The 144,179-nt window shown below is 38.1% G+C and overlaps 1 protein-coding gene across 9 annotated transcripts; it reads right to left on the bottom strand.

Annotated features, from left to right (window-relative positions):
• Positions 1-13,425: 13,425 nt before the first annotated feature.
• On the bottom strand, positions 13,426-120,049 carry AGFG1 (ArfGAP with FG repeats 1). Of its 9 annotated transcripts, none has more exons than XM_036755859.1 (15): positions 119,863-120,049; positions 98,415-98,508; positions 54,268-54,383; positions 44,986-45,148; positions 41,781-41,937; positions 31,815-31,934; positions 31,045-31,116; positions 27,280-27,489; positions 23,888-24,068; positions 21,603-21,682; positions 21,261-21,353; positions 18,202-18,249; positions 16,690-16,848; positions 15,102-15,187; positions 13,426-14,678 (listed from the first exon to the last, which is right to left on the bottom strand). In XM_036755859.1, exons 1-15 carry the CDS (start codon positions 120,027-120,029, stop codon positions 14,619-14,621), a joined length of 1,806 nt encoding a protein of 601 aa, XP_036611754.1. In that variant the 5' UTR covers positions 120,030-120,049; the 3' UTR covers positions 13,426-14,618. The 9 variants fall into 9 exon arrangements, with proteins under 9 accessions (XP_036611754.1, XP_036611753.1, XP_036611758.1 ...); XM_036755858.1 differs by having other exon boundaries at positions 15,102-15,193; XM_036755863.1 differs by lacking the exon at positions 31,045-31,116 and having other exon boundaries at positions 15,102-15,193.
• Positions 120,050-144,179: the final 24,130 nt, after the last annotated feature.

Raw genomic sequence — 144,179 nt, forward strand, 5'->3', positions numbered from 1 at the left:
TAGAAAATGGCTCATTTCTCCATGTTAACTATGTTTTTGTTATAAATCAGTAAAAGCATCCCCCATTTCTGGTTCTTATTAGATCTTCGTTTTATACTTAAATGTTTTGCCTGATGCTGCATCCTTACTTGTAAGCTCTCTTGGAGGTAAACAGGGCACAGATCTTTAATAGTTACAGAAAATGGTAGAAGGGCAGGTAGAGTGAAATTCTGTAATATTAATGTTACACATGCTTTGAATTGGATCCTCACTACTACTCATCAATATAAGGCAACAAATCTTTCCCCTAGAAAGCATTAGAAACAATTTTAGTTCAAAGTCCCTCATTTTCTCTGCATCATACAACTGGCAGGAACCTCAATGACCATTTAGTCCAATTCCCTCACTTTACAGTTGGGGAAACTGAAGTGAAGTGTTTTCCTCAAGGTGACACAGGTCAGCATGAGAAGCTGGACTTTACAGGACCTCTGACTCCAGAGCCAGTGTTCATTCTATTATGCCTACTACAAAAGCAACATCTAATTTGATTGTCATGTGACCTAATAACTAATCAAGACTGTTTATAAATATTTGTATGTTCTTTCATCTTGCGAATAGCATGTTACTTGAATGAAAACTAAGTATTCTGAAAAAGTAAACTTCAATGATCCCAGTCCAATGCTCTTTCCATGATAACCAGAGTCCAAGGTCAGAAGGGAAATGGTTAGTATATTAAAATGGGATGAAAAAGACTCAATTCTTCTCTAATGATGTGAGTAACAATCACTGGGGAATCTTCTAATCAACCTTATCAGAAAAATAAAATCACAACAAAAAAAAAAAAAAGAAAAAGAAAATCAATTAATTGATCCTGGGGTATTCTTTCATCTGCACTGAAGTGTCTACATGAAGACTAATAAAAATAACTTGAATGGCACAGAGAGAAAAATATTAGCTTGTATAAAAAACAAAAACAGAAGGAAAAAAACCAATTTTGCTAGAAATGGATAGCTGCATAAACTTTAAAAAGGACTACTAAAAAGTCAGTGAAAACTAGCAGGCCAAGGCTAGTTGGAATCTTATTCATTACTGCCCTTCAAAGACAATCACAAGGTGTGCTTATCCAATGTACACAGATGGAGACTTCAATTTCAATACTGTAGAGAACTCTGGGAACTTTCTGTAATTATTTTTAAAGACTATCCTGTAAAAAATTATTTTATAACTAGAAAGAACTTGGTGCCATGGAACATGGGACAAGGCTGCTGCCTATTACACCCAGCATGGAGCTGAGCAGTTCCAAAGAGTCATACTTGATTAGACACTGTAGTTTCTCATTCAACACCTAGTACAGTGCTCTGTACTCAGTGGGGTCTCTGTAATGGTTGACTTACTGACAATGAAAATCTCTCAGGAACGGCCCACAGCTGCTTATTAGAAAGGCAGCACTTGAGATGACTTTGTTTTTAAAAACTAAATTTCTAATAAATTCTTTCACTCTTTCTTCTTGTCTCTGAGACTCTTGAGGTCTTTCCATCAACTACTGGGCAAGTATTTATTGCTTATGAGTTCAGATTGGAACCTTTCCAGGAAGGAAATCATTTCCCTGACTGATGATGCTGAACACATGTAAGAAAATCTTGGCCCTCCCACCCAAAGTATCTGAACCAGTGCTTCCAAAATAGTTAGCTCAAATTTTCCTATAAGGTCCTGACATCTCCTTGAAAACCTTAGTTGATTGACTTAGATTGTGAGAATAAAGAACATACACGTCCTTTGAAGCAAGAGCATACTGCGAAGTCATTAGGTTAAGCTATTGTCTGTAATAAGTGTAACGATGGCACAAGTAGGTGAATTTAGTGCTCAGGCACGTATAGCTAGAAGAAGCAGTCAAGCATGAATTATACTCACACTATACATGGATCAATGAGAGGTCTTGTTTAAATAAATCTAATCTCAGAGTTGGGTATAAAGTTTCAGTGGTAAAGATAAATGTTTTGACTTTTTCACCTTTTTCCCACAATCAAAGCATTATTGTATGGCAATATAGAAGAGGCACAGTATAAGTATGTAAAAAAAAAAAACAAAAATCTTCCCTTTAGAAAATTATTTCAAATCACTCCAATTTCCTAGACCCTTCTAGGTATATAAGGCTGAAGAGCTACTGCTCTAAATCTTTTGCAAGAAAAGTATCTGATTTTTTCAGAATATTTTTGGAAAGTCGGTATATTCCTTTGTGAAATAGGTATATGTACATATGTTCAAGAATAAAGACTTTTACAAATATAACTAACGTGAAGTGAATAGACAGGGCTCCTAGGAAGGCAGAGAACACAAATGGAAGAGTATCGGTAGACATAGCTGTAACTATCTATAACTGTGTGAGGTCAGACCAGCATAACAACCTGTTTAAATTAATGTGTTTTGCTATTGGGTATCAAGAGCTAACTTTCATCTATGTCTCAAGTGGTTTATACTCTTTTTCAAGTCAAGTTGGTTAATGAGTTTTTCAAAGTCAATTTAACTTTTAATTAAGCTTGGTTGCTGCCTACCCCAATAATAACTTGAAGGTTATGATTCTCTCAATAAATATGCACATCCTGACGGATAGGTCATTGTGCTCATAAATTATTAGGACTTATAATTAGCCTTTATAGACTTTCATTTTCCTATGATGCTACAGCAATGTCAGAACACTAAGACACAGTTTAAACATCTTAGATTCCCTTCTTCCATAATACTTATTTGTTATTTCAAGACCAGGGGTACCCATTAAACATGTAAGGGGGATATTGTGTTGAGAATTTAAGTAATGGAAATCTGTGGTAATGATTTAAATGGTAAATTAGAATTATGTGTTTGAAATTTCTAATAGGGTCAAAAAGAAAATCAGCTCAGATGCAAATATTATATAGTATTTTAATTTCTTAAAATAATATTGTGCACTCAAATCACTTTTCTGCTTTAAAGCTCAAAAGCAAAGCAAACATTCCGATTTTAACAAATCCCCACAACAACCCTGTGAGGTAGGCACATATGTACTTTCAAAAAAGATATTAAAAATAGATACCATTTTTACCTGCATAAGTTGGATTTTAACCCAGTTGCATAAATTAGATAAAATGAAAATTTTACACAGAACTTACTGGATTTCAAAGGAAATACATCCCAGGCAAGGATTTTCCTTAAAAAAAAATCTTAAATCCGAATCCGATAGGACCACAATTTAGCTATCTAAAGTACAATTTCCTTAGTGTTAAACAGGAAAAGATTAATTTCTTCAAGTAATCATTTGAATTTTGAAAACCAGGACTTAAACTATGGAGGCCTTAAGTTGAGATTATAATGATTAGTATAACGCAAAATAAAATATCAATAAATACTTGTTGAACGTATTTTATCTTCATCATCATCATAGCTAACCTTCATATAGAGCTTACCATGTGCCAGGTACTGTACTAAGCACAATACAGTTATCTCATTTGGCTCTCACAACAACCCAAGGAGGTAAGTGCTATTATTATACCCTTTTTACAGATGAGGAAATTGAAGCAAACGGAGGTTAAGTGACTTGCCCAGAGTCACACAACTATAGTATGTGTCTGAGGCTGGATCTGAACTCACATCTTCCTGACTCTTGGCGCAGTGCTCTATCCACCATGCCACATAGCTGCATCAGATAGTAGACTGCTTTTCTCATAAAGACCAAATACTATACAAAATCAACACAGACCAAACACTACATATCTCTAAGAATAGTACTTCTCTCTCTCTGTCTTTGTCCATCTCTGACTTCTGGCTGTAGCAAACAACAGGCTCTTAAAATATTGAGTGCAGACCAGAATACAAACTTCAATCAACACAGGAACAAATGTTTGTGACATGTTAATTCATTCACATAAACCTATACAGGGACTATAATTAATGACAGCAATAATTCCTCCTCTACCCCACCCCCCAAAAAGATGGATACTCAAAATGTAAAGCCTCACTTCAGAAACACTGGACATTGGACAGGGAAGGTCAAGCTGAATTACATAGTAATATGTATGAATTATGGAATACCTCAAGCTAACTGTAATTTTTATTGTTTTTAACTGACATAGTAACAAAATCAAACCAAGTACTTCTTCAAAGTTCTGGTAAATAAAGTTCCTTTTTTTGGCCCTGCTTTAATGCATAAAATAAGCAAAAAGGGTACTTCTATTGATTTTAAGAAGTTTGTTATATCCCTCCAGTCTTTTTCATACTAGTCATACCAAAGACCATTTGTTCAGCACTGAAAGAAACTTTAGAATTCAACTAGTCTGCATCCTTCAACCTATACATGAGGAAACTTAGGCACTGAAAGTTATGGTTTCCTCAAGGTTACAAAGTATGTCACTGGTAGAGTAAATACTGGAAACCAGGTCTTCTGACTTCCAGACAAAAGGATTTTTCCCATTAAATCATGTTTTACTCAACAAACCTTTTTTCCCCTTACCTTTCCCACACAGAACACAAAGCAAGACTTTAGTCTTATCTCTGTCTTAACTGTGCCAAATTCTGGAGTCTGAATTAGTAAGGTTTTTACTGTGTAACATAGAGACTCTCTCTCTCTCTCTCTCTCTCTCTCTCTCTCTCTCTCTCTCTCCCCCTCCCTGTTGGAAACTGATCCTTTCAGGGCAGCTCTTCGCATAATACACAACCTATTAAGGAACATTTCTTGGTTGTAACTGTCACTCATGTCAAGGAACAGCTTCAAATCCATAAATCCACACAGCCCCACTCCCATCCCCAAGGAGGCCAGAGTGACTTGAAACTTCAACCACAAAATGAACTCACCTGCCTTTTAAAAAAAAAAGCTTGAATTGTCTCCTCCCATCACCCATACACATTTAATTCATTCTACTAAATCAGAACCACTCAAAGTCTTACCAAAACATTTTTAAAAAGAATTAAAGGTCAATTTAGCTTCCCAAAATTCCAATTACATCTTATAATTTTCTACTTATACATCTCTTAGGGGTAATTGTTCCTCATAGAATTGGCTGTTTTTGTAGCTCTCACTGATCACAATACAGCAAAAGCTGGTATTTCATCCTAAGCTATTTTTTATATGAAAGGGCATTCAAATCATTTTGTTTTCTGTCCCTTAACATTTTGAAGTGATTAAACTTTGATCTAAGAAAGGAGATCTTGTTTCTAATCTATGTCAAATCTTCCAAGGAGTAGAAAGTAATTATATACTTCTTCCATACATTTCCTCCTTGGTAAAGTCATTTATAATACACTATAAATTAAATTTCAATAAAACATTCCCCAAAACCCAAAGACCTTGAACTCTCTCTCACAAATACAACTCTCTGGACTCAGGCCCTTCATCTGTGAAATTAAAGGATTAAATTAGATAATTTCGGAAGTTCCCTCCAGCTCGAAATCTATGACCCTATAAACTGGAAGTAGAGACCAAAGGTTCAAACCCTGGTTCTGCTGAAGAACAAGGGCATACAAGGAGTTGATATCCAAGATAAGAAGACTTTTAAAAACCATCTACTTTAGTCTTTCCCTATTAGAAGGTAAGTTCCTTGAGGGCACAGGTTTTTTTCCTTTTGGTACAAATATCCCTAGTACTTTAACACAAAGTCTGGCACACAGTACATTTAATCCTTTTTTCAATCCTTCAAATCCCAATTCTGTTACTGTAGAACCTTGAACAAGTAACAAAGCCTCAACCTTCATGTCTGTAAAATGAAGGAGTTTGGACACTATGACCATATTAGTTAAAAAAAAATTTCCTTTAAAGTCCTGTATCCTATACAATATACATATTTAATGCTCATTTTCAAAGATGATGCCACTTCTTGGTACATTATGCCTGGCACAGAGGGAAGAACACTAAATTTAAGGCCAGAGGATCTGGGTTCAAATGTGGGTTCTGTTACAAAACAAAGAGCCAGTAAGGCGTCAGTACCCAAGATAGGAAGCAACAGGCTGTTTCCAGGATACTGTGAAACTGGAGGATATGAATGCTGAGGTACTGCCAGTGATAGTGGAAAACAGATGTCTCAGGTCTGGAGAAGAGCAAATTCTTCAATTTTCAAAAAGGAAAAGGAATAGCTCGCAAATTATAGGCCAATGAATGGCTTCAATTCCTGGGAAAATTCTAGAGGATTACTAAAGCTAGTAGTTAGTGAACAGTAAGGCAAGAAAGATCTCAGAGTGCCAGCATGCCTTCATGGCGAACAGGTCATGCTAGATTAATCCCACCGCCTTTTCTTACAGGTTTTCTAAACTGGTATATCAGGGCATTGCTATAGAGGTGGTTTAGCTAGATTTTTAGCAAAGCCTTTGATAAAAATCTCCTACTTATTTTTTTGTAAGATGGAGGGGCCTTAAAATAGTACAACAAGGATTCAGAACTGGTTGAATAGCCAGACTAAAAGAGAAATGGTTCTTCCTGGGGTAACTTGTCCATTGATCAAATGGCTTGATGGTAGGTCTCCACAGGAGTGCTCTAGGGATTTGTGCTTGCGCTGATGCTATTTAATGTTTTAAATAATGTGAATAAAGTTACGGATGGCTTCCCTTTCAAATTTACAGACGACACAAAGCTACAATGACACACTGGATGAGTCAGGAACCAGAAGGATCTTGACAGCCACCCTAGACCATTGGGCTAAATCTACAATAAAATTTAAGAAAGATAAATGTAAGGTCTTTCAATTGGATTTTTAAAAAAATCAGTTTTATAAATACAAGATGGAGATATAGCTAGATAATAACTGATCTGAAAAAAAAAGTTGTGGAATGTTTTATGCACTATAAGCTCAGTCAATAATATATGGGAATTAAAAAACAAAACCTAATACAATTTAAAACTTTATTGACTTAGCTCCCAGGAATGGGTAAAATTAGCCCTGCTCAGACCATTTCTGCAGTTATGTGTTCAGATCTGGAAACCACAGTTTAGGAAAGATTGATACACTGAAGAGCACCCAGAGAAGGGCTACTCGGAGTCTATGCCATTGTTTGAAGGAACTCGGGGTTTTAAATCTTGGGCAGACCATAACAATCCACAAGTATTTGAAAGGCTATCAGCTGGAAGAGGGAGTGGGCTTAGTCTATTACTTGTAAGGGGAAGTACTGTAAAAGCAATGAGCAAAAGTGTAAAATGTTAGGAAAAACTTCCTAATAATTAGTTATCCAAAAGTGGACTGGGCTGACTCATAAAGTAGTATGTGCTCCATCATGGGCGTTTTCAAGGAAACTTGCTAAATGTTGTAATGGGCATCCTTTTTCAGATTATGATTAGCTTAGATGGCTGATGAGACTCCCTACCAACTCCAACATTCTGTGATGTGACCTAGTGTGATTCTTGGCTTTCTAATCTCTAAATGATGAGTTGAGTTAAATGATTTCTAAGGTCCCCTCTATGGTAAGAAATCTTATGATCCTATCAGACTGGGGGGAAAACATCAATCGTTAGATCCCAGTTCTCTTAAGAATAGCATGCTTAACAGAATACTGGCATCAAATCACTAAACATATGCTTTTTGTTCCAGACAAGAGGAATAAATTCGTAAAAAGTTCATTTAGAAAGGTAACATACACAGAGGGCATCATCACGTACGTGAGGCACACACAAATGTAACATTTTGAGGGTAGTTATGTAAGTTTCCCTTAGAATGTAAGCTTTAAATGGGATTCTTGATACTTTGGGAGTTTTTCAAGCTCTAACACAACATAAGAATGGCAATAGGCAGCCGCAGTGTCTCCGCTTCTGTTCCAAAACCCCACTTGAGTCTTGGATGTCCTTGAAATCATTCCCAGTTTAGGGTAGACGTTTCTGTCTTATGGCTTAAAATGAATTGCTGGATTATTAACCTATAGTTAGCTGACTTGCATAGAGGAGGGAATTTGATGTAACAACCAAGTATTCCATTTAGATCCCTCCCTTCGTGTGGATACTATGTACTACAGAGATGTCAAACAGGCTGTCTGCTAGGGTGCAACAGATTAAAATGTAACTGGGAAACATGGAACAAGACAAAAATACAATATAGATAACATTACATTTTAAAACTAGGTCAATATATAGCCCCCAGGGATCTTCATGTACAGATTAGTGACCCTTGCTTCCCCAAGTCTGGTATCACTGGTGTGCTATGTGCAAGCCCCATGCAAAGCACTGGGAAGAATTAAAATGTGCAACAGGACAGGCCATGTGGCCCTTGATTACCTCACTGTAACAGCGTCCTGACTGGGTTCTTCACTTCCAAACTCCTTTCCTCAGATTTAAGTCACTGGAAAAGCCCTCAGGAATGATCCAATCCAGCCTTCTCATTTTACAGGTAAGAAGAATGAGGAGCAGGGAGGTTACTTGTAGTAAAGAACAGCAGAACTGGGATGGAAATCCAGGCCTCGTGACTTGATATCCATCTGACAGCCTGGACGACTATGCCTCTATCCTGGATGCTGTTTTTAGCATGTGTAATGTCCTTAATGCAAAACCAAGCAGGCAGTGGCATTCTACCATCTACCAAATGAAGTCCTGTTTGGCTGGCATCAAGGCCATCCACCCTCTCATTCTAGTTCATCTCTGCAGCCTTTGCCCACACGTCATTCTTTAGACCTCTCAGGTTCAGACAAACTGGATCATTTGCCATTCCAACAAAAACCCAAGGTTTCTTCTTAACACCTGGAATACACATTCTCCTTGCTCAACCTTTTAAAATCCTACAAGACCTTGGGGCAGCTAGGTGGCGTGGCGAGGAGAGCACTGGCCCTGGAGTCAAGAAAGAGGACCTGAGTTCAAATCCAGCCTCAGACACTTGACACACTTACTTGCTGTGTGACCTTGGGCAAGTCACTTAACCCCAATTACTCTGCATTCCCTTCTCAAAAAAAAAAAAAAATCCTACAAGACCCAGCTCAAATGTCACTGCAAAGGTGGTTTGCCTTCTGGTTAGATTCTGTCATTTTGAACTCAAGCTCCTCTTCATGGTCACTGTCTCTTTTCCCCAACCAGATGCACTTCCTTCTGATAAGAGCCAGTTACTTCTCTTTCTCCCTCAATGCCTTTGCTTAGTGCTTTACACAGTGTTCAAATAAGCGCGAGCCTGGGGATGGGCACTGGGAATACAAGGACAAAAAATAAAACAATATCCACTTTCAAGGGGCTCATGTGTTGGGTGAATTTCTTGCTAAATTTACAATGTTGTTGAAATGACACGTTCCCATAATGCCAACGAGGTGGCAGCTGCCAAATAAAAGATTCAAAGCCAAGTGCTGGAAGAGCCCAGGAGGAAGAGCAGATCACTTCCTGCTCCAGTGGTCAAGGAAGGCCCTTAGTGGAGGCAAAACATGGAGTCCTGATAAGATTGCAAAAGGCAAACGGAATGGAAAAGTACTCAAGGTGAGCCGGGGTGGGGCCCAGAGTCTGAAAAACCAGAATTAAAATCCAACCTCAGACACTTACCAGTTATCAGTTGTGTGATCTATATGACCCTGGGCAAGTCTCTTAAGCTGTCTGCCTCAGTTTCCATAAGCCCCAAGATGGGGAAAATAATAGCACCTACCTCTCTAGGCTGTTGTGTGATAAAATTAGATAATATTTGTAAAGCGCTTTGTAAACATTATGTAAGTGCCATTAAGAATGGAGGCAGGTAAATGAAAAGGATGGAGAAGAGCAAGACAGCCAGAAGAGACAGTTCCTGTAGAGAGGTTAAGGAAGAAGATGAATTTGAGAGATTACAATGGGTCTTGAATTTACCTTTTAGGCAACAGGGAGATTTCCAAGATTTCCTCATAGAAGTGTGATGTATTTTAAAAAAAAGATGCCTTAGGAAGACTAATAATATGACAATGCCTTGGAAGAGGGACTGAGGGGAGAACAGGAGCAGAGAGGGCAGATCCAGGCTGTAAAACTGAGGCAGTGGGTATATGGAGACAAAAATACAACAGACCAAATGAAAGATGAATTGACAGGACTTTAAATAACAACAGAATTGAAATTCCTACTCTACTCCATAATTAATATGGGATAGTCAAAGGAAATCAGCATAATATAGTGGGAAAGGGGCTAAGGCTTTAATTGTTAGGCAAATCACTGTATGCTGGGCCTCAGAGCCCTTATGTGTGAAATGATAACCTCTAAGGTCTCAATCAACTGTAAATCTATGATGCTGTAATTCTAAAAGGGAACTTCAAGACAGGAAACAAACTCTGTAAAACAAGCTGTTCCAAACCTGAAGGGTGGAAGTAATAAACTTCAAAGGTATGAAGTCCTTTTCAGATGCAATAACTCTTGGAAAAAAAAAAAACAAATACCTGTCAAATTATAGTTAAGATAGCTAATCAAGGCAGTGTGAAAATAAAAAAGGCAGAGGTAAGCCACCCTACCATATTATGCAGAGACATTATTAATAAATTAATTTATTTGAAGTTGTTTCCCATTTACATTAGATGACACATAACTTAAAACAGCAGTGCCTTGTTATAGGAAAACATTGCAAAATGGTTAGCTGACAATACAGTCTTGGCAAAATTTGACACATTTACAAATTTCTATTTTTAAAGAGTAAACCTTGAAGTTGAATCTGAAACCTGAAAACGGAATAGGGTAAATGAAGAAGGCTTTTTGCTAGTAACTGTGTGTGTCAGGGTGGGGTGGAGATTGAGTGCACTCATTTGCATCTCCAGAGCCTGTTAAAGTAACTAGTCCTATACTACTCAGAATTTAGCATGTTTTGGAAATCCTAAAAGTTAAAAGGGAATCAGCAATCAGCTACAACTAACTTAGTAAATGCGTTTTTGGCACAAAGTATCCCAGAAATACTTCACATAAGTCCACATAAACCCTTCCCACCTAACTCCTCTCCTCTACGTCTTGTTTTCAGTCTAACAGAATGTCTAGAAGCATGTGCTTCACAAGTCACTGCAGGGACACAGATCAGTAGCTCATGTGCCATAATTTGGACCAGGGCCTATCCAGCAAGGGCAACGGACTAAAAAAAGTCTTTTTACTTTCCAAAAGGAAAAAAAAAAACGTAGCTCTTCAGATACCATCAGTCCTGAACTAATTTGCTTGACATTGCATGGCTTTTGAAAATGATGAACATATGAGATCAAAATGATGACCAACAATAACTTTTTCACCATGTATAACATAAAATGTCATGGAAAAATATACATATTACAACAAACAAGTTTTTTTCCACAAATAGTAAACACATTTTTAATTCTACTAGCCAGTTTTTCAACAGCTGAGTGTTATGAATATATTTTCTCTCTTTTCCCTTTAATAAATGTATATAATCCTAAAATGTTTCTCTCATCTATCAAAATTACAATGCTAAGGAACTACACATGAACAAAGAGGCTTTAACATATCATGCTATTCCATTTTTTGAAAGAAAACTATTGCCCCCAGTAAAATCCTCCCTCAGCTTTAGGGCAACACAATGCTCACCTCCGGTCCAGCTGAGCTCGTGCTCTGGCAAGTCCAACAGAGCTAAAAAGGCTTCAACTAAGGACTCAGTGAGGGGCTGTGTGCCTGTCACCCAGGCTCACGGTGGAGAGCCCTATGGTTACCAGCCCCGCCCTTCATGATGATGAGTTTTTCAGCAATGGCAACTCTAGGGGACATGACACCACATCAGGAAAGGGAGGGTCCACACTGATGAAGCGGGAGCAATTACTCTATAATAATAATATCAACGTTGCAACGAAAGGGTTAAGATAATAATGCACTTCAAGTATGTAAACAACTGTTAGAAGAGAAAGGAAAATGTTAAGTTGGTCTCTATTTTCTATTGAAGGCAGAACAAAAAACCTTTCCACTGGTACAATGGGTTTTATACCAATGTAGGAAAGAGCCCTTATAGAAATCTGGTTGAGAGTAGAAATAAAAAGAGAGTTTGATTCCAATCAAGAAACTTGAGACTCTTAAAAACTTAGTTTCTATTTCTTTTAAAGCTTTACTTTCTCCAAACACCCACCATGATCCTGAGCATTCTCTCAAACAACAAAGAGAAGCTGTTTTGTGCACTGACTTCTAATAGAAGTTAATGTAATCTTGGATAATGGTAAAATATAATTTTATACAAGATAAAAGCCACAAAAATAGCTCTTCATTAAAAAATAATCATTGATCTAAGATTTGTAGCTAATATTTTTAAATAGTCCACAAGAGATTCCATTTTTTTAAAAAAAAACCTATAAGACATGCTGAGTAAAAATTTTAGTCTTTAAAATCTTTTCGTAACAGTTTTGGTTCTTCAGGATGGTAAGCTAGGTTATCTGGAATCCAATATACAAAATTTAGAAATGAAAGAACATTTATTGGAGCCTTTTCCCTAAACGGGAAAGGAGCTTAAGTAGTCCTTTCAAGCATGTAAAATCACCTGATGTATAAACTGACACAGACGGACCCGAGGTGCATATCACACAATATGCTCAATATTCTAACACGATAAAATACACTGCCTTAAAGGGGAAATTAGCCAGCCTGCACAGTAAAATAGTCATGATAAACCAGATATCAATCAAGGTAAGTAGACACTAATTGAACTGCTCCCAAAATACCACATATGCATTTTAAAAACGCTACGACGATGCTACATTAGTTAGTATCTTTAGGGAAGAAATTGTTTCACATTAGTAATTTTTCTAGGCAATTTATTTACCCATTTTAAACGACAAATTTAAATTTTTAAATAATTTTGAGAAATAATTCTACACATTTCCATGGTGTTCAACACTTTACTGAACATGATTTAACTCCCTGGTAACTCAGGATCATACTTATGAACGTTATTGGGTAGTGATGTCTCTGGGGGTGAGGGAGCCTGGAATACCATGCTTTCTTAGTTCTTGGGTATGATTTCCAGGTTTTCTCCACCCTTACCATGACCATAACTCTGACTGCTGTCAGTGTGCCTATGCAACTGGTAAACCTTTACCTGTGCCAGAGATTCTGGAGTGTGATGTTGGATGTTTTTAAAAATCTTTTTTGAAAACTGTACTTCAACTTAATTGGTTTCTTTTGTAATCCTATGTATTTATATTACACATTTTAAAATATAAGGAGGACTTAGGCTTTACCAGACTGGCAAAGGGATACATGACACAAACAAGTTAAGAAGCCCTGCTCTCTACATACTCAAGCTCGCAACTTCTAATCTGTTGTGGACTAGGAAGTCAGAAAACTATACACAACTGCTGTGTGTAAAATAAAATAAAGAGTAAATAAATGTTCTTTCTACTGACCTGAGTTCTCCTTCTATGAGTTAAGTACATGAGATTCAGTACATAGACATTATGATAACTATAGTGGTGCTAAGAGGTATATCTTCTCATTCCAAGGTTCTCAGCTATGTACAAGATAACTGAAATGGTCAGAAAAATGACTTCCAGATGAGTGAGGCATTATTGTACATGTTAACATTAAGCACCCACTAAACATTAACATCACTGGCTTTCCTTTAATAAGGAATTTTGCATACTGGTCAGCTGTTGAACATTCTGTTTTTCTTGCTCCAGATACTGAACACAAAAAAGAATTGCTTCTGACAATACTAATCTAACTTGCTTAAATGAAAGTGTAATCAAGTCAAACAGATAATGTATATTTCGAATACATTCAAAGATAATTCTTAAAAAAGAAAAAAATATTGAAATAGGCCCTGTGCTTTCTTCTTATGTTTCATGATTAAATACTAATAAGGCTTGGATAACTACATACACATGCAATTTTTAAAACAAATTGCTAACACATAAACCGTCAAGAAACCAGAATTAAGGTGAATTTGACCAGCTGCATATAAATGCTTTACCACTGACATTCCTGAATATAACTGCTGTAAGTTTTCTTTAAATAAATTTTCTACATGGCCTTCCCATAATCTTTATAAATTTTTATCATAAAGGTTAGCCATGAGAAATCTTTTAAAAATTTGATTCAAGATGTTCCCATTTACTTATTCATATTTAAGGCCACTTTGGTAAAGGCATTGCAGCAAGAACACAGAAACAATAGCATATTTTCTAATATTTATTTTTTTCACCTGCAAACTGTAGCAAAACATGATCAGCTTTATTATGCAGACAGGTATCCCTCTACATTTTAAAGAACTTAGGCATGTATAAATAGAAGAGCTCTTTAGGAAAGAAAAAAACTGATGAACAAAACCTCCCAATCTTGACTTCATAACTTCCAGTAGCAATGGATAAAATGATTTAGTTCATTCATTCCAAGAGATATGACAGCACCTTTAAGTGGCTGATCTATTTCTCCAGTAACATTTCTCACATGACAATGTGTTAAAGTTACAAATACTGATATGCACAAATAGCTAAGTTCTAAGAAAAAAATATGTACAGTACTGCAGCATAATGAATGTGGTATCTGCAATAACTTATTAGCCAATTTTACTATACATGATACCGCTACCTTTTCTGCCAATTCACATATTAAAAGATGTTGCCAGAGCCCTCTGTTTTGCACATTTTACCTGGTGTTTAATACACAATGCAGGCTTTTTTAAAGACTTCTCTTGTGTTTAAAGCTAAATCAGTGAAACGAGACAACAGTGCAAGAGGCGGAGAGATGTTAGGTGACCACAATAAAAGTCCATTCCAGTAAAGTGTCTCTAAGGCTATAAGAAAGGGTTGGTTGATGAACTTCCTGTAGGAAACTGTCCCGTTGGTGCACCAGCCTAAAAGTGAACAGAAAGCAAAAATAAACACAAAGAAAACATGCTATACCTTAAAGTTCTAAAATGCTAGCTTCATGAGAATAGGAAAAGGAAGCCCTATTTCTATAAAATATAGCCTGAGATGTTTCAGCAGAGGATGGAGCAACACGCCTTCAGTCTGTGAGCAGCTTGGTAATGGCTGCATGTCTGCTTGCAGGCTCGCCAACTGAAAATCACAATCCTCAGAAGAGGATTGGCCATAGATAACCTGTTTGAATTTGAGTGCCATAGCATCAGAATACTAAACTGCATATAAAAAGATTCACATGTTTCTTTTCCTAATTTGAAAGAAAAATAGTGGCACATTTCTGAAGTTAAATCTGTAAATAGCAATATGTGTTCAAATACATAAAATTAAAGAGTTACGAAGTTAAACTTACTTACCATGAAAGGATTACTAGATACTCCAGCAGCTGCCACTTGACCAAAAGGGGTCACCACTGGCTTGCTTTGTCCAAATGCTGCAAAGCCTGCACCTTATCAAACACAGACCCATCAATTACAATCCAAACATGAAAAGAGGCCTCTATGCTAATGAAGTCTCATAATCAGCTTCTTAGAAATTCCATCTTTAGCAGTAGAGTACAATAGTAATGTTAAAGATTTTTGTGGACTATGCCCTGAGATTTCCCTTTCTCAAATTTCAGATTTAAAATTTCCTCTAAAGTGTCTTAAAAACAAATAGCTCCCAAACCATTCTCAGCTTGCCTCCGCCACCAAAATACCTTAGATAACTAACATTCAGAAAATTCTGTCAAATAACGAGCATTTAGTAGGGGTCATGCAGTAGGGATCCAAGTACAAAAGTGAGACAGCCTCTGCCTTCTAGGAGTTCACCCTCTACCAGATTATCTTACAATTGACTTCAATTGTCAGGAAAAAATTCTTATAACTATGCTGTCAAACTATGTTTTCTGTGGAAATTATAAATTTTAATTTATAGATGGTAACACACAGATGACAATTTTCTTTAAGTGAAGGTCTGGCCATATCCCTCCTCTACTCAATAAATTCCAGTGGCTCTCTATTCACTCTAAAATAAAACAGAAATTACTCTAGCTTTTAAAGTCCTTCACAACCTGACTTCAACCTATCACTGTGGCTTCATCATACAGTACTTCCCTTTTCCTTTATGCCAGGGCTGTCCAACCTTAGGTTTTTATTGAAACAACAGAAAATATATTTTGATTTGCCATTTTGGTGAGAGCTCTGTGGTAGCTCGGTTTTGTTTATTAAAGCATTTATGTAAATTTCTGTGCTCGTAGGCTGCCACATAAATCGCACTGCTGGCCGCGGGATGCATTTTGGACAGCCCTGTTTTATGCTATGATCCAGCTAAACTGGACATCTCTCCATTCTTCATATATCACACTCCATGCCTCTTGTCCCCTGGCCTCTGCACTGACTTTCCCCTAGGTGTGAAGTGCACTCCCACTTCACAGAATCCCTCTCTCCTTTCAAGAGCAGCTCAAGCACCACTTCTAATTTCTGCTCTCTAATTCCTAGGCTCCTCCCCTCCCTACTACCTTATCAAATGAAAAAAAATATTTGCAAAGCACTAGCACAGTGCCTGGCTCATGGTGGGTGCTTCATCCCTTCCCTTCCTGTTATTTTGTATTTATTCTGCATATTCATACACATAAGAGTGTGCATGCGCATATGCAGAGCATGTGTGTGCATGTGTTCTCTCCTAATATGATCAAAGTTCCTTGAGAATAGGGATTACTTAATTCATTGCCTTTGCATCCCCAGCTTCTAGAAAATCACTATCACATGGTACATACACACTTAATAAATGCTTGCTGACCACCTAGTACAGAAAAGCACTCATAAAATGAAATCACAAATTCTGAAAGTATAAAATGCATGTATACATATACATGCATAGACAGAGAGACACACACACACTCTTTTTCTCTCAAAGTGATTCCTTTAAAACAATGTGATAAGCTACCCATGAGTCATATCTTACCATTGGGCTGCTGAGAGAAAGCTGTTTGCGGAGGAAAAGCTGCTTGGGCTGGGAAAGCAGGCTGCTGGAAACTGCCACTAAAGCTAGTCGGAAGACTGTAAGAGGCAGGGGTTCCAAATCCTGTCGGCATACTCATGGATGCTGTCCCAAATGTTGCCGCTTGTAGAGGGAAAATTACTGCTATTAGAAATCCATAGAAATACTATGCTGGGAAAAAAAAAAGTATTCTTACCCCTCCTTCTACTGAGGCTAAACAGTCAGCATCATAGCAAAAATGTGCTTAATCTGGATTGTATTAGGATAGAACCTAAGTAAAAAATATGGTATTTTTAAAAATGAATTTGGAACTTTGTATTTTAAAGATATCAACCTTTAACAATCTATATTCTTTCATTCCCTCAAAACACATTTTCCTGGATAAAATTAGCAGAGTGGTCACTAGAAATAACCTTTAAAAAAGTATACCCTCAAAACTCAAAATACATGTATTCAGATTCTGACAACTCCATAAAGCTCAAGCCAAAACTCATTTTAAAACAACAACATGCAATTCACGTTTGCAAGTATAAAGAAAAAAATAGCATCGTTAAGTTAATGAAATAACAGGAAAAAAAATATATATACTTTATTGTTGTTCAACAATCCAGGGGAGAACCTTCCTATTTCATGTGTACTGGGAAAAAAATTTCTGAATGGAATTATAAAAACTAGTGACAACACTCTAAATCCAGAAAAAGAGTATTCACACAATGAATTCTACTGAATCTGTATTAACAAAGAACCAATTTCTTTTTACTCAGACTATCAATTGGACCGTTCATTTAAAGCATAGCAGTAATAACAATATATGCTGTATTTCTCAGAGCACCTGAAAGGATTTTGTAGATTTTTGCAAAAATTAATCCTTATACCATCAAATATACATATATAATTAACCCTGATTTCTTCTTTTAGAATGTTACATAAATATACCCATCCCCCCCAATCATGTTCCTTTACGAATTACTAAAAAAAAAAGGGGGGAGCAGGACAAAATCATTTGAGAAGCATCTGAATTTAAAAGGAAAAGGCACGGGATAAAAGAGGGCTTTCTAACAAATGATTCATTGACATAACTCTGACAAATACTTCTTGAGAAAGCACTGCAAAGCAAAAGTCAAGACATACACAAATGAAATTCACTGGAATAATATGGTGCAATGGTTTGCTACATCCAAAAGGTGTCACTCAAGCTACTAGAACAGAAACTTCAAGGAAGACACTAAAGAAGCTACAGGTACAGACTAATGTGACCATGGAAGTAAGCAATAATGCTTTGAACAATACTTTAAAATATTGAATTAGAAGTCAGAATTTGAACCTATGCTAAACATCCATGCCCACTCCATTTAAAAGATGGAAGAAACCTACTAAGATTTCCACATGCAAAAAACTAGAAACCAGCAGGAAGCTTTAACAAGCAGGGAAACATTGAGCCACATGTACCCTATGTTATTAGCTGGGGCCACCTACCAAAATGAGCATGAGGAAACACGTGAGAGTGCACTGTTCCGGACAGGCCTTAGGGAGAGCCATAAAGAGACCAGACAGTGTCAAATAATTTAGATTTATTTATGGACAACCATTAATCAAATAACATTACTTCTATTTCTAAAAGGGCTAAATGTGAATAGATAATTTTTTAAAACGTGAAAATGCTTCATTGCTACATAGGAAAAAATAAGTATTTATACTAACCAGACAATAAATAAAAGAAGGGTAGGAAAAAATCCAGAAAATCGGTATTATTTTTCAGTTATAAACCCAAACCTCAGAATGTATTCAGTAGTTTCAACAAGCAGTTAATCAGATGTGATAATATCATTTTAATGGGAAAATAACTACCAAGAGTCTAATATTTACATAGGCCTATTTATTGCTATCATTCAATTGTGTCTACTGGGGGAAAATGTTATCTTACACATTATAAGCCACACCCAAAATATCTGTTCCCCGGTTGATCTAAAAGAAAATAGATCAATATCTAAAAAGCCACATTCCCAAAAAAAGTCCCCAAAAAACTGTTTGTGACTCCTAAACAGTCACATTCTTTACACAGGCACTGAATTTAAAATTTTAACTTAGTACGTTAACATAAAATGATTACATGAGCTAAGTTAAAAAGGTGAAAAAAATGTCCAAGCATGAGAAAAAGTCAATAACATGGATTCCACGGAGAAAATTAACAGTGTATATGAGATACAGAGGTTAAAATAATCTGCAGGTCATATGTCTCCTCAAGTATTAATTTATATTTATAGTTTTACAGTTACATGCAGTATCACTTCATTTAACTAATGCAGCTAAGAAACACTCTACAGTACTAAAGGTTACTATTTGAATAACTGAAAGTTGCTTTACCCATTTTAGGATTTCATATACTTTTTTAAAGTAGGCAGCAGAAATTTTAAAACGCTTATACTTTGGCCATTCTTCTCCTTCCTCTCCAATATAACAGCCAAACCTCTCTCTATGCATATATGCATGTGTATCTGTATGTAAATGTGTACACACACATATATACATATGTGTACGTGTATATGTGTATTTAAATAAAAAATAAAATTTTCTCCTCTGGCTGCTCTACTCTGGGACTTCTCTGCCTGCTTCCAGAAACTCATTCTTGGAATATCCTCATCAGCCTTGGGACTCCACCTCACCACAATCAAGTCTCTGACTGAGCGCAGGGCCATGAATTTCCAACTTCCACTTGCAGAGGGAGCTCAGCTCAGACACCTCATCCCTTCCCTGGCCTTTCTATTCTGGGACTTCTCCACCATGTCTCTCCCTGGCATCGTCTCCTCTCTCTCCCCTTCCCCTTTGCTTTGCAGCTTCCTTTTGTGTGTTATCTGTATACAGTAAACTCCCCAAGGGCAGGGCCTGACTTTCTCTTTTTGTATCCCTAGCTTAGAACAGTGCCTGACACATAGCTGGCACTTAATAAATGTTTATTGACAATATATGTGTCTGTATGTATGTATGTACACACATATCACTATCTTAATATGTTAAATTTCACTAAATTAATCAAAAGTGAAATACAAATATGTAATTACACATGTTGATATTCAAATTTACAAAAGATACAGTTCAAAAAGCATGTAATTACACATCTTGATATTCAAATTTACAAAAGATACAGTCCAAAAAGCAATGGAATGTACCAGTAAGATTCAGAAGACCAGGTCTATGCTGCAGACTTGACACTTAATCAGACTGTGACCCATATGTCTGAGCCCTAGTTTACTCATGTATAAAACAGAGGTGATAGTTATCTCTATTAAGGAACTTACAGAGTTGGCGTAAGGAAAATCATCTATAAACCTTAAAGCATTATATAAATATGAGTTATTATTATCATTATTAAGAAGCTGATAATAATGATCAGCTGGCTGAAATAAAATAAATAAAATATCACAGTATTTTATTATCTATTCTGATGACATTTTATACCAGTAAAATGATAAAACCACTCACCAAAGAAATTTTGAAGAAAAAAAAAACAGTACAGATAAAGTAAAAACTTCAGATAAGGTCAACATTAATCACTCAATATTCAGACTATATTAAATTTTGTCAAACACAAACTGAAAGATTTGCTAATAAAGAGGGGCTAATTCGGTGAAAACATTTTAAATCTATTCATTAAGATTTACGTTATGATCTCATTTGGTTGGCATTTAAACATTAGCAGTAAGATTGTTATGACAGAGAAACACAAAAACAAAAACAGCGAGGCCACAGCAGACATTATCCATCCCATATGACCCACACAGGTATCCTCGAGGTGCTGCAATGGCTTCGGTAAACAGATTGATAAGACACAAACCAAGAAAGTATCATAGATGAGGCTGTGGTCCAAACCAAAAGGGTAAAGAGGTAAAAATGGGTAGGATGTTGTTTAAACAAAAAGTGCATTATACACATACATTTCTCAGCCAGATATTCTCAAGGTTTCCATCAGACAGAAGACATGAACAAATCTTACAAGTGGTCTGTATTATGCATGCTAGCAAGCTGTTATTAAGAAACTGTTAAAAAATTTCTGCAATAATTTTATAGGTGTCCTGATAAAGTCCATGATAAAAATTTAAACATATTTCAAAAGGTGATTTGGAAAACTTAAATCAATTCTTCTCTCATTAGTTTTCCATTATGGGCAAATCTGCCACTTCCATGTTCATTTACTAAGTGAACTGACATCCTAGGTTCCTTCCTTGGTACCTCTTTTAAAAAGTGCCTCTTGGTTACAGCCTGTAGAGACAGAGGCAGTGCAGAGGATAGAACACTGGGCCCAAAGTCAGGAAGGCCTGATTTCAAATCTCAACTCAAATGTTTCCTGTGTAATTTGGGCAAGTCACTTAACTTGTCTGCCTCTGCTTATGCATCTGTAAAATGAGGATAATCATAACAACTACCTTCCACCAGAGATAGTATTGCAAATGCTCTGCAAACCTTACAGTGCTATATAAATGCTATTAACATCTCCCCAAAGATTACCAACCAATATACAAGGTTAGCTTTTTTCTTACCTGTTGCTCCTCTGGTGTTGGTCTGGAAGGGGTTTGTAGATGATGCCACAGAAGGACCAGGAGCAGCAACAAATGGATTTGTGGAAGGTGTAGCTGAAAAGAAAATTATGATACCCAATAAAATAATTATTCTTTTTCTATTAAAGTATTCTATATACTTATGTAATCTACAGGCTTGTTTCACAGAAGAATATACAATTTCTGATTATATAAACATGTTTGATTACATTCAAGAAACTCAGAAACTTTTTTTAATATAATCTTTTAGGCATTTATTTGTGCTCCACGTGAGAAACTGGAAAATATACCAGAAATATGAACCTAATAAATACTTTATGTTACCTCCAAATGGAGCAGGCACACTTGAAGATGCAGGTTGTGTCTGTGTAGCAGCACCCACTGGTACTGTTCCAAAAACATTGCTGAAAATAAATATTTAAAGAAGTCAAAGTTGTTCAATTAAAAAAAAAGTTTCAAAAATCTTTAAGACTAATTATGAAGGCATAAAATACAACAGAGGGTGATATTCAAGGTAGCCAACTCTCTTGTGCTTAACATAGTTTATGTTAATAGAAGAAAGAAAAAAATCTATAAATAATCCTAGAACTTAGTCATTGACCTGAACACTCCTCCCACCTTACTTTTTTTTTTAAACTAAAGAGAAGTAAACTGATTTTACTTTCACTTCTCTCTCAATGCAGGAACCAATGGGAATTTTAAAGGGGCAACTTAGGGTAACAAATTAATAATAAAGTATTATAAATTAACTAATGAAAAAACTATATTAATAAAATGATTAAAAAAAGAAATAAAAATACCACACACACACACACCCCCCACAATGACTTACAGAAAAACCTAAGGTTGAATATGGTACCCAATCAGGTACTATTGGTGTCTCCATTAAATTACCTTGCATTTACTTATCTGTGTCCTAACGTCATACTCACCCCCAGAAAATATGAATTCTCTAAGGAATATTTTCCTTTTTTCTTGCATCCCAGTAGCTAACAGTGCTTTGTACATAGTAGGTACTTAATGCTGCACAAACTGAACAAGAAAATTGTAACTCTGATCTTGTCTCAGTTCTCTAATCTATGAAATGAGGGAAGTTGGATGAGATGACCCTCGTTTCCAAGTTGCCAAAATATCAGAATTCATGCTAAGTACAATTTACTACCTACTATCAGGAGAGCTTATTCACCAGTTTCAGTAGTAAACACACAAGCCTGTCAAGGAATAAGTCGATACCTTCCATGAACAATCTCAATACAAAAGTCCTCGATGCCAACACGCCTTCCTCTCTCTGCCATTCTGGAGGGCTGTGGGAAGATGATGCTATCTCCCAGATTTAGAACTCTGAAATCCATTCTCCAACCACATTCAATCCTTGTAACCTTTCCTACTCTCTCATTTAACCTCAAGCTAAATCTACTCTGCAAACATCTTCAATCCCATAATTCATTCCTATTCTCCCAGTCACTGTCCTCCATTCTGGGTCCATTTGTCTTTTCATACCCAGTCTCACCCACATGTTCTGCCACTTAATTGACTCACTAATAACTACTTGAAAATCTTTTGCTCCTTCTGGCTGACCCTCTGCCACTCTAAGTCTTCAAATCTCCACCCCTTCAATATGGTTTCTTCCTGTTTCAGGGATGTTAAGCATTAGCTGGATAAAGTATCAAAGTTGAGCTGATTTCAATCACTACAAATTCATGGCGTGTTAAGTTCGTTAGGTCTTTGCTACTGTCTGATAATTGTTAATTTTACTCTTATCCATACCTTGTTCCCAACAATGATTACTTTGAACATTTTCCTCTCCCTTTTAATCTTCACATGCTACACTTACACCAAATAACCCAGCCTACCTTCACTATAAAGAATGAAGCCAATAAGTACACCTCCTTCATTGCTGAAATCTCTTCAGTAGCATCATTCTCCCTCTTCTCTCTTTCTGCTCACAGAATAAACATCCCTCCTACTCACTCATAACAATTCTTCTATCCATTACCCCTTTTCCTTCCTGCCTCTTCCAGCACATAAATTTATTCCAGCAGTCATCTCCTTTCTCTTGAATCTTAAATTTCTTCCTAGTAGTCATTAGTTCCTTTCCATCTGGTTATACCTATCTTCAATTCTCCAAAATATTAAGACCCCCTTACCCTTGACTCTCTATTCCTAAAATTTTTGACAGTTGCCTATACCTGAAAGCTTCTACTTCTTCACCGTCCATACACACTCTTCTCTCTTTCAACATCTTGCATTTGCATTTCTGCCAGCACTATTTCATTCAAACTGTTCTCTTAAAGATCATTGATAACTTTGTCATTGCTGAATCTATTTACAGTATGATAACTCCTTTGCTTCTCTGCAGCTTTTGACAAACTGACAACCCCTCCTACTGGAGTTATTTTCTTCCTCCCTAAGCTTCAAAGAACACTTTTTTGCTCTCTAACCACCCCTTCCCTAGTTCCCCATCCCTTCTCCAACTCTATAATTTTGGTCCTCTTCTCTTCTGTTCCTATACTCTACTGCTTGGCAAACTCATTCTCCCCACCCCCATCCCCCGCCAGTTTCAACGAGGCAATGGATTTTGACATATAGAGTTGAAATAGAAAGAGTACCTGCTAACATTACTGGTAGAAGTATATGCATTACTAGAGGTTGCTGTTGAGCTGAAAACACTGTCTAATTCTGCTAGAGCTGCATACTTGTCTGATGATATACTTGACTGACTCGGTGTTGAAACAGCAGCACCTGTTGGAGCTTTAACTACTGTGCCGAAGCCACTTCCTTGGTCACCACCTAAAATTTTAAAAATTTCTTTTACTTTATTTTTTAAAATTTCTTTTAAAGACCTAGATTAAAAAGTCAGCTAGACTTATAATAGCAAAGAAACTTTCTTCATGAGCCAATAAAATGAGCAGTATTTTAAAAACTGTGGCTTTGTACACACCACTTTGAAAACAAAATTTGAAGAATGAATAAAATAATGGGAACTAGTTAAACATAAATGCTATACAAACATGAAACTACTATTATACAGTATGAATTTAGTGACTATAAAATTAGGAAGGGTAGGTCAGTGCACATATCAGCTTGGAAAATTTGGCATCACCCAATTAAAACTAAGAAATGTAAAAGCATTTCTATCAATAGCATACTACTGACAAATTTAAATATTAACTTCAGAAATTCTCTCTAAGGCCTTTGCTCACTAAGCGATCATACAACTTGTGTCTACACACACACACACACACACACACACACACACACATTATAGGTGTAATGGCATACATATACACACAAAACACCTCATTGGGTGGATAAATTCCTAAAACATTAGGTATAAAGCAAAGTTCTGTTAATTATGTATTTCAACAGGGTACAGGGTGAGTAGAATATGAAGGGATAATATTCTAAAAAAAAAATAAAATAAAATTAAGGGATGAGAGAGGAATATACTGAGAGAGGGAGAAAGGCAGAGACAGAATGGGATAAATTATCTCGCACAAAAGTGGCAAGAAAAAGCAGTTCGTTGGAAGGGAAAAGGGGACAGGTGAGGGGGAATTGGTGAATCTTGCTCTCATCAGATTTGACTTGAGGAGGGAATAACATACACACCCAATTGGGTATCTTACCCCACAGGAAAGAAGGGGGAAGGGATAAAAAGGGGGGTGGGACAATAGAAGAGAGGGCAGATAGGGAGAGGAGGTAATCAAGATCAAACACTTTCGAAAAGGGACAGGGTCAAGGGAGAAAACTGAATAAAGGGGGACAGGATGGGAGGGAGCAAAATATAGTTAGACTTTCACAACATGAGTATTGTGGAAGGGTTTTGTATAATGATATACATGTGGCCTATGTTGAATTTTTTGCCTTCTTGGGGAGGGTGGGCGTGCAGGGAAGAAGGGAGAGAATTTGGAACCCAAAATTTTAAAAGCAGATGTTCAAAAAAAAAAGTTGTTTTTGCATGGAACTGGGAAATAAGATATACAGGCAATGGGGCATAGAAATCTATCTTGCCCTACAACAAAGTAAGGGAAAAGGGGATGGGAGCTGGGGGAGTGGGGTGACAGAAGGGAGGGCTGACTGGGGAAATGGGCAATCAGAATATATGCCATCTTGGAGGTGGGGGGAGGGTAGAAATGGGGAGAAAACTTCTAACTCAAAATCTTGTGGAAATCAATGCTGAAAACTGAAAATATTAAATAAATAATAAAATGTTTTTTTTTTAAATTATGCATTTCATCATTGATTTCCATTTTGTAATGGAAAAAAAGGCTACATTTGGACCTAGAGGCTTGCAATTCAAATTCCAGCTGTCATTTAGTCATTTAATTTCTTTGGAATTCATTTTCCTCACCTGTAAAATAGAAGTGATGGGGGAGAAGCATTGGATTAGATATCCCATTTCACTTCCTAATCTTATACTGCTATTTAGAAAAATTTTGCCCCTGAGACTAACTGAAGTCCTGAGTGATAATGTAGTAATTCTTATAAAATCATATATTTAAAACAAAAAAAATGCTTTATGAATGTTAAAGTTTGATCAGAAAAGTAGTTCATAAAATGCAATTATTACATCAGAAACTGCCTTCTACTTGGAATGACATCTATATAAGAAACAATGCTACAGGATTCCTCAGTTTACATCTTTAGAAACAAAGCATGTTGGTGACGTTTTTGGTCAGGATATCATGGAATATCTTAATCTCCAAGAGGTATTTTTTTAAAATCCCAGGTTTATAAGCAAATAGCTTATAAATTAACTTTTTCTTCAGCCAAGAGATTTTGACTATGGTTAATAACATTTAAGGAAGGCGATCTGTCTGCTGATGTTTGTTTGAAAAGGTCTAACCAAAGGGCTCTGAAGTAGTTCTGTGCTCTCCTCTTCAGAAGCTATATTAAATAAAGATAACTTTGCTAATTACTTGAAGATAATAGATTTCCAGTACATGGGGAAAAGATTGCATAAGATTTTAAGTACCTTCCAGAATATCATCTGGACAAAGAATAGGTACTACAAAATATTGTATCTTTAGAGAAAAACCTTCTTCACAATTTTATATGTAAATATAAATGTTTCCTTTAGAAATAAGATTAAGATTTTAAAAGGAACATAATGGAAATTTTAGCCAATTTTCAGTTTTCATAATATAAACCATTATATTATGAAATATTTTTTAATTCTAAATTCACACAAAGTAGTGTTATCTTTAAATGTGCTAAACAACTGTAAAGTTAAAATTAGAAAGGTGTTTAAAAACTGCTCTATTAGTTTCTGCTAGTAAATAATAAACAAGTTTAGATATTGATTAAACTGGTTTAGAGACATTAAGATTGTGAAAACTACCCTTCAGACTACCACACTGGTGGTAAAACTTGTCTGAGAATGTCATCTCTCAAGAGGTGTGAAAAGCAGAAAGTCGATGTTTTTGGTAGGTTTTCAATCAGTCACTGCCATCTACTTCTTAAATATGATCAGAGGTCCTCTGACTTGGGAATCTGGAAGTGTGGTTTATTTACACTTTGGTATAAAATACTCAGTACATCTGGTACTCTAATAACATTCATTTAATTGCTTCAATTCTATTCATGGTTACTATAATGCATCTGACAAAGACATGAAAACAATTAAAAGAACAAGCCCTGGGACTCTCCAATTATGAGACTCTGGGGTGTGTTTTTTCTTTATTTATTTAAATGTGCGTAAAGATAACTTCTTACACAATGTAACTGACTTTATGAGAATGATTCAAATATAATCAACCACGAAAAATGACTGATGGTACAAAATAGATTGTGTTAAATTTCTAAAGAAGGCTTGAGAGACTATTAAAACTGTAAAGTATCTTCTGTCTGAAATTCCTCAGTTAATTTTTCAAAATTATCCCAAAATCTTTAGTAAGATAAACTTTGCTTCAAAACCAAGAAAGGTATAATCCTCACACTTAATGAATACATCTGCATTTACAACACACACAGACTTGGGAATTTTCTTTAATCTTAGTACCTTGCCCAGTACTGAAGATATTGTCTAAATTAGCAAGTGCCGCATATTTATCTGTTGTCTGAAGACTTGCTTTTTTCGTTACAACTTTATTGATGGCTGCTGTAGTTTGATGGCTCTGGGAAGAATTGAAGGCTCCAAAATCAGCACTGGAGGATTTGGGGAAGTTATCAAAATGGGCAAAATTAGCATTTACTGATCCCACACTTCCACCTGTAATGAAATAAAAATACTTATATTTTATATGGTTTTTTTCTCCAATATTCTTAGATATGACAATATAATTGCTTATCTGAATGTAACCCTACATCCTTAAAATTAAGTTTTACTAAGTGTAAATGATTTTTAACCACCTTAACATGATTTTACAGTCTGTACATCTTAATTTTCAGAGTGTTCATAAAAAGAGAGGTACATATTTCTACCCCAACTTTTCATTTCTCTAAATTACTAAAATTAATGTGTTACCTAAGCAGTTATATTATTTATGGAAAACCTTTCTATTTATCCACTGTTCTAAATACAGATTATTTTTTAGTTCTCAAACTAAGAATTTGGAAAAGAGGTAAAATATGCCACTTGAAAGTTAAAGTTCTTTGTGAACTTAACGGAGGCACAGCTTAAACAAATACTTAGCCTATTAAACAAAAGTATGAAAGATGTTTTGTTTTAACCCACAATTATTTGGTCTAGTAGTTCAGAGTCCCTAGATTTGCTTAATTTGCAAAGGTACTACTGTTAAATTTCATGTAATTATTCTAATATATAACACACTCCGACTGGGAACAAAAGCATGCTGCAGGAAAAGAAAAATCCCTTTTAGTCTATGATATATATGTATGCATGTGTGTGTGCTTTTTACATAACTATCATTTATACATATATAGTACAGACAAGTATGTGTGCATATACATATATACACACATATATTATGGATGCATAGATGTGTGTGTGACACATACTGCGTGACCTTGGATAAGTCAAAGGTCCAAGAAGTCAAAACAATTTACATAATAATATCAAGATGTTTTAATTTAATTTTACAATAAATATTAACACCTATAACCTACATAAAAGCTGAGAGATCCTTAATAATTTTTAAGAATATAAAGGGGTCCTGAGACCAAAAAGTTTGAGAACTACTGCCCTTGTCAATGATATCACTTCCCATTTAAAAAAAATCACATATGCATTAACCATAATTTTCATATACTTCCACTGAAGTCTGGAGCAAACCCTTAACAAAAGTCTAATTTACTGGATTGTCAAAGGTCTAGGCATGTGACAATGTGCTTCTAAATCTCATATACTCCATTCATCCTTAGATTTCAAATCATTCTGAAGCAGTTTAGTTGATTCAAGAGCTATATCCAGCCAATCAGCTTAAAAACAAGAAAGCAAAATACTTGGATTACCAAGCCTATACTTCTAAAAAGGGAGGAAAGCAGTCCTCCTTTCCAGGAAAAAAAAAGTTATTGAAATATCGATAAATTAGAAATTTTGAAACAAGTTATTTACAGTTGTGCCTTAATAGTGGTGGTTTGGAGATATTTTTAATGTTATTTGCTGAATGTTACTTTTCTTTCTTGGAAAGGGGGAAGACAGAATCTATGGGAAGGTCATGTGAGGATTAATCAAGGTATGCTGGGAAGTGGGTAGAGCAAGCAGCCACATCAGAAACAGAAAATCCACTGTTTCATAAGGCCAATGAATCCTAGGAACAAGAATTTAGCAGGAACTTCACCAATTTAAATTGCTGTCTATCAATTCAGATGGGGTGCGGGGAGGAGGGAGAGCTGGGGGAGCAAAGAGAGCTGGAGGACAAGGTAGAAGCAAAGCCATGACAGTAAGCAAGATGGAGTCTTAAGAGAGAATCATGGTGGCTTAGAGCACACAGTTCCAGAACTACATGACCTTTAGAGGGAGTCCAAATGACAGTCAACAACAACAGAGTTGAGTAGCTAACTTTACCCAAAATGGGGCAGAAGTGATCTTCACATATACCTAACAAATATGCTTCAAGGAGCCAACCAGAACAGAAATTCCAGGATCCAACAGAAAGAAAAGGAAGGGGGGAAGGCAAGTGAAAAAAGTGGGAGAGAAGGGAAATGGTGAGAACAGTAGCAGAAAGTTGAGTAAGGAGGAAGAAAAAAAAGAGAAAAAAGGAGAGGAAAGGAAAGAAGAAAAAGGAGAGAAAAGGAGGAAGGTAAAGGAGTGGAAAGGAAGGGGAGAAAATCGAGAAATTGTTAATCTCTTTCCAAAGCCACTGAGATTTCCAGGAAAGCAACAATTACCAAGCTAAGCCCAGAAGGGCTAAAGCTCAAGGAAGACAAATCTTGAAGGATATCTAGGGAGCCTAAGGTAAATACAGAACTCCCATAGGTCTACTGCCAGATAATGTAGATTAAGTGAAGCCCACTAGAGGATAATTGGCTGGGGCGGGGGGGGGGGGGGGCGGGCTGGTGACACCATGGCATGGTAGGAGGGAGGAGACAAGAGGCTGAGGTTGTCAGATGAAGCACTGAGGCTCCCACAACCATAGCCACAGTTGTAATAAGCAGATTTTAAAAGGGCCAAGACACCTGACAGAAAACTAGAGAAAAATGGGACAACTGCCTTCAAACACAGTATCTGGAAGAAAGGAACCACAAGAGGGAAAATTGAGTAAGAGTGAGATCTAGTTCCTTGAGCCTTGGCCCACAGAATAAAGACACACAACTTGGTAGCTACTGTCTTTTTAAAATTATCTGCTGAGAAGCAAATAGAGAGCTGGCCTGGAGGTTTCCTGTCCTATTCTCTTACATTAAGGGCTCTATGACCACTGAAAACACCAATCTCCAGGCAATTCTCTAGGACTTCAGGTTGCACAGAAGGTGCCTACTTGCTTCAGTAGGAGGCCCTCCTTTAGAGCACCCTACACCAATGCAATCACAGGTCTTAGTACTATGTTTCTCTCTAGTGTTTAGTAATAAAAACTTTTAACTTCAATTAAAATAAGTGCTCTATACTGCTTCCAGGCTGTTGGAGAAAAGGGGTGCAGGGGAAGCTCTCCATTTCTGGAAAAACTGCAACAGAAAAAACGGGGGGGGCAATAAGGAAACCCCAGCAAGTCAAGTCCTTGGGGGCTGCTTAGGCAAGAAAGCCATGAGGATACTAGCTGAAATAAGAAGGCCCCTCTCAAGTTTTCATTTAGTCCTTACATTAGAAGTTGTTAACTCCCCTAGGTGTGGGGTTTAGCTCCTGCTACCTATGACATTTTTAGGTCTTTAACAATCCCATCTCTTTATGGGACTGTGGGCAAGTCACTTAAAACCTCCCTGGGCCTCAATTTCCTCATCTGTAAGATGCGCAGGGATTGGACTTGGTCTCTGAGCAACTTCTCTGCTCTAAATCCAAAATCCCAAATAAATACACTTCTGGACATGTTTCCTTCAGCTATAAAATAAAGACAATGTTTGTGCTACATAACTATTTATCTGTCTCAAAATGCTGGTTTATAATCCTTAAAACACTACTGTGCCTACCAAAATAAATTTTACTTGGCTCTCACAGCAATTTTGCCTTACTTATTTTCCTGTAGATATATTATTGGGTTCCCCAAATGAATTTAGTAATGTAGGAGTGGGCTGAATAAAATATAGAATGTGAAATAAAATTTTTAAAAGATGAATTGAGCAATGAATTGAGAAGTAAAACTAAATAAATGAAATGTTAAAGAAACATAGCACAAAACACAAACTAGACTTCCTACATGATATTAGGACTTACTGTGGACAGCCTGGAGAGGAAAAGCTGAAGTAAATTCCCCATAACTGCAGCTGGATGAAAGCATTCTAAATGCTGGATGGCCAGAAATAATTTGGAGTGAAATTATAAATGAGGGGAGCAAGAATGGAAAAAATAAAATTAAAAGAAAATGCTTTAACACAATACACAAAGTTGAAAGGAAAGCAATAAGCCAAAGATTTAGCCAAACAAGAATCATTAAATGAATTTTAAAAAACAAGAATTTGAAAAAGAAATTAAGAATTTAAACACCAGTTCCTACACACAAAGTCTTTTGCAAAGTAATAAGTCAATGTAAATCTTTTCTGTTTTCTAACATTTCTGGCTTGAGTAATTAAAATTAAATTTGTTTTTCATGGTGCCAAAAGAAGAAATTATCTAATTTCCCCTACAGAGACATGAGATCAACCAAGTCAATAAATAATAAAATGAAATTCAACAAAAAAACATTTTACATGAAAGCTTCAATAGATCAGAGTAAAGTTTTAATAGCCTTAATGTGTAGGAAAAAAAAAAAAGGAGACAATGTTATGGATTATGGTTTATAAAAGCCCAGGAAAAAAAAAAAGGAAGAAAAACTACTCAGTTTAGGTTTCCCCAGAGCTACATAAGGCAGGATTGTGTTAAGTCAGGTAATTATGTAAAATAAAGTTAAGTGGAATTTTTAAAAAATTTACATCTAGAGAGATTTTTTTATTTAAAAAAAAAAACCAACAACAAATAGTTAAGCAGAATGCTATATATAGCTCTACCTGTAGGTTGGGGCTGAAAAGGAGAGTGACTTGCTGTGGGGAAACCTCCAAAATTACTCGAACCACTAGACTGTCCAAATGCATCAAAGTTTGCAAAATCTGCATTTGCAGAATTCTGAGCTGTAAATGGCAAGGAACAAGACATGTTAATGAATATGGAAAAGAGAAAACAAAAGGAAACAGATGACAAATGAACTTATGATATCTGGGAAAACCTTTGTGTGAACCACAATTTACATTAAATTATAAAATTAATTCTACACTACAGCATCACCTAACTTTAAAGGTCCAGCTCAGTTTTTTACTGAAACAAATTTATGCAACATTGCCCAAAGAAATTCTAGCAATTCCCTGTGATGTTAAACCTCTTCACTTAATGAACAATGGGGAACATACCTGCTTTATGTGAAACTGAGCTGACGACAGAATGTCAAATGTAATGATAAAGAAAACATGAAGATACAATATTCAGTGTCTTAAAATAATGGCACAGTTCTAATCAGCTTAGTGGATTCAAGCACTGTAATAACCATTGCATAAAGCATTTTTATCTTATTTTTGTTTTATAAAATCTAAAACTATGAAGAGATTCCCTTTTCTTTCCATGAGTCAAAGATTAAGATTTTTAAAGGGTTTACATATATTTAATTAAAGCATCATCAAAATAACAAAAATATTGGCAAGATGGCCACAGTTCAGTGGTTATCATTCTAATTGTATAAATTATAATTGTTTTCAACACAATACTGCCATTCACCTTCAAACAATTATTAGACTAATGGATACTAACATTTAAAAAAATAAGGACACCAGAAATTTTAAAACATCTACTTAAACTCAGAAAAACAAATTAAGCTATCTTCCTCAAAATGAAGGTAAGAGAGTAAAACAAAAAGTTTTCATGGGGGTGGGTGGATGACCCTGATAACAGAAGATGAGGATACTGATTAAGAGAAATTCCATGCTTAAATATGCTCATCTGAAAAAAAAATTGTGGAGAGAACAATCTTCTCTGAAAAGAGCAGTTTCTTGGAGAAGGGAAGGCTTGAGCATGCGTGATGGGGGGGGGGGGGGAGTGGGAGATACTGGCCTCAAGGTTATCATTTTTTCAATCTACTTCTGCTTTTCTTTTTTCTTTTTCTTCTGAGTCCTTATCCTTCCTTTCTACCTTTGGAATTACAATGGGAAAGAGTCATAATATTTTGCTTATCACACATTTTTCTTGATAATTTTCATGGGCCACACATGATATTTTTTTCTCAGTGATATAATTAATGTCTTTCAACAAATAAAACTATAAAAAGCAAATAAAATGACTTCTTTTAAAAGGAGGGAAATGACTTAACCATATTGTGACTTCCTAAATATGGGATACAATTTATAGATATAAATATTATAAATTTATAAAAATGGGATACAATTTATAGGTTAAAATTTTCAATCTTTGGAAAATTCCAATGCCATAAAATAAATACTGGCAAATTTTTAAACAGTCTTTCACTTTATTCCTCTCCACAAACAACCAGCTACCATCTGGCAACACTGGCCTACTTACAATTCCTTAAATATGACATGTCAGTTCCTGTCAGTCCCTTTGCACTGGCTGCCTCCAAATTCTAGCTTCCATCACTGAGTTTCCAAGTTTTCTTCTAGACTCAGTTCAAATCTCATCCTGTAAAGGAGGCTAGATCCCACCTAGCTGCTAATGTCTTCCTCTGCAAGTATCTTACAACTTATTTACACGTGGCCTCCCTCAATAGAAGGTAAGCTTGCTGAGGGCAGCTACCGTCTTTGCCTCTCTTTACAGTATCTTACACCTTCAAACTAAACCCTATTCAACTTTCCCTTTCTGTGCCTTTGAATACTGTGCCCCTTCTTGATGGCACCTCAGAATCCATACCTTTCTTTGAGTGCCTCTTCCTACACAAAACCTTTTTTCTGATATTCCCCATTTGTCAGTGCTCTCTCCCTTCTCAACTTATTTTGTTTTTACTTATCTGTGTACAGGTTGTTCTACTGGCCCTAAAGCTGCACTTTTTTAAGCTCCTTGAGAGGTGGGACCACCTATCTTATTTTTCTGTTTGCATCTGCAGCCCTTAGCACAGTGCTTGGCACACACTAATAAATGCTCCCAACCTTCTTCCCTCCCTCATTCCTTTCTTCCTTTTATTTATGTTGTGTCCACCAACAGAAAATAAGTTCCTTGAGGGGAGGAATTGCTCCAACTGTGGTCTTTATACTCCTAGTCCCTAGCAGAGTATGTTGTATGTGTATCACAGAGGCATAATGAACTTTTGTTGAACTAAAGACTTAAGAAAAGAACACTCATGGCAGAAAGAACAGAAGGTTCTTCCAGGACTTGGAAATAAAAGAATGACAAATAAAACTAACATTTATCTTTCATTTACTAGTTGTAACTTAATAAGGGCCATAACAAAGACCCAATATAGTTTCTTACGAAAATGAGTAAGGAGAATATAATTCCAGTTCCCAGTTTACAAATGTGTACTAAAAATTAATTTTTTTAAAGTCAGATGTCTGACTTAAATAACAGGGTTGGCCCAAATGACTCTACAACACATTCAGTTGATTATTCTTTGATGTTCAATAGAGGAACAGCTGAAAAGAAGAGGACCGACCCTACCTCGTTTGGTTCCTCTCCCACTGATTGACCAGTGACTAATGTCTCAGCTTGTACTTCCAATAGAACTTGCCTTAAAGGGGTTGTTTTAATGATCAAATTAAATATGTGAGGCAGTCGCATTAACATACATACAAGGGGTAACCATGAGACCAAGTCCCAAAGTCTCACAAATAAACTGGCCACTCTTCCTTTGTTTTGTTTTTTGAACATTAGACTTATAAGCAATAATTTAAAAGTTTAAAATTCTACCTTTAAATTATGCTTCTACGGCCACGCTTATGTATATTTGAAGGTGACTGGCTGAATACATGAGACAACCAACTTGAGTCCATAAGAAAGCATCATGTCAGAGTTAAAAAAAAAAGAAAAAAAGTACTTGCCCAAGATCACACAGCTAGTTAAGTGGCAAGCATCTGAGGTTAGATTTGAACTCAGGACCTCTTGGTTGTAAGACCAGTGGCTCTACCCATTGCGTCACCTACCTGCCCTGAGGAAAGAGCTTACTGAACTAATACAATGTGGGTGGAGCTGTGAATTTTTTTCTTCTTAACGGTCAACATAATCAAACCTTACATTCTCTGCACCTCTCAGTCAAGTATATGACTATAAAAATGTGGTCTGCTATAATGTTAGCTCCAGAAGGAAGTTGGGAAAAGTCACATTTCCCCATTAACTGCAGAAATCAGGGACAATAGGCATAAAAGACTGAATCTACTGTAGAGATTGTGAATATGTTGGCTTTGCTGAGCTGCTTTTTTTCCTTTCCCTTTTTTTGTTCTTTGTTGCAAGAAGTGGCTTGATGGGTAGTAGAAGAGGGAGGGACAAATTCAAAGATAAGAGTAATGTTAATTATTAACAATAAAAAACCAAAATGTTAACTACTCAGATAAAAATTAGTGAAAACATTTTTAAATGTTAGCAATACTACAAAACAAAAAGGATATTGACACACGAACTACTGAAATTAACTTATCTAAAAATTCATATTTCCTGCAAGAAAGTACATTTATATAAACACTGTTGTGGACAACTCTAATTTTAATCCATCTGCTAGATCATCAATCTATTTATGACATGATCAAATGAACAAAAAAACTGGGGAAAAAGCTGGTGATGAGAGCTTTGTCATCCACCAGTAACTTCATCTGTTCTATCCAAAATATAAAACATAAAATAGCCCATATTGCTTGCAAGGACTTCTAGAAAAAGAATTTTAGCTTGACGAACAAACAATGACTCAGATTTAGAATCAAATCCAAGGCAAATTATTTCTGAGCAAGACCACAGCATGCTAATGGCACAAGGCCTGAAGGACTACACGACTGGTTTTATTAGTCACTTCTTGTGTATATAATTTACATGTATATGCTATAACACACATATGTGCACATGTGCATACCCATACACACAGAGTCCTCATTTAACATCCAAGTTAACTTTTAAATGAATCAGGCAAAGAAAAAAGACTTTTAAATTACAATCTACCTGTAAGATACAGAATTAGACACTCCAACAAGACTCTGCTTTACAAATAAAGGAGGTAACCCCGTACCCTTACAGACATATATAGATATTACATTTTCTTTCAAAAGTTATTTTTGTCTCTCTGTAGAAAAAAGGCCCAAAAGGCTAAAATCTGTACCCACAAGAAATTTGGTATTTAATCTCCTTAAATAATGGCCTTTTACATTTAAAGAGGTCAGTAATGTTAAATGATGACTGAAGTTCTAATCATTTATTCAAAACTGACAAATTTAAGAAGTATGAAGAAACCTAAAATGGACACAATAATTGTTACTCTGAAGTCTATGAACATTTATTAATCCAATTTACAATTTTTTTTTAATTTAAATTTATTTATTTAACATATTTGGTTTTCAGCATTGATTTTCACAACAGTTTGAATTACAAATTTTCTCCCCATTTCTACCCTCCCCCCCACTCCAAGATGGCTTATATTCTGGTTGCCCTGTTCCCCAGTCAGCCCTCCCCTCTATCACCCCCCCTCCCCTCTCATCCCCTTTTCCCTTCCTTTCTTGTAGGGCAAGATAAATTTCTATGCCCCATTGCCTGTGTATCTTATTTTTTAGTTGCATGCAAAAACTTTTTTTGTTTTTGAACATCTGTTTTTAAAACTTTGAGTTCCAAATTCTCTCCCCTCTTCCTTTCCCACCCACCCTCCCTAAGAAGTCGAGCAATTCAAACTAGGCCACACATGTATCATTGTGTATAACCCTTCCACAATACTCATGTTGTGAAAGGCTAACTACATTTTGCTCCTTCCCAACCCATCCCGCTTTATTGAATTTTCTCCCTTGACCCTGTCCCCTTTCCAAAGTGTTTGTTTTGATTACCTCCACCCCCATCTGCCCTCCCCTCCATCATCCCCCCCCTTTTATTTTTTTTTTATCTTCCTCCCTCTTCTTTCCTGTGGGGTAAGATACCCAACTGAGTATGTATGGTATTCCCCCTCAGGCCAAATCTGATGAGAGCAAGGTTCACTCATTCCCCCCTCACCTGCCCTCTCCCCTCCTCCCACAGAACTGCTTCCTCTTGCCACCTTTATGCAAGATAATCCACCCCATCTCCCTATCTCCCTCTCTCAGTATGTTGCTCTCTCATCCCTTAATTTCATTTTATTTCTTTTAGATATCTTCCCTTCATCTTCAACTCTCCCTGTGTCTGCTCATTCTCTCTCTCTCTCTCTCTCTCTCTCTCTCTCTCTCTATATATATATATATATATATATATATATGTATACACACACATATAAACATATATATATAAAAACACACATATATATACACACATACATACACATACATACATATACACATAGATATATACATACATACACATTCACTTATATATATATACATAAACATATATATATATATATATATATATATGCATATTCCCTTCAACTACCCTAATACTGAGGTTTCATGAATCATACACATCATCTTTCCATGTAGGAATGTAAACAAAACAGTTCAACTTTAGTAAGTCCCTTGCAATTTCCATTTCTTGATTACCTTTTCATGCTTCTCTTGATTCTTGTGTTTGAAAGTCAAATTTTCTATTCAGTTCTGGTCTTTTCACTGAGAAAGCTTGAAAGTCCTCTATTTTATTGAAAATCCATATTTTGCCTTGGAACATGATACTCAGTTTTGCTGGGTAGGTGATTCTAGGTTTTAATCCTAGCTCCATTGACCTCCGGAATATCGCATTCCAAGCCCTTCGATCTCTTAATGTAGAAGCTGCCAGATCTTGGGTTATTCTGATTGGGTTTCCACAATACTCAAATTGTTTCTTTCTGGCTGCTTGCAGTAGTTTCTCCTTGACCTGGGAGCTCTGGAATTTGGCGACAATATTCCTAGGAGATTTCTTTTGGGGATCTATTTGCAGAGGCGATTGATGGATTCTTTCAATTTCTATTTTGCCCTATGGCTCTAGAATATCAGGGCAGTTCTCCTTGATAATTTCTTGAAAGATGGTATCTAGGCTCTTTTTTTGATCATGGCTTTCAGGTAGTCCAATAATTTTTAAATTATCTCTCCTGGATCTATTTTCCAGGTCAGTGGTTTTTCCAAGGAGATATTTCACATTGTCTTCCATTTTTTCATTCCTTTGGTTCTGTTTTATAATATCCTAATTTCTCATAAAGTCACTAGCTTCCACTTGCTCCAATCTAATTTTTAAAGTAGTATTTTCTTCAGTGGTCTTTTGGACCTCCTTTTCCATTTGTCTAATTCTGCCTTTCAAGGCATTCTTCTTCTCATTGGCTTTTTGGAGCTCTTTTGCCATTTGAGTTAGTCTGTTTTTTAAGGTGTTGTTTTCTTCAGTGTATTTTTCAGTATTTTTGGGGGTCTCCTTTAGCAAGTCATTGACTTGTTTTTCATGGTTTTCTCGCATCCTTCTCATTTCTCTTCCCAATTTTTCCTCTACTTCTCTAACTTGCTTTTCCAAATCCTTTTTGAGTTCTTCTATGGCCTGGGGCCAGTTCATGTTTTTCTTGGAGGCTTTTGTTGTAGGCTCTATGACTTTGTTGTCTTCTTTAGGCTGTATGTTTTGGTCTTCTTTGTCACCAAAGAAAGAATCCAAAGTCTGAGACTGAATCTGGGCGTGTTTTCGCTGCCTGGCCATATTCCCAACCAACTAACTTGACCCTTGAGTTTTTCAGTGGGGTATGACTGCTTGTGGACTAATGAGTTCTATGTTCCACGTTTGGGGGGGAGGTGCCAGCTCTGTCAGACCCGCACTACTCCTTCCCCAAGAACCCCCAGTCCAGACTGGGCTTAGATCTTCAGCAGGCTGTTGCACTCCTGCTCTGATCCACCACTTAATTCCTCCCACCAAGTGGGCCTGGAGCCGGAAGTAACAACAGCTGTAGCTGCCCCACCTCTGCTGCCCCCGGGGCTGGAAGCTGAACCGCGAACTCCTTCCACTCCCGCAGCTTTTCCCACTAACCTTCTCCGCAGTCTTTGGTGTTTGTGGGTCAAGGGGTCTGGTAGCTGCCGCAGCTCACATATTCAGGGCGCTAGGGCCCCCTCCACCCGGCTTCTGGTCTGGATGGTCCACGCCGCTCAGGCTGGGCTCTGCTCCACTCCGTTCCCAGCTCCCAGTTCCCAGCTCCTTGTGGAATAGACCTCACCCAGAGACCATCCAGGCTGTCCTGGGCTGGAGCCCTGCTTCCCTCTGCTGTTCTGTGGGTTCTGCCGTTCTGGATGGCTAATCTTTGGTATGTATCCCTCTGGAATCCATGGTGATTCCCTTCTTTCCAACTGGTAGATGATGTATGGTTTGGAAAATGCAAGTCCCAGAGAGACCAAGTTATTATAGTTCTCCAGCATTACATTCCTGTAAAACTCCTTCTGAAAAGTGTCCAGATACATCCATTCTTCTTGGGTGAAGTTCACAGCAACATCCTTGAATGTCACTGATTCCCAGAAATGTCGTCACCAACTTCCAAAGGGTATTTAGTCAAGGAGGGTCTTTACAAGTAGCCACGAGGAACCAATTTATATACCAACTGTCACTTATTCAAATGTCACAAAATTGTTCGATGAAAATGAGAAATCAGAAGCTGGGGTATGGAACACTCAAAATCAAAGCATGTCCCCCAAGATCACCTCTGCCCACTTTGAGGTATGCCATCAAGAGAGGGGGGAAAGTAGATTTCAAATGAGGGCAAAAAATGCAATTCTCTCCTGGTGAGTGGTCCAGTTGTGGGCAGGCCCTCGGTCCTCCAAAGTGATCAACTGCAGGGTTCCAGGTGACAGCAGCACAGGGGCCATCTTCTCCCCAATCCTACCTCCTCCTGGGCAAGGGCAGTCATCAGGAGGCAGGGCTCCCAGAGCCAGGAAAACCCAATTTACAATTTTTTAATGTAATATGAAGATAACCTAAAGTTGTCACTGAAGTAACCTTCATGAGAATAGAATTGTTTTCTTTTTATTTTTATGTCCCCAGGACCTAGAAAAATTCCTGGCACATAGAAGGTTTAATAAATGCTAGTAAGTTGATAGATTTTAGAAATCTGGTATTTAATTGTTAAATGATAAGCAGAGAGACACTGAAAATATGACTACAGGCTAAATTCAAATAAAGCTGAAACCAGATTCAGGACAAAATGTTATATATGGTGAGAAACAAGACAATCTGAACTTTTCAGATTAAAAACTCCAACTTTGGCCAGCCAAAGGATCATAAAGCACCAGTCTGGCATAACGGGTGGGACCAAGAGTTGTGCATTTTAGTTAAAAAGCAAACTAGTGCCCACTTGGGGAATTTGAAGTAAGATACTTAAATTCTTCTGGCTTTTTTGCTATTCAGAAATGATATCAACAAAAATAAAAGTGTTTCAGAACCTCCAATTCTCCCTTCTGTCCCATTATAGATCAGAATGTCCTTATCCCAATAATTCAAGTGGCTCAAATCACACAATTAGTGTGAAAAGAAAATGAAGAAGTTTAGGAATCAATAGTTTACAAGTTTCATATAAATCATGTTGGACATATTTCTGAAAGATGCAGACTCCCTTTGCCTCCTGCCCAAAAAATCATGAAATTAAATAACAAAGGAGCAAGAATGACTTTTAGCTAATACTCCTATACCTAAACAGCAATAAAGAAATGCAGCAGAGATTCCAAGTTGGCCTCAAAATAGCAGTCTGAAAACAAAAAGCTTTTAATTAGTGTTCTCCATTTATTTTAAGGTCTCTAAGGTCTATTGACCACACACATGGAAGGATATTCTCTCCGATTCAGTGATGAAGTGATCTCCCCAATTCCAAATCTTACTTCATTTTGTTTTCTGCTTCTATTATGGAGTCATAATTCTACTTTGTATTCTATTTACCTGTGTACTGGCATATACATTCCTTGTGTGGAAGGAGGCTGTGTCTGATTATTCTTTTAATCTTTCCCCTTCATTATCTAATTTAATACTTAAATGATAGTAATTTAAACTTCCTGATCTATCCTATACAAATGTCAAATGTTGTCTTTTAAAAAATAGAGTATTATATTACCTTGACATTTGAAAGAAAGAATGAAAAGAGCAAAGGGAAAGTCAAAATTATGTAAATTCAGAAAATCCGCACTAAAGCAAGGGAAATTTCCGGAAAGTGTCCAAATACAGGAATAGACCTGGAGAAATTTAAGAACAGTTTGGATGATAATATATCTAGGACAGATGATGTGGAACCCTAACTAAAGAAAATAAGCTAAATAAAAAGACCTTAGAACTAGACACAGTAAACTCCCCTTACTCCAATTTGTAATACTGGGGCCCAGAATCTAAAAAGTTACTTTACGCCAAGAACTAAACCTATCATCTAGATTTTCAAAATAAAAAATTTAAAAGGTTCATGTTTGTTTTTGGTCTTTACTTGGGACTTATCTACATTCATTACCAAAGGAAAATTTTCACCTAATTTTTAATTGAGTTAAATGCATTTAACTCTTTTGTTACCTTCTATTCATCAACAAAGTCTTTCAACAAAACAGTTCTGTACTAACAATGGTTAAGAAAATATATTTTAAAAGCTTCTTTATGTTTCAACTGTCTTATAGTTTCCTTAAATGGATACATTAAAATTAGAATCCAAATTTTAATCATGACTCGTATGATGAAACTGTTTAACTACCAAACCAATAAACTAAACTTGAACTGGAATGACTAATACAACACTTGTAGTAAGTACATTGAAGCCAGTGAATTATTTGTATTGAAAAAAACACACTGCACACATATAGTCAAGAATGAACATTTCTTAAGCACAGTATATTTTTGAGGCAGCTATCAAACAAAAATCTTACCTGCATGACTGTTGAAATGTGCAAAGTTAGCAAAATTTGCTGTAGCAGTTGACTGTGGAGTTGGAGCAGCAAAGATGTCTGAGCCAAGGTCACTCAGGAGGTCAAACTGCTTCTTTTCTGGCTGCTGCTGTCCTTGAGAGCGAACTACAACAGGGGACTACAAATAAAATACCAGCTATAAAGAAAGAAATCATCTCTAATTTGCTTTACCAAAACTTTGTATGTTATCTCTCATCCACAAAATTTAACATATTTTTAAGTAATTCCAAGCAGATGTGTCGTTTCAATCACTTTTAACATAAATAATAGCCAAAAGCAAGCTGTTAAAGAGCACAATTTCCCCATTTTGCTTTTGCAATTCACATTGCTCATTGACTGATTAAATGATGGATCAGTAAAATGAGCTAGACAGTGAGTTATCCTAAGTGTCAAAGCCAAAACTAAAGCCTCCCAACTCCCAAGCCTTTTAATGCTCTTTTCCAACCGTCAAAGATCATTACTATAGCACAACATTGTAAACCCATAACATGAGGCTGAGCTTCAGTCAGGACCGTACTACAATGAAGACAATCTCTGTAGCCATTCTCCCATAAGGAAAAAGAGAGTGATGTTGACTGTCTTTTTTACCTCTCCAGAGTTGGAGGGGATGGGGGGGAGGGGGGAGGGAAGGTGGAACAGGACAGATGGACTCAAAATACTCATGGCAAAGTTTCAGCCTATTTTCTTTCTATGCCATAACGAATTACACAATTGCTTTGAATTATAAAAACTTGATTTTCCAACTATGCAAGCTGTCCTATTCTACTATAGGTCTGTGAGGACAATGTGCTGGTTTGTAACTCTGGCTTCTATCATGAACCCAGGCCAGAACAAATTTCTGCACCATAAGATAGTGCAATCTTCATAGAATCTTAGAGTTCAAAGAAACTTCTGAACCATCTGGTCCAGCTATAACTGGAACAAAAATTCTACCTTTGTTAAGCAGTTTTTAAGTTTTTTAAGTTTTTTAGTTTTCAGTTTTTTAGTCTCTTTCAACTTGAAGAACAAGTAGTAAAAGTACATGACACTGTTTAATCCAAGAGATCCTATACCTAACTTGACCACAACAGCAGAAACTCATCATCAACTAAGTCAACAAGGAAGAAAAGCTTCCTGACCCCACAAATGCCCTGGAATTTTTAATGATCAAAAACAATAGCATATCAAGCCCCTTTCTGATTATGCTGAAGAACTGAAACAGTACTTCAATAAAAACAGAGCATTCTGCTCAGCAAATCCCACCCTCTCGTTGACTACTCTACAATCTCCTTTGATGGATCTTAGTCCAGGCCACACTAACTTGGCCAAGGTTCTATCCTGGGCCCTCTTCTTTTCTCCCACCATTGTATTTCATTTAGTAAACCCAACGGCTCCCAAAGATGCAATTATGAGCTTCAGGATGATAATTCTCAGATCTTCTTATCCAGCCCTAACCTTTCTCCTGAGTCTTGAGTCTCCAACAGCTTATTACACATCACAAACTGGATGTCTCATTAACATCTTAAACTCAACATGCCCAAAATGAACATAACATCGTTCATTCTAAAGCCTCCATTCTTCTGAATTTTCCTATTACTGGGTCAAGAGTACCACCATCCTCCCAGTCTCCCTGTCTTCTTAAACCTTACTCAGCAACACTGGCTGTTCCTCACAAAAGATATTCTCTATTTCTCAACTCCATGTATTTTCACTGGTTGTCCCACTGGCCTAGAATTCTCTCCCTTCTCATCTCCACCTCCTGGTTTCCTTGATTTCATTCAAGTCTCAGCTAAATTTCACCTTCTTCAAGAAATCTTTCCCAATCCCACTTAATACCAGTATCTTCTCTCTATTGAATAGCTCCAATTTATCCTGTGCATATCTTGTTGCTATACAGTTGTTTGTATAATTATTTGTCTCTCACATTAGACTGTGAGTTCATAGTACAGGTACTGTCTTTCGCCTTTCTTTGTATCCTTGGTACTTGGCATAAGTGTGCAACACGTCACAGACATTTAATAAAGGTTTGCTGACTGACAAACACTGGAAAAGTCCCTTCCCCTCCCTGGGCCTCACCTTCCTCATCAATAAAAATTTTAGAGTAGATGTCTTAAAGGACCCTTCCTTATTCCAAATTCTATGATTCTATGAAAGAGTTATCATATAATTTTAAGTTGACCTTTATAGTTACTAGAAAAAACAAACAAAACCAGATCTAGATTCCAAGAAGCATTTTTTTTTGGTAGAAATGTCCCCATTGACCTAGAAACATAAGACTCAGGAGTTGGAGTGGACCCTTAGAAATTACCTGGGTAAATCAACTAAATAACCTGAGCTGTAGTGTCCTCATCTGTAGACTGAGAATAATAGTGCCTAAGTCTCATTCACTACATAGCTTCCCTGGAGCCTTTTTCTCCTGGCCTGGTAAAACTCTTTATTTGAAAACTGGTAGGCAGGTTTGACAAAAAACAGATTTAGATAAGATTAAATAGTCTAATGTGGGAGACAAATAATTATGCAAACAACTATATACAAACAAGATATATACAAGATAAATTGGAGATATTCAGTAGAGAGAAGTTACTGGTATTAAGGGGAATTGGGAAAAATTTCTTGAAGGTGGGATTTTAACTGAGACTTGAATGAAATCAAGGAAACCAGGAGGTAGAGATGAGGAGCAAATTCTAGGCCAGTGGGACAATAGATTTAGATATGTTACATTATATACCAAGCCTCAAACATGTAACCTAAATATAAAAGGTGTTTTTAAATTTCAGAAGTACCAACCAACTAAGGAATAGTGGAAATTTTAAAAGGTAATAAAACATAACATTTCAAAATTTCTTATAAGAATAAAATTACTACAGCTATATGAAAGTTGTATTATATTTCTACAGATTTCTGAGGCAACTGGATAGGGGTATGTATTTCTTATACTTAAGGACAAAAGGTTAAAAATATTTACACATCATGGCCTTCAGTCCTAATTTTGTGTGTGTTTGTGTGTGTGTGTACATGTGTACTTACTTACTTGAATCTTAGGACATTAATACTATAAGCATCAGTAATCATTTAATTAACAATAATAGGAAAAACAATGGTGTTTGTGTCATAAACTGTTCCCATTTGTGACATTTATTCTAACCTTAGAAAATAAATCATAAAAACTTCCTTAGAGACTACTCACTTGGCTGGGTGTGCCCTTATTCAAGTGCAGGGCTGGTGCTGTCTCTCCTAAAAGAGATTTAAGTGGTTTGACCTCAGGTGTGCTGCTTGTGCTACTAGCAGAAGACCCAGATATAGATGCATGGACAGACGCCACAACTTTCGCTTGTTCAGGAGGAACATACCTAAATGAAACATCAAGTATTAATTCAGATAACCTTTTAAATTCAAAAGTCAAAGAAATGTTGTTTCTATATAACTGGATCAAATAAAATAAGCTATGGCTTACACAAAAACTAAAATACAGTAAAAGGGCTTATCAAAAAAGTTTTGCTTTTTGTAATCAAGCCAGCATTCCTTCAGAAGTATATGGATGCAGCTAAATAACATGTTTTTAAAAAAAAACCACAGAAATAGAAAACTAGAAAGCCAAATGCACTCAAAAATTTCATGTTAAAAATATTTCCAATGTGTATTAGTATAATTTTCGGTTGTGGCATGATAAATCTTCAGTGTAATCTTTCTTCCAATTCTTCAAGGTTAATGACACTGACTTGCAGTGATAAGAGGTTTGATTTTGAAATGTCACATTACTTTGTAACAAATCACCAATTCTATCAATAAGATCCTCCAAACCAAATCAACATACCTACTTAGATTCAGTGATTTCAATGTAAAGATGGTAAAGGAAAGCAAAAAGTGTGTTGGAAAGTATGGCTAAGGAATGAGAAACAAAAAGAGAACAAAGCCTTGGAGAATATTTAGGAGACTTTTTGTTTGTTTTGTTCTTGAAGTTTTTGGTTTTGGTTTTTAATGGTGTTGTTTTTTTAACAAAAAGATACCTAGAAACCAGGTCAATAAAGTAGAGGCGGCATAGAGACCCCCAAAACAAGTCTAAAAATTGTTTCAAAATAAAACCCAAGAAAATGTCTTCATATATGCTGTGTGTAACATTCACACATACATCTGTGTATGTATATGTGTATACACACATATACATGAAAACTAGGGAGGGGGCAGAACTGGCCATGAATTGGGAGGGGGATTAGAGACTGATAGGTTGACTTCAGTAGTGGTGGAGAGGTGAAAAAGTGCCTGTTTTGGGCAGTGGGGAAGAGGTTAGAAGGTGTGACTCCACTTCTCCAAGGGACAAGAAATACTGAGTCACTAGGACCTGGGAAGAGACAAGACTTTGGTAATCCTAGAGTGAGAAAGAAGACAAGATGATGACTCATGTTGAGCAAGATCCAAGATGGGCAGAGTGCCTATACATAGACTTCCTGCAAGAAGACAACTAGAAAGCACTCTAGGAGAGATGGAAGAAGGAAGGGAAGAAGAGAGGAGGGAGGGTGGGGGGTATACTTATCAGATTAAGAAAAGATCAATTAGGAAAACTGAATTGTGTAGAAAATAAGAGTACAAAAATAGTACATACATAAATATATATATATGTACTTCAAACATAATTATATACAGTAGTCCTCCATTAAAATTAAGCATAAAAGGAAGATTATACACTTGCCAGTGTATTTTCACCAGTTTTCACCAGTGCAGATCCCCTACACTGAAATCCTCCAAACATTTCTCCGTCCATATGACATTGTGCAGATTGTACTGAGCCACAGTATGTATACATCCTCAATGAGATTCATGGTCACAGGCCAAATGTGTACATGCGTGTATGTGTGTATGCGCACACACACACGCGTGTTTCAACCTTGGAGGGAACAATTGGGCAATTAGCTGAGCCCAGGAATGGACAGGAGGCTAGACTGCATTTGGGAAACTGTGCAGAATCTTTGACATAAAACCCCATGTTTTTAAAACCAGTATTCCTGTTGATGTTACTTCAGGACACACACTCCACAATCTTCAGAGAATCAAAACTGGAAGTGGCAAAATAGGCAATGGAAAAACACATAGTACATACCAACAACAAGACCAGATATTTAGAGCTGAAAGGAACTGAAAAGGTCCGACTCCAACCCCCTCACTTTACAGGAGAGGAAATCAAGGCCCAGATGGGTTAAATGATTTGCTCAGGATCTGGACTTGAGTCTTCCTGATTCCACATACAGCACTTTATCCACTCACTATGTACCAGTATGCTGCCAACAAATGACTTTTACCAAGTAGGAAATATATAATCAGAAAAAGAGGCAAGCTAGTCACATGGCAAATGAGGGCCAAGAGACAGACACTTGTAGCCAAAGAATATACAAAGTCCAGCTTGATTTCTTCATACAGGAAGCTCCATTCCTTGTCTCTACACCTTCGCAATGGCTGGATCTTTTGTCTGGAATTCGTCCCTCCCCATCTCTGACTCATGGAATCCTAATTTCTTTCAAGTCTCAAACTTAAGCATCCCCTCCTGATGTTCTTAGCAGCTGTCGAATCCCTTAAGATGGTCTTGTGCAGAGCATTCAAAAAGTCTCCATGGAGTTTTAACCTGAAACTGAATGGAGACTCCTGGAACCTTTTATTTATCTATATATGCATAGGTAGTGGAGCAGCTAAGTGGCACAGTGGATAGAGAGCCTGGTCTAAAGTCAGGAAGACTCATCTTCCTGAATTCAAATCTAGCCTCAAACACTAGTTGTGTGACCCAGGGCAATTCACTTAACCCTATGCTGTTTGCCCCAGTTTCCTCATCTGTAAAATGAGCTGGAAAAGGAAATGGCAAACCACTCCAGTATCTTTGCCAAGAAAACCCTAAATGAGGTCATGAAGAGATTGAAATAACTGAATAACAATGAGCTCATGTAGTAGCCCCCATCTAAGATCCTTAATTATTTTACTTTTGACTCTGTATGCTGGTACAGCAGGCATGTAAAAAAATCCTTGACTGTCTGACCTAGAGCAGGGTTCAGTTTCTTAAAGGGTCAGATAGTAAATTTGGGGGCCAAGCAGCAAAATTAAGGATATTATATAGGAACTTATATAACAAAAGAGAAAACAATTTTCCACAAATTTTAATGACAAAATTCAAAATATAATAAAAATTGAGTATAATTGTGATATAAGTATGTTAATGAGGAAAAACAAAGCTTTTGGGGGTCGAAAACATTTTGCTTGGTGGGTCTAAGTTCAATTGGAAATGTTCATCTGTTAATGCTGATCTATAATGGAATTTTACATGTTTCATCTTTGAAAATGTCCTCTCACAACAAGAGGTACTGCAAAATACAGATATCAATGATTTTATTTATGGACGTATTATTGTGGATCTTGTTTATGGATACCAGTGATTTTAATTTAGTATACTGATCATTTAGGAGGCATTTATAGAATTCTATTAGATTCTTTTCTTAATACTTTCCTTTTTAGCAGGTCATTGCATTGCATATTAATCACTTCAACTGAAGGTTAGGTAGAGAAGCTTCTCAACTGTATAGTTAAATGGATTTTGAAATGTGAAAATTTTGTTTGCACTTGTAAGTTGAGAAAAAAAAATGGAATTGTAGTTTGAGCTCAGAAAATATACCTACCATAACTCTGTATTGGGAATGGAGATCTTACTTTTATTTTACTTTTGATAGCATAGGAATTGTCTAAAGCAGCTTGACATTATTCATGATTCCAAAATATACTAGTAGAATTGACTTTAGAAAGCAGCTAAAGGTAAGATCTACATGAATAAGCGTGGCTATGTTCCAATAAAAATTTATTTTCATGTGCCATGAAATATTTTTCATCTTTTGATTTTTCCACAAATTATTTAAAAATGTAAAAACCATTTTTAGTGTGCCTTACAAAAACAGGCAGTTTGTCAGTAGTTTTGACCTTTGACCTAGAAGCAAATATCTGCCACAAATAAGATAATGTAGAACGTTTTGCAAATACAACATAAATGTCCACAATGAAGATTGGTGAGAGGGGATGGTGCTGCTCTCAAAATCAGGAAAAGTAATGCATTCTCGCCCCCTAACCCGAGGGCAACACCATCTTTCAAGTCCTACAAGCTCACAACCAAGGAGTCATCTTCAGCTCCTCACCATTTCTCACCCCCAGGATTCAATCTGTTGCCAAGGCCTATTGATTTCACCTTTGCAACATATGCCACTTCTTTTGATATTGCCACCTCTCTGCGCGCTTTCTCTCCCTCTCTCTCTCTCTCTCTCTCTCTCTCTCTCTCTCTCTCACACACACACACACACACACACACACACGGCCCTATCCTTTCCGTCCTCTTGTACTTCACTGCTAGGCACACACTCTCCTATAGGAAGCCTTTCCCAATCCATCTTAATTCTGTTGACTTTCTGCTGTTCATTACTTGCTTTTCATCCTGTATGTAGCTTATTTATATACTGTCGTTGCTTGTTATCTCCCCCATTAGACTGCATGTCCCTTGAGAGCAGGTCCTGTCTTTTACCTTTTCATGTATTCCTGGCACACAGTCGATGTTTCACAAGTACTTATTAACTAACGATAGCCCCAGTGGTAGAAAATCTTTATTTTCAGAGGATAAATTAATTTTTGCCAATAGCCAAAGTCTGGTGAATAGTCAAGCTAAACTCAATGAGTGATTAATAGAAGTTATTAAGGTTTTACTGTGTCATGTGTTACAGCAATGAAGAAACATTTAAGCATTTGGCATTTGCCGGATAGAGTTAAATGGTAGAAAGTCATAAAAGAATTTACCAACTATTCTAAAGCTTTGAGGAACCTTCCATTTTTTGATATGCTTATGAACATCCTCAAAAGACAATAACACATTAAAAAAAGACAATCATAATCTTTCCATGCACATTTCTGATTCAGAAGCAAATCTTGTTTTTTTCCTGTCCTTAATTAAAAGGCTTTGCTGGATCTATGATCTCATTCACATGAGTACTCCCTCCATTGGTGCACAATGAAATGTATTCTTACCCTGTGCAACTCTTGTCAGTGTCCTCCCACAAATTTTCCAGAGGGCTTGCTTACACAGCATGCATATGCACGTTGTGTGTGCATGCATGCACACACAGTGAGGGTGGGGGAGAGGTGGGTGCACATATTTCCCTCTTTCCCCAACCTGCGTATTTTATACATCCCTCTGATAACATCCTTTACATCTTCTGTAATAGCTTATATATACTCAACAACTGCCATTTGCCTTTTTGCTATTAGTTTAATTATTCTGACTACAGTATTTAATGACTAGCAGCCATGTAAAATTAATGACTCTAAGACAATGCCCACAAAGAAGTGGAGCCAGAGTCTTCTTAAGAGTTCAATTCCAGGTCCAGTTCACTGTCCATGAGTAGTGTCTGCCTGACATATATGTACTGGTACTAGTTCTGTGTGTCACCCATTTCACTGTATATCACGGTCTATATGACAAGCATTCTTCATCCACTGGATTTTTCCTATGTGCTTTTTATGATTGATTTTGGAGCTTACCTTGGAAGCTTTGCAAATGGTCTAGTGCTTAAAAAAATCAGCACAATGTCACTGGCAAACAGCAAAAGTAGGAGTAATCCTTCTTCCATTTGGAGTCTATGCTAGACACCCTCTATGACACTGGCAAATACCTTAGCTGAGCAAATGTCTCCATATTTTATGTCTTACTTGATATTTATCAGAAGGTCATCAAGTAAAATGATGCACCCCTTCTTACATATCATTGGATCTTCTATAATTCTGACATGTGCATGAGAGGCTCTATATTGGATGAAAGTTTTTAAGGTAGTGCTTTGTTCCATTCAATCAAATGCTCTTTTGTAAAGAACAGTGGGACTTCACATTCACTATATATTTTAGTCAACTGTATGATGGCTAAAGAATACGCTTTATAAAAGCCTGCCTGTCCTCTTCTTATACCTTCATCGAGAATGCCTACAATACATGTATACAACATTTTCATAAAAATTTCAAAGAAAAGGGAAATTAAGCATATAGGGCAACAACAGTTATCAACATACTCTTCATCAACATTTTTTTGGAAACAGTTTCTGAGATTTTTTTCCAAGCCTTTATTATCCTTACAATTTTTCAGCTATCTTGAAAAGCAAGTCCTCCATACCCTCAAAACTGTGTCACCTCTATAGAGACCTGTTCAGTATATGCCTAGGTCTAGTCCAGCTGCCCTTCTCATCTTTATTTTGTTTACTAGAATTTCTACTTCCTCACAGAACAGAAAAGGGATGGTGATGTTAGCAGTCTAAATAAGATAGCCTTACTATAAGTCAATAATGGAGAAAGAATGTTAGAAAAATGACTACAAATCTTATCCATTTTCCATATGCTTGCTATTCTCCTTCTAGTATTATCCCTACAAGCCTTTGAGATGATTTGGCTAACTTGGGGTCTCTTGGCAAGGTTTTCCTTCCACTGCTTCACATTGCTTAATGAGGCAGTGCTGCTCATGATCTTCCAGTATCTTCTTCGAAAAGATTTAATATATGAGCCTGTAGCCTACACTGGTGGTGTTGTCACCAGTGTCTTATCTCCCTGCTTATAAAGGAAATCAAATGTTTGCTGGCTCAGGTAGTTCCTAAATTCTTTGCTTTCCTCAATATAGCAATTGAGCTATATCTGCTAAATATCTTTAAAAATGTTAATAGTCTTGAGTTAAGGTCTGCTTTTTGTCCATCTTCCATTTTTTTTCTTCATGATAATCATTTTGCAAATACTTAGGAGCACTGCAATGTAAGATAATCAAGTTTTCTTTGAAATGTTTCTTGTTACCTTTGGAAAAAGATAAAAGCCAACTCTGACAATTTCTTTTTTTGCTCCTCAAAGGGGATTTTGCTGAAACTCCTCTGCCTTATGGTTTCATTTTTAAGAAGAAAGTTAAGATTGGTAAGATTCAATTCCTCCCATAGTATCTGAACAAGGAGCTCATATTTAGAATAACAATAGCTATGTTAACATTTACAGGTGGTTTTCAGTACCCTCGGTAATCTTTTCCCAGTATTGACACTGTCAGTTCAGATGCAGAAAGGGGACACATGGGATGAACTGAGGCCCACTTTGTATTTTCCTTTGGTGGGTTTGACATAGCCAAATAATTCATCACCAAGTGGCCTGCCCAGGTGATGAACCTTTCTATACTTTGTCAGATTTTACCAAAGGCTTCCAGCACAGTAATAGCTACGTATGCTTTCCCTTGAGTTTGTCTTCTGTTAGTGGGGCCTTTGAGGACTAAGAATCATTTCCATTTCACAATCAAGCATCTGAGTAGGCCCTTAATTGTTAACAACTCCCCAGGCCTCTACCACCAAATCAGTCCTCTGGAGCTGGTGAGAACTGACAGAATAAAGATCACAAAGGAAGAAAGGAGGAAAGTCATAACAGTTGAATTCTACGACTGACACTAAGTCAATCACTGAGGAATTATGCAGAATGGGCAGTTTTGTGGAAAACATAGGTAAAAATGTTGCTCAGTGTTAAAAAAAAAAAAGGGAAAATATTGTGGATTCTTCAAATCACCAGCTGGAAAATTTGATGTTCATTCCTGCTAAAATATTAGAATACATTATTAAAGGGTTAGTTTTTGAGCATTTGGAAAGGGAACGAATGGTCACTTCAAGCCAACACTAGTTTATTCCCGAACAAGTTAAGCCAGCCTAATTTCATTTCCCTTTTTTTTTGACAGTGTCACCAGACTGATAGAGCAGAAAATAACATGTAGTATAACTAGATTTCAGCAATGTAAAATGTCTTTCATGACACCCTTAAGGGATACGACAGGTATAGGGTGGATTGATACGTTAGAACAAACTGGAGATGGTTGAATGAAGCAACATATTAATAATGTAAACGTGGAGGGAGGTCAATAGGGAATAGCCAAGGGATTTAACTCTGTTTTGTTCAATGTTTTCATCCATGAACTCGGAAGACATAAAAAAGAAGGCTTAGATATATAATAACAAGATAGGAAAGATAAATAATAACTTGGAAGACAAAACAGTGATCCAAAAAGACCTCAACAGACTAAAATGACAAGCCAAGCTTAAACTGTTTAATGGGAATAGAAAATTCTGCACCTAGGGCAAGAGGTCAAAAATCAATTTCAGAAGAACAAGATTCAGAGACATACCTAAAAAACAGTCCATCTGAAAGAAGACTAGTGGATGGCAAGTTCAGTAAATCAATAAGATAATGTGAGAGACATCCCTCCCCCCATACCCCTCTCAAAAAAAAGCTCCTATGAATTAAGGTAGCATCAATAGATGCATAGTTTCTAAAACAGGAAAGATTATCAACCCTAGTTAAGACCACACACTGAGCACCGTGCTGAATTTTTGGCCATATTTATGAAGAACACTGAGAAATCACCAAGTATACATGTAGGAAAAAGGAAAGAGATTACAATGTCATATCAGGCTCAATTAAAGAATGGGGGAAGAAACCTAGAGAAGAAAAAACTTAGAGAGAGACATTGTAGTAATCCTCAAGTATATATGGAGAACTATCATATAGAAGAATGATTACTTATGTTGTTCTTGGCCCTAGAAAGTAGACCCAGGACCAACAGGTGGAAGTTACAAACAGAGAGATTTCAGTTTGATATAAGGAAATCATTACCTAAAAATCAAAACTGGATAAATATGAAACAGTTTCTAGACTAGGTAATGAGCTCCCCATCTCTGGAGATCTTCAAAGTAAGCCTGAATGACCACTTGTTGGGGATCCTACAGCAAGTATTCCTTCTTCAAGAATGGGTTGGACTAGATAATCTTCGAAACCCTTAACAACTCTAAGACAAGGAACACTGGAATAGGTAGGGAGTATGCAGCAAAAAATACACCTGGAAGGTAGATGGAAAAAGGATACAACTTCATCCAAAGGTAAAAAGGAAGAAACAAGTCCTTTGGCTAGGGGCAAAGAGTAAGCTCTAGACTTCAAGAGAAGCAGGAGTCATCTACAACAGCTGACAAGGACCATGCTACCATATTTGGATAAAAGTAACATAACTACACTTCTTTCAAAATACTACCTAACAATTATATATTATCCCATTTGTTTTAGAATTCAAAATGCCCTTCCTCTTAGTTTTAATTTTTATAACTATAAATTAAATATTCTCCACTGAAGTCCTATTTTGATGCCTCACCATGGCATCATGATAACCCTGTATTCTTGTAGGTGATATAAATAAGGCTCAAACTTTGACTATCCAAATTGAAAGGTTTTAAGCTTGAACCCAGAGATGGATTTGAAAACATGTGCTTATTCTCATAGTCTAGTTCAGAAAGGTTCATCATCAAAAGATTAGCCACAGCACCTCATGAAATTGTCTATTTGGGCATAGTAGGAAGAATCCACTCTGATGTAATGACATGTCATTTGAAGTAGCAAAGTAATATTCACTTACCATCTTTTCTTTTCATATTTTTCTTGTAGAAACTCTTTCACTTTTTGTGGATCTCTAAAGTCTGGAATTGCTGAAGATCTATCATCAAATAATCCTAGCCAAATTTGTTTACACACCTGTGAACAGAAAGAAAAGAAACAGTATTTTCACTGGTAAAACTGGTAGTGATAATTTTAAAATGACATAACTGACGCTTTACAGAATTTAATAAAATAACAAAATCTATTGGGAAAAGTACAAGAACTAGAAAAATAAGAGCAACAATGAAATGAAGCAGGGACAAAGTAAGAACAGTACCGCCAAACCTCAAACTGTATCATAAGGCAGAAGTCGTCAGAAATATATAAAGGTAGATCAATTTTAGACAAGAGACAACCAGAAAGAATGGAACTCAATAATCATGCATTCCATAATCCTAACAACATGAATTATTAAAGGAAAACTCTCAATTTGATAAAAATGCAAATGTATGTGACCTTAATATCATACCATATGCCTGTCACAAATATGGAACAGATGTATTCTTAACCAAACAAGGGATACGGACAATCACAAAAGCCAAAATAGATAACTTTGATTACATGAAACTGAAAAACTTTTGTAGAAACAAAATTAATGCATCTAATATAAGAAGGGAAGTAAGTCAAAGGGGTAAAAAAAAAAAAAACTTTGTATCAAATTTCTCTATTGGAATCCAAGATATAAATAATAGGTAAACACACACACAAATACATATATACATGTGTACGTGTGTACATTGTTTATAGATCTTGAATATCAAATCCTTATCAGAGAAAAATGACCTATGTATATAATGGTGTATATACATACATGTGAATATACACCCATACACATATACTAAAAGTTATTGCTCAGTAGAGAAGTGGCCAAAGGATATGAACAAATAGTTCTCAAAAGAATTGTAACTACATGAAAGAGGGCTACCAACAGTTTAATAATAAGAGAAATGCAAATTAAAAACCCTGAGGTTTCACCTTATACCCTGCAAACAGGCAAAGACACCAAAATGGTCCATATTAGAGGTCTTGTGGAAAGGCATGGGTACTAGTGCACTCTTGGTGGAACTAAAATGTGACTAGAATTTCTAGCTCCTTTGACCCAGAGATTCATTTCACTACCATCCTTTGACAGGAGGAAAGTCTCCATATGTAATATACCATATGCAAAGTATTTTAGCAACACATTTTGTGATAGTAAAGAATTGGAAACAAAGTAGACTGCCACCCATTGGAGGAATGGCTAAATAAATTGTGGTACATGAACCTAATGGACTATTAACATGCTTTAAGAAATGAAGAATATGATGAGTACAGAAAAGCATGGAAAATTTTACATGAACTGGTGCAGAGTGAAGTAAACAGAACCATGAAAGCAAAATACAAAATGACTACAATAGCGTAAATGAAATGAAAAGAACCACCACCACCATCACCACCACCACCAAAAAAAAGTGAACGTTAACACATCTCAGAAAGCAAATTTGGCTCCAAAGAAGCAATGTAAAAGACATCCCTACCCCACTCCTTTGCAGAGATGAGAGGCCAACAAGTGAGATTCATTGGGCATATTTTTAGACTTTTTCAATGTATTCATCAGTTGTTTTTCTCTGGCTTTACCATTTTTATTTTTTGTCATAAAAAATATTATTTGTTACATGGGATGGCTCTCTGGGAGAGGGAGGGATATTTGAGAGTATTTTGGTGATGTATAAAAAAAAACCCAACGCACCAATAAAACTTTTATTCTAAAAAATCTAGGCCTTATAATCTTCCTCTATAACAGACCTGCACAGCTTGGCAGTAGGTGGGTGTCAAAATTAAAACAGACTAAACGTCTTCGGGTCACACACAGGTTAGACTAGAGACAAACTGACATTGGTTGGTTACTGTAGGTCATGTGACAGCCACACAAAATCCTTTAGCAATATGTTGTAAAGGACTGCTCTATAAAACAGAGGCAATAACACCTTACCATGATTCCCAACTCTCAATTAACAAATATTTATAAAGCACCAAGCTAAGAAATTACTAGAATCACATAACTGAGACACTAGAAGCTACAATTAAACTCAAATAATCCAACTTCTTTTTAAACAGATATGTAAACTGAAGGAATGAGAGGTTAAGTTATTTAGCCAAGGTGAAACTACTAGTTAATAGAATAGTTGGGATGAGACTCTAAGCCCTCTGACCAGGCATATCTTAGCTGAATAGACAATTAGCTTCTGTTTATCTAAGCAGCTAAATGTGACAAGAAAAACATTTAACTTCCTGGGGAGAGGTAAGGACAGGGATGTGCAGAAATGTGGACACGAAAGATTAGAATTTGATATCAGATATCATATTAGCGCTTAACATAGATGATTTGGCTTATGCTAGCAAACAAACCTTGTTACATCTTAATCCATATCATTCTGAAACACTAAAATTATTTTTAATACCCTCAAGGTTCAAAAAAATCAAAGAATCCAAAAGATATAATAAGCATAACTACAACTTAAGTATCAGCATCTATTTTAAGGTATGAAGGAATTATTTGATGGTACAAACCAAAATGACGTAGAAAGTCTACAAAGGATTCAAAAAGATTTTCCAGACCAAGGTATCATACATGTTTATTTTGATACCCAATAATTTAATGCAAAATTACATTAAAGTCAACAGTTTAAAATACGAATTCAACTGCACAACACTATGGAGGAAGATGATAAAAGATTATAAGTACTATCACATCATAAAACAAAGAAAAGTACTGGAATAAAAAACAAGTCTACAGACGGCTTGGGAAAAAAACCACATCATCCAAAGAGCACTAAACTCAGAGGACAACAGAAAATGGAAGGGGGAAAAAAGTACACTTCTTTAATGATTCATCATTAATGGTAGAGTCCAAATCCAGTGGTTCCACTAATTCTTCAGTCCCTAATGAATTATAGAATAAAACTGAAATTGCACTGAAAATGAAAGTAGGAAAAGCTTCTAGGTCATACAGTAAGTAAACACACCAAGGAAATCTGTGCTGGAGGTAACACAATACTGAAAGCACTACAAGATCAAGGATGACATTAATATCCAAAAAAGTGATGGAGAATTACGGTTTTAAAACCAGAAGGAACCTTAAAGGTTCTAAAACCATAATTATATCATCAACAACTACTAGCTTATCTCGTTTTCACAAAATCTTCCTGAGACTGGTCTAAATGTTTATCGATGGCATCTTGAAGAAAATATGAAACGGTCACAGACAGAATTTCATGAATGGTTTCTTAGCAGACCACATCTTTAAAAGTGGTACAGTGAAAGGTACAGAGAATACAAGAAACTGCTGTACTAATATTTTAACGATTACAAAAAAGCATTTGACTCATTTCCTAGACCGCTGCATAACTTCCACCTCCATCACCAGGTTGCCTCCGGGTCCTTAGGCTTGGATAAGTCAGCTTCTGCCTTTTTTTTTATCAAGGCCCCACTACTTCCTAGGTACTTCCACACCAATCCCCAGGGAACATGCTCCACCCCGTCCACCAGCACAGAATATAAGCTCCTCGAGGCCAAGGCCTTGCTTGCTCATATCTGTCTTACTACGTTTTAGCACAGTGTGTGCAAATGGTAAATACCTAGTAAATAATCTATGATATAAAATGCAGCCATAAAAGTCTATTCCCTAACAAGGAGTCTCTTGAGCATATGATGATATCTTTCCAGCACTATTTAGTCAATTCTGTGACTGTAAAGATGTGGTCGGCTATTTGTAAAAGTCTGTCACTAGAACTCATGGCATGGACAAGATGGCAGCTGAAAAGCAGGGACTAGCGTGGGTTCCCTGCCCAGTCCCTCCAAAAACCTATAAAAAACGGCTCTGAACCAATTCTAGAACTGCAGAACCCACAAAAGCACAGAGGGAAGTAGGGCTCCAGCCCAGGACAGCCCGGATGGTCTCTGGGTGAGGTCTACCCCCCACGGAGCTGGGAGCGGAGCGGAGCAGAGCCCAGCATGGACAGTGAGGATCAACCAGACCAGGAGCTGGGCGGAGGGTGCCTTAGCGCCCTGAATCAGTGAGCTGCAGCAGTTACCAGACTTCTCAACCCACAAACACCAAAGACAACAGAGAAGGTCAGTGGGAAAAGCTGTAGGATGGGAGGGGGCGGGGCGGGCAGCTACAGAACTACAGCTGCAGTTGCTTCCTGCCCCAGGCCACCTGGTGGGAGGAATTAAGTGGAGGATAAGAGCAGGAGTGCCTGCTGAAGATCTAAGTCCAGTCCAGGCTGGGGGGTCTTGGGGAAAGAGGAGTGCTGGTGTGGGAGAGCTGGCGCATCTCCCCCAAGCGTGGAACATAGTTCTCTTAACTCTACAAGCAGTCATACCCCACTGAAAAACTCAAGGGTCAAGTTAGTTGGCTAGGAATATGGCCAGGCAGCGAAAACTCACCCAGATTCAGTCTCAGACTCTGGAATCTTACTTTGGTGACAAAGACCAAAACGTACAGCCAGAAGAAGTCAACAAAGTGCAAAAGCCTACAACAAAAGCCTCCAAGAAAAACATGAACTGGTCTCAGGCCATGGAAGAGCTTAAAAAGGATTTGGAAAAGCAAGTTAGAGAAGTAGAGGAAAAATTGGGAAGAGAAATGAGAAGGATGCGAGAAAACCATGAAAAACAAGTCAATGACTTGCTAAAGGAGACCCCAAAAAACACTGAAAAATACATTGAAGAAAACAACACTTTAAAAAATAGACTAATGCAAATGGCAAAAGAGCTCCAAAAAGCCAATGAGGAGAAGAATGCCTTGAAAGGCAGAATTAGCCAAATGGAAAAGGAAGTCCAAAAGACCACTCAAGAAAATATTACCTTAAAAATTAGATTGGAGCAAGTGGAAGCTAGTGACTTTATGAGGAATCAAGATATTATAAAACAGAACCAAAGGAATGAAAAAATGGAAGACAATGTAAAGTATCTCATTGGAAAAACCACTGACCTGGAAAACAGATCCAGGAGAGATCATTTAAAAATTACTGGACTACTTGAAAGCCATGATCAAAAAAGGGGCCTAGATATCATCTTTCAAGAAATTATCAAGGAGAACTGCCCTGATATTCTAGAGCCACAGGGCAAAATAGAATTGGAAAGAATCCACCGATCGCCTCCTCAAATAGATCCCAAAAAGAAAACTCCTAGGAATATTGTAACCAAAATCCAGAGCTCCAAGATCAAAGAGAAAATACTGCAAGCAGGCAGGAAGAAACAATTTGAATATTGTGGAAACACAATCAGAATAACCCAAGATCTAGCACCTTCTACATTAAGAGATCAAAGGGCTTGGAATGCGATATTCCGGAGGTCAATGGAGCTAGGATTAAAAACAAGAATCACCTACCCAGCAAAACTCAGTATCATGCTCCAAGGCAAAATATGGACTTTCAAGCTTTCTCAGTGAAAAGACCAGAGCTGAATAGAAAATCTGACCTTCAAACACAAGAATCAAGAGAAGCATGAAAAAGTAATCAAGAAAAAGAAATTGCAAGGAACTTACTAAAGTTGAACTGTTTTGTTTACATTCCTGCATGGAAAGATGATGTGTAAGATTCATGAGACCTCACTATTAGGGTAGCTGAAGGGAATATTCATATATATATATATATATATATATATATATATATATATATATATATATATATATATATATATATATATATATATATATATATATAAATATATATATATATGAATATTCCCTTCAGCTACCCTAATATAATAATATATATATGTGTGTGTGTGTGTGTTTATGTGTGTATATATATATGTTTATGTATATATATGTATATGTGAGTGTGTATGTATATATGTATGTGTGTGTGTGTATATTTATATATACAGAGAGAGAGAGAGGGCACAGGGTGAGTTGAAGATGAAGGGAAGATATCTAAAAGAAATAAAATAAAATTAAGGGATGAGAGAGGAATATATTGAGAGAGGGAGATAGGGAGAGATAGAATAGGGTAAATTATCTCGCATAAAAGTGGCAAGAAAAAGCAGTTCTGTAGGAAGAGAAGAGAAGGCAGGTGAGGGGGGAATGAGTGAATCTTACTCTCATCAAATTTGGCCTGAGGAGGGAATACCATACATACTCAATTGGGTATCTTACCCCACAGGAAAGAAGAGGGAAGAAGATAAAAAAAAGGGGGGGGATGATGGAGGGGAGGGCAGATGGGGGTGGAGGTCATCAAAAACAAACACTTTCGAAAGGGGACAGGGTCAAGTGAGAAAATTCAATAAAGGGGGATGGGTTGGGAAGGAGAAAAATATAGTTAGTCTTTCACAACATGAGTAGTGTGGAAGGGTTATACATAATGATATGCATGTGGCCTATGTTGAATTGCTTGACTTCTTAGGGAGGGTGGGTGGGAAGGGAAGAGGGAAGAGAATTTGGAACTCAAAGTTTTAAAAACAGATGTTCAAAAACAAAAACAAAAGTTTTTGCTTGCATCTAGAAAATAAGATACACAGGCAATGGGGCGTAGAAATTTATCTTGCCCTACAAGAAAGAAAGGGAAAAGGGGATGGGAGGGGAGTGGGGTGACAGAAGGGAGGGCTGACTGGGGAACGGGGCAACCAGAATACACGCCATAGGAGTGGGCAGGAGGGTAGAAATGGGGAGAAAATTTGTAATTCAAACTCTTGTGAAAATCAATGCTGAAAACTAAATATATTAAATGAAAAAAATAAATAAAAAAAAAAGGATGTCACTAAGCTCAAAATGAATGAAGGTCATTTTCATAAAGGTTTTATAAAGATGAAAAAGAAAGTAAACATACAGATTGGTAATTACTGATATTTTTTTTTCTGGGGCAGATGGTATTTTATTATCTTTGATCCCCCCCCCCTTTTTTTAGTATCTACCACTCCCTGAAATCTCATAAAGCAATTTATCAAATCTTTAAAGATTATGTTGTTTCTAGAATGGCTTTCCTCCAAAGTATGTACTTCATCTGGATTCTGCCAATCTTCTCAAATTCATCTACATCAGTGGGTAACATTCCCAGGCCTGGGGTGTTAGCATACAAATATAGTTCCTTTCTTCATCATTGAGGGCAAAAATTGATATAGTAGTATTGACAAACTTTTTTCATTTTATGTCTTGTTGTCTCTTTTGCTAGTTTCTTTCATGAACATTCTTGGGATGAGGTAGCCTATTTGGATTTCATGCCAAGCATTCTACAAACTTTGCTTCAACAGCTTTTTTGTTTTCAAAAGTGATACTGCTAATCTTGCCCTATCCTTTTCTGCAGTTTTACAAATGAGGTTGCATTCTAAACCAGGGTATTGTCTCTCTACATAGCCAGGAGACAACTGTTTGCAGGCTACAGCAGTTTCTGAGCTCTTTTGGCCTCTCACAGCAATGACTTTTTTGTATCAATAGTATTTCTTCAGGAAATAGGGGGGAAAAATCAATGTCAATATCTTTTTCTTTTTTATATCTTATAAATCTCATCTGAACAGGTCAATTTAAAGTTCTTACAACTGTTCAGTATCATCTCACCTTTAGCCTTTCTTCTTATGCTGACTGCCTTAGCATTTTGCTCTAACTAGATGGTGTAAGAAAGACGCCCAAATTTCTTTCACAGGCCCTGCTTCTTCAAGGCTCAATCCCCTATACAGTCGTAACTACTTATGAGACTTTTCAAACTGCTGGCATCCTAAATCCAACCTCCCAACAAACTAAAAACCACATTTTAAGCCACCTCCACAATCATCCACTAGATCACTGTTTCCCTAATCCTGTATCCCACTGTAACAGAAAAAAACATGTTAACCTACTACCCTATGATATAAATTCCCTTCCCATCTAAACCTAACTACCTTTCCAAATCTAACTACCTGGCCTTGGCCACAAACCCCCAACCAAAAATATTTTCTCCCTCAAAGAGAAAGTAAGTTCCTGGAGGTGAGAGACTACCTTTACTTTCTGTATTTGTATTTCTAAGCTTAGCACATGGTAAGAACTTAATAAATTCTTTTTTATTCATTCACACTTATCATCATCTCCCATAATTCACTCTTCCTCTTTTATTACTGATACTAAAATCCTCTCTCAGGTACCTAGACTCAAAGCTTTGGAATCGTCTCTCTTTTTTTTTTAATTCTAAATTTAATGACACCCCTCCTCCCCCACACACACCCAGATCCATCTTTGGTGCTCCCTTCCTTTTTTCACTTTCTGCATACACAGTCAGCGATCAAGTCTTGTAAATTCTCCTCTCAATGCCTCTGTATTTGACCTTTTCTTTGTTTTCTTAGTCATCACTGATTTTAGGCCATTATTTCTTTGTTATCCTTTTCAGGATAGTCAAAGAGAGTCACTGGACTTTTTTTTTTCCAGTCTTCATTCTCCTTGAATTCTCCAGTATAGCAAACAACCCCTCCTTGAGCCTCTCTGCCCTTGTTTTCTGTAACATCCATCAAATGAAGTAACATGTGGAAAGTCCTTGGCATAATGCCTGGCACCTAGAAGGTGCTTAATAAATGTTTACACCCAATGAATGGAACAATGAAACAAAAATCATTGCATTTAGTCTTGAAAAAGAAGGGATGGAGGATAGGAGTAAGGAATAACAATACTTTGGCTGTCCTTTCCCTCAAGTATAGCAGCAAAGCAGAGTGAAAAGCTTCTGGGAGGCAATAATTCAGATTTAATTAAAGCATTCAGGTAAATTCTATTTTCAAAGCTAAGTACACACACACACACACACACACACACACACACAGAAACAGTGGTTCCTAAGCAGCTTAGTTACAATCTCTAAGCCAATAGACATGTCAGAAATAAAATGAAATATGGTCAAAAGACACAGAATCACAGATATAGAGAGAAAACAGACCTTTAAATTTTCTTCCAATTAAAGCTTGGAAGAACAAAATAACAACAACAAAACACAGGAAAAAACACCAACATGCAATATGGTTAAAAAAAAAACTTACACTTGGAATCAGGGTATTCTTGGGTTTAAATCCCACCTTACATATACCAGCTGTGTGTCTGTAAGGAAGTCACTTAACCTTTCTGAGCCTAAGTTTCTCATCTGTAAGATGGGAAAAATACCTGAAGTAACTAGCTCACAGAATATCCATAGGAACAAATGAAAAATTATGTCAAGTGCTTTGTAAAACTTTAAAAGTTCATCCATAAATGTCAACTGGCCCTCTGATCCTCTGGCTAACAATAAAATTTGTCAGCTAATCTATACATGAGGTGATAGTTACCCTTGATTTGTAGCAAATGTTGTACCACAAAACTATCTAACCATCTGCAAAAAATCTGACATTTCAGCTAAAGAATTAGTTATACTATATTTAAATGTTATTTCTAAAAATTCTATGTTTTAACTCCAAACCTGCTTTTAGATAAACATTATAAATTAGTTCTAGGTTAGTTATTAAAAACAAATACATATTCTAAATGCAGATGATTCTAAAACAATTACATAAGAGACACATTAGAGATACGAAATCTAGCCTTATTCCTTTGCCATTAATGGTTATCCATCACTACAATTCCAGTAATTTACCAAGACTTCCCTAGTTAGACCAACTAAATATTCTACTTACAGAGCAATGCATACAATGAAGTAATAAGTATTATTTTTTAAAATACCACTAGGAATATGTTTGACCTATTATAAATTAATAAGGTGTTCCCTACACTCCTGAAGTTTCCAAGACTAAAGAGGCACCCTCCACCACATGATGCCCTAGTCAAATCACATCTCTGAAGTGTTATAGTTAGTTTCTGGGCACTTTACGAAGGTTAATGATAAGACTGTATGATTCAATAAAATTGGAGAATAGTCAGCAAAAAGCAACCAGAATGACGAAGGGACCTGAAATCCATGTCACGCAAGGATCATATGAAGGAGCTAGGGATGTTTAGTCAAGAGAAGAAAAGACCTCTGGAGGGGTAGGAATTCTCTTTATAGCTGTTCTTCAAGTGTTTGAAGGATTGCCATGTGAGATCATAAGCTCAAACACAGAGGATATGTTTGTTTTTTCTTTGTACTCCCAGCACTTACTGTAGTGATTAGCACATATAGTAATAATTTAAAAAAATGCTTGTTTACCAGCTATCTAATTTTATTCTTATTGGCTCTAGAGAGCACAATGGTAATGCAATGAGGTTTAAGAATAAGAAACCACCTCCAAACATTTAGAACTATCAAAAAGCGGAATAGGCTATCTTTGGAGGTTATGGATATCCTGTCAGAGACTGCAAGACCACTTTTTTGGTATGTTGTAAAGGAATTTGCTTTTTAGGCATGGGTTGGACTAGACAGGTACTGAGGTCCCCCTTCAAACTCTGAAATTCTTTAATTCTGATGCTGAATATTCATAGAATTTCAGAAATGATGGGACTCTATAGAGCATTTAATCTAAATCTCTACCAAATAAAGGGATCCTGTCTCTAATATCCTTGACTCCACCAGCATCTATCTGAAGAGTTCACTTCATAATGTAGCTCATATTACTGTCAGGAAGCTCTATTTCTTCGAAAATTCTTCTTGTAATAAGCCAAAATTTGCTTCCTTAAAATTTCTGTTCATTGGTTCTAGTTCTACCTTCCAGAGGTCTGGGGAGTAAGTTATTCCCTTTCCCACTAAGAATCTAAGAATTTGAACAAAGCTATCACAGCAACTCCCCTTCTCCCAATTTTCCCTTTTCCTGGGAAGCTGATTGAGCATTTATTTCTGAAACTGATTCAAAATGTTTATCAAATACCTACTAAGTGTGTTATACTGTGCAAGTTATTACAAGGAATACATAAATTGCTAGTATTCATATGGCACTTTAAGCTTTACAAAATGGTTTCCATGTTAACTCATATGGTCCTCACAGCAACCCTATAAGGCAGGTGCTATTGTTATAATCCCCATTTTACAATGAGAAAACTGAGACAGAGGCTACCCAGAATCACAGAGTTAGAGACTGTCTGAGGCAGGGTTTGAACCCAGGTCTTCTTGATTCCAAATTCTGGGCTCTGTCCATTGTGCCACATAGCTGCCTAACAGTTAGTTATTGCTGTCTCGTAGTTTATAATCTAGACAGATACACCCAAACATAAACATGAAAAAAAAATTTCAAATAAAGTAGTACATCATAAAGCTGTCAAAAGACTTGTTCATATCAATGCTACGGGAATTCAACAGTACTTTGGGTCAAAGTGGGAGTGGTATTTAAGCTAGTAATAAAAAACAGGTAAGATCTGAATTTGTGGGGTAGAAGGTACAAAAGAAAATTGTCATACTAGCCAAGGACCACAAAATGTTGGGAGTGAACAAAAGCTGGCGGGGGGAGACATTTTCATAGGATTTTAGTTAGAAAAGAGGCACTGGGGGGCAGGCTAGGTGTCGCAGTGAGTAGAGGACCAGTCCTGGAGTCAGGAATTCAAATAGGGCCTAAGACACTTGACACACTTACTAGGTGTGTGACCTCGGACAAGTCACTTAACCCTAATTGCCCTGCCTTCCCCCCTCCAATAAAAAGAATTTAAAAAAAGAAAAGAAAAGAGTCATTGGATAAAGATGGAAAAACTGGGGCCAAATTTCCACAGGAGCTTAAATTGAAATGCCTTTGTATGAACTCTGAACGAAGACTTTACCCTATATATGCAATGAGGAACCGCTAATGATTTTCGAGCAGGAGAATGATTAGAAAGCATCAGTGTAACAAGTGGTATTGCCATTATCACCAAAAATATTTACTTCATATCTGTATTAGAAATATGATGGTTCATATTAGATATGATCCCCTTTGTTTTACTAAGCAAGAGATACAGAGTAACAGAAGATCCTGGAAAGCCAACACTAAAATTTTCCAGGATATTATAACAAATCTTTAAGACGTGGTGAGAACCAATAGGGCTGGGAGCAGAGGAAAGGCAATGGCATTAAGCAGGATCAGGAAAGCCTTCTTGTAGAAGAAAGGATTTTAGCTGGGACTTGTGGGAAGCCAGGAGGAAGACATAAAGAGAACTACAGGAAAGGGATAGCCAGAGAAATCGCCTAGAGTTAGAAAAGAAAGTATCTTGTGTAAGGAGCAAGGAGGACAGTGTCACTGGAATGAATAGTACTTCGGAGGTCAGTAAGGGGTATAGGTGTATATGAAGAATAGAAAGGTGGAAGGGCCAGGTTATGAAGGGCTTTGAAAGTGTAAAGGGATTTTGTATCTATGGCTGGAGGTGACAAAATGACAGTGGAGTTGATAGAATGGAGGTTGGGGGAAGGGGAATGTAATAGGGTCCAATCCATGTATTAAGAAGATCAATAGGAGAGCTGAGTGGAATATAGATTAGAGTGGAGGGACCTGAGGCAGGGAGATTAACCAGCAGGCTATCTGCAACGATCCAGGTGTGGGGGGATGAGGGCCTATACCACTGTGCAGGAGCAGACAAAGCAAGGAAGCTGAGACTGATAGATCACATGACTTTGGGAGTACTAAACTACAAGAAAGGTTCAATCTATCTGCACTGAGTCTGGCACCAAGATGGTGAGCCCCCATGAGAAGGGGGTACATACCAGGTACTAAGTATGGGCAACTTAGCTAGCCTGCTTTAGAAACAGAACAAGTCAAAGGTTCCCCTTTGGGACTGGGTTATAAGCAGCTGTTGTACTTCTAGCCACAGTCTCAAAACAAAACAACAAACCACCAATCTTTTCAATAAAGCTGAGGCTATTAGCTTAAATCTTTTTTCTTGACATTGTTTCATACAGAATTGTGCTCAGCCACCATAAAGCTTTCCAAAGGAAAACAGTGTTACCTATCTCCAGTATCCAATACCCAAAAATAACATATGTTAGAAAGTAAACTTAGAGAAGGGTCAACTAAATAAGGCTAATGTTTTGTAATAATTTCCAGTATAAAGCTAAAAGCAAGAAAATAAGCACGTTGGCAGACAAAATTAGGAAGCTAGTCATTTTCTCCCAGATAAAGCATGACAATTTATTAAGTATAACAATTTAATATGTAAATTTAAGATTATCTGCTATTCTGGCAGCACTGTACCAAACTTTTCATCTACTGAGGAGGATAATTAAGAATTAACTATTAGCAACAGTGTTTTGACTCATCCATTGTTTAGCCTTAAAATGTGGTTCCAACAGTAGTGACAGATTGGTGCTTAAAACATCCATTCTACAAATGGAGCTTTCCTTAAAATTATAAATAGTATTTACCTAAGATTATCAGTAAGCATTATTTGTAATGTAGATAAACTTGAAGCTTTCCCAATAAGATCAGGAGTGAAGCAAGGCTGTCCATTAACACGATTACACTAGTATTCAATATTGTACTAGAAATGCCAGCTACAGCAATAAAAAGAAACGGGAGGAATTCAAATAGGCAATGAGGAAACAAAATCATCACTCTGCTGATGATATGACAGTATGCTTAGAGAATCCTAGAAAATCAACTAAAAAGCTAGTTGAAATAATTAACAACTTTAGCAAAGTTGCAGGATATGAAATAAACCCACGTAGATCATCAACATTTCTACATATTTCCAACAAAGTCCAGTAATAAGAGATAGGAAGAGAAATTCAATTTAAAATCACTGTACACAATATAAAACTATTGGAAGTCTGCCTGCCAAGAAAAACCTAGGAACTATACAATTACAAAACACTTTTCACACAAAGAGATCTGAACTGGAAAAACATAAATGCTCATGGGTAGGTCCTGTCAATATAATAAAAATGACTTATTCAGAGCGGAGACAGAGCCAAGATGGCAGCTGGAAAGCAGGGACTAGCATGAGCTCCCCGCCTAGTCCCTCCAAAAACCTATAAAAAATGGCTCTGAACCAATTCTAGGACCCACAAAATAGCAGAGGGAAGCAGGGCTCCAGTCCAGGACAGCCTGGATGGTCTATGAGTGAGGTCTATCTCGCACAGAGCTGGGAGCAGAGCAGAGCGGAGCAGAGCCGAGAGTGGGCGGAGCAGACCAACCAGACCAGAAGCTGGGCAGAATGTGCCCTAGCGCCCTGAATCAGGGAGCTGCAGCAGTTACCAGACTTCTCAACCCACAAACACCAAAGACAACAGAGAAGGTTAGTGGGAAAAGCTGCAGGAGTGGAAGGAGTTCCCAGTTCAGCTACCGCCCCGGGGGCAGCGGAGGTGGGGCAGCTACAGAACTACAGCTGCAGTTGCTTCCCGCCCCAGGCCCACCTGGTGGGAGGAATTAAGTGGAGGATAAGAGCAGGAGTGAAGAGCCTGCTGAAGATCTAAGTCCAGTCCAGGTTGGGGGGTCTTGGGGAAAGAGGAGTGCTGGTGTGGCAGAGCTGGCGTATGCCCCCCAAACGTGGAACATAGTTCTCTTAACTCTACAAGCAGTCATACCCCACTGAAAAACTCAAGGGTCAAGTTAGTTGGCTGGGAACATGGCCAGGCAGCGAAAACTCACCCAGATTCAGTCTCAGACTCTGGAATCTTTCTCTGGTGACAAAGAAGACCAAAACATACAGCCAGAAGAAGTCAACAAAGTGCAAAAGCCTACAACAATAGCCTCCAAGAAAAACATGAACTGGTCTCAGGCCATGGAAGAGCTTAAAAAGGATTTGGAAAAGCAAGTTAGAGAAGTAGAGGAAAAATTGGGAAGAGAAATGAGAAGGATGCGAGAAAACCATGAAAAACAAGTCAATGACTTGCTAAAGGAGACCCCAAAAAACACTGAAAAATACACTGAAGAAAACAACACTTTAAAAAATAGACTAATGCAAATGGCAAAAGAGCTCCAAAAAGCCAATGAGGAGAAGAATGCCTTGAAAGGCAGAATTAGCCAAATGGAAAAGGAAGTCCAAAAGACCACTCAAGAAAATACTACCTTAAAAATTAGATTGGAGCAAGTGGAAGCTAGTGACTTTATGAGGAATCAAGATATTATAAAACAGAACCAAAGGAATGAAAAAATGGAAGACAATGTAAAATATCTCACTGGAAAAACCACTGACCTGGAAAACAGATCCAGGAGAGATCATTTAAAAATTATTGGACTACTTGAAAGCCAAGATCAAAAAAAGAGCCTAGATATCATCTTTCAAGAAATTATGAAGGAGAACTGCCCTGATATTCTAGAGCCACAGGGCAAAATAGAAATGGAAAAAATCCACCAATCGCCTCCTCAAATAGATCCCAAAAAGAAATCTCCTAGGAATATTGTCGCCAAATTACAGAGCTCCAAGATCAAGGAGAAAATACTGCAAGCAGCCAGAAAGAAACAATTTGAATACTGTGGAAACACAATCAGAATAACCCAAGATCTAGCACCTTCTACATTAAGAGATCGAAGGGCTTGGAATATGATATTCCGGAGGTCAATGGAGCTAGAATTAAAACCAAGAATCACCTAACCAGCAAAACTGAATATCATGCTCCAAGGCGAAATATAGACTTTCAATAAAATAGAGGACTTTCAAACTTTCTCAGTGAAAAGACCAGAGCTGAATAGAAAATCTGACTTTCAAACACAGGAATCAAGAGAAGCATGAAAAGGTAATCAAGAAAAAGAATAAGAAAAAGAAATTGCAAGGTCCTTACTAAAGCTGAACTGTTTTGTTTACATTCCTACATGAAAAGATGATGTGTATGATTCATGAGACCTCAGTATTAGGGTAGCTGAAGGGAATATGCATATATATGTTTATGTATATATATATATATATATATATGTATATGTGAGTATGTATGTATGTATATATGTATGTGTATATGTATATATATATATATACACATATATATATATATAGAGAGAGAGAGAGAGAGAGAGAGAGAGAGAGAGAGAGAGAGAGAGGGCACAGGGTGAGTTGAAGATGAAGGGAAGATATCTAAAAGAAATAAAATAAAATTAAGGGATGAGAGAGGAATATATTGAGAGAGGGAGATAGGGAGAGATAGAATGGGGTAAATTATCTCGCATAAAAGTGGCAAGAAAAAGCAGTTCTGTAGGAAGAGAAGAGAAGGCAGGTGAGGGGGGAATGAGTGAATCTTGCTCTCATCAGATTTGACCTGAGGAGGGAATACCATACATACTCAATTGGGTATCTTACTCCACAGGAAAAAAAGGAGGAAAAAGATTAAAAAAAAGGGGGGGATGATAGAAGGGAGGGCAGATGGAGGTAGAGGTAATCAAAAACAAACACTTTCGAAAGGGGACAGGGTCAAGGGAGAAAATTCAATAAAGGGGGATAAGTTAGGAAGGAGCAAAATATAGTGAGTCTTTCACAACATGAGTAGTGTGGAAGGGTTATACATAATGATATGCATGTGGCCTATGTTGAATTGCTTGACTTCTTAGGGAGGGTGGGTGGGAAGAGAAGAGGGGAGAGAATTTGAAACTCAAAGTTTTAAAAACAGATGTTCAAAAACAAAAACAAAAAAAAAAGTTTTTGCATGCAACTAGAAAATAAGATACACAGCAATGGGGCATAGAAATTTATCTTGCCCTACAAGAAAGGAAGGGAAAAGGGGATGGGAGGGGAGTGGGGTGAAAGAAGGGAGGGCTGACTGGGGAACAGGGCAAAACCAGAACATAAACCATCTTGGAGTGGAGGGGAGGGTAGAAATGGGGAGAAAATTTGTAATTCAAACTCTTGTGAAAATCAATGCTGAAAACTAAATATATTAAATTTTAAAAAAAGAGAAAAAAAATGACTTATTCAGTGCCACCAATCAAACTACCAAAGATTATTTTATAGAGCTAGAAAAAAATAATGAAATTCACCTGGAAGAACCAAAGGTCAAGAATATCAAGGGAATTAATGAAGTAAAGTAAAGGTGGCCTAGCTGTACCAGATCATAAACTGTATCACAAAGTGATAATCACCAAAACAATCTGGTATTGGCTAAGAAATAGAGTGGTTGATCAGTGAAATACTGCAGCAGGTAATGACCATAATGATAAAGCGTCTGATAAATACAAAGATACCAGCTTTGAAGACAAGAACTCACTTATTTGGGGAAAAAAATGCTGGGGAAATGGAAAAACAGTTTGGCAGAAACTAGGTATAAACAAATATCTCACACTATACCAAAATAGGGTCAAAATGGGTACATGATTTAGACATAAAGGGTGATATACATCATAAGCAATCAGGGAAGCATGGAATATTTTACCTGTCAGATCTATGGATAAAGGAAGAATTTATGATCAAACAGAGAATTACAGGATGTAAAATGGAAAATTTTGATTAAATTAAAAAGGTTTTGCAAATAAAACCAATGCAACCAAGATTAGAGGGAAACTAGGGGAAAAAATTTTACAGCAATTTTTTTTTTCCAACAAAGACCTCATTTCTCATATATGGAGAGAATTGAGTCAAATTTGTAAGAATATGAGTTACTCCCTAACTGATGAAGGGTCAAAGGATATGAAGGGCAGTTTTCAGATGAAGAAGTCAAAGCTATCTATAGTCATGAGAAAACACTTGAAATCACTATTAGAGAAATGCAAATTAAAACAACTCTGTGGAACCATCTTACACTTATCAGAGTGGCTAATGTGACAGAAAAGGAAAATGACAAATGGTGCAGTAGATGTGGGAAACTGAGATATTAACAGTGTTGGTGGAGCTGTGAACTGACCCAACCATTCTGAAGATCAATGTGGAACTACGCCCAAAGGGCTTTTATAAACTTGGTCTGTATTCCAAAGAGATTACTGCCCCCCCCCAAAAAAAGGAACTATATGTATAAAAATGTTGATAGCATCTCTTTTTGTGATGGTAAAGAATTGGAAATTGAGGGGATACCCATCAACTGGGGAATGGCTGAACAAGTCGTGTTATATGATTGCGATGTAATACTATTGTGCTATAAGAAATGATGAGCAGGGTATTTTCAGAAAAACCTGGGAAGACTTACATGAACTGATGCAAAGTGAAATGAGAACCAGGAGAACATACTATGTTACAATGATGACCAATTATGACTGATTTAGCTATTCTCAGCAATACAAGGATTGAAGACAATTCTGAAGGACTTAAGATGAAAAATGCTATATACCTCCAGAGAAAGATATGATGGAGTCTGAATGCAGATCAAAGCATATTTTTTTTTACTTTTTCATGTGTTTGGGTTCTTTTTGGGGGGTGAGGTCTGTGTTTCCTTTTACAACATGACCAAAATGGAAAGAGTTTTGCCTGACTACACATATATAACTTATATCAAATTGCTTGCCTTCCCAAGGCGGCAAGGGGATAAAGGGAGAGAATTTAGAACGCAAAATTTTAAAAATGAACGTTAAAAATTCTAGTTTACAGGTATTTGGAAAAATATTTTTTAAAAATTGCTTGTTGACTTGATCTGATTCCATCTCATATTCTGCAACATAGCTATCAACAGGATCTTCCTTTAAGCACAGATCTGATTATGTCATATCCGAAACTATAGTGGTTCTTGTGGCTAGGGCACCAAAAGAGAAAGACACAGCTGATATCTTCCATTTGGGACAAATTTTATCACAGACAACTGGCCCCTCTTCAAGCAGAACACAATGCTACTCTTAAAGAAAAACTGATTATATCAGAAAAAGAGGCAGCAGCCCTGAAAGAACTGCAGAAAAACTGGAAAACTAACATTATACTCTGGGTACTAGACAAATGAGTATGGCCTGTACCATCAGTATAATTGACAAAAGCCTTTCCTGACACTGCTCTTTCCTGGTTCTCCTCCTGCCTATCTGACCCTCCTCAGTCTCCTTTGCTCCTTTGTTGATGAAATTCTGGAAGACAAGCATATTTTTCTAAACTTCTAAAATTGACAGATAAAGATTACTCTCTTACTGCCAGATCTAAGACTGTGGTAGTCACTACAAAAGTTAAGCAGAAAGAGGAAGAATCATCTTAATCCAGTACAGAGGAATGTGAATGTCTTCAAATTTATCATTACCCATATTGTAAAGTATAGACTAGGCTGCACCACAATTGTAGCTTCCCGCCCAGTGGATATCCTGATCTCTATCACCTGGAAACCAAGCAGCTGGCCAAAGCACAGTGTGACTAGAAGGGAGTGCAATTCTGTTGGATTTCATTATTTTTTGTCAGAAAAACCTGGCATTTACTCAAGCAGTTACTATGCTGGGTCCTAGGAGAACATGGGGACTGCAGTGAGGTTGTATGAGATAGAGTGAATGTGGCAAGTGTTTTTCTCAGGGAAATGGATCCAAAAATGGGAACTAACAACGACTGAGAACTGGAAGTTCATAAGCAGGTAGCTGAGTGTGCCTGTGAAGTGGTCAAACTTAAAGGATACACTAACTAGGCCATGAATTAAGTATTACTGATCTTAACTGTGACCATGCTTCCAAATATGGTCAAGGTGATATATGGTATTGGGAATAAAGTCTTCTAAAGCCTTCCCTACATTTTGAATGCCCAGGGACTAACCACGTTCTCAAACAGAAGCTGAAGGATGAGGTGGCTCACCTTGAGAAGAATTCAGATACCTTCCAGAACATCCGAAAAGAACTTTAAAAGCCATAACATCTTAGAGATATTCTACAGAAATTCACAATGTATGCTCAGTTTTCAGCCATTATGAAGATGGCAATTTTTTTTCCCTCTTGAATTAAAGGTTTGCTCTATGAACCTATGAACAAACTACTATAGAGTGCTCTCTCTCTCCCCCATGGTAAATTCTTTTTAATATTTCTAGTTATGCAAACAGCTTTTTTTTCTTTTTCAAAGGTATACCTGCAATTAATAGGCTAAGTATAATAATAATAAAAATAAACTACTATGGCTCCCATTTACCTATGAGATCAATTCCCTCTGACTTTTCTAAGTCTCCAACTCAGCTCCAACCTACCTTTTCTGGGTTACTATACATTTCCTCTTCCTGCATTCTGGTCCAGCCAAATGAGCCTTCTTGCTGTTCTTCTCATATGTCACTTCATCTCTGCCTTTGCACTGGTTCTGTCCCCCCTCCACCCCCCCGTGTCCCGTCCCCCGCCCCCGTGCCTAGAATGCACTCTATCATCACCTCACAGATTCCCTCTCTTCCTTCTAAGACAACTCACCTGACACCTTCTATGAGGGATTCTTAACCTTTTATGGTTAGTCTAGTCTGGCAGTCTAGTGAAGCCTACACACTACTCAGTATAATGTTTTCAAATGCATAAAGCACACAAAATTACAAAAGAAGCCAATTATATTGAAATATAGTTTCCAAAATAGTTTTTAAAACAAGTTCACATAGACCACAGGTTAAGGAACCCTGTTCTATAATAACTCTTTCCTAATCCCCAGCTGCTAGTGTCCCATCTACTTTAACTACCCCATTTAAAAAATTCTCTTTATATTTATTCTGCATGTTTTTATACGTACTACTTGTCTCTCCCAGACAGCATGTGTCCCAGAAAGTACAGATTATGTCATTCTTTGTATCTGTATCTCCAGAGCCTAGCACAGTACTGGCACATAGTAGGAACTTTGATTGGTCATGGTGGGAAGAAGCAAGTTAAGAATGTTTAAGACATTCATGTGCCTGAATGAATATTAACATGTTAAAGATAATGAAGAATTCAGTATTCAAAATATATGTGAAAGATCAATATTACGCTAATCGATTTCAAAAACTAGCCTGAGTACAACAAGATTTAATGAGATCCCTCCTAATAGTTATCTCTTAAATAGTCCTATAAACCAGACCTGAGATTTCAATGGGGAAAGAAGGCTACTGATCTCCCTGATACTTAACTCACAGAAAGTTGTTTGGGGTCACCGTGAGGATTAACTGACTCACCCCGCAGTCAGTCACAAAGATAAGAAGTGTCAGAGCTTGATTCTGACTGGTTTTCTTGATTCCAGTATTTAGCCTCTATCCACTGTGCTATCCTGCCTCTCTCTTTATAATATAAATAATAATTATTGCATATTAGCCATGCAAAATTTTGGATACTGCTACAACAAAAAAATAATTGCCAAGTGTCCAGAAAGAACATACAAGTCATCCTCTAAGAGGAAACAATGAGCTGACTTGTGTGCTGAATGCCCGCTGGGACTGCTATGTGTGTTCAAGGCGTAGGATGGTACATTTTGCAGACTGTGCTAAAACTGTGTTCTTTAGTTTTCTTTCCTTTCCTACCTTTTAATTCTGTTTAGAAACTGTGTAAACTAAGAGAAAACTATACTATTTGTAGAAACTGATGATAACCTTAGCTTATTAAGCTTGTCACAATACAATCCCTTATAATTAAACAAGACTATCTTTACTACAGTTATGGGAAAAGAATAGACCGTAATAGCTCTCACATTTATGTAGGTTTGAAGTTTGGTAAAGTATTTTAGATACAGTATCTGATTTTGTCCTTACAATATTCCTATGAGGTAGGTTCTATTATGCCCCATAGGAAACTGAGGCTCAGGTTAAAAGACTTCCCCAGGGTGACATAGCTATACTGGGAAAGTACTGCCAAGGGATGTTTTTATTCCTCATTGATAAACAATCAGATGGAGCTGTTATTTTAAAATATATTCATTAATATATAATTTATCTGTTTATCGCTTCGATTTATGTTATTCTTTTTTGGGGGTTAGGGGGAGTCCTGGATCTATGGTATTTTTTATTCATTAAACAAGCATTTCTTAAGCACCTATTAAACACCAGGCACTATGCTAAGCATTGGGAATAGAAAAACAAAACAAAATACAACAACAGTCCCTTGGAAGGACAGGATGCAGCGTTGGTTTTGAACATACGACATGAGCACTTTGCACTGTGCAAGCCCTCACACCACATAACACCAATGAATCCTGCCAGAAACACCCTGGCTCAGATTAAAGACTATGGTATGTCATGAACTGCAGTGTTTTTACTGTACATACAAAGTTTTCTGCTCTCACAGAAACAAAGACTTAATATTTTCCTACTGTCATTCTTCAGCATGTATCCAATTAGCGTATCTTTGGATTATATTGAGTTCGAAGGTTTGATTTTAAAAACTGCTGTTATCTCCTTTTACAGAATAATAAGTGTTTAATTGCAGCAAGACAAAAGCCCTTTAATAAGATTTCTCCACCATCACCATTGTATGTGCATATAAGTATGAACATAAATTTTTAAAATTAAGTATAAACAAATGTAACTTCATAAACTAAAGCTAGTATTTATTTGAGAATTTATTAGCAATATTTATATCTTAGGACAAAAATATTTTTCAGTTATGGATAAGTGGCTAAATTTAGACAGAACAGGTAAAAATACTGATGACAACACAGCAATCTTTGCTACCAGGTTGTAATGTACCTAAATTGACAGAAAAATATGTCAAATCATTTTTACAATATGAATTTACTTCTAATAATGATGTCAGTGTGGTAAAATCTCTTTGCTTAATTTGTAATCAAGTTTTGGCTGCAGAGAGCATAAAACCAATAAAACTAAGACATCTTAATACCAAGCATGAAATATACTGCAATAAACCAAAAGAATATTTTTTTACAGTCTTCAAATAAAAACAATGTTTTGAGAAATTTGTTATAGTTAACAAGTATTGACTACATCTGACAAAACTTTTTATTCAATTATAACTAAAAAGCCCTAAACAATAGAAGATCTCATATTACCTGCTGCTATTAAAAATGTCAGAAATAGTTCATAGGGAAAAGTATGGGGATGAAATTCATAAAATTCCTTTATTTGAATGACAGAGTTTCCAAAAGAATTTCTGAAATGAGTAATGACCAATTCTAGCAGCTTATTACCAGGCTTAAGAGCAACCCAAAGTCTGCAATTCAGTTAGATGAAACAACTGATATTTCTAATATGGCACAGTTGTTACTTTATGCAAGATATGTTTATGAAGGAAGTATACGTGAAAAATTATTGTTTGGTCACTCTTTGGAAGGGCACACAAGAGAGCAAGATACATATCTTAAAGTCAATGAATTTTTCACAAATGAAGGTTTACAGCGGAAAAATTACATTGGAGTCTGTACAGATGGTGCTGGAGCAATGATGGGCAAGAATGTAGCAAAAGTTAAAGCTGGTGGCAATGAACACATATTTTTACTCACTGCACAATCCATCAGGAGGTACTTATAAGCTAAAAAAAAAATCACCAGAGTTAGATGCTGTGTTTCATAATACTATCAAAATCATTAAGTTCATTAAAAACTATGCCCTTAACAGTCGTTTGCTTTCAAATCTTTGGAAAGACACGGACTCCAATTACAAAAGTTTATTATTACATGCGGAGGTAAGGTGGCTCTCAAGAGGGCTAAGTTTAAACAGATTATTGAAATTGAAAGGTGAAGTTATATTTCTGACTAAGCAGAAATCCGATTTTGTTAATTTTTTTCATAATGACTTGTGGTTTTCAAAACTGTGTTATTTGTCAGATATTATTGAAAAACTCAATGATTTAAACATGTCACTTCAAGGAAAAAACTGCAACACTTATGTTAGAAGATAAACGGAAAGTTTTACTACAAAAGTTAACATATAGAGGAATAGGGTGGAAAATGGTTCTTTAGAAATGTTTACAGCTACGGATGATTTTATAACTGAAAATAACATTCCCAAAGATTTAATTCATAATTGATCTTCTGAAGTGCCTGGAGACACAGGTTCAGACATATTTCCCTTTAAATTTTGATTCTAAAAAACTAAGTTGGTTACATAAACCATACTCAATTGAGATAAAAAAAAAATATCAGTCATCTGCCATTAAATGTTCAAGAAGAATTTGCCATGTTATCAAATGACAAAAGTTTAAAATTTTTGTTTCCTAAAAAACTATTAAATGGACTTTGGCTTGGGATTACGACAGAATTTCCAATAATTTCTGAAATGGCCCTAAACACGTTTGCCATTTTCTACTATGTATTTATGCAAAGCAGCATTCTCAGCACTGACTATTATAAAATCAAGATATCGAGCAACTCTGAAAAACGTTGAAGATGCTCTACATTCAGCAGTATCAAATATTCAGCCAGGATCTAATTCCTCATGTGAAAATAAACAAGCACATCAACCTCATTAGTATGAAAATTTGCTTTCATCTTTAACAAATGATAAAAGTATATATTATATAAATATATGTGTATATCTGTACACACACACACACACACACAAAATAATTGTTTTAAAATAAATTTTCCTTGGAACAGGGTCCGTGTTCCCAGATCTAAAACTACACAGGTATTTCAATCATGGATGTCTTGCTGCTTTGAGCTCTGGCCCAGCTCACAGCTGTGATACATCCAGAGTCGAATAGAGCCCACTGGGGGAGGAACTTGCCTGAAGGGAAAGCTTGCTTAGAGGAAGCTTGCTTGTAGTAAGGCTTTCACACCTTTTGGTACTGAGCCTATTAGCCAAAAGTGTATATATATTCTGAGGCAACATTTTGCTTTGCGGGGTTGCTCATGAGGAGGAACTTTGATTCCCTGGACAGGTCTCTGAGTAGCCTTTCATTAAGAGGCCCTCCCCCCTCCACCCCCACTCCCCCACCCCCCTGCCAGATGTTGATCCTCCCCCATCTGGTGGTATACATAAGTGGTTGCATTACTTTGTTCAGACAGTTGGAGCCCTGTCTGTTGAATCTGTGCTAATTTCTCTACTTACCTGTAATTAAAGTAGGATTGTTAACCCCTTTAAAAGTTACCTTTCCTTTAGAAAAGCAGATCAATGAACCTTTGCTAGCAGGCCATCTTGGGCAGGCCAGAGTGCTTGCTGTTACATATAGGAAACTAGAAGCTGGTTTAAAAAAAAACCCCAAGTCATAGGGGTTAGCACAGTGCCTAACACATAAATAAGCATTTAATAAATGTTTACTAACTGACTAGCATATATTTGACAAGTGAACCAGCTTTTGCTTTAGGACTTCTAGAGAGAGGGAATCTACTATTTACTCAGCCAGAGTAGTGCTAATTCAGAGGTTCTAAACCTGTAGTCTGAACCTTTTTTTTTATTATTTTGATAAATGTATTTTGATATAAATTATTTCCTTTACTAAATTCTATGTGTATTTTATTTTATGCATTCACAAACATTATTCAGGAGTGGACAGGCTTCACCCAATTGCCAAATAGGTCCATGATACAAAAAACAGTTAAGAGATTCTGCTCTAATTGGTATAAGATTTTTTTACATCAAGCCTTAATTTGCTTCCTGTCAACTTCTACCCACTGTTTTAAATAAGTAATGATGCCAAGCTCATCAACCTGTGAACTCACCACCAAGCTGCTAACTCAAGCCTTGATTGACACCACCTCCCTCAGGCTCTTCTCCCCTCTGGTTGGAGGGTAGAATACTAAACTTCTCCTGATTCCTTCCTTTTATAGAGGACAAAAACTGGACTCTCAGCTCTCTCCACTTTGCGACCGCTGCTTTGCCTGGTTTCAACTCTAGGGAACAAACTGCCCCTACACTTGTGTCCTTCTCCTTCCACCTTTCCTGGCTCCTTTTGTGTGCTGTCTCCCACTTTAGACTGTAAGCTCCTTGAGGGCAGGGACTGTCTTTCTTGTATTAATTGTATCCCCAGCACTTAGAACAGTACCTGGGACACAGTAGGTGTTTAATAAATAGCATCAGGGGGCAGCTAGGTAACACAGTGAATAGAGCACCGGCCTTAGAGTCAGAAGGTCCAGCCTCAGACACTTGACACTCACTAGCTATGTGACCTTAGGCAAGCAGCCTTGCCTTCTCCCTTCCAAAAAAAAAAACCAACCATAAATGTTATTAGATTGGATTGGAAATCTGCCTGTGGCACTAAACAAAACAAATCTCTTCCATCTTCCATGGCAACCTTTCAAATATTTGAACACAGGTCTTGCTTTTCCCCTTAGTCTTCTTCTTTTCTATAGGCTAAACAGTTTCAGTTCTTTCTACCACAGTAATCCTCATGACATAAGTGAAGGGTCTCCCCCGCCCATCATCCTTCTCTGCTTGCTCTCCAGCTTATCAATGTTCCTCTTAAAATGTAAAGCCATAAAGGAACATAATGCTAAAGATGTAGCCAGATCTGAGCACAGAATAAAGGAACTGTATCTTCTGCCTAGTGATGGATGCTATACCCATTAAGACTACATTAGCTTTCTGGGCTGCTGTAGCATACTGTTTGATTCACACTAAGCCAGCAGTCCACTAAAATCCTCAATCATGGCAGTGAATGGCATCACCTAAGTAGTGAAGATGTCCAAACACTTCTTTATCTTCAACTCAGACACTAGATTCAATGGGCACCATGGCAGACCCATCTTTCTTCTTGATAAACACACCTGTAAGTGACCTCCAACTCCCCTCATTACTCCTGGAAATGTCATAACCAATCAATGAATCGACAAGCATTTACCCAGGTAATGAACAGATCCAAAGCAAATTTGGATCTGCTGGTGCTAATTCCAGTTACTAAAACTGAGATACTATCTAGTCGATTAGTACTGAACAATACTATTTTCATTTTCTTTCTCTTCAAAAACATTTTTTAAAAAAAAATCTCTTCCAAAAATACTTTACGGTATTGTCACTTTGGAAATAGATTATGAAAAAAAAATACTGTTCAAGTATTTCCTCCCTTGGCCTTAAGTCACAGAAGCCCCCAATTGCAGTAAGGTAGCCTGGTGCAGAGCAAAAGAACACCACTTTAAGATACGGCTTCAAATACCACTATGTATTACCTATATGACCTTAGGAAAGCCACCATACTATCATGCGCCTTCAATTCCCTACTCCAGAAAAGACAAAGACTTAGGGCCTCTAACATTGTTGCTCTCTTCTAGTTCTTTGTCTAGGATCCTATGAAGTTAAAGTCTGAAAGTGTTCTGCCCTGTGGGTGAAGTTTTCTGGGGCTGAAGGGCTAAGTGCATATATTACAGCCCATCACATGGGGGCAAGATGATAACCCAGACCTCTCTCAAACAGTACTGTGAGCATTTCAGCAGAGATTTAAAAATTCAGGGGGTGGCTGCCTGCCACCATCATGGTTTCTCCTTTGCCTTTGAGAAGCCATGGGATACAGTGGGAAGAGTCTAGTTTCAAGTCTTACCTGTGCCATTTACTATGCCATTGTGACCCTGGCCAAGTCTCTTTATTACTCTGGATCTTACTTATTAGTTACCTCAGCTGTAAAATTAGGGAGCTGAACTAGATAACCTTCAAGGTTCCTTCTGGCTCTAAACCTGTTCCTACGATTACCCACTCAATGTGTATGTACGGCTTTTATACGAACATAGGAATTATTATACTGGCTTGAGCCTATGGTCCATTTCACACCGAACTCCCAAAATTAAACTTTTAAAAGGAAAGGTTCTTAATCTTTTCTGTGCCATGGACCCCCTTTTTGGCAGTCTGGAGAAACTTATGGACCTTTTCTAGAATGATGTTTATAAATTCTTAAATAAAATACATAGGAAATAAAAATAAAACCAATTATGTTGAAATCCAGTTATCAAAATAAATATTTTCAAATGTTTCCAGACCCCAGATTAAGAAACTCTATTTTAAAGGTTACCTTCTCTTGGCAGATTTCAAACTTTGAATCCATTTAGTTTCTACCTGCACTATCTTTTAAGTTAAAATGTTAGACAAATTCATTACCCACTGCATAAGGGTGGCACCTTCTTTTTATTTGTTTTAAACTTAGTGTATCATCCTTAGGTACCACCCTAAAGGTACTTCATCCTAAATTTGGGGATTTAATCATCAAAGTCCAAGCCTAGTTTAATCAGGTCTTTTTTAATTTCAGCTTTAATTTTTATAGACAAAAGACGCTCAGTCTATCCTCATAGAATGATCTCAATTTCTCTGATAATTTTAATTGCTTTTTTTCTATACTTTTATTTTCTGCCATTATACGGCAAGTACCGCAGATTCTCTGGCATTGTGTCCTAAAAAAAAGCATTCTGAAGCACAAAATACTAAAGGAACTATAAAGAATACTTTAGGATTAAAGATGTCTAAGTAAGAAAGCAGTACACAGGAGGAACTGAGTATGATATAGCTTGACAACTTACTGACAGGTAGTATATTTACCTTTAGAATGTTTTTTCCATGTTCTTTCTACTTGGGACTTAGGTATTTGGGGGTGGGGGGGGATAAAAAAGTAAGGAAGCTAAATAATTACCAAAGCTTCCCTTCATTGTTCCAGTGTATATAGCCTGGTAAAGAGAAAGCTAAAATGTTTTATTTTTTAAAGTATTATTTCTTATAGAAAGGCCCTGCTTATTTCAATAACACTCATGGATATGGTTTGATTTTTTGGTCCAGATCTGTGATTTCACTGGTTAATGGAACTGCCCAGTAAGGAAGCTCCCACTGCTAGTATACTACTCTCTCTTATAGGTCTACCTAGTAACCTCAGAGAGAACAAAGTATACTCCATTTCATGCTATAATAGTTCTCTGTTAACAGCTGCCTAATGGAAGAACCAAGTTACGGCAAAAAGAAGTCTTTTAGGGAATTCTATCATTATGCCTCTGGCTATGAAATCTGAGAATTAAGTTCTTACAGTTCACTATAGCTTCAAGATGAGAAAAAAAATCAGAAAATATAAGAAAAACAATTCTTAACTTTCAGCTCTAAATTAGGATAGGAAAGAGAATTACTATAGTGGAAGAAATTCATTAAATGATTTATATCTTTTCCAAATGTTAAATTTAACTTCGGTGAATACACACCACATTGCCTCTGAAATCCTATACCATCAATTTCTCATTTCAATGCAATGAAACTCACTACTAGTTATTATGTGAAATGAGTGGTCCCCTCCCCCCTCAGTATACCAAACAGAAAGAGCTGACTGGAACAAAGCAAAAAACAAAAAAAACTCATCCCTGGCTAGTCATGGCTGAAAAGTAAAACAAACCATGGGATTTTTCAGTGAGATTTGTCTAAGAGATCAACTGAATCCTTTGGAAAGGGGTGAGGGAAAAAAGGAATCTGTGAAAATAGTAATTCTCCCAAGGAGAAACATTTTACTGGGGCAACATAATACATTGAAGTCAAGACTGACAAGTTAATCCTAATAATTTTAGAGGGTGGAATTAAACTGACTGAAATAGGGGCGGATGGCTACAAAAAACTGAGCTAAATGAATATGATGGATTATTATTGTACTATAATAATAAATATTAAAGAGTCCTCAGAAGGGGAAGATTTATATGATATAAAATATTCTAAATAGAACCAGGCTTTCTTCCTGTAATTACAATAAGAACCAAGTTTACTACCAAAAGGAAACCTTGTTATCTTATAAGATAAAATCAGATTTGGGACTCACTCTTCAACAGTACCCTCTTCCCCTCTGATTAGAGGTGGTGTGAGAAACTCCAAAGCCTCCATTTAAAGAAGAGTGACCAGGACAGCCATCTCATTTCCCACACCCAGCTTTCATTCCTTTGAGGACTCCCCTTTGAACCTTCCCCACTGTCCATTACATTCTTCACCCCATCCACTCCCACCCCTTCCCAGCTTCCTTTTGTGTGTTATCTTCCCCCGTTCAATTAGGGACAGTCTTTCTTTTTGATATTTGTATTCCCAGTTCCTAATAGCATCTGGCACATAGTAGGTACTTAATGAATATTAATAAGAAAATATGCCTCCCTCCATCTATAGGGGTTCGGAGACTGGATGTGGAATGCTTTATTTAATTCAATGGCTGATAATACTGATTGATTTTGTTTTGCTGAAATGCTCCCTCACTCCCACTCCCCTTTCATTTTTATTCTTTTGTTACAAGGAAATAGCTATCTCCCAGTGTAAAAGAAAGAAGAGGAATAGCTTAAGAAATTAAGGTAATGCCAAAAACTTCAATATCCATGATTTCTTCCTTTTCCCCTCATTTCTTTTTTTTTCTCCCATTCTTAATCAGTTCCATCATTCTTCCATTGTAGTATCTTACCCATCATCCATTCTTTTCCATTCCTCAAATTACTAACTTAATCAAGGTCCTCTTTAACTTATGCCTGACTGCAATAACAGCCTTTATTGGCCCCCAAACTGTCTCTCAGTCTCTCTCTAATGTCTAGGTCTTTCCAACTTATCCTGAAAGAATGCTATGATACATGTTCCTAAAATATAATTTTCACCATTTAGCTCACTAGCTAGAAAAACTTTTCTAGTTCCATAATCTAGTTCCAACATGCTGTCCCACTGATCCCTACAAGAACCAGGTTCTTCAGCCAAAACGATGATTTCAAACACCCAATTCCCCCTACAATGTCTTCTCTTCTGTCCTCTACCTACTCAAAGCTTACCCATCTTCCAAAAACCAGTCTAAACCCAACTTCTGAGAAACTTTCCTTGAACACTCTAATCCTGCTTAAGTACCAACTATGAACAAGTTACTATGCTAGAAGTTTGAGATACAAAGACTACCCTCAAGAAGCTTCCATTCTAATGAGGAAAGGGGGACTACAACATTTATATAGTTAAAGTAAATTTAATGTAATTTGAAATAAGAGATGTTATGACTAGTGACACAGCAAAGGCTCCCCTGGAGGTGACACGAACTGAATCTTGAAAGAAGATAAAGATTCTAAGAAACAGAAGAGGAAGAAGTGCATTCCAAGCATGGAAGGATAGCTACTACAAAATCATGGAGAAGACATGGAATTTATACCAAGTATTTGCAACTTAACATATAGTCTTATACTGTTACTGAACTTTCCATGTTAAGTTTTAAATCTTATCTTCTCAATGAGATGGTAAACTCTTTGTGGGACAGGATCTATATGTTCCATAAGACAATGCAGTGTCATAGACACAGTAAGTTCTTAGTATTTGCTGAATGGAGAGGCATGCATACACATATTCATGAGTACGCACGTACGAGAGGCAACAAGGGACCATGGGAAAAAAATCTAGGCTACAAAAAAGTTTTAGTCCCAATTCTGCCATTAAATTAGTTTGTCATTAAAATATGCCTATTTTCTCATCTACAAAGGTTTGTGAACTAGGTTATCTCCAACATACATCACCAGTTCTAAATAAAGGATACAAAATAACACAACGAAAGAGATTTTGAACAGGCAATCATAGGATAAAATATATATGTTTATGAGTGTTCTATTTCCTAAATATGTGGGAACACCTTTGTCTCAAAATCCTTTTCCTTATTTATGAATAAAGTCAACAGTCAATAAGTATAACTTGAATATCTTGAATCTTATAATCCACAGATAAATATGCCTGCTGCCTATACAGGCTACAAATTTAGATGATCTAATCATAAGTTCTCAATGACATATACACCACATTTGCCTACATATTACTATTTCATTCAACATCTGTCCAAGTTAAATATTTAAATCCCAAAATCTGTTTTTTTTCCAAGGCTACTAATTCTATGATACTCAAATTTTTTAAATGTCAAAGACAATTATCTTTAGCTCTACCATTAACAATAGGAAATATACTGAAAACATATCAAGGAGAACTTTCTTACCTCTTCATCATCAAATATATAATTTCTGTAATTGGAAATATGGATCTCAAAATTCACCAAAACTGATTTCCCAGAAAAGAAAACAGATTGTGAGAATTACCATCACGTCTCTTTGTTCCTCAGAGCTTCTAATCATTATAGAAAAGTTTGTCTCAAATAAAGAGTATATCTGAATGAGTGCAAGCCTATCACCATTTCTCAAAAATATCTCCAAGTGCAAATCAGAAATGTCATTTTCACACAAAAGGACAGAATAGATTCTGAAAGTGAGTTCCAATGCAACACTGCACACATTTCTTCTATAAATCAAGCATGAGTCTTAAAAAAAAAATACAATTCAACAAGCATTCATCCAGTACCTAGGAGAATACAAAAAATGAAATGAGCTGACATTATAACAGGGTAGAAAAGTACATATTAAAAAATAACAAAGTTAATATACACAAATACATGTATGTGTATGAAAATAGGCATGCTGATATGAGCATGTATAGAACCACCTTTACTGCCCATCCCCTCTCTCTCTCTCTCTCTCTCTCTCTCTCTCTCTCCCCCTCTCTCTCTCTCTCTCCCTCTCTCTCTCTCTCTCCCCCCCCCCCCTCTCTCTCTCTCACACACACACACACACACACCCAAATACAAAGTTTTAACTACAAAGCAGTAGTTTGGGAGGCAGAGCCCTAGCTGTTGCAGGAATCAGGACAATCAATAAAGGTTTCATGCAAAAGGTACATTTTACAGGGATAGAGGGTCTCTATGAGGCAAAGGTAACAGATTAAGTTCACTCTAGGCATGATAACAGAAGGCAAATTGTCATGAACGAGAAACAAAGAGAAGGTCAAGAGAGGTGCATCAATATATCAAGGGGAAAAAGGATTTAAGAATATAGGACAACATAGAAGTGAAATTGCTAACTACGGGGTTAAGTTGAGGAAAGAAGAAAATGAACTCAGCTATTATAACTATTTTATAGATGAGGAAACTGAGACTGAGAGAAGTTAAGTAATTTACGTAGGGTCACATGGCTGGTCTGTATCTGAAGCAGAATTTGATCTTAGATATTCCTAACTCCAAGTCTAGGACTCCATTCAATACCACCTAGTAGCTGAATTTACATTCAACTTTGAGAATGTAATACTATTAAATAGCCAATACTCCAAAGTCATGAAACACAGTCAACCTATCATCATTAAAGCAATGATTAGTGTAAGAAAGCTGTCCTGAATTCAACAGGTATGAAGAATAAATGACAAGCTGTGGCAATACGATAAGTGGAAATGTGGCAACAAAGATCAGAAATACTTAAGAACACACTGGAGCAAATAGATGCAACATAATTGAGATACTAACAGGTAAAGAACCAAACAGGTGAGGGAAAACAGCATACAATGCTAGGCTCTACAAGTGCCAGCTGAAAATCAGAGGCAGTCTTGAACTGCACAAAGTATAAAAAATGAATTGTTTTGGTTCTAGAAGTCTTTATCATATACACTGCTCATGGCCACCTCCGTCAGTGAGTAACTGGACATATTATGGAAAGGCTTACAAAACGACAGAAAGGGAAGTTCTTTGTTTCCATCCAGGCCTATGACTCATCAGTGTGGAGAACTCCTACAGGACGGCAACTTTGTAATTCGTCTTAGAGTTACCTAGGGTACATTCTGCATTTAAGTGACATATGCCCATGATCACACAACTAGTATCAAATGAGAATATATATAAAGTATTTTGCAAGTCCTGAAGCAATACAGAAATAATATTATCAAGTTTTATACAAAGGGCTGTTATTATCATAAAACATTGGCAGGACTTAACAGAGGTCTTCCTAACTCCAAAGCTAACCCATTGATCTATAGTTCCACACTGCATTACATTAAAATAATCACATTAAAATTACATTATATGAAGATGGTGGCTGGAAAGCAGGGACTTGCGTGAGCTCCCCACCAGGTCCCTCCAAAAACCTATAAAAAATGGCTCTGAACAAATTCTACAACTGCAGAACCCACAAAATAACAGAGTGAAGCAGGGATCCAGCTCAAGACAGCCTAGATGGTCACTGGATGAGGTCTATCGAGCACAGAGCTGGGGGTGGAGGAGAGCGGAACCCAGAGTGGGCAGTGGCAGGACCAACCAGACCAGGAGCCAGACGGAATAGGCCCTAGCACCCTGAATCAGTAAGCTGTGGCAGTTACCAGACTTCTCAACCCACAAACACCAAAGACAACAGAGAAGGTTAATGGGAAAAGCTGAGGGGGACAGGGTGGAAGGAGTTTGAGGTTTGGACACCACCACAGAGGTGGGGGGAGGGGGCGGGGGGGGGCGGAGCTACAGAACTACAGCTGTAGTTGCTTCCAGCCCCAGGCCCACCTGGTGGGAGGAATTAAATGGCAGATCAGAGCAGGAGTGTACAGCCTGCTTAAGATCCCAGTCAGGTCCTGGCTGGCGGTTCTTGGAGGAGAAGTGCTGGTGTGGCAGAGCTGGCTGTATAGAAATAGCTCTGAAGACAACAGCACATCCCCTCAAGCTTGGAACAAAGTACTCTTTACTCTACAAGCAGTCATACCCTGACAAAAAACTCAAGGGTCAACTTGGCTGGGAACATGGCCAGGCAGCGAAAATGGACTCAGATTCAGACTCAGACTTTGGAATCTTTCTTTGGTGACAAAGAAGACCAAAATACACAGCCTGAAGAAGTCAACAAAGTCAAAGAGCCTACAACAAAAGCCTCCAAGAAAAACATGAACTGGTCTCAGGCCATGGAAGAGCTCAAAAAGGATTTGGAAAAGCAAATTGGAAAAGTAGAGGAAAAATTGGGAAGAGAAATGAGAATGATGCGAGAAAACCATGAAAAACAAGTCAATAACTTGCTAAAGGAGACCCAAAAAAATGCTGAAAATAAGGAAACAACACCTTAAAAAATAGACTAACTCAAATGGCAAAAGAGCTCCAAAAAGCCAATGAGCAGAAGAATGCCTTGAAAGGCAGAATTAGCCAAATGGAAAAGGAGGTCCAAAAGACCACTCAAGAAAATACTACCTTAAAAGTGAGACTGGAGCAAGTGGAAGCTAGTGACTTTATGAGAAATCAAGATATTATAAAACAGAACCAAAGGAATGAAAAAGTGGAAGACAATGTGAAATATCTCACTGGAAAAACCACTGATCTGGAAAGTAGACCCAGGAGAGATAATTTAAAAATGATTGGACTACCTGAAAGCCATGATCAAAAAAAAAGGCTAGATATCATCTTTCAAGAAATTATCAAGGAAAACTGCCCTGATATTCTAGAGCAAGAGGATAAAAGAGAAATGGAAAGAATCCACAGATTGTCTCCTCAAAAAGATCCCAAAAAGAAAACTCCTAGGAATATTGTTCCCAGGTCAAGGAGAAAATACTGCAAGTAGCCAGAAAGAAACAATTTGAGTATTGTGGAAAAACAATCAGGATAACACAGGATCTAGCAGTTTCCACATTAAGGGATTGAAAGGCTTGGAATACGATATTCCGGAGGTCAATGGAGCTAGGATTAAAACCAAGAATCACCTACCCAGCAAAACTGAGTATCATGCTCCAAGGCAAAATATGGATTTTCAATAAAATAGGACTTTCAAGCTTTCTCAGTGAAAAGACCAGAGCTGAAAAGAAAATCTGACTTTCAAACACAAGAATCAAGAGAAGCATGAAAAGGTAAACAAGAAAGAGAAATCATAACTTACTAAAGTTGAACTGTTTTGTTTACATTCCTACATGGAAAGATGATGTGAATGATTCATGAGACCTCAGTATTAGAGTAGCTGAAAGGAATATGCATATATATGTGTGTGTGAGTATGTGTGTGTGTGTGTGTGTGTGTGTGTATATATATATATATACATATGTGTGTATATATACATATGTATATGTCTATGTATGTACATATGTAGGTGTATATATATGTATATATATGGAGAGAGAGAGACAGAGGGCACAGGGTGAGTTGAATATGAAGGGATGATATCTAAAAAAATAAAATCAAATTAAGGGATAAGAGAGGAATATATTGAGACAGGGAGAAAGGGAGAGATAGAATGAGGTAAATTATCTCGCATAAAAGTGGCAAGAGAAAGAGGTTCTGTAGGAAGGGAAGAGGGGGCAGGTGAGGAGAAATGAGTAAATCTTGCTCACATCGGATTTGATCTGAGGAGGGAATACCATACACACTCAATTGGGTATCTTATTCCATAGGAAAGGAGGAGGAAGAAGATAAAAAAGGGGGGACAATAGAAGGGAGGGCAGATAGGGGGAGGAGGTAATCAAAAACAAAGGGACAGGGTCAAGGGAGAAAATTCAATAAAGGGGGAGAGGTTAGGAAGGAGCAAAATATAGTTAGTCTTTCACAACATGAGTATTGTGGAAGGCTTTTACATAATGATACGCATGTGGCCTATGTTGAACTGCTTGCCTTCTTAGGGAGGGTGGGTGGGGAGGGAAGAGGGGAGAGAATTTGGAACTCAAAGTTTTAAAAACAGACGTTCAAAAACAAACAAAAAAAACATTTTTGCATGCAACTAGGAAATAAGATACAGAGGCAATGGAGCATAGAAATTTATCTTGCCCTACAAGAGAAGAAGGGAAAGGGGGATGGGAGGGGAGTGGGGTGACAGAAGGGAGGGCTGACTGGGGAACGGGGCAACCAGAATACACGCCATAGGAGTGGGCGGGAGGGTAGAAATGGGGAGAAAATTTGTAATTCAAACTCTTGTGAAAATCAATGCTGAAAACTAAATATATTAAATTAAATTCAAAAAATAAACTGCTAGTGTAAAATTAAAAAAAAAGAACAAACAACAAAACACAAAAAAAATTACATTACATTACATTAAATGAGGTAGAGAAGTACATATTAGTTCCATTAAAATAAAATTTTCACATACCAAACCAGGTAAGTAAAAATGACTTTGTGAGACAAGAGGTGGTTCTTGTTTAGATATTCAGAAGCAATGACTACAGACAAAAGGAAGGTCAGACTTCCCTGCATGTGGTCTCACCAACAGCATGAGTATTGCCTGTCCAAGAACTGTCACAGTGCCACGAGCAAAAGAAAACAAGAGCTTTGGGAAAGCTGGTTAAGGGTGACTGAAAAAGAACAGAAAACTCCACCAAAACTCTGGTCCAGTTTCCCCATATTCTAACCTGTTAGTTTATAATCATCGATCTCACTCTCACTTCCCAGAGTTGTTTCTAATAAAGCATTAACAATAAAATAAATTCAACTTGTTTTAAGAAAACTCTTAACATGAGGTTAAGAGAAAAATTTTTAAAGAGTTCAGTGTACTAATTGTACCCATAGCTTTAAATAGTTTACTATAAGAATATACGGGGGGCAGAGCCAAGGTGGCGGAGTAAAGGCAGGGACTCGCCTAAGCTCTACCCCAAACCCCTCCAAATACCTGTAAAAAATGACCCAACAAATTCTAGAGCAGCAGAACCACAAATAGAGAGAATGAAACAAATTTTCAGCCCAGGACAACCCGGAAGGTGGACAGGAAAGGTCTGCTGCACCCATCTGAGAGAATAGCACAGTACAGTGCAGACCATGGGAGGACAGACAAACCCCAGCAAACCCAGAGCAGGGCTTGGGAGTGACTGAATGAACAGCAGTGGCAGTGGGAGCAGTGGTGGCAGCAGCAGCAGCTGCTTCCAGAGATCACAGCCCACAAACAGCAAGGGGATCAAACAACTGATCAGAAGGAGATTACAGGGGTCTCTTTGCTGGCACTGAAGGCAGGACTCTTGCTTTGCCCATACTTGGATCTGGAGCAGCCTGTGTGGCAGTCCTGGGGAGAGGAGGAGCACTGCCACAGCAGAGGAGAGGGTACCCTTGTCACAGTTCCAGGGCAGAAAAAAGTACTTGTGGTCATTCACAGGCAAGAAGAGGAGTAACACCTCTCCTTAGATCATAACACCTTGGAAATAGTGAAAACTTAAAGATCCCTAGAAGTATCTCTAAAAACAGCTGCACAAACCCCCTGAAGTTTACGACAATATACCCTCCACACTGGAAGCAGAAAACGACCTTAACAAAGAGCTAAAATGTCAAGTAATAGGCAGGGAAAATGAGTAAACAATGGAAAAAAAAATGCAGACAATAGAAACTTATTTTGGGGTAATCAGAAGCAAACACCTTTGAGAAGGGACAGGGTGAAAGGGGAGAATAGGATAAATGGGGGGCAGGACAGGATGGAGGGAAATATAGTTAGTCTCTCACAACGAGACTACTATGGAAGTATTTTGCATGACTACACATGTATAAGCTATATTGAATTGCTTGCCTTCTCAATCAGGGAGGGGGGGGGCGGGGAGGAAGGGAGAGAATTTGTAACTCAAAGTTTTAAAAGATCAAAACACACAATCAGAAGAAGACAACAAAGTCAAAGCTCCTACATCCAAAGCCTCCAAGAAAAATATGAATTGGTCTTAGGCTATAGAAGAGCTTGAAAAGGATTTTGAAAATCAAGTAAGAGAGATAGAGGAGAAATTGGGAAGAGAAATGAGTGATGCAAGAAAATCATGAAAAATGAGCCAACAGCTTGCTAAAGGAGACACCAAAAAATTATGATGCAAATAAGTAACACCTTAAAAAATTGACCAGACCAAATGGCAAAAGAGGTCCAAAAAGCCAATGAGGAGAATGCCTTAAAAAGCAGAATTGGCTATATGGAAAAGCTGGCTGAAGAAAACAATTTCTTAAAAATTAAAATAAAGCAAATGGAAGTTAATAAGTATGAGAAATCAAGAAATTATAAAATAAAACCAAAAGAATGAAAAAATAGAAGACACTGTGAAATATCTCACTGGAAATGCAACTGACCTAGAAAATAAATCCAGAAAAGATAATTTAAAAATTATTGGACGACCTGAAAGCCATAATCAAAAAAAAAAGAGGCTAGACATCATCTTTCAAGAAATTATCAAGGAAAACACTCCTGATATTCTAGAACCAAAGGGGAAAATAGAAATTGAAAGAGATCCGCCTGAAAGAGATCCCAAAATGAAAACTGCCAGGATATTATAGCCAAGTTCCAGAGTTCCCAGGTCAAGGAGAAAATAATGCAAGCAGCCAGAAAGAAACAATTTAAGTATTGTGGAACCACTATCAGGATAACACAAGATTCAGCAGCTTCTACATTAAGAATTGAAGGGCTTAGAATATGATATTCCAGAGGTCAAAGGAGCTAAGATTAAAACCAAGAATCACCTACCCAGCAAAACTGAGTATAATCCATGAGGAGGAAAACTGACATTCAATGAGACAGAGGAATTTCATGCATTCTTGAGAAAAGACCAAAGCTAAATAGAAAAGTTGACTTTCAAATACAAGACTCAAGAGAAGCATGAAAAAGGAAACAGGAAAGAGAAATCATAAGGGCCTTATTAAAGGTAAACTGTTTACATTTCTACACTGAAAGATGATAGCTGTTAACTCATAAGACCTTTCTCATTATTAGGGTAGTCAGAAGGAATATATATATATATATATATATATATATATACACATACATACATACATATATATATATATGTGTGTGTATGTGTGTGTGTGTGTGTGTGTACACACACACAGAGCACAGGGTGAGTTGAATATAACGGGATGATACCTAAAAAATAAAATTAAAAGGTGAGAGAGGAATGTACTGGGAAAAAGAGAAAGCAAAAGGTAGAATGAGGTAAATTATCTCACATAAAAGAGGAAAGAAAAAGCTTTTACAGTGGAGGGGGAAGACAGGGGAGGTGAGAGTGAATGGGTGAATCTTACCCTCATAAGGATTGGCTTAAAGAAGGAATAACATACACACTCAGTTGGGCACAGAAATCTATTTTACCTTACAGGAAAGTAGGGGGGAAGGGAATTGTGGGGGGGCACGATAGAAGGGAGGGTAGATTTGGGGAAGGGACAATCAGAAGCAAACACTTTTGAAGAGGGACAGGATGAAAGGAGAGAATGGAATAAATGGGAGGCAGGATAGGATGGAGGGAAATATAATTAGTCTTTCACAACCTGACTATTATGGAAGTATTTTGCATGACTACGCATGTATAACCTATATCAAATTGCCTGCCTTCTCAATCAGGGGGTTGGGGAGGGAGAAAGGGAGATAATCTGGAACTCAAAAGTTTTAAAAGTGAATGGTAAAAACTGTTTTCACATGTAACTGGGAAATAAGATACATGGGCAATGGGATATAGAAATCCATCTTACCCTACAGGAAAACAGAAGGGGAAGAAGATAAGAAAAGGGGGGGTGGGGTGAAGGGGCTGTGATAGAAGGCAGGGCAGATTGGGGGAAGGGGTAGTCAGAAGCAAAATACTTTTGAAGAGGGATAGAGTGAAAGGAGAGAGAGAATAGAATAAATGGAGGTAGAAGGAATAGGATGGAGGGAAATACAGTTAGCAATAGTAACCATGAAAAAAAAATTTGAAGCAAGTTTCTCTGATAAAGGCCTCATTTCTCTAACATATACAGAACCATGTCAAATTTATTAAAAATAATGGGGGAGCTAGGTGGTGCAGTGGGTAGAGCACCGGCCCTGGAGTTGGGAGCACCTGAGTTCAAATCCGGCCTCAGACACTTGACACACTTACTAGCTATGCGACCTTGGGCAAGTCACTTAACCCCAACTGCCCTGCCTCCCTCCCTCCAAAAAAAAAATTAAAAATAAGATCCATTCCCCAATTGATAAATGATGAAAAGATATAATCAGTTTTCAGATGAATTAAAGCTAACTATAGTCACATGAAAAAATAATCTAATTAAATGTTGAGGAGAAATGCAAATTAAAACAATTCTGAGGTACTACCTCACACCCACTAGATTAGCTAATAGGACAGAAAAGGTAAATGATAAATGTTGGAGGGCATGTGGGAAAAATGAGACATTAGTGAACTGATTAAACCATTCTATAGAGCAATTTGAAACTATGCCCCAAAGGGCTTAGAAAACCATGTAAACCTTTGACATAGCAATACCACTACTAGGTCTCTATCCCAAAAGAGATAAAGGAAAAGGACTTATATGTACAAAAATATTTATAGCAGCTCTTTTCTCAGGGTAAAGAATTAGAAATTGAGGGGATATACATCAATTGGGAAATGGCTGAACAAGTTGTGGTAATTATGATGGAATATTATTGTACCACAAGAAATGACGAGCAGGATGCTCTCGGAGAAACCTGGGAAGACTTGCAACAATATTGTAAGATGATCAGCTGTGAGTGACTTAGCTCTCCTCAGCAATAGAACAATCCAAGACAACTCTGAAGAACTTAGGATGAAGAATGCTATCCATCCCCAGACACAGAACTGATGGTGTCTGAATACAGGTTGAAGCAAACTTTTTTTTACTTTATTTTTCTTGAGTTTTTTTTTTACTATGTTTTCTTTCACAACATGACTATTATAGATATGTTTTGCATGACAACACATATATAACCTAAATGTAATTGCTTGCCCTCTTAATGGGGGAGGAAAGGAGAGAATTTGGAACTCAAAGTTTTAAAAATATTAAAAATTATTTTTACATGTAACTGGGAAAAAATTAAATATTAAATACAAAAAACATTTTTTAAAAAGAATATATGAAGTTTCCTCTCTTCCTACTTTTAGCTTTTAAAATAAAGAGAGCTGGGGGCGGAGCCAAGATGGCTGCTAGAAAGCAGGGACTTGCTTAAGCTCTCCCCCAAATCCCTCCAAACACCAGTAAAAAATAGCTCTGAACAAATTCTAGAGCTGCAGAACCCACAAAATAGCAGAGGAAAACAGGTCTCCAGCCCAGGACAGCCTGGATGGTTACTGGGAAGGGTCTATTGCACCGTGCTGGGGGCGGAGCGCAGCCCAGGGTGGGCTGCGCCAGGACCAACCACAGTCAGGCGGACCAGGCCTGAGGGCCATGAATCACTGAGCTATGGCAATTACCAGACTTCTCAACCCACAAACACCAAAGACCACTGAGCAGGTTAGTGGGAAAACTGCTGGATCAGGGTGAAAGCACTCTGGCCCCAGCCCTGGGGGTGGCAGAGGTGGAGTGGTGGTGTTGATGGCAGCAACAGGAAGCTCCTGAGGCTGCTTCCAGAGTCCCTGGCTCACAGTGTGGGAGGGATCAAGAGGCAGATCAGAGCGGGAGTGCTTTGCTGGCACACAGGCAGCTTAGCCCTGCTTGGATCTGGATTGTGATCCTGGTTGGTGGTTCTTAGGGGAGGAGGAGCGCTGCTATGGCAGAGCTTGCAGTGACGATGGAGTAAAAGTAGCTCTGAAAACAGCAGTGCTTGGACCCTAAAGCTTGGGACAAAGTACTCTCTACTCTACAAGCAGTCATACCCTGACAAAAAGCTCAAGGGTCAAGTAGTTGGCTGGGAACATGAACAGGCAGCAAAAATGGACTCAGATTATAGAATCTTTTTTTGGTGGCAAAGAAGATCAAAATATATAGCCAGGAGAAGTCAACAAAGTCAAAGAGTCCACATCAAAAGCCTCTAACAAAAACATAAATTGGTCTCAGGCCATGGAAGAGCTCAAAAAGGATTTGGAAAAGCAAATTGGAAAAGTAGAGGAAAAATTGGGAAGAGAAATGAGAGTGAGGCAAGAAAACCATGAAAAACAAGTCAATGACTTGCTAAAGGAGATCCAAAAAAGTACTGAAGAAAATAACACCTTAGAAAATAGACTAACTCAAATGGCAAAAGAGCTCCAAAAAGCCAATGAGGAGAAGAATGACTTGAAAGGCAGAATTAGCCAAATGGAAAAGGAGGTCCAAAAGACCACTCAAGAAAATACTACCTTAAAAATTAGATTGGAGCAAGTGGAAGCTAGTGACTTTATGAGAAATCAAGATATTATAAAACAGAACCAAAGGAATGAAAAAGTGGAAGACAATGTGAAATATCTCATTGGAAAAACCATTGACCTGGAGAACAGAGCCAGGAGAGGTAATTTAAAATTATTGGACTACCTGAGAGCCATGATCAAAAAAAGAGCCTAGATATCATCTTTCAAGAAATTATCAAGGAAAACAGCCCTGATATTCTAGAGCCAGAGGGAAAAATAGAAATGGAAAGAATCCACCCACCACCTCCTCAAAAAGATCCCAAAAAGAAAACTCCTAGGAATATTGTTGCCAAATTCCAGAGTTCCCAGGTCAAGTAGAAAATACTGCAAGTAGCCAGAAAGAAACAATTTCAGTATTGTGGAAACACAATCAGGATAACACAAGCTTCTACAATAAGGGACTGAAAGGCTTGGAATATGATATTCCGAAGGTCAGTGGAGCTAGGATTAAAACCAACAATCACCTACCCAGCAGAACTGAGTATAATGCTCCAAGGCAAAATATGGACTTTCAATAAAATAGAGGACTTTCAAGCTTTCTCAATGAAAAGACCAGAGTTGAATAGAAAATTTGACTTTCAAACACAAGAATCAAGAGAAGCATGAAAAGGTAAACAAGAAAGAGAAATCATAAGGGACTTACTAAAGTTGAACTGTTTTGTTTACATTCCTACATGGAAAGATGATGTGTGTAATTCATGAGACCTTTCTCACTATTAGGGTAGTTGAAGGGAATATACATATATATAGACAGAGGGCACAGGGTAAGTTGAATATGAAGGGATGATATCCAAAAAAAATTAAATTAAATTAAGGGGTGAGAGAGGAATATATTGAGAGAGGGAGAAAGAGAGATAGAATGGGGTAAATTATCTCACATAAAATTGGCAAGAAAAAGCGGTTCTGTTGGAAGGGAAGAGGGGGCAGGTGAGAGGAATGAGTAATCTTGCTCTCATCAGATTTGACTTGAGGAGGGAATAACATACACACTCAATTGGGTATCTTACCCCACAGGAAAGTAGGGGGAAGGGGATAAAAAATGGGAGATGATAGAAGGGAGGGAAGATTGGGGGAAGAAGTAATCAAAAGCACACACTTTTAAAAAGGGACAGGGTCAAGGGAGAAAAGTGAATAAAGGGGGACAGGATAGGATGGAGAGAACTATAATCTTTCACAACATGATTACCGTGGAAGTGTTTTACATAATGATACATGTGTAGCCTATGTTGAATCGCTTGCCTTCATAAGGAGGATGGGCGAGAAGGGAAGAGGGCAGAGAATTTGGAACTCAAAGTTTTAAAAGCAGAGGCTCCAAAAAAAAAAGTTGTTCTTGCATGCAACTGGGAAATAAGATATAGGGAATGGGGCATAGAAATTTATCTTGCCCTACAAGAAAGTAAGGGAAAAGGGGATGGGGTGGGTGGAGTGGGGTAACAGAAGGGAGGGCTGACCGGGGAAGTGGGCAATCAGAACATATGCCATCTTGGAGTGGGGGGGAGGGTAGAAATGGGGAGAAAATGTGGAAATCAATGTTGAAAACTAAAATATTAAATAATAAAATATGAAAAAGGAAAAAAAAGACAGCTACTCCAAAAGAAAAATCTCTTCAAAAGTCTATTTAGGAATTAAAATTTAAAATACCAAATGTAACATATGTATATTTTCAATGTTTTAGGTATAGTGTTCATATATAAGATCTCAGATGTTCTGAATTACTCTTGTACTTTCTAATAAATTTTTAAATAAAAAAAGAACTCATTATAGAAAGATACTTATTTACCAAGTATCTTATTTAAACCAAATAACAGTTGCCAACAAAACAACTAACCATTTTAAAAGAACTTACCTCATTTCCATGTTTTTGGAGAAATTCAATTTCCTGTTGTGTGAATGTCGTCATAGAGATGGACTTCACCCTATGTGGCGGATTTAAACCTCGCCTAAAAAATAAAATGTTTAAACATTTTTTTAAAAAACACATACTTTGCTTACTATGTGCAAGAAGTAAGTTATGTTGTAGGCATACTATGGCAAAATGCCCTGTATTTCTAATACCTATAAACTTAAATACAACATAGGTTTTAAGTACCTTAGTATTTATGCTCAAACTAGCACAATACCTTTACTCCACCATTACTTTAAATTACATAATTCACACAATCTCCATGCAAACACGAGTTTAGAGAATCTAAATTTGAATGACTTTCAGAAACCTATAATATAGAAACTTTATTCAAAATACTAGTACAAATTGTATTTTAATAATAAGTAACGATAATAACAATGATGATAATAAATAGCTAACATTTATATAGAGTTTACTATGTGCCAGTGCCTTACAATTGTTATCTCACTTGATCCTGGGAGGTAAGTGCTATTACTACCCCCATTATACAGATGAGTGAATTGAGAGGCTAAGTGACTTGTCCACGGTTACACAGCTAGTAAGCGTCTGAGTCTCGATTTGAATTTCCAACTCCAGGCCCAGCCCACTGTAGTACACTACTGTTACACTTAACTCCTTTTTAAATTATAAAATAATAATACGGTTATAGTTTACAAAAGCAATGTGGAGCATTAGTCACGTTCAGTATTTTGGTATCTTTCTAAAGAGTCATATATGATGCCAGGCATGTAGTTATGAGTATTTTTAACAAGTGGCTCCTACTTTTATATAAGTTAAAGAATCAGAACTTTTGAGTTTAAAGGAAGTTAAGAGACACTTGTGCTAATTTCTACATTCTATAACAATTAACCATAAAAATTACCAAGAAAAACAGGACCTACTAAAATGTCTGAAAGCCATGAAATTTTAAATAAGAATATTTATTGTACAAGATGGTCTTCAAAAGTACTTCGCATATCAGGATCAAGCATATTATACATCAAAAATTAAAGCTATTTATGTAGGAATAATGACAATTTATAAAAATCTCATCCAAAACAATATTAAAGGAATCTACATTGACCACAAAAATAAAAGCTGTCAAAAAGAACAGTAAAATAATCTATGAAAAATTCCCCTCTGAAAAAACTTCAAATTTACATCCTGGCAAATTCCAGGCTCTGGAGTAGATTCTTAACATTCAGGTGGGTATATATTAAAGTCAGCTCTCACTTATCCATGCTAATGAAGGGTGGTGGCAGCACTGATTTATCCAAAATAGTGAAGGTAACACAAAGCAGGTCTGCACAAATGAATATGGGCGTTTCTCTCCAGAGAGCACTGAAAACCCCGCAGAGATTCAAAAAGGTAAAGCCATAATTAACACAAGAGAATTATTTGGAAAGTTACTCAAACTCCCAACCCTATCCCAATGCATCACTCATGCCTCCCTTCCCCCCCATGCCTAAACCTGCCCTTCCCTGGACATTTTATGGAAAGGAAGGACCACAAGCCTTAAAACTCAAAGACTACCTAGTAGAAGAAAACTAAGGTGAAGTGACCCTGCCATGGACACACACCAGGAGTAAATGACAGAATCACAATTCAGCCCATCCCTCTGATTCCAAGTCTTCTGGTACCATATTTCCAGTTCTTTGCCCAAGCACTCTTTAATGTGGCTGGCTAGCAACTTGGGGTAAAGGAGGCATTTTTGTTTCTTAGTGGCTGGGAAAAAGAGATGAGGAGATCCTTAGAAAGAGTCCAGAAGGATTTCCTAAGGAAGGCTGGCAGAACACTGAAATCATTTGAAGAGTGGGCCATACTGGCAGAGAGGGCAGTCTGGAGCCCTGCTGGTGACTGTCTTCTCCCCGCAAATGCCTGAAGGGAGACAGAATCTTCTTTTAATTGATTAATAAATTATATCTCTAAAGTCCCTTCCCACTTTAATTCAACTTCTCCACTTCAAATGGAGCCCAGTCAGAGTTAGAGACGGCCCTGTTACAGTTCGGTTTCCAAAGCACTTTCACATATATTCTGTCATCTGTGTCCCCACAGAACCTTGTATGCATTGGTAGAAAAGCAAGACCCCAAGTAAGTAATTTATGTAAATCCACAGAGTTAATTTGTGTAATCCAAAATTTTCTGTGCAATCTTAAGTTAGAAAGATGCTGACATGAGCTTGGTAGCCCAAATATCTCAACTCACAAAACTGGCCCCACTTAGTAATAAGGTTTTAGTGGCATTTACAGAAATAAAGGTATTCTCAACTCAGAGAGACAATATGTGTAAAATATGAGTCATGAATTAAAATTATCTCTAAGGGCCCTTTCTAGCTCAAAAAAAATTATAATTTATACAAAATAGAACATGCCCCATTATCAAACTAAATCTATTAAAGAGGAATACATAATACCGGCAGGTTTAATTATACTAACAAACAGAATTTGGAATAAAGAAAAATATCATGGTCTAAACAATACTTTAGTAGTGATTCAGTCACTACTTGTGAATTTTTAAATAATCTAAGCTTAGTGATTAAGGTTTTAGACAGATTTAAAATTCAGCTAAGGTAACAAATTTAAGATCATTCTCAAATTCACACTTGGAAGTAGAGAAGTTTGATGAAATCTCACAGTTCGCAAAAAGATGAAGAACAATACAAGCCTTCCTACTCCCAAAGAGCCTAGCTGTTTTGGCCTCTTAACATCAGCTTAATAGGTAGAAAATATAATATTTATAAATGTTTCAGATCCCCAAACTTCTAGCAATAAGTTACAAGACATCAAAATGTTCATGTTCTCACTTTCTACTATACCATACTGATCACAAAATACATTACATAGCTATAGATACGACCGTCAGACCGCCTGCCCACCCCCTCAATCCTTTGACCTCCTACTACTCCCAATGAAAAAAGAGCAGTAAACCTAGCTACCAACATGAAAATGGTCAGAACTCTAATCCTACCCCCATATTCCTACCCTCGTTTCCTCACATATTGATATCAGTACAAAATAGGGGAAAAAGATCAACAGATATCAACATTAAGGATCTGGCACTAATAACAGAGAACTAAACCTTTCCTCCACTAATTTCTTATACAATGCAGGAAGAGAAGCCCATCTATTGGTTGTTTTTTTGCAGTTGCCCCAAAGTCCAGAAATAAGTTTTTTTTTTGTTTTTTGGCAGGGCATTTGGGGTTAAGTGACTTGCCCAGGGTCACACAGCTAGTACATGTGTCACATGTCTGAAGCCGAACTCTGGTCCTCCTGACTCCAAGGCCAGTGCTCTACTCACTGAGCCACCTAGCTGCCCCTCAGAAACAAGTTTTTTAAAATCTCTTTTTTTATAGAGGCAAGTTTTTATAGTATCATACAAGCAGGTTGTGCTGGAACATGCTTGAAATGAGCCAACCATTAAATTTTTCAGTGAGCGTATTTACCTAATAGAAATCAGCAAGCGCTACAAATCAAGGCTTAGTTTATTATTGTTTACTGTCTATTAAATTGATGGAGAAAATGTAAATCATGCAGTTTAAACTTAAAGCTGTTTCCTGCATATTTTTTCAGAGAGCTGATTGTTAAACATTAACCAGCACACCACTGCATACAAGTGTCTTATGGGACAATATAATGGAATCAGTGCCTTATTTTTTAAATTTTCAAGACATTTCTATACAGAAAACTGCAGTAAAATAAACTGTACATACGGACTGGTACATGCATTTCCCAAAGTAAACTACTAATGTTGGGAAAGCTCATTTATTTGGAACTCAGGATGAATTTCCCCATAGAAATGGTATTAATACACAATAACCATAATTGCTAGCCCTATGGCAATAATAATAGTCACTCTAACCTGAGTCTTGAGGACAGGAGCATGGAAGCAAGAGAATGAGGAGTAAGAGAACTGTCTGTCGCTTTCCAAAGTACAGAATGCGCAAGTCTGTCCATCTCCTATTTGTCTCCCCTCCTACCTGAGCTCTCAGCTGTCAAACACTATGCCCAACATTACTGCCCATCTAAGCCTGCCCCATCACCCAAAGGACTCCATGCTCCAAAATAACCTACCTCTTCTTCCCCAACGAGAAGTCTCATCCCTCGCTGCAAGCAAACTCAACTAAAACACACAGGAAAAAGAATCGAATTGAACTAATTCATGCTAGAGTACCAATGTCTTAACAATACTTTTTTAAAAAAGATTTCCCCCATCAGCCCAAATAAACCTCTTCTTGATAACATTTCTGGCAGGGAAATAGAGTGGAAAAAAATTCAGAAATACAAAGAAAGGGAGGGGGAAAACAGCAGGGGTACCACTGCATAAGCAAGAGCTATCCTCATCTGACTGCCCCAAGGTCAGGACCCACAAACTCATACTGCTTCTTTATTTCTTCAACTTAGAATTCAGAGTCTCTTAAGTTTTGGGTTTTTTTTTCCCCACAATGGCTCCCATAGCAACCAGCCATTCTCTTCCTCCTCTCTCCAGGACAGGACTGGGAGTGAGGGGTGGCCAATCCCTTATAAACCATGTTTGAGTAGGTTTCATAAGTCAGAGGTTGCCCAGACTATTCTTTTTAAAATGTAGGAGGAAAAAAATCCCATAAATAATTCCTTACTTCAATATTTCAGGTATCCATCAATAAGAACTCCCCTTTCCACCAATGCATATCAAAAACTCCATACCTTAATAAAGCACTTCCTTCCATCCTTATAACTGAAAAAAAAAAATCTTGTGACCAACCTTTGGAATATAGCTTAGGTTAGTCCTCAGTTAACAGTCTGCAAAAACATTGTTTGGGAACAGAAAGCCATCTCTCCATGCCGGGACCAAAACTTGAATTCAATTGTAAGCATGGAGGAAGTTAAGTTGTCACAGTTAACCTTACACCTATGAATACTGACGTTACAAATAAAATGTCTCTAAATTGTTAAAAGTCACCAATTCTTCAAATTAAATATTTTAGATTCTCATTTAAATCTCAGGAATCTTTGGAATCTTCAGATTTTTTTTTCTTAAATCATCTTAAGAAACCATTCAGTCCCCTCATTTCACAGATGAGGCAACAGGTGCAGAGTTACTACCCTCAATCACAAAGGAAGGAAGAAGCAGAGCAACGAAACAATGTTTTCTTACAACTCCCTCCCCTTTCCACTCTAGAAAGGTGTTTTCTCCCATCCATACATCAAAATCATTCAAAATTCCCTGAAAGACAACAACAGAAATAGACTCTTCAGTGACTCTTGGATCATAAACATCAGACAAGCCACAAAACAAGGAGATGAATGCTAAGCAAAGATGCTTGTTCTTGACTGTGATGGAGAGGAACCAGAGTCTAAGCTGAAGGATAATTTTCTGTGGTTGGTTTGGTCATCCAGATGCTCCTGTTTGTGGATGTCATTGTGCTCGCTGCATCAAGGCCTAGAACACTGCAGTCTCCCAGAAATTATAATCAAAAGAGTTTGGCCTGACCATCTTCACAGGAAATACCAACTGGAGAAAGAGAATCTACTACCTAGATGAAGACATGTACTTGGATGGACAACATATAGAACTTGTCCATCAGTGGGTATACACACGTGTACACACACACACACACACAGGGGCAGATAATACAGAGGTGAAAGTTGGGCCTTGGAATTAAATAGGAAAAAGTGAAGTGGCTGGATGACCAGTGAGAAACTGAAAAGCCCCTTCAATGATGTCCAATTTTTAATACCAACATTTTCTGGGTGTTGCTGTATGACAGTGACCCATAGAATACAACAGTCTTCAAAGAATTAAGATGAATTATCACAGAAAGGGTGATGGAAAGGCTTATGGTGGGTATAAGCAGACTGTAATACATAACCAATGAGGATTTCAAAGAAAAGACTGAAAGACATCATGAAAATGTATGATAGAATGAGATTGGCAGTACAGGGCAAAGGATGACAGGTACACAGGCATAATTCTCCACTGGTACCCTGAAGATGTCAGCAGAAATTGAGGAAAGCCCCTGACACTTTAGGTGGACTCTTGAATCACTAGAGAGAGCTTATAAATTCATTAGCTCACACCTCCTTTGAGCACTAGAGAATATTCCCTTAAATCATAATTCTCTGGTCTTGGCTTCCAGCACCTGCCCTAGCTACTCCCACAGTGTCTTTATGAACATAAAATGGCATATGGTACATTTACCTTTAACTTTGACAAAGTTTAAGAGCACTATATAAACACCAGGTATCATTAGTATTACTTCAGTACAGTACCTTGGGAGACATTATTTTATCCACGGTCTATCAAAAAGGATTACTTGAAGATCTCCAGCAAAGGGGACGCTACTATCGCCCACAGAAGCTCATTTTACTTTTGGATGGGTCAGTTAATTTTTTCCTTAAACTAATCTCAAATTTGTTTCTTTGCAACTTCCACCCACTATTCCTAATTCTGTCCTCTGGGGTCAAGCAGATGTCCAATTCCTGTTCTAAATAAAGTCCTTCAAATTTGTGAAGACAGTCATCACACTCTGTACATGCATGTGTATGTGTGTGCGTGCATGAGTGTGTGTGTATGTGTGTCTTATACACATACTTACTGCTTTCTCCAGAGTAAATATTCCCAGTTCCCTCAAACAATTTTCATATGACAAGAACCCAAAGCCTTTCATTATACTACCCTGGCTGTCAGCTTCTAGATGCTTTTCAGCTATCATGGCCTTTGTAAAATGTGTCACCCACAACTGACCACAATTTTGTTATATTTATACTTATTTAGCCTTCACAGTTCCTAAGGCCACAAATGGAAGATACAAACATTTCTCATTAAGCTTCTATAAAACAAATGTCCTTAATGGTCCAAATAAAATTATCTTTTTTATTTTTTTATATAAACTCTTTCTAAACTCTTTTTTATTACATTTATTTTCCTTTTAAAAAAGAACTAGTTAAGGATTTGTTGTACCAAAATCTAATTGAAACAAACTTATTTATAAGAGAATGATTCATAATGCAAAACTAGTTATTTGTGTGCAAGTACAACTGGCCTGAAATGCGGGCACAAAGATTTCTTGAAGGCATGCATTTTGGGGGCCAATCTAACATCCCTGTTCAACTCCCCTTTCTAACACACTCAACCACTGGCCTATCAATGTAGCTATAACCAGAAATTCCTATCTTACATACAGTTTAATGAGTCTCACGAAGTTACTCAGTAAAAGAGTACTATCTTTCAAAAGGAATTATTCAAACCACGAGAAATGCATTTAATACCACACACACCCTTTAATATTAAACAAAGACTAAAGAAGATAAACTCAAATCCTAGGTAAATGTGGTAGTTTTCCCAGCAGGTATGAGAATAGGAGAACACTGTCATTACCAACCAGATTAATTTTTCTGTACTAAATTTTAACAGATACCAATTTCAAAGTCCTTCCCTTTTGTACCTTTTTCTAAATGGCAGGCAAAAATAGCGTTGTCCAGTACTACATGCCTCAGGAACTCACGTTTGGTCTTTTAAAATTTAAACAGCTATTTTAAACTAATTTGGCTCTTGAGAAATACAGTATTGTTTCCATAGCTTTCAGTGCATCAAGAAAACAAGCTCAAACATCAATGGGTCAAGATTATTCATTCCTTTTCAGTAACATCAGTAAGAATTTCCTTCTTAGACTCAAGACCATCTTATCTTATCCCATTTAGGGGTAAGGCGAATATTAAGAAAAGATAGGTTTTATTGCCACTATTCCCACTCCTAACACATTGATATAGAAAGGGTAATTTATGCTTAGAAATGAGATTAACTGCAAATGTACAAGGGATTTCTTTACTTATATGGGATTTACAAGCAAGCATGTATTCCTCAGCTCTTCCCAACCATTACTTTCCCTTTTAATAAAGTATACTAATTTGTTTCCGAGTCAGCCAAATCAGAACAAACTCCTTTTAGAGTCCTCAATCTTCTGTGATTTGTTAAAAACTTTCTCCCAAGTGTCAAAATTATTTGGATAGAGTGTTAGAAATGAAATCAGAAAGATCTAAGTTAAAATTTGGCCTCAGCTGCTTGCTTATTTTATTAACACTGCAACCCTGCGTAAGTCCTTAACCTCTGTTTGCCTCCGTAACCTTAACTGCAAAATGGGAATGGCGGCACCTACCTCCCAGTATTGCTGGGAGGATCAAATGTAATAGTACTTTTAAAGCACTTAGCAATGAATCTAGCAAATATATGGCAAGCACTTAATAAATAAATGCTGATTCTTTTCCCCCTTTCTGTACCCCTCTCCTACACTACAACAGAATCTAGATTAGCTACTTTTTCCCAATGTGCATTTTTCTGCCTAGAAAATCTGACAGTGAGGGGCATGGTATAATGTCACTGCAAAATTTATTGGAATAAAAATGCCAAAGACTTCAACAATTAGACAATTAAACATTTTTCAAACCTCATGATTTTATACCATCTTCCCATCTGTGTTAACATCTACTATGGCATTTTGTAATAATGACCCAAAGAAATCACTTATGCTACTACTCTTCTCAACTGACATTTATTATTGGATCAGAAACTCCTCCCTGGTAATTAAAGCAAACAATCAAGAATACATATTCCTGGAAATATCTAACATCTCCCCCCCCCTTTCTTTTTTGCTAGGCCCAGTTCCGCCATCCTATGAAATAAGTGTTTATAAAGCATTTTTACTGGTATTACATTAGTCACAATTATCAAGCAAAAACTGCTGGGCAAGAAAACCACTTTTTTGAAAGTTGCAAATATTTAATCAACACCCTAAATTCTGGAACCCAATGTACATATTACAAATACTGAGTAAAGAAGCTGACAATTATTTCGACTCAGTAACATCATCAATGACATTTTTGCAAACAAGTAATTTTAAAGAATATCTGCTGGTTAATTTGTTCTAAAAATTTTCAAAGTTTTCTACCAATAGAATGAAAAAAATAAAATATTGAGCCATAAGACACATGAAAACCCCTAAGAGCTTCAGTGTTAGCTACTACCATTCAGGTACAATTATAGAACAAATGTGATTCATTCCACATGGTTGGTAGTAGTCTACTCTTTAAAGTATTTCTAAAACAGCTTTGTAAATAGCCTTTTCCCCCAACAAAATAACAATCTATACTAAGAAAAACAGAAAGCCTATTCCATTTATTGTTTTATCAATCACTTATATCCTATGAAGGAATAAGCTGGTCAAAAAAACTAACAGTGATGTGGTTATTTTCTTAAGACTGATAATATCTAACTTGACAAACACTGAAGTTAATTCAATATTCCAGTTTAAACTAAACCTAAACATTTAATACATACTTTGTCAATATGAGGAGTCCCTCCTTATTACAGGTTGCTCCCTTATGACTATATCATCTTTTAGAGTTAATGTAAAATACCCATCACCATCTAGCCAACCTGGCAGTGAGTCTCTCCAAAAAATGATGCTTGGCTAAGAGACATAGATTCTATCACTTCAATCTGGATTCAAAGGCTTTAATCTGTACTCAAAAGTATAACCTGCCAGAGTTTGCACTCTTCTGGAATAACCTTTAAGAAGTCTGGGTCACCTCCATGCCAAGATGAGGCATCAGGGGAGGACTTTAATGGAGGATTCAACATCTATATTAAATATAAATACATTGCATATGTAAATTACACACTTGAAATCTAGAGTAGATGGGAGATCCCTTTAATAGGCTATCAAAATGGTAGTCTTAAAGTGTAAAGGAAAATGCTAAGATACATGAATTAGGAAGTTAAAATTAAGGCTTAAAAATAGCAGGTAAAACAAATCTGAGTAAGCACGACTAAAAAGCAACACTGCCACTTTCCAAAACTGACCTAACTATGCCATAAACATTGTCATAATTTTCCTTCTTTCTACAGTTTGTATCCTGAAGACAGGTCTTGAACCTGACTCCAAGGCCAGCTCTCCAACCATTATCCCCAGGCTGCCTCTTTCTAAAATTAAATAATAATAAACTACATTTCCAAATTAAAAGTATATTAACAATTGTGTGGAGCTTTAAGGTTTGCTAAGTATTTGACATATTTGTTCATTTGATCTACATCTTATGTAAAACTTCTATAAAAGCTTTATTTTCCATTATCAAAAAATATTCAAATAATGGTTTCCCTTCCCCCTCAGTGTATGCTTTTGTTACCTCAGAAACATAAAATATGAGCGCTGAAAGGGCCCTTAAATTACTTCTAAGATAGGGGTTCTTTACCTGGCACCTGTGTAAAAAAAAAATTACACCTTTATTTTCAGTAATCTCTAACTAAAATTTGGCATTTCCTTCATTTAAAAAACATCATTCTGAGAAGGAATAGGCATACAGGCTACACCAGAGAGCTGAAAAAGAGAGCGTTGTCTGTGTGGTGGTGGCAGGGAGGATCAACAAGGATATCCAAGGGGAGGCACCCTAGAGGAAGTCCTGAGTGTCCTCCTTAAATGGAGGTTCTAGGAAGAATCATTCAATCAGAGAGAGAAGACAGGCTTTTGTGAGGGGAGGGGGGCGGCATTAAGACATCATTTCTTTGATTTATTTGTGATCTAAACAACATGGATAACTCCTGCCAATCAAAGATCTAACTAAGCAATCAATGTGTGAATTTAAATTGAATTGAACCCATCAAAGTCTTCTCTCATTCTGTTCAATTATTGCCCATGACTTCTCAAAAATGCTCCACAAGGGGTCTCCCAGAAACACGTTGGAGGTGTTCCTCAATGAAACACTCTGGGACAGTACTAATTATTAAGTTTTTCCTTATGGAAAGCCTAAATCTGCTTTTATGCAAGTTCTCCTAATGCTTCCTAGTTCTGGCCTCTGGGGACAACCAGAACAAGGCAAATCCCTCTTTCATATGTCAATCCTTCAAAAACTTAAAGACTGCTCTGCTCTCATGTCTTCATAATGTTTCTCTTCTCCAAGCTAAATATGCCCAGTTTCTTCAATCAATCCTAGAAAGCATTATATTCAGGAACTTCATTACCTTGTTTGCCCTCTTCTGGATACCCTTCAGTTTATCATTGCCCCTCCTAAAATATGATGCCAACAAAACAATATTCCAGATGTGGTCTGACCTGGAAAGGCAGAGTATATATAACTGGACTATCAACCTCCCCAGTCCTAGAGAGCATGTCATTGGCCAGTCAAAAACTTCACTGGCTACCCTGGCTGTCATTAAACACTACTGACTGAGTCTTCACTGTACAGCCTTTTTAAAACTCAAAGATAAGACTTTATACTTATTCCAATTAAATTTCTTATTTCTTTTTATTAGATACCCAATTATCAAACTGTTTCTGAAGCCTGCTTTCAACAAGTTTGCTATTCTTCCCAGCTTTGTACCCATTAAAAATCTGATAGACATACTAATTGTGTTTTTAATCTAAGTTACTGATTTTAAAAAAACCATTAAACTGCACAAAGCTAGAAATAAATCCCTGGGCACTAGAGACTTCTTTTAACATTGAACTATTAATGATTACTCTTTGGATATGGCAATTCTCCCTGTTCAAAATCTATCTAATTTTATTAGTATCTTCATCTTTTCCATAAAATAGCATGCATGAGATACTTTTTTAAATTAGTTTAGAAAGTTTCCTGGGAGGCTGAAAGTTTCAATGACTTGCCCATCATCACTAAATCAGTATAAAACCCAGGTACAATTTGAACCAATGTCTTCCTGATTACAAGATAAATGGGTCCTCTAACCACAGAAATACTGTCTCTTAGATCTAGTAAGTAAACCTGCTTTTTAAAAATGAGCTTAATTTAGTTAAACCTCTTCTTGAAGATATAATACTAGCTCTTCGATCACTGCTTACTTATCTATATGCTGACTAACTATAAGGTGACCTAGATTTTAATCCTACTTCTAATACTCACTAGCTTTGTGACCACAGATCAATCTCTTCATCCCTTTGAGGCTTGGTTTCCTCATCTACGAAATTTGCATAATGCTCCCTACACCAATGACCTCACAGACTTATTGTGAGGAAAGCTCTTAGCTATTTCAGTAAATTTTTAGTTACTTTCGTATCCTCCACAGCCCCTAACACTGTGCTTTACATGCGATTTTTCAAAAATTATCTGTTAATATGCATATTTGCTACAAGAGTTTTGTTTTTCTTTGGGGGAGGTGAAAGGGGGAAAAAATTATTACTCAATACCTGAAAACAGTTTTTAAAAAATATTTGTTCAACTCAAAATCTTATGGAAGTAAATGTTGAAAACTAAAAATAAATTAATTTTTAAAAATTTGTTCAACTAACTGTTAAATGATATTTCAGTATGAAACATGAGAGGTCTCTCCAAAGTTACTAACCAAACCTAACAGAAAATTCTCCATCCTCATACCTTTTAATCTCTGTATCTGATACTGATGACCACCCTCTCTTCCTCTGGATTTTCCTGACACTGCTCCCTCTTAGTTCTCTTCCTATATGCCTGACTGCTCCTTAGTATCTTTGCTAATTAATCACCTATGGTACACTAACTGTGGTAGTATCCCAAAGCTCTGTCCTAGGCCTTCTTCTCTTCTCTTTCCATACCTTCTCTTGGTAACCTTATCAGCTCCCATGAGTTCAATTACCATCTCTATATCAGCCCCAGTCTATCCTGACTAGCAGACTCATCACCAAATGCCTATTGGATATTTCACACTGGACATTCCAAAGACATTTCAAATTCTTTCCCCTGAAATCTACTCCTCTTCCAGATTTCCCTATTACTACTCAGGGCTATCCTCCCAGTCACCCAGACTCAGGTAACATCAGTGTAATCATCAATTCTTCAGTCTCACTCATTTCTATCTCCTCCACCTCACGGAATATGTCCCCTCCTTTCCACTCCTACCACTGTAACTCAGGCACTAATCACTGTCTTTCCTGAACTACTATAACAGCCATCTTAATTGGTCTAGGTGCTTCAAGCCTTTCCCCACTCCAATTCATACTCCATAGAGCCATCAAAGCCAAAAAGTCAAAAAACTCATTAGAGTTCTCTTGCCTCCAGGAATAAATAAATATAAGCTCTTCTGCCTGACAGCAAAGTGAGCTGTTCCTGCCTTCCTAGTCTTTCTGTACATCCAACCACACTGGTCTACTTGCTGTTGCTCACAGACAACTCCACCTCCCAACTCCACACCCTTGTGATATGGCTGTCCTCCATTCTTTCCACCTCAACTCTACCTCCTGGAATCTCCAGTTCCTGCACCATCTTCTACCTAAGGCCTTTCACGATCACACTTAATAACATGAGCTCCCTGAAGGTAAGGCGTGCTTGATTTTGTATCCCTAATAGCCTCTCCCAGTCCCCCAGGCTGGCAACCTAGTATGTTCTCAACTCTTCACTTTCTCTCACCTTCCACATCTGATCTATTGCCAAGTCTTATCAGTTTCCCTTCCTAATACCTCTTGAATATGCCTCCTTCTCCTCTCTGACACTGCCACCACTATAATAGAGGCCCTCATCACATGATGCCTGGGTTATTACAATAGCCTGTGGGTGAGTCTGCCTGCTTCAAGGTTCTCCTCACTCCAAATCTGTCATCCACTCAGCTGCCAAACTGATCTTCCTTAAGTACAAGTCCGACCATGTTACCCTTCTACTCAATAAACTCCAGTGGCTCCCTACTGCCTCCAGGATCAAATATACAGCTTCTGTTTGGCTTTAAAAGGCCTTCAAAATCTGGACCCTTCCTATTTTACTCCTCCCACACACAAACCATCACTCTGCAATCCAATGGCACTGTCTGCCTTGCTGTTTCTAGATCAAAACACTTCAATTGCAGCTATTTTCACTGGCTGTCTCCCATGCCTGGAATTCTGTCTCTCCAGAATCCCACCTCCTGGCTTCTGTCAAGTCTCAGCTAAAATCCCATCTTCTACGAGAAACTTTTCCTCTTCCTCCTAATGACCACGCCTTCCCTCCACTGATTATCTCCAATTTATCCTGCATATATCTTGTTTGTACATCTCCAATTTATCCTGTATATATTTTGCCTGTAGACAGCCTTTTTCACGTTGTCTCCCCAACTAGACCCTGGTCTCCTTGAGAACAGGGATCATTTTTGTTTTGTTTTTTTTATTTAATTTGCATCCCTGGTGCTTGACACAAAGTGTCAAATAAATATTTGTTGAATGATTCACTCATTTTTACTCAACTTGTAACCATATATATTTGTGGCAAGTAGCTGTGTATGTTATTTCTTATCTCATCTAACTGGGGCTTTAAGAGGCTTAGTGAATTGCCCATGTGGTCACACAGAATTCCCAAACCTCCATCCCTGCCAACCCTAAACCTAGGGTCTTCAGCATTCTTACGCAAATCTTCCAATCTAGTATGCCTTGCTGCCTACCATTTGATTGGGTTGTAGTAACAGGACTAAAAAATCAATGATTTGTAACAGAATGAATAAACAGTTCAACACTTTTTATTTTAATTAAAGTGCTAAAATATATAACAGTAATTTATCACACTTTCGGAAATGTTCGGAGTATGAAGACTCAATCTGCTACCTCGGTGCAGTGGATATTGCCCCAGGCCTGAAGATTCATCTTCCTGAGTTCAAATCTGGCCTCAGACACCTTCTAGCTGTGTGACCCTGGGCAAGTCACTTAACTGTTTGTCTGGTTTCCTCGTGTGTAAAATGAGCCGATGAAGGAAACAGCAGACCACTCCAGTATCTTTACCAAGAAAACTCCAAAGAGTTGGACAGGACTGAAAAGACTGAACAAACTGGGCCTTATCTGTTGCTTCATCTGTAAAATGAGATGAAACTAGATAACCTCCCAAGTCCTTTCCAACTCTCTAAATCTATGAGCTAGTGAACTCTAGTTATAATTGTTCACCACTTCAATATCCTGACTTTCTGCCAAGCTCAACATACACTTATTCAAATACTACTCAAATGTGTTTCTGATCACAGTGATGTGGCTTCTTCCTCCAATGAGGATCATAATCCACCCAGATCTTCCCACTTTTTGGGACTCTCAGTCATATTCACCCAAAAATGTGCCAGGGGGTCCAACCAGTGTGCAAGGAACCTTTCCCCACTTTCTAGTTATTCTAGGTGCTGGCCAAGTGATCACAGCATCTTTTCCATCACGCACTCCTGGAAGCCATCCTTTACTTTTTTTCCTCTTTAAGCTCTTTATTTGTTAAATATGTTGTAGCCTGTTCTCACCCCTCCGTTGCCTTCCAAGTGATATTTATTTTTAATTAATTAATTCTGATGTGATAAGTATTTTTAATTCTGTGACTTAAAGCCATACAGCATCACTGGTAGAATATTAGCACTAAAAAGATGAACAAACTGGGGAATAGCTTAAAGAGTTATAACATAAGAATGTAATGGAATATTACTATCTAAAAGAAATTATGAATACAAATAGGAAGAGGGAGTGCAAAATAAAAGTAAGCAGAACCAAGAAAACAAAATACAAAATGGAGAGAACAGCAAAACAATCAAAACTGATTCTTGTAAAACTATAATGCCCTAGTTGGGCCCAAAGAAGACACTTTACTCCTCCCCTTCAGAGATAGGTAACAGTGAAAGAGAAACACCTGACGCAATGTGAGACTTCTGAAATGGTTACTCTGGAAGAATTTTTCTTCCTTCTTTTTTATTCCTTTGTTATAAGGGATAGTCTCTGAAAGGGAACTTTGGCTACAAAGGAAAACGCAGGTGATTTTTTTTTAAAAGAAAATTTAGTTTTTAAAAGGCATTGTTTTTAAAGATGGGTCTTTGTTTCTGGGAAAAGTGTGCGGTCATTAATGGAGCTCTGCAGTTTGCCACACAGGCAATTCAATTTCTCCTACTTAATTCTGAGGGCCAATTTGTAATCCAATTTGTCTATGGGAGGAAAGGGAGGGGGTGAAAATGGGTGAGGAAGAGGGGGAGAGATGGAAGGGGAAAGAGGGACAGAGGGAGGGAGAGGGAGGGGAGAGGGGGGAGGGGGGAGTTAGAGGGAGGGAGACAGAGGGAGGGAGGGAGGAAGACAGAGGGAGGGAGGGCGGGGAGACAGAGGTTGAGAGAGAGAGAGAGAGAGAGACAGAGAGAGAGAGAGACAGAGAGAGAAACTCTATAGGGCATCCATCTAACGAGATATATCCGAATCTGGACCACAGACATTCTTCATCCACTTAGTTTTACTTTTGAGTGGTTACAGATCTTTTCCAAAAGGATCTACTTTATATAATCAGCACAACATCATCAGTGTAGAAAACATCTATAGAACCTCACCATCCACAGGGAATCCTTCTTCACCTTGGACTCTGCACTGAATCTCCATCTCTGTGGCAAAACAACTTTGGTAAACCATTTCCTCTTTAATTTATGATCAGAGGGTTATAGAAAAAAGTTATTTCTACTGTTAAAACTTTCAAGGAATCTGGAATAATTTTAATGCATATATGGAAGGCAGTATATTGGAAAGATTTATTTTTCAAATAAGCAAATAAACCCAGTGAGAGCTTATATTCTCTCCATCTTTCAGTCAACTGTATGAAGAAACTAACAACCTTGTATTAATGCAGGCACAGCACCTTGTTCGCAACTTACAGAGGTTGCCTAGAACACTGAGAAGGGAAGGGAATAAGCAATAATAAGCCTGAGAGGTAGGTGCTATTGTTAGTCTCATTTTACTGATGAGGAAACTGAGGCAGAGATTAAGTGATTTATTTGCCTAGATTCATACAGCTGGTAATTGTTTTGGTCCAGATTTGAAGTCAGGTTCCTGATTCCAGGCCCAGTGCTCTACCCACTCAAGTTGACCGACTTACCCAAGGTCACGCAGTTACACTCAAGAGGTAAGACGTGAACAGGTATTCTGAGGCCAGGTCTCTACCCACTACACCAAACTGTCTGTCTCTATCATGTCTAAAAACAAAATTTTAATCTGTCCCTCTTACAACAAATTTCAATCAATATGCCTTCCTTTCTATTACATGCCAAATTGTGTTTTTTTTCCAGTTTAGTTTCTCTAAAGTAAATTCTTCAATCAAATGAGAAGCATCTATCAAACACTTAGTACCACATGCTAGATACTGTGCTAATTGAAGGGAATACAAAGAAAAAACCAACAGTCTCTGCCCCAAGAAGCTTATATTCTACAGAGGAAACAACATGTATTTAAATGGATACCTGAAAATCTAGTTGATCAATGAACCATAGAAAAGAAAGCAATAGCAGCTGGGGGCAGGGGGGTCCAGGAAAGGCTTCCTGTATAAAGTGGCATGAGCTGAACGTTGAAAAGAATCAGGCATTCTAAGAGGAAGGCAGGAGAAAAGAGTGCATTCCAAGCATGGGAGACATCTCCAGTGTGGAGAATGGAGAGGACGTGTCATGTGTGAGGAACAGGAAGTAGGCCAGTACAGCTGGACTGTAATGAATGTGGAGAGGAACAAGATGTGGGAAAACTGGAAAGGTAGGAAGGGGCTAGGTTATAAAAAGCTTTACATGACAAACAAAGGATGCTATTTAATCCCAGGGAGCGTCACTAGGGTTTATTGAGTAAGGGGGTGACATTAGTGATTTAAGAAAACCACTCTGGTAACTGTGGAAGATAGACTGAATGGGAAGAGGCTTGAAACTGGAAGACCAATCAGAAGGTTATTACAGGAAAAGAGGTGATGAGAGACTGCACTAATGTGGTAGGTGTATGAACAGAGAGGAAAGATGTGGGAGAGATTGTAAAGATAGAAATGACAAGCTTTCATAACTGTGAGGTAGAGTGAGGAATAAGAGTTAAAGCAAAGGTTGTGAACCTGGATGACTAGAAGGATGGTGGTATCCTTGATAATCATGACAAAAGAATCCTGGTTTTGGACATGTTGAGTTTGGGCTACATATAGGACATTCAGTTCAAAACACACCTGGTTGGTTACGCAGGATTGAAGGTCAGGAGAGACTAGAGCTGGATATATACATCTAGGAACCATTAGTATAAACAGGAGTTGATGAGATGACCAAGAATGAGAGTGTAATGGGAAATGAGCAGAGGACTTAGGACAGAGGCTGGGGTACATGGCAGATCCAACAAGGAGGCTCAAAAGGAGCAGTCCAGCATGCAGTAGGACAATCAAGACAGAACTATGTCATGAAAATGAAGAAAGTATCCAGGAGGAGGTGATCAAGGGTGCCAAATGCTGCAAAGAAGTCAAGAATTGGGATTGAGAAAAGACCGTTAGATTTGGCAACTAATAGATCACCAATAACTTGGAGAAAGTAGCTTCAGAAAAATGATGAGATCTGAAGCCGGACTGCAGAGGGAGTCAAAGAGAACAAGAAAAGAAGAAATGTAGGCATTCAGCATACATAGCTTTGTCAAGGAATTTACCTGAGGAAGAAAGATACATATGACCATGACTAGAAAGGATGGGAGGATCTAGCGAGTTTTTCAAGAATGGAGTTAGCATGGGCATGTTCATAAGCAACAGAGAAGAAACCAGCAAAATAGAGATTCAAAATTATTCAAGATTACTAATCTGTAAACATTAAAGACAGTCTTTTAGAGAAGATGGACGCAGTATATGTTGAGAGATTGGCCTTGCTCACTGAGAATGGACCTTTTATTTTTGTACGTGTAGAGTACAGTATGAGGCTAGGTCATCAACTGGAAGAGTGGGTGTAGGAGGTAACAGGGGAGACTCGAAGAGAGAAGTTTTAGAACAGCCACCTTAGCAAGTGGGATACAACAGCGATCTGAGAGAAATGAAGGACTACCCTCCATCGATGAGAACCCAGTTGAGCTTAGATAATATAAATCCATAGTGGACCCAGCCAGCGCAGTTTCAAGATTTTCTCTAGCTCTGCAGAAAATGAGTAGGCACAAAAGAGGAAGGTAGGAGTAATATAGTCTTTAAAACAGTTTCAATTGAAAATTCCCACACCAAAACACTACTACATTTTAAAGTAGCAGATTGAATAATGGGTTCTAGAAGTTCACCTACAGGCAAAAGAAACTATGTTTGAAAAGTTACATTAGACTTATTTCCCTGGAAGTTCCTAGTTCACACGAGTTCATGTGTTCTTATATTAGCAGAAATTGTGCCATAGCTCCTGATAAAAAAAATTTAGAAGAGATATTAGAGTTAAAATTCTTGAACTATAGTTTGTAGCACCTAAGTACAAAAAGTAATTTCTACTGCATATTTTAAGTTTTTATAAACATGGTGAGATTAACATAGAAACTAGATACTTAAAATTCGTACATTTATTCAACAAACAGTACCAACTCTATCTGAGCTGCAGGCAAAGACATATACCTAAATATAAACCTCCCTCTCTTGTTGGCTGGGGCATTTCTTAAACCTATTTTGGGTATCTAATAATAATAAGCATTTATATAATGATTTAAGGTTTGCAAAGTGCTTTATAAATATTCTCTCATTTTATTCTCACAACAACCTAGGAGATGGATGCTATTATTATCTTCATTTTACAGATGAAGAAACTGAGGAAAACAGAGGTAAATCACTGGTCAAGGGTCACACAGCTAGCAGCTTAGAGAAAGATGGACTTGGAATCCAGATCTGTGTTTAATTCCTCCCTGAGACACTCATTAGATGCGTTACCCTAGGCAAGTCTCTTAACAACTCTCAGCCTCACTTTCTTCATCTGTAAACTGAGGAAGCTGGTCTTCAAGGAGAGGTTCTAAGGTCCCTTCAATCTCAAAATCTATATGCCTTATGAATTCGGTTTCCCACATACAAGCATACACACCAAAGACTTCTTTGCAAAAAAAACAAAAGTGAACAGGAAAGGCAAAAATTAATCAGAAATCTAGTGACCTTAAAAAAAAAAGCAGCCTGTTCTAAGAAAATTCAATATTGAACTAATTTCCTCAGTTTACTTAAAAGGTTAGTGTTGTACTGTACAAAAAAATGCCTTTTCTTCAATTCTGCAAGAATTAGTTATGGTTATCCTAAGGATCAGAATTAGAACCCACAAAGCCATTATTCACAACTGAATAATTTATTACTGTATTCAATAGAACTATGTTAAATATTTTAAATTATGTTGAAATTTCCACTTTCTTTTCAATAACAAAACTATCCTCAAGGACTGCCATTTTGCAATATTTCATACATGTATCTAAGAATAACAATGGAAGTCCCAAGTCCATTAAAAGTCAAATCTTGTTACACTACCAGGAGGTAACGAAAATTTCTCATTATAAGAGTACTGAAATTGCCTTATTTAAATTTTTTCTTGAAATAACTGGAATCTGGAAAGAAGTTTGAAAATATTTAAGATTTCTATTACTTTATATTTATTGTAACGAGATTCAAACAATAGATGTATCTTTTTTTCTGCTATGGATATATTTTACAGGTTTATATGGAAATAAAATATTGCAAATTCAATCATTCTAAATATCCTCTGAGTTTATTATTTACAAAATATGCGGCCAAATAAATATAAGATCAATTTAAAAGTCGTGATCCTATGACTTTAATTTTAACGCTGTGTAACCTCAGGGCAGGCCATAGCCTCTCTTCTCGGGATTTCGGTTTATCTGTCAAAAACGAGGTGGTGGGGGGGGGGGGGTGTAGATAATCTCTGAGGTCCATTTCAGCTCTATGATCCTTCCATCTCTACCAAGTCCACGATTCTCTGCTTCTGGTTTAATTCTGTACTATATGACCAAAACTGTCATGAAACCTCCCCAATTTTGTTCGAGTTTGATCAGGTAAACTACGGACTTTTTTCACCTAATTGGTCGATTAAGGACCAAGGCGGGGAAGCACGCAAATAGATGTTGGCCACGTCCTGCGCTTCTAAGCGAGCCTTCCCTAAGTCAGTCATTTCATGCATGAATTGCATACTTTGCCTCCGCATTTATCTCACAATCAAGGGTTTTTAAGGGCGCTTAATAACAACCACCTCTTAGGCAATCATTCACCAACTCCGGCTCCCCAGTAACCCATGTGCAGAAGCAGTTTGGTTTCCAGATCTGTCTCCGGGCTTAGATCACCCGTCCTGAGAATTTCTGCCAATTTTCCAACCCAAAATCAGACCAGCGACTGCAGGGTTCACAGCCAGGTATTCTTCGCGACTAAAAGGAAACCAAACGCCCACCGAAAGTCCCCCCGAAACCCCGCTGCCCAGGGCGCGGAAACTTTGATTTGGGGGTGACCGTGCCGTGCGGGTGTGTGCTGTCCATCATCAGACTGGGGATGAGGGTCCAGCGCACCCCTTCCTCTCCCGGCCCGGGACAAGCCCCCTCCGGGGCTCGCAGGGGCTCCTCCGTGGGGACCCCTGCGGAGATTCCCGCCCCAGCCCCCGAGCGGCAGACCCCGCGGCCCGGCAGGTGCCTCCCCCCGGGGGGGGGCGAGGATCCGGATAGACGCGGCACACAAAGCCCCCCCCCCCCCCGCCGCCCCCCGCCCGCACTCACAGGCTGCCCGAGCAGGACGTGCACACGAAGGAGCCCACGGTCATGTTCACGTAGGTGGGGCCCCGCTGGTCGCAGTCAAAGCACTTGCGGTTGTGCGCGAGGCCGGTCATGTCCCGCAGCATCTTCAGGTGCTTCTCCTCCTGCTTCCGCTTCGCGCTGGCCGCCATGGTCGCGGCGGGGAGGGGAGGGAAGGGGGAGGGAGGGGAGGGAGCCGGGCGGCGCTGCGCCCGGACCCCGCACCGCGCACCGCCCGCCCGTCAGCCGCCGCGCTCGGGCACCGCCGGCTCGGCTCGGCCCGGCCCGGCGCGGCCCCGGCCCTAGGGCCGCCCCGCCGCAGCCTCCTCGCGATGCCTCACCGGGCGACCCTGACGAGGCTGCCCGCAACGAGCGCCGACCCCAGCTGCCGCCCCTGTCGTCGCCGCCGCCGCCACCGCCGCCGCAGCCGCCGCCACCACCTTCCCGACTTCTCCTGAGGGGAAAAGACAAGGAAGGGGAACGGCCAAGAGGAGGCCCGCCCCGGGGCGGCCGCAGGCCAAGAGTCCGCCTGCGCCCTCGCCTGGATAGGAGGAGTCACTGCAGGCAGCGTGCGCGCACCGAGGAGGGGGCGTGCCCAGGCTTGGCGCCTTCCCCCTGCGAATGCTCTCCAGAACGTCCAGTCTGGGTGCGTGCTGTCTGCGCAGCGGAGACTGGGAGCTCCCTGAGGGCAGCGGCTCGAGCGGCTGGGAAAGGCTTTCTTGGGGTGCTCAGCACTTGTCTTGTGGTTCAATCCTGTCCCACTCTCCGTGACCCCATCCGGGGTTTTCTTGGCAGAGACACTGGAGTGGTTTGCTATTTCCAGCTCATTTTACAGATGAGGAAACTGAGGCAAGCAGGGTGAAGGGTCACACAGCTAGTGTCTGAGATCACATTTGAACTCAGGTCTCCCTGACTCCAGGCTCTATGCACTGAGCCACCTAGCTGCCCCCAAACCCATAGTAGGCTCTTAATGAATGGCTCAATAGATGCTTCCTTCCTAACCCTCCCTTCTTTCTTTCTCCCCCTCTTTCTCACTCCCTTCGTTCTTTCCTCCCTTCTGTCTTTCCTGCTTCCCTCCTTCCTTCCTTCCTTCCTCCCTCCCTTCCTTCCTCCCTTTCCTCTTTCCTCCTAACTCCCTCCTTCCCTTCCTTCTTTCCTTCTTTCTTTCTTTCCTCCCTCCCTCTCTTCCTTCTTTCCCTCTTTCCTCCTTCCTCCCTCCCTTCTTTCTTTCCTTCTTCCCTCCCTTCTTTCTTTCCTCCTTCCTCCCTCCCTCCCTCCCTCCCTTCTTTCCTTCTTTCCTTCCTCCCTCCCTTGACTTTCTTTCCTTCCTTCTCTCCTGCTTCCCTCCTTCCTTCTTCCCTCACTCCTTCCCTTCCTTTCTTCCTGCTCAGAATCTATAGTTTAAGGACATGACACCACATACCAGTCATCTTTGTTACCTTTTATTTCCACACACACACCCCTAACCAACCAGAAGTTCTATAGTTTTTACCTCTGTAATCTCTCTCCAATTTACCCCTTTCATTTTATTCCCACCACACACATACCCCCTCCCAGTACACCCACCCAAAACACTGCAGCATCTTGTTGCCTGATGTTCTGAGCTCTTAGCATAGTGCCTGGCAAGGGATTTAAATGCTGATTCTCTCCCCCCTTCATTCTTTGCTCCTCTACTACTCTGTCTTTTAATTACTGCCAAATTAATCTCCCTTTTACTACATAGATCTGACACCTCATTAGTCCACTGTTCGCTCCTGGATATGGTTTAAACTCAGCCTGGCATTCGGGGCCCCTGACAAATTGGAACCACCTTATCTTTTCAGCTTTACCTTACCTTATGATTTCCTTCTTTCATGCCTTTTCTAATGCTGTTCCCTAAGACTGGAGTGCCTCTCCTGCCACATTCTCCACCTCTTGTAAACCTACAGGTCCTTTAAGCCCAGGTTCAAATGCAATATCTTCCTGGAAGCCTTTCTTGGTCCTCCATCAATCAGATAGACCTCACAAAGCATCTGGTTTGCATATCTCTTATGCACTTGCCATCTGTCATAGCATTTCAGATTTCCAAGGAACCTGAGGTCAGCTGTCTCATCCAACCTGAATAAGGAATAGGAATTTCCAAATGGAAAACCTCTCTACAACTTACATGACAAGTTCATATCCAGCCTTTGCTTAAATCCACCCAAGGATCAGAAACTCATTACCTCCCAAAGCAGCCTATTCCATTTTTCTGCAACTGTAAATGTTAGGAAGTTGTTTCTTTTATTAAACTGAAGTTGGCCTTCCTGCGATTTCCCTGCATTGCTCCAATCTCTATTCCCTGGGGCCAGCTAAAGCAAATGCAGTATTTCTTCCCAAAGAAAGCCCTCCAGATACTAAAAAGATAGCTCTCCTCTGGCACTCCAGTTGCAGATGGGGCTCCACATTGGGGCTGAGCCTCATTTAATCATAACGAGCCTTCCCACCAACCCAGCACCTAGGATAATGCCCGCAAACCACAAGTGCTTAATAAAATGTCCCCTGAAGTTGAAGTCCCAGGCTCCTGATGGAAATGATTGAACAAATGCCTCACTACAACTTGTGATGTTAGTTAAAAAGAAAAACAGAAAACTTTGTAACAGATCAAGATGAGGAATTTCAGTCTGCCTAGGGATTCAGCTCCTCGTGGAGCTAGCTCAGGTAACTGGCACACGTACATCTCCAACCCCAGACTAATCAAGAAAATCCCAATTAAACAGACCTTTGTAGGTGTGTTCTATGTGCAAAACAATGTGCTTGAGACTACCAGAGAGGCAAAGATTAAGAAGATAGCACCTGCCTTCCAGGAGCCTACCCTGCAGGAGACCAGGGGACACCTTCACAAATGACAATGATATGAAATAGAATGTAGCAAATCTTTAAGACAAACTACAGGGCTTGCAACACAGCAAACAGCTGTGTGAGAGTTTTGTGGCAAAGACAGAGAAAGTAAAGTGTTTTGAAACCGCAGCGTTGTAATATAGTGCCCGGGTGCCTGTGTGACATTGGGCAAGTGACTCTGCCATTCAATTTCCTCATCTCTGCCTCACTGCCTCTCTGGCATCCTTCAAGATTCATCTCAAATCCTGCCTTCTCCAGGAGACCCTTCCCAGGCTATTTGCTCCTCTCCCTTCCCCTATGAGTCTTTTCCCTCCAAGATTACCTTCCATTTACCCCGTATACATCACATATGTGTATAATTAATTGTGCGTTGTCCCTTCCATTAGAATGTGAGAGCAAGGACTTTATTTGTCCCTTGCTTTATACTTATCACAGAGCCTGGCACATAGTAAATGCTTAATCAATGCTTGTTGACTCACCAACTGATTTCAAGACAAATGTCCATTTCATTAACCACAAAGGGAATACTATATTGACTCCACACATGGGATGGATGCATGCCAGCCTAGCCTTCCTTGCTTTTTTTTTTGACAGAATAACTCAATGGGGAGATGAGAAGAGTACAGTAGATACCAGTAAGCTAGGTTTTAGCAAAGTATTTTAACAAATTTTCTCTTGTTAGTGCTGTGGGAAAGAAGGAGAGATTGCAGATAAGAGTGCGGTTAGGTTTGTTTACTTAATCATCACTGGTTCCATATCACCTTGGAAAGAGATTTCCAGTAGAGCATCCCAGGGTTCTGTTCTTGGCCCTGCTGCATTTTTATCAATGACTTAGATGGCAAGCTTACCAGGTTTTCAAATGATACAAAGCTGAGAGAAAATAAGCTAGCATATCAGTTAATAGATTTAGGATTCGCAAAGATCTTAAACGTGAGGCACCTAGGTAGGTGGTGTAATGGACAGAAAACAGGACTTAAGAGTCAGAAAGAAGTAAACTCTAATCTTGCCTCACACCCCTGTAACCTGTAAGACTCTGGGCAAATCACTTCATCTCTTTCTGCCTTGGTTTCCTCATCTGTAAAGTGGAGCTACTAATAGCACCTGGCTCCTAGTGTTGTTGTGAGGATCTAATGAGTTAATATTTGTAAAGCACTTGGCAAATCTAAAAGTGCGATCTAAATGCTAACTATTATTATGACTAAATGAAAAGAACATAAGGCTGAATCTAGTAGGATGAGATTGAATAAGGACAAATAGAAATCCCATAGATTCAAAAGATCAGTTTCCCAGGTGTAGGACAGGGGAAGCCTGGCTCGGCAGCAGGACACCTAGATGGCTGAAGGAAAGTTCAACGTAAGCAAACGGTGTAATGCAGAAACCAAGAAAGCTGATGCAGACTTGTGTTGAATTAAGGGCAGCATAGCATCCAGCAATTTGAATGCAAGAGTCCCACTATAATCGGCCTATGAGAATACACCAAGGTTATTGTGTTCACACTTTAGAAAAGACAGATAAGCCAATGAGTGCAAGGAGGAAAATTACCAGTATGATAAAGGGGCTTCAGTCCGTGTCATATGACCATAATTTGAAGGAACTGAAGAAATTTAACTAGGAGAAAAGGAACTTAGGAAAGAATAACGACTCTCTTTAAAAGACACTCAGCATCCCTGGGCTCAAGGATTCTCATCGGTAAAATGAAGAGATCCGACCAAAAGACCTCTGAGGTCCCTTCTGGCCCTGGATTTGTGAACCTCTCATTCTCAGTATTTGAAAGGCTGTTTCGTTACAGACAGAAAAGATTCATTCTTTTTGGCCCCAGAGAACAGATCTAAGAACATCAGGTAGAAGGTGTAAAGGGGCAGATTTAGACCTGATAAAAGAAGAAGACTTTCTAACAATTAGAGCTATCCAAAAAATGGAACCTACTGCTTCGCAAAGTCTGGAGTTGCATCTCACTTGAGGTCCTCAAGCAAAGGCTGGATGAGTTCCTTCCAGGAATGTTGTAGAGGGGATCTTTTTTTTCATGTAAACATTGAAATAAGGGAATGCTAACAACTCTTCCAACACTTATGCTCTACAACTGATTTCCATGGGAAGAGAACGTACCAGAAGTATAAAGTGCCTATGAAATTTTAGGTAGAATTGACAGGTAGGGATAGTACAACTTCTCCTCGGTGACACATGGTTGGATGTTAATGAACCTAGGGTGCTTAACTTTTTAAAATCTGTTTGCCTCCTAGCAGATCAATTCCTTTGTTAAGCACCTAGGCCCATACATACATGGCTGAAAAATAACAGCATGTGATGAAACATTCAGACTTTGACGTCCGACCTCCAATGGCAAAGGTCTAAGACCTCTGCAAATTTAAATAGGTCTCCTAAGTTTTCACTTCCTCAGTAGGGCCTGCCTTATTGCAGAATGATGCAGACTGATCTTTGCTGAGGCCCTAGGGAACTAGTTGCCAACTCATCCCAGGCTAACCCCACCCACACTGACTGAAAGGAGCAATTCTCTGGTCATACTTCAGTGCAAATTATTTTAATTCAGGGAAGGAAAATATAACTAAGAGAATGAGAATAGCACCTGAGGTTCTGTTATTAGGTCATCACCAGACAATTCTTCTGACATAGAATGGAAGGAGGGGTAATGGAGACTTTTTCTAAAGTCCTCCTCAGATGGCAAATCATGTCATGGAGGGAACCCTGAGTTCTTGAAGTATAAGCCAGTGGAGCAAAAGCTCTGACAGCTTCTGCCAATCAAGCCATCAATAAGCACTTACTAAGTGCTTTTTCATCTGGAAGGAAGGAAAGAAGCACTTATCAAGCACCTACTATATGCCAGGCGTTGTCCTACATACTTTACAAATAGTTTCATTGTTAGGTAAGGGTCCTTCTACAGATTCTAGCTAGCCTAGCCAAATCCAGAGAAGCTCATTATCAAAAAAAAAAACCAAACAATCATTTCTCTGGGCCACAGAAACTCATGAAGAGTACTCACTAAGGTGAAGGGGGAAACCGTGGCTGTGATCTGTGTTGGAGAGTTGAGTCACTCCACGCATGAACTTGCATGTTTGAAACTGAGTGGAGATGAATAGTCCTTCTTCTAACTAACATTGAAACTCCCTTCTTTCCTCAGTCCATAAGAAGCCCCTCTTTCTCTACTCCTCTTGACCTCTCTTCCTCTTTTGCTGAACCAAGCACAATTTCCCTGAATACCTGAACTCCATCACAGTCAGAAGAGGCTGGGGGTTTGGAGGGCAGAGGTACTCCATTCTCCACCCTCAAGACTCTTCTAATCAATCTTCACTTCAGACCTCATGATGTCTAAAGTTAACTTTAGTTAGATCGATAATAATAATACATCTGCTGACAATAAGCACCAGCAACCTGTGGAATGAGAATAATAAAGCTGTGGGTTACATTTTCCCTTTTTATTAACATTCTTTCCTGACCACAGCATGACTTCTTTAGGCTCTTGGCCAACAAACCAATGTTAATTTTTATGAGCAGTTCAGGTAGTACAAAAGAAAGCAATATTAGCATCATTAACTTGCCCAAGCTGCTCATTTCTAAACCCTATAGCAGATTTCACATAGTGAATAATTAATGTCTCAAGGTTTAGCATATAAAGTTTTGCAAAAAAAAAAAAGATGACTTTTTTAAAAATCATTTTTTTACCCTTTTGATGGTCTCATTCTGGTTTGATTATTTTTAACTTTGCTTCCAGGCCACCTTTTTTTTTTTTTTAATTTGCAAGAAGCACTGAGACAAAAAGAACAAAAAAAAGACAAGGAGGGGAGAAAACAGTCAGGGCATACTTCCTGGAAGCAAAAGTGTGGCTATAAGAAGTTGTTCACTCAGAAGATGTGCATGGTAGACACAGAGACTGTAGACTTCAAAAAACATATATTCTAGAATAGGGATTCTTAACCTTTTTTTTTTTAATCTCTGGGTACCCTTTGGCCATCTGACGAAGCCTATGGACTCATGCTCAGAATGAAATTTTTAAATGCATAAGATATATAAGATCAAAAGGAAGCCAATGATATTGAAATATAATTATCAAAAAATGTAAAAACAAGTTTGCAGTTAAGAACCCTTATTCTAAGACCCCAAGTTAAGAACTCTTATTCCAAATGCTGACACTGTGATACTAATAAGTAGTAAATTAGCCACCTTTTCCTAGTCAATGCTAAGGAAAAGAACCCTGTTCCATTGCTGTGGATCAGCCGAAGATGTGTTTCCTATCTAGCTGGAGGTTGCACTAATGTTTCTCATGTTGTTTCATACTTGTTGATTTTGTCTCCCCTGCTAAATTTTAAAAGGGGGACCCGTGTAAATGTCTGTATCCTTTTCAGATCTTAACACAAAGCTAGGCACAGAAAAGGGGCTCAACAAAATCTCTATCTGTTCCTTGGGAGTCCAGTGGGTTGAATGGAAGCTTGAGTTATCAGCAAATCAGAGAGACACTTCCGGAGTTCAGAGGAAAACCACAACAAAGAAGCTTCAACTAATTCTTCTCAAGTTGTTTCACACAGGTCGATTTTGTCTCCCCTACTAAATTTGAAAACAGGGTTGCTTGTAAATTTTCTGTATCCTCTACAACACCTGACACAGGGCTAGGTGCAGAATAGATTCTCAGTAAATGTGGGCTAAAACCAGAAAAATTCTAAAGCTCCATCAGCAAAGGGTTCTAACAAGGAAGCCCCACAACCGGCCTCTTCGCTTCATTCCATAGGGTATTTCCACTTCACTGCCATCTGCCAGAAAGCAGACACTGTGGAATCAAAACACCTCCTGTGACAGCCTTGGTATCACAGAGTGAGCACACATCATAGTAAATAGGAAACTGCAAAGAAAGAGAAAATGTCCCATTCGAGTTTCTTGAAATGGAACTCAAATTTTTTCCAGTTACTGAAAAGAGAAAGAAATCCTCATCTACTTAAAAGGGGATAGGCTAGTTGTAAAGAAAATCTTGTCTAGTTCTCAGAAAAGAAAAATCAAAGGGGGTTTGCTAGAGTTTTAAAGGCAAAGTAGACCCCTGCTGTACTTATTCTATTCAAAGAAGAATTAAGAAATTTTTTTTAAGCTAGAGCTTTTGGGAAGCACACTCTCCTTCATTTTCAATTCCTCCTTCGCTGTCACAATCAGCCAGGTAGTGGCTTGTTATAGAACTAGGGGAAAACTGAGCACAGTACCAAGTAATTCCTCTGGGCCCAGTTGTCCAAGGCAGCAATCAGGCACTGATTCCTCATGAAAGTGGAGTCATCATCCAATATGCACAATGCTGTCTTAGGCAACAATTCCAAGTCAGACATTTTCTGTTGCAGTTCCACTTCATGGAAGCTCTAGCTCTGCCCTAAATGACAGCAGGACAGGCAAGGCACACAGATGGTACCATTTTAGTTCTTCCCTGGCAGCCTCCTCTGGAGACCACCAAAACCCTCAGATATTCCCAAACTAGACCTAGTTAGCCTGGTGGGACCTAAAGTTTAAACTCATAAAGTGTGGGGGAGATGGCGCTGGAGGGTAGAGGGGAGAGGAGGGAAGCACTGTCTTCATCTCAGCCAAACAAAGCAAGCCTCAACACAAACACCATTAAAGCAGGGACTTATGAGCACAGATTTGGAACTGGAAGGGACCTTAAAAGTCATTTACTCCAACCCTCCCACTTTACAAATGAGGGAACTGAGGCCTAAAAAACTTATATGATTCATCTAAGGTCACAGAGATTGTGGCAGAGCCACAAGTCAAACCCACACACCCTCCAACTCCAAATCTATCACTTTTTCCATTGTAGCATGTTCTCACTAAACATATGTGTGTGTGTGTGTGTGTGTGTATGTGCATATATACATATTTGAAGTTCAGGGAGAAAAATAATTTGAAAAATATGATAGAAAATTTGGTCCCCTTATTAGGAACATAGAGAATTGTTTGCATCCAAATTTATCTCTGTTATGTCAATGAGCTGTGATTTTCTCTGCTACTCCTAGTCATCTACAATTTAGTAGAGAAGTCTAAGGTTCCTTGAGCCCCAGCAATGTTAAATGGATCACATAATTGGTAAATATCAATGAATTTTAACATAGAAGTTCCTGACTCCAAGTGTAGCACTCTTTTCACTATAACATAATATCTTATCTTCAGAATGATTGATATCCATGAAAAGTAGCATCTGTCATCAAAATAACCCTAATGTTTCACCTCACACCTGGAAAATTTGCAATGATAAAAAAAAGATGGGAAAGGTCATTATTGGAGGGATTATGGAATGACAGGCACACTCATGCATGGTTGGTGGAGCTATGAATTGGTATAACCATTCTGGAAAGCAATTTTAAATTCTACAAATAATGTGAGTAAAATGTCTATACCCTTTGATCCAGAGATTCCACTAGTAGCCATGAAGTCCAAGGTAGTCACTGACAAGAAAGAAAGTGTCCAAACAACAAAGCATTTATAGCTGCACTTTTTGCAGTAGCAGAGAACCGGAAACAAGGTAAATGTCAAATGATTGGGGAATGGCTAAACAAATTGTAGACCATGAATGCAATGGAATATTACTATTCAGTGAGAAATAATGAACAAAAAAAAATAGAGAAGCATGGAAAGATTTACATGAACTGATGCAAAGTGAAGTAAGCAGAGCCAGGAAAGCAGTATACCCAATGACTACAACAATGGAAATGGAAAGAACAACTACCACAAAGCAGCTGAAGATGAATATTGTGAAATTATAAGAATAAGCTCATCCCCAAAGAAAGGGAAGATAATTCTCCTTTCTCCTTTGCAGAGGTTGGGGGAAGGTGGGGTGGAACATTGCACATAACATCAGATTTTTGGTGTATGTATTGGTTTTGATGAATCTTTAAAATTCTCCATTATAAGAAATGGTCCTTTGGGACAGGGTAGATCTAGATGATATAAAAACAAAATCTATTTTAATTTTGAAAAATTTAAAGAAGTCAATAAATTCTCCATCCACAAAAGAAAAAATCTTCAAGAATGCTCTATCTCATTGTTTGCAGTCATCAGTGTCCTTAAGGCCATTTTTATAATTCAAGCCTTCCCTTCACTTTCCTGTGCAATTCCCATCTGGAGTCTCCTTTTGTCATCCTCCCACAGAAGCACAGCCCTTCTCCCACAAGTTGACATTTGAGGTGGGGCACTTGGGGTCACACCTTCCAGCTAGGGTTGGTTTTGCAAAGAGGCAGCCTCTGTACATGCCTGTCATCAGCAAAAGGAGTGGTAGAAATCTCTGGGAGGCTATTTAGCATGGCAGGGGTGTGGTACAGTTAGATAATATACTATTAACCTATTAACTAACTTAAAGCATAGTGTTTTTGTGATGGGGTCTTCTATGGAAAATCGTGGAACATTAGTGCTAGAAAGGACCTCAACCATCATAGTTCTACCTCTTCCCCTCTCCTCCCCCACACCGTACTTGTTTTTCAGATAAAGAAATTCAGGCCCAGAGAGCTGGACAAGTACAGAAACTTTCATTACAGAGGCATGAGCAAAAATGTTTGCATTGTTAGTCTATGCAATCCTTGGGGACTGTGATGGATAAGCGAGCTGACAGTAAATATTAAAAGGTTGCATTCAGTTCAGGGTCCATGTTTCAGGAAGACCATTGATAAGCTGAAGAGTGTCCAGAGATGGTCAACTAAGATGTCGAAAGTCTTTGAGTCCATTACATAGAAGGATCAAGTGAGGGTCCTGAGGATGTTTAGCCTGGAGAAGAAAAGACCAAGAGGAAACATGAAAACTGTTCAAAAGAAGCACCTTAGTACAGTGGAAAGAGCAATGGATTTGGAATCTAAGGACCCAGGCTGAAATCCCACTTCTCTCACTTACTTCCTGTGTGACACTGAGCAAGCCTCTGTTTCCTTGTCTGAAAATAGATGACCTTTAAGCTCTTCTTGAACTCCAAGTCTAAAGAGTGCAAAGAGGCAAATTTAGGAGAGATTTGCTTGTCCAAACATGGAATAGACCGCCTTGGTGGGTAAGAGATTCCTACTTTGTACAAGCTGTCCCCATGCCTGGAATGTATACCATCCTCACCTTGGTCTCTTTAGATTTCTTCGTTTCCTTTGAGGCTCAATTCGGGTGCCAACTCCAATGCAAAGCTTTTTTTGATTCTCATAACTGTTGGTACTCTCTCTTTCTTCCATTTGTCTTCCATTTATTTGTATATAAAGATCTTACCATACCCTCCCTCCCAGGTAGAATGTAAGCATTTGGAAGGCAGGAATTATGTTCATTGTTGTTTTTGTATCCCCAGCACCTAGTTTGTTGAGTTGGGTTGTTAAGAAAGAAAAAAATATAAACATCACGAAATCAAATGGACAACAACAATCAAAGCTGAACATGAAATTTGCCCAAGAACAGATTGCGCAAAGTATGTAAACACATAAGAACCAAAAATATCCAACTATTTCCTATGTTAGAGAATGAAATCATTAGTGACTACAGGAAAGAGTTATTAGAAAATGAACATGTTGCTGCTCTGGGGGGAAGAAGTTCTCTAGGCTTCTGTGTCAAGTAAGACATCCAGAGAGATAATTTAAAATTATAGACATATATAGAATCAGTTAACAAAAAGAAACCTTGGAAAGTTACCTAACCAATTCTCCTTCCCTTGTATATGTTTACATCAAAATTATCCAAGAAAGATGAGACAGTTGATTTTTAAAGATCTTCTGTCAGGGTCTAAAATAAGCATTCAATTAATGATGATATCAAACACAATGCCTTCATTCTTCCATTTTGGCCACCTATTGTTTTTGCCTTTGGTAAAGGTGTACTATAGCTGTTAGCCATTTTTCAGAATCCTCATATTTCTGAGTTGGAAAAGATCCTAGATAATATCTAGTCCAACTATATGTGTAGGATGGAGCATGGTATCCTACATTTTGGAATGAATGACCCTCAGAGCCCCAAATCTCTGTTTCAGTGCAATTCAATCCACTAAACATTTATTAAATGTCACCTGCCTTAGAGAGCAAAGACAAAAATAAAACATTCTCTGCCCTAAGGGAACTTACCTTCTTCTGAGGAGAAATAAAACATATAGAGTTAACTATGATACAAGGCAATTTGAGGAAGGAGAAGATTCAAATCTGGATGACCTACCACCTGTTAAGTTTGTTGAAGAGGCATTTCTACATGGATTGAAATGTTAGACAAAGGGACCTCTAAGGTCTTCTCTAAACTCTAAAATTCTAACTAATGTAGTTCTTAAGTTCAGCTAGAGGAATCAGCAGAAAGGAAGGAAGGGAGGAAAGAAGGAAGAAAAAGAAAAGAAGAAAGGATGGAAGAAAGAAAGAGAGAAAGAACCGCCGTAACCTTCCTTCCAAGGAGCAAGCATCTTTAAATTTCATGGCTGCAGTTGCCATCTGCAGTGATCTTTAACCCCAAGAATATTAAATCTGATACTGCTTCCATTTTTCCTTCCTCTATTTGCTAGGAAGTGATGGGACCAGTTTTCATGACTTTATTTTTTTTTATGTTAATCTTCAATCCAGCTTTTATAGTCTCTTCTTTCACTCTCATTAAGAGGCTTCTTAATCGTTCTTCACTTTCTGCCATCAGAGTGGTACATCTGCATATTCGAGATTGCTGATATTTCTCCCAGCAACCTTAATTCTGGCTTTTGATTCATCCAGCCTCGCATTTCACATGATGTACTCTGTATGTAAGCTAAATAAGGTGACAATATACAGCCTTGTGGTATTCCTCTTTCAATCTTAAACCAATCACCCACACACAGGTTTCTTCGGGAGACAAGTAAGATGATCCGGTACTCCCATGTCTTTGAGGACTTGCCACATTTTGTCATGATTCACACAGTCAAAGGCTTTAGTGTAGTCAGTGAAGCAAAAGTAGATATTTTTCTGGAACTGCCTTGTTCTCTCCATAATCCAGAGAATGTTGGCAATTTGGTCTCTACTTCTTTGCCTCTTTGAAAACAAGCCTGCTTTTCTGATAATTCTCAGTTCACATATTGCTGAAGTCTACCTTGCAGAATCTTAAGCATAACCTTTCTAGTGTGTGGAAGGAGTGCAAATGCTTGGTAATTTGAACATTCTTTGGCATTGCCCTTCTTTAGAATTAGGACATAAACTTATCTTTTCCAATCCATTGTCCACTGTTGAGTTTTGCAGGACTTTTAACAGCATCATCTTTTAGGATTTTAAAATAACTCGGCAGGAATTCCATCACCTCCACTGGCCTTATTATTAACAATGCTTTCTAAGGCCCACTTGACTTTATTCTGTAGGATGTCTGGCTCTAGATCAGTAACCACCCCCATCAGGTTATCAGTGATGTTAAGATCTTTCTTGTATAGTTCTTCTGAATGTTCTTGCCACTTCTTCTTAATCTCTTCTACTTCTGTTAAGTCCCTAGCATTTTTTTTTGTCTTTTATCATGCCCATTTTTACATGAAATGTTCCTTTGATAGCTCTAATTTTCTTGACAAGATCTCTTGTCTTTCCCATTCTATTATTTTCTTCTATTTCTTTGCATAGCTGATTTAAGAAAACCTTCTTATCTCTCCTTTCTCTTCTCTGGAATTCTGCATTCAGTTGGGTATATCTTTCTCCTTTCCCTTTCACTTTTCTTCTTTTCTCAGCTGTTGGTAAAGCCTCATCAGAGAGCCATTTTGCTTTCTTGCTCTTCTTTTTTCTTTGGAATGTTTTTTGTTACCTCTTGTACAATACTGGGAACCTCTATCCATAGCTTTTCAGGCACTATATCTACAAGATCTATTCCCTTAAATCTATTCACCACTCCCACTTCATATTCATAATAGAGGTTATTTAGGCCGTACCTACATGATCTGATTTTCCCAACTTCAATTTAAGTCTGAATTTTTCACTAAGAAACTCATGAACTGAGCCACAGTCATGTCCAGCTCTTGTTTTAACTGGCTGTATAGAGCTCCTCCACCTTTGGCTGCAAAGTATGTAATCAATCTGATGGTAATATTAACCATCTGGTGATGTCCATATGCAGAGTCATCTTTCGGGTTATTGAAAAAAAAAATGTTTGCTGTGACCAATGAGTTATCTTGACAAAACCCTATTAGTCTCTGCTTTGCTTCATTTTGTACTCCAAGGCCAAACTTGCCTGTTATTCCAATTATCTTTGAATTTCCTATTTTGATTTTTCAATCTCCTGTCTAGCAGATGTGGTAGGTCTTCATAGAACCAATCAGCTTTAGCTTTTTTGTCATCAGTAGTTGGAGTGTAGACTTGTATTGTTGTGATGATGAATAGTTTCCCTTGGATTCATACAGATATCATTCTGTCATTTTTGAGATTATACCCCCTTTATTGCTTTTCTCACCCTTTTAGTAATAATGAGGGCTACTCCATTTCTTCTAAGGGATTCTTGCCCACAGAAATAGATGTAGTGATTATTTGAACTACATTCACCCACTCCCACCCATTTAAGTTCACGAACATCCAAGATGTGGATATTTAATCTTTCCATCTCCTGTTTGACCACATCCAGGTTACCTTGGTTCATAGATCTTTCATTCCAGGTTCTTATGAAATATTTCCTTTTGGCTTTGGCCCAGATACTTCATTAGTACTGGAGCTACTTGTAGTTATCCTCCACTCTTCCTCAGTATCATGTTGGACACCTTCCAACCTAGGGGCTCATCTTCTGATGTCACCTCTTATCATTTTAATACTGTCTATGGTTTTTTGTTTTTATTTTGGGGGGACAAAGATACTGGATGGTTTGTCATTTCCTTCTCTAGTGGATCAGCTTTTATCAGGGACTATGAGCTGTCAGTCTTGAGTAACCCTGCTGGTAAAGCTTCATTAAGCTATGCAAGCCCCTCCTTCACAATGAGGCAGTGATCTAGGTGTGGTGTGAGAGAAAGGAGGGAGCAGAAAAAAAAAATCTAATCTATTTATCAGATGTGGAAGCTCCTTTACAAATCTATCACCGTAACTTTTCTCCACCCTGAGAAGTTTTCCTACCACCCCCCCCAGCTTTGTTCTGATCATTTAGTAGACCCTTGATTTCTTTCTATAAGCAATCAAAGAGCCTGTCTTGCTTGATAAATTCTGAACCAACACAGAATATCTAATTTTTCCTCTTTAATAGGATTGGACTACCTCAAATGGCATTTGCCAAGTTGGCCTGTGGGATAATCAATATTTTATTAGTAAAGGGGTGGGAATAAAAATGACCAGTGATGCCTGGATGCTGGACCTAATGACCTAGAATCATAGGAATTTTTGATACATGCTTTGTGGAATTCGTCAGACCTCTCCATTTCCTGTGTTTGTGATGGAGTTCAAGAGAATGACTGGGAGAGTATTTTTATTTTTTCCCCTTAGCTGAAAGTCTTGTTTTTAAATAAGTAGAGCTATTAGCACTAAATAACTTCTGACATTTTTAAAATAACACCTCCCCTTCTCCCCACAAAAAGACTCCAACTTATAAGAGTAAGTTGCTTCATATATGTTTTCAAAGTAGCATATGACTCTTACCAGTAGAATCTCAGTTCCTTTTTGGTTTTTGTCTTTATTTGTCTAGCACTTAGCACAGTGCATGGCACCTTGCAGGGGCTTAATATACGCTTTTTGAATTGCTGGGGGAAAAATAATTTTTGTTGTTTGATTTTGGAATAGCTCATAGCTCTACATATTGACTACCCTATGACAAGTCTAATTTTGAATGCCATGGTTAGCTCACATGATCAGGAACTTAAAAAGCTTTATTGATATATGCCCTATGGAATATTAATGAAATGGCAGCCCCAGGGGGATAAACTAAGACAACAAAGCATATTAACCTTGAATAACTATCATCCTGTGTGATTAACTTTTCACATAGGACGCACACTTGAATTTAAATGCTAACCACATGGGTTGGTACAAAGAGATTGTGGATTACATAGCAGGGAAGGGCTGACTCACCAAGACATATTCCCTCTGCACACTGTTGGCCAGAAAACTGGGACTGCTAGACTTACAAGAAGGGATCTGACCCAATAATAATATTATGGCAGCAGATTGGGTTTGTCTTAGAGCACATCTGCACAAGCATTTCAGAAAGTGTTTTTGTTTCTAAAGAAATTAAATGTACTTAGAAATACTTCCTGCAATGTTCTTACCCAGACACCCTTTGCTGTATTATACATGCTTGTGACTGAGTAAAAAAATAGAAAGAAAAAGACATTTTCACCATTGGCTCTGAAAACACACTTTGAAATGCAAGGTAGTTTTTAAAAAATGAATTTCCAAAGTCTGAATATAATTGCTTAGGCACACTGAGATGTCCCACTCAAAGACTCCAAATTAAAATTTTTCTATGGCTCCGAATAAGAGATATGGAAGGAACTCCCACCCAACCCCTTTGCAGAGGGGTGAGGTCCATGGGTGTGGTACATTGTACACATATTCAAACTCTTTTCAATGCATTAATCTGTTCTGCTGATTTTTTTTCCCTTCTTATTTTTTTTCTTTAAAAATATTTTCTATTATATGAGAGGCTCTCTGGGAGAGGACTGGAGGAGGAATACTGGAGGAAATTTTAGTGATATAAAAAAAACTATCCAAAAAATTTTAAAAATAAAAAAGGAAAGCTTTTCAGTTCTTGCTGCTGCCTAGACTTCACTAAGATAAGAGTGGATTATCCCATAAGCCAACTAAGCAAATGGCCTTTGGAATGGACCATCCCCATTAGAAAGCAGGAATGTGTCAGGTCAAAGGACATTCCTCTTCTATTCAAGAGTGTGACAAGATCCCTCTCCCAGGTCATGTGTTCAACCCTAGGCAAGATTTACCCGCCCACTTTAATACTACCAAGTGGTCAATAGGCATAGGCTATTACTCAACATTAAAGGATTGCGAAATTTACATAACAAAGAGTCTGGTGATATATTTTTACTGACAATACTAGGGATACAGCACAGCTTCTAGAACTTTGCCTGGTCCTGCAAAGGAGACACTAATCCAGAATTGGCAAGCACCCTGGAAAGGCTTTGCAAAGGAAAGAGTGCCCAAAATTTAATTCTTTGAAAGTGGAAAGAGAGGGCCAGGAAATAGAAGTTTCTCAAATAGGGTTTATTAATTAGAACATGGATTTTTTTGGGGGGGGGAGGAGTAAAAACAAGCCAATGTATTTTAGTTACTTTAAATGTAAAATATCATTGATCTTCAGAATGCACTTTCTTGGTGTCATTTCCTGTCCTTTTCAGAAAGGTCAATTGCAGCATAATTTGGACATCTCTATGGACGCTGTATCCTGACTCGGCTGGAGGGTTGGGTGGAAGAGGTCTTTTCCATTCCTAAATGTGAAATGGCAAGTTTATAGGTTATTTGACAAAAGAAGGGAAAAAGAGGAGAGCCGGGGGAACATAACTCACTGGTTTCAAGGCATGACAAATATTCATAAGGCTGATAAGTGGGGATAAAGAAAAGGAGGAAACGCCTACAGGCTTCTACAGACAGAAGTCAAAATTAGTCTAGGGGAGCTGATTGTGTGATAAGCTCCTATCCTTCTTCTCCTTTCGTCACACCCTTTCTTTACATGTGCACCAGGCATATTATTTCATTTTATCCTCACAACAACCCTGGGAGGTGAGTGCTATTACTGTCATTCCCTTTTTACAGATAAAGAAACTGAGGCAGACAGAGGTTGACTAGCCCAGGGTCATACAGCCAGTATGTCAGTCAGAAATTTGATACCAGGTCCTCCTGGTTTCAAGGCCAGTCTTCCATCCACTGTACCATCCTGCCTTTCATAAGCTATCATTATTTCAATAAAAATGAAATTTAGACTAAGCTAACCGAAAAGCAGGCTACATTCTAGAATGCCTCCAGTGCCTAGCACAGTGCCTGGCAAATAGTAAGTGCTTAATAAAGGCTTGTCAACTGACCAACTGTTGACTGTTAAAAAAAAAAATAAGGTTTTCCATATCAAAGTGAGACTTCTGTGGACTTCCCTTTGATTTTAAAACTCTCTTGCAATATGAAAATACATCTCTAGAAGCTACGCAGCTTAGAAAATAGATAGACCTGGATTCAGACTTTGTTCAAATCCTAGCTTTGCCACTTAATAGATGGGTTACCGTGCATAATTCTTTATATATCCCCAGGGCCACCATTTCCTCATCCTTACCGTAAGGGAGGGGCTCTTCATAATTCCTAACACCTCTTCTAGCTATAAGATGTTATAATTCAATAGTGATCATTTATGACTAATACATTCCTGCATTTTGTTCACCTTACTGTAAAGAGGGCTTCGTTTTGGTCTTGGATCTATTTTTTTTTCTCTTTCTTTTTTTAAATACTGCAAGAGTACGTCTGGTACAAACTAACAAACAGCTTTCTTCAAAAGGATTGACTCCTGTTCCCATCATTTTCTCAGCATGATTTTGAGCATTAAGGTATTGATTATGCTGTCATGGATAGAGAGGAGTGACATAGAGAAGAGATCCATTAGGCCATCAAATCCATCACCAGAGGAGGAGCGAGGCCCCTGGGAGAAGATCTAACACTTCATTTTGGGCAAATGACTGTGAAGGATTTAGACCTGTATAATGTTGGATGCCCAGGACAGGGAGGTGGGCAGTACAGTGAGTAGAGTGCTAGGCCTGGAGTCAGAAAGAACTGAGCTAAAAATCCAGCCTCAGACACTTAGTAGCTGAATGATCCTGGGCAAGACCCTTGTCTGCCTCAGTTTCTTCATCCATAAAAATGAGGATAATAACAGCACCTACCTCATAGGGTTGTATGCCTGGCACCTAGTAGGTGCTTTATATATGTTTATACTTTCCTTCTCTCCCCATTTCCACTCAACCTTTTTTTCTTTTTTTTTTTAGCCTTGGTTGTACCTTACAGGCTTTAGCTGACCTGCAAGGAAGGAAGGCTCAGGAAAGCAGCAGGGTGCAATATCATAGACAGCTCCCTGGCCTATGAGTGCAGACACTCAGCTCCTTCTCCCAGCTTTTCCACAAGCTCATTGTATGATTGTCTTTCCCTGTACTGCAGTCTCTTCCTCTATAAAACGAGGCGATTAGATGGCTCCTTCCTGCTCTGATGTTCTGTAAGGTGCATGATGTAGATAATGTCAAATTTAGAAAATGGTGTATAAGGAAAAAAGCCCATTCAGAACCATAAAGCACTTTGCGTTGGGATTACCTATAGAAATGCTCTGTCAGCTAGAGCAGGGGTGGGGAACCTGCAGCCTGAAGGCCACATGTAGCCTTTTGACTGAGTCCAAATTTTATAGAATAAATCCTTTTATCAAGGGGATTTGTTCTAGGAAGTTTGAATTCAGTCAAAGGGCTGCACTTGAGGACCTAGAGGACCACATGTGGCCTCGAGGCTGCAGGTTCCCCACCCCTGGACTGAAGAAAACAGGGTCACAGGTAGGGTGATAAAGAGGACTGCCACATATTCATTCCTAGTATTCTTGCATGCTTTGAATTCTAAACCTGTGAATTTAATTTATGGCACTATTTTCCAGGACTTGCAAAAGTTATTGAGAATCCCAGTTTAATTTCAATTTTCCAGATGCAGGAAGTAGAGTGTATCCATGAAGAGTCCTGGTTAGAGATAATCTGTTTGCTTTAACTCCAGGATACCATTGTCAGGATAATACAAACAAGCCTGAGTCCCTTAAGTACATTTTTTTTTTTAGCCTCTGAAGCAGTCACCACTTCCTAGAAAGCTGAGAGTCTGGGTGATGCATCTTCACTTTTGAATCCAGATGGGAGGTTGAAATTTTTTATGTTGTTGAACCAATCTGTGCATCAGTTCAACTTGAGCTAAGTTGAATAAATGCTGTAGGAAGATCCTAGCTCTTGAGCTGGAGGGGATCCCAGGCCATCTAGTCCTGTCACTGAGGTTCAGTCACAATTGTCTTTCATTCTCTAGTGAGCTTTGTCTGATCTCCTGGAACTTTTGGAGGTGTTCATGTGACTTAAGAAGAAGCCGGCTCAGGGAAAACGTCCATAGAGGGACCTAGGAGATAGTTCAGAGTCTGTGTACAAGGCATATAATCGAGGACCTCCGTCTTTAGCTATTAAGAGGCAGCTAGGTGAGGCCTGGAGTCAGGCAGTTGTTCAGTCCTTCAGTGGTGTCAGTCTTCAAGACCCCATGTGGGCTTTTCCTGGCAGATACTGGAGTGGTTTGCCATTTCCTTCTTCAGTGGATTAAGGCAAATAAAGGTTAAATGACTTGCCCAGAGTGACACAGCTAATGAGCTTTTGAGGTGGTATTTGAACTCAGGGCTTCTTGACTCCAGGCCCAGTGCTGTATTCACTAAGTCACCTCGCTGCTCAGGAAGACTGCCATTCAAATGTGGCCTCAGATATTAACTAGCTATGTGACCTCTCTTGCCTCAGTTCCTTCAACAGCAAAATGGGGGTAATAAAATCACCTTCCTCCCAGAATCCTCAGACATTAACTAGCTGTGTGACCTCTGCTTGCCTCAGTTTCTTCACCTGCAAAATGGGAATAATAAAATCACCTTCCTTCCAGGATTGTTGGGAGGATCGAATGAAATAGTAATTGTAAAGTGCTTAGCACGGTACCTGGCATACAGTAGTTGCTTAATAAATGTTTGTTCCTTTCTCTTAATGAAGGGATTTGATCAAGGAAGTTCCTGCACAACTTTGAAGGTCTCACATCCATTGGGGATAAATCAGTTGGCTTGGCAGATATAGGGAGGGACCTCCCTGTCTGTGCTAGCATATAAAATGGGGGTAATTGCAGTTTTGCCATTTCTTTTGCCCTTTTTTTGTGTGCCCCTCCCCCCCCTTTTGAAGTTCAGACCAGAGAGCAGCAGAGCTGAGAGTAGACTTGGGACTATGAATGGGATGGAGGGGCTGGGATCTGCTAATGGCTGTCTTGGGGCAGACACGCGGTAATTGCATTGCACTCATCTACCAGGGCCCTAGGGGAGAAGAGAGTTCCTCTGTCCTGAGTTTTTGGACCCTGTGTGCCTAGACTCAGCCCCAGCAGAGGTACGTGGCGGTAGCAGATGCTCTCAGCCCCATGGTTCCAGGAGAGGATAACTGTGGGGGTAGTTTATGAACCCCAACTTCTAGAGAAAGGGGAAGACATCATGAGCAATGCCAACCTTTGGTCCCCTTGCTACAAATCCCAAGTTTGGGAGTTCTGGGACCTGACCCTCTATGGAGAGAAGGGGAAACTTGACTCTTGGAGAGAACAGGAGCATCCTTCCGGCTTCTAAAGCTGGAGGCACATCAAGGGAGTAAAGCCACAACATGTAAGAGCAAAAAACTCAGTCTTTTGCCCTTCCATACTACCGTGAGTCATTTGGACGGTACAGATACAATGAGGAAAAGTTGTCTTTCTAGCAACCTTAATAATTTTTCTTCCAGGTGGGAATTCAACCTTTCAAGGTTATACTGCAAGGCTCTAAACATGTATATGTCCCCAGGATGAAAATGGGACTCACAGGAATGTTGGAAGGGGGGTTTGGTTTTTTGTCTGATTTGGTTTTTTTTTTGGTTAACAAAATCAAATGCACTTTCCTTCCAAGGTAAGCATAAGTCCTCAGGATTGGTTACCGTAAGAATGGTGCATGAGTCCCTAGGACAAAAGTCGCAATTCACTGGAATGTTGAACAGTACAATCCCTAGTTCATTTCCATTCCAAGGAATGTCCCATCCACAGGGTGATTCTATGAATCATTTTCTGAGGTAGAATAAAGGATACTTTATACTAAATATACATTGTTACCTTGAGGGATCAGGAAACCTTTTAAATCTCAATTAGTTGAGACATTGATATAAAGTCTGTTTGAGTTACATTCTGAGATTTCCCAAAGCCAGCTCTGGAGACAAAGGGAATATGATTTGGGATGCTGCCCTTGAGATATAACCCAATCTATGAAAGCTCTAGGCTTGGGGTATGGGATATTATTAGTCCAGACCTTTCCGTTCTTCTCTGCTAAACCTTGCTGCTAGGGATAACTCATATGTTTTCTTCATTCAGAAGAAACTCTGTATTGTTGAATAAAACAAAAAAACTTGTCAATATCTAAGGAGTGGAGCAGCCTGTCCTAAACTTTCTTAAATTGTAGGTCTGATAAACCATCTCCTACCCCTATGCCTTCATGCGGCTCATCCTTCATGTCAGCAATATACTTTCTCTTCAATTCTTGAATCCCAGATGCCTTTTTCAACATAGCTCAGGCACCATTTCCTAACTGAGGCTTTTCTTATTAGTGCTCTTTGCCCCTTGAAATTTTGTGTTGATCTCTATATTTTGTTGTTGTTCAGGCATTCCAGTTGTGGCCAACTCTTTGTGACCCCATTTGGGATTTTCTTGGCAAAGATACTAGAGAGGTTTGCCATTTCCTTTTCCAGCTCATTTTATAGCTGAAGAAACTGAGGCGAACAAGGTTAAGTGACTTGCCCAGGGCCACACAGCTTGTAAATTTCTGAGGCTGGATTTGAACTAAGATTTTCCCGACTCCAGGCCTGGCGCTTTAACCACTCTGCCACCCAGCTGCCCCTAAATCTATATGTATTTTGTTTTCATTTGTTTGTGTACATACTGAGTCCTCCCAGTTGAACACAAGCTCCTTGAGGCCAGGGACTGTTTTATTTTGTTTCACTTTTCTAATTTCATACCCCCATACCTAGTCTGGAGCCTTTTTCCCAGTAAGTATTTATCGAATGTTCGTTGAATTGAATTCAATCTGAGCTGAGCTACGTTGAATCTGAGCACCTTCATGGAGGCAAGATGAAACTTATATACACAAAGATTGTAGGAGGGATCTAGGGTGGTCCTGGGGTGATGGGAGGAGGGGTTTAGGAGGATCTTGAGGAGGAGTCTAAGGAGGAGCTTGATGGGACTGGGATGAGGTCAGACTCCAGGAACCAGGAGAATGGGATTAAGGGTGGAAAGTAGCTGAAGGTTACCTGGAGATAACAGACAATGTAGGGCTAGGCTAGTTTAAGGATAACAGATTTGGGCATAGACACTTTGACAAGAACAAGGTTGGAAACTAGCCAGACTATGGAGGGCTAGGCTAGGTTAGAGTAACCTAGCCCAGAGATTTGGGCCTAGCAATAATGAAAGGCTTATGGCCTCAGGCAAAAGCCTCATCTAGTGGGAAGATTCAAGGGGATTTCAAGGGGGCTTCCACAGTCTAAACCCTATCAAGAAGGAGATTAAAGAAAAATCTTTGCTGGCATTGGGAGAAGGATTCTGCTGCATTGCCTATACTCTGTATACAGCTTCTACATGAAAGGATCAGAGGCCTTGGAATATGATATTCTGGAGGTCAAAGGAGCTAGGATTACAACCAAGAATCACCTACCTATCAAAATCCCCCCCCCCCCCCCCCCGCCTTTAGGGGGGGAAATGGGTATTCTATGAAATAGAGGACTTTCAAGCATTCTTGATGGAAAGATCAGAGCTAAATGGAAAATTTGACTCTAAATACAAAACTCAAAAAAAGCATAAAAAGGTAAACAGGAAAAAGAACTCATAAGGGATTCAATAAGATTATACTGTTTACATTCCTACATAGAAAGAAGATACTTGGTACTCCTAAGAACTTTCTTATTATTAGGGAAATTAGGAGTATACAAGTATACATAGACAGATTTAAGTAGACTATGATGGGATAATATCCGCCCCCCCCCCCCAAAAAAAAAAGAAAATTAAGGAGAGAGAAAGAAGAGTGCTACACTGGGGGAAGGGGAAAGGGAGAGGTAGAATGAGGTAAAATATCTCACATAAAAAATGTGCAAAAGAGCTTTTACAATGCAGGCAATTTTTTGTTGTGTAGTTCTTTTTTTTTATTAGATTTTTTATTTTTAGTTTACAACACTTAGTTCTACTTGTTCTTGAGTTTCAAATTTTCTTCCCTTCCTTCCCCTGCCCCCTTCTCCCCAAGATGGCATGCAGTTCAATGTAGATTCTACATAAACCTTCCCATTAAACTTATTTACACAATAGTCAAGTTGCAAAGAATTATGACCAATGGAATGAATCATGAGAGAGAAGAAACAAAACCAAAAAAAGAGAGTAAATAGCTTGCTTCAGTCTGCATTCAAACTCCACAGTTCTTTCTCTGGATGTAGCTAGCTTTTTCCATCATGAGTCCTTTGGAGCTGTCTTTGAGCCTTGTATTGCTGAGGAGAGCCAAGTCTATCAAAGTTAGTCATCACAGAATCAATATGTCTGTGGTTGTGTACAATGTTCCCCTGGTTCTGCTTCTGTCACCCAGAATCATATCATGTAGGTCTTTCCAGGATATCATGATATCCGTATCTTCCCCATTTCTTATAGCACAATAGTATTCCATTACATTCATATACCACAACTTGTTCAGCCATTCCCCAATTGATGGACATGTCCTTGATTTCCAATTCTTTGCCACCACAAAAAGAGCTGCTATAAATATTTTTGTACATACAGGTC

Source organism: Trichosurus vulpecula, chromosome 4 (assembly GCF_011100635.1).
Source record: "Trichosurus vulpecula isolate mTriVul1 chromosome 4, mTriVul1.pri, whole genome shotgun sequence".
NCBI classification, from domain to species: Eukaryota; Metazoa; Chordata; class Mammalia; order Diprotodontia; family Phalangeridae; genus Trichosurus; species Trichosurus vulpecula.

Coding starts and splice junctions, on each gene's coding strand:
- AGFG1 (XM_036755858.1), bottom strand. CDS start 120,029: ATGGCGGCCAGCGCGAAGCGGAAGCAGGAGGAGAAGCACCTGAAGATG. Junction 45,149..54,267: donor AAATATGAAAAGAAAAGATG/GTAAGTGAATAT, acceptor TGTTTCATTTAG/GTATGTTCCTCCTGAACAAG. Junction 21,354..21,602: donor TGTGCCTGCTCCATTTGGAG/GTAACATAAAGT, acceptor TTTTCTTTTCAG/CTACACCTTCCACAAATCCA.